Below are 144,179 nucleotides of genomic sequence, written 5' to 3' on the forward strand. Positions count from 1 at the left end.
TAGAGCTGCAAAAGTTTGAGAAAGTTTTGCAGTTTAGATCTTAGTCCTGTCTTTCCCCCAACATCTTGCTCACAAATTTTTGATTTCAGCCCCTTTTCTCGATTTCCAGTCTCCAACTTAGAAACCCAGGACCTCTTGAAGCACAGAAGTCTAGAAAACCAATGTCTGCAAAAGTAACAAGAGTGGAAAACTCAGCAGTATACAGGATTATTCTTTAATTCTAATCTGGAATTTTAAACTCTACAACTCCTTCTTCTCATCTCCCAAGAAATGGTGAATGCATCTTCTGCAGCAGTGGCCGGGAGATGTGCATGTTCACTCTGCATGCTTGCTGCTCTCAAAACCTTGCTGTTTGAGACAGGATGGTGCTCTCTGAGACACTAAGCTCTACTGTACCACAATGCAGCACGGCCCTAGGCCAACTGTCTGCTGCAGAGAAATGATGAACTACACAAAATGCAGACTTTTAAACTCGTATTTAATTGTATAATGTCATGGCTCTTGGTAGAGCATTGTTGCCTGAAAAATAAATTGGGTAATTCAATTAAATGGCTACAGAAGATACATCATATCAGATGTAGAAAGGCACTAACCCCAGCTTGAACTTGACGTCCTACATCGCTTCACTTATTTGACAAATGGATTCTTGAAAATAATTGAAACACATGGCTGCCAGCATAGGTCAATAATACTTTTTTGCCATTCAGCCTCTTAACAGCTTCCATTTTTTCTTGCACTGTGCCATTCAGGGCAAAGATTGCATTTGCCTGGTAAATCATGCAAGCATTATTACTAAAATGGGACTAAATGCAATGAAAATGGACTACATAAAAGTAATGGCACTTAAGTAAAAGGAAGACCATCTACTAGGGCAAACACTAAATGTCAGAGTTAAATACTATATGACATTGCCTCCATTATAAACTTGTATTATAGATGTAAGAAGGCAAACCCACTAACTATACACATGCTGTCATTTGTGTAGCTAAGCTAACCAGTGTTTACAAGAGAAGAAGACCAGAGAGAAAAAACTCACATTTTAATTAGTTTAGTATATAGCATATATTTTGTTTCTTTTGCATTAAGTAGTCAACATACAAAATTATAGTAAGTCATAGAAGCAGAAGAGATAATATCTTTTAGTACTTTTTTTCCATCATGAACTTATAGCTTGTAACAGCAGAGAATGCCACAGCTGTCTGGATGGAGATGTTCCATTAATGTCTAGGGTAGTCTGTGGAATCACAGATGGCAGGAGTATTAATCAAATATATAAATCCTCCAGAAAAGAAATCTACATTTATTGGGTCTGAGGAAGATAGTTAAGGCCTGGAGCATCGAGCACTGTTGTTGATGTCATGCACTTTCACATACATCAAGAGATTCCACCTCATACAAGTGAATATTAGATAGGAAATTATTATTAAGTGAAATATAGAATCATATAAACATCGAAACAAAATCACAGAATTGTTTGCATTGGAAGCAAGCTTATAGCTCATCCAGTTCCAACCCCTGTGTCGTGGGACACTTCCCAGTAGACCAGGCTGCTCAAGGCCCCATCCAGTCTGGTCTTGAACTCTTCCAGAAAGGGAGAATCCACAACTTCTCTGGCCAACCCGGGACAGTGTCTCACCACCCTCATTGGGAAGAATTTCTTCCTAATGTCTAATCTAAATCTTCCCTCTTCCAATTTAAAGCCATTCCCTCTTATCCTATCACTATATGCCCTTGTAAATAGTCTCTCCCCAGCTTTCTTGTAGGACCCTTTCAGGTACTAGATCTGATATCTATTGGCTAACTGATGAGTCTTAAACAAGATTTAGGCACCCAGATAGTGTTAACTGCACACTGCAGATGAGACCCAGAGCATGTGGATGATGAGAGAAGTGTGGGCTCATGCACTTCGTATTCTCATGTCACAGCCCACAGGGACAGACAACCCAGCAGTGCTCTTTTGCACACCTGCAGACTTTGCCTGCAGCCTCATACCACCGCATGCTCTGTGCCTCTTCCCAAACTGACATCCCTCCCTTTCACTGTTTCTGTTGGGAAATCCACACTGCTTCAGGTAATGTAATCTGAACTGCAGTCACAGATTTTTGTGATTTACACTCAGTGAGTCAGAGAAGGTCACACCAACACCAGCTTCTAGGGAACTTTAGCAGACACAGTCAACACTTCACTTTAGTATTTTCTTAATCTTGTCCAATCCCTCAGTTGCTTAGAAGTCTGGCTCAGATTTGATGAATACCTCTAGTAAAAACATAGATTCCATTGGGATGGTTGCTAGAGATTTGTCTAACATGGCAATTACAGATAAATTTAAAAGATCTTCAAGCATCAAAAACCAAATAAAAAACAACAAGAACAACAACAAAACACCAGAAAAATGTCCTTGGTGTACCAAACTCCATCTTCCATTCTCACACTCTGAATGAATCGTTCATTTCCTTATAGCTATGAGCCCACAGTTCTTTCCTTCAAATTCCACTTATGAGAAATTAAGTTTTAGCAGCCTTTTACCACTAAGCCTCTCACTCTGACTTTGGACTTAATACCAAGATTTTAATATACTAATTCAATTATGTAGTGTTATGGGTAATATTCTTAACTTAGATCTAGTGGAAAAAAAATTAAAACCATATTTCTCATCTGCCTTTCTTCCATCGGGACTGCAGTTTTTTTGCTTCTTACCTACTTTATCATTGCTTTTACAGATTCCATAACTACTAAAGTCACATTGTAACATCCATAGCACTACAGCTAACAGCAAAATTATTTTAACATCACCACAGTTTACGTGTGCAAATAAAGGGACTTGAAGAGGGACATGCAAGACAAGACAGTACCTGAAGCATGTGTACAAGACAGCTTGGGAGGGGCTTTTTACAAAGGCATGGAGTGCTAGGACTAGGGGCAATGGCTGTAAATTGGACAGGAACAGATTTAGACTAGGCATAAGGAGGAATTTCTTCGCAATGGTGGTGGTGAAGCATTGGAACAGATTGCCCAGAAAAGTTGTGGATTCTCCATATCCCTGGAGGTTTTCAAGGCCAGGCTGGATGGGGCTCTGAGCAACCTGATCTGATGGGACTTGTCCCTGCCCATACCAGGTGGATGGGAAGTAGATGATCTTTAAAGTCCCTTCCAAACCAAAACATTCTATGATACTATGATTCGATGAATGGCAAGTAGAATATTACAAGAAATGCTAAGAGAGACTGACCAAAATTTATTCTAAAAATTTTTTGAAAGTGTCATTAGAATGTGTCACTCTGATAAAGCTAAATTTAAATTTGCATGTACTTTGAATTCTTGTATTAGCATTTATGCTTTATGTTTTCTGCACTGCTTAGGACAACAGCTTTATCATTTTACCTAACATTTACAGTAGCACACTAAATAATAATTTTCTGGGGAATGTTTCCAAGAGCAACTTTAAATCTTCTAAAATTAAACTTTGCCAGCAGCTTTCCCAACTTGGAGCTCACTGTTCAAATATCTACTTCTACCATGTTTTAGCTCTCACTGCTCAGGATGTATTTGCCCATCTGGGGTTCAGAAGATAAACAATATTTCTTACTTTCCTCAGAACAAATCAAATTATCTGTGCCTTGAAGAAAGCACTTTTTAATAAACATACATCTCCCTGATCTCCTCATCCACTTATTCAACATATGCCATTGCTGGCATTTAGATAAATCTAAATCAACAGAAGATGTAAAATAGTGCAAAATCAGTGTAAACAGTTTCATGCTCTGCCTGCCTTCCATTAACCTAGTCTCCAGTTTTTATCTTTTAAATTTCTACCAAGTCCTTAGATACTAAGAAACCTGTCCTGAAATCAGTGGCAGGATAAGTAGAAAGCCTTGGCTATAACTTCCAAAAAGTCTGAAAAGACAAACAGGTAGAAAAGCATGAAGGTGTACGGGAATATATTTCTTGGAATGTAACTTACTATTATTACTTAAAGCCACCCACACTACCCTTCAGAAACCGCAGAATTCAGAAAGGCAGGTGAAATAGATGAAGGGGGAAATGATGAATTACAGATCATAACTCTATTCCTACTGTGTATTCTGATAAAACACAAGTACCTTTGTATATTAATCAGCCCAGTTGTTTTCCACAACTGTTCCCCTCAGATAGTTAAGAAACAATTAACACAAACCATTATTTGAGAAGAAATAACAAAGCAATATTTTTCTTCAGAAATATTATAAATAATTAAGACTCTATTCTTATGTTTTCTGAAGTAAAATAAAACTACAGTTTTGTACTTTTGCCATTCAAAATAAAGTTTAAGAGACTAATTGTGTTGTAGTTGCATATTTTTAGACTATCAGACGAATATCTCGAGGGGACAATGCAAGGAGAGATTTATATATTATTGTTTGCAGGATTACATAGGGAGTTTTGATGGTTACTGTTACCAGACCCTGAGCTCAGTTTCAGCCTGGTATTTCAAAACTCTCAAGGCTTACTTTTCCCAATTAAGGGTTATGGAAACAAGCCTGGTGAGCCTAGGGGGTTTTGAATTGTGCTTGTCGAACGTTAAGCAAACACGGGTATCTCCAGGCTCACAAAGCTCTGATAAAACTATGTGTATATAGTTAGATCAATCAACAGGAAGGATTATATGATGTATGCCAGAGGTAGTTTCATAACAAACAGCATATAGAAAACATCAACTACCCACTAACGCTTCAATCAACTCAGTTACCACTAATATTAAAGCGCTATATCTTTGCAGGGCAAAATACAATCCACATCACAACAATATATATTCACAGAACTTTCTGCCAAATAATCTCCAGGAACATTCTCATCTGCAAACCAAATATCCTCAGCATGCCACCAGTCAATTAGTTGTGTATTTATCCTTAAGTTTTTAGCTTATGTCACTTGGGATACCAGTCAATTTTCCTAATTAGAATATATCCATCAAGATTAGAAAGTAAGCTTGGGCAAATTTATAGTGGATCAGTTTAGAAGAAGATAAATTTGCATAAAGTGCATTGTACTGTCATACAATATTTAGGTTGACTCTTCAAGGTTCGTATTTCAAAGTTTTCCACACAGTCATGGCCCTCTTAGACAAGTTAGAAGCAGATTCTTAGCATGAGCCTGGGGCTCATTACTGACTGTATAGCATTGCATTGAAGTATTAATTTCATCAAGGAACAATTTTAAGATTATTAAGAGTATGGATATGGTCACAGTGAAGTAGATGTTAGAACTAACTGCTGAGCTTTGCTCCATTGGCAATCACAGGCATTTTGATATGTGCGTATACAAACAAACGTATGAAGTAAACTTTAGATCTTAAGAAGATATTGAGAGTGCCTCTGTAGGAATGAATGACAAGGAGGCATTTGTACTAATTTTTCAAATTCAATCAGTACAAAAAGATAGACTATAAGACATCTCAGCAGTTTATTCAAAGTCTAAGTTTGACTGATATTTTGAAAATCACCTTTAGGGTCCAGATAATTTTTCTGACTAAACTAGGTGCTAAAGTTAAATATGAGTAAATCCTAAGGAACATATACAGTGTTGCTTGTAAAACAACCTTTTACACTCTTCTAGAGTCAAAGCTATACTGCCAGAAAGCAGAGAGTCAAAAATTCCAGTACAGCTTCTGAAATCCACTGAACACACGCCTCCTCTAGGTAGGTTGGATACTTCAAGTGAAGGGAAAGGAATCCTCCCCTACGATCCTTCCTTAGGGATGTCTTCTGTTTAGAGGGGTTATTTTGCCAAGGTGCAGATGAGAAGATGTAACGCTAAATCTCCTTCCCCTTCCTCTCCTGCCAAAAATAAGCCCAAACTCACCATAGAATAGATTCTTGCAGAATCTCTGAGTATGCTGTTTCCAGAATGTATCTTCTAAATGGACCAAGAGAGAATTGTTGCCAGTTATACCTTATGCGAAATCATCCTCCAACTGGGACTCCTCTCTTCGTTTTTTTTACTCCAATCATTTTTGCTCCTGATTTCAAGTTTCAGGTATCTACATGTATTTCATGACTTGAATGAGCCCCGTACTAGTCTGAATTGCGGAACCCTGCAACTAACATAATTGAAACTTCCTGCCCTGCTCTTCCCTGTGGAACTGCATCTTTGAGTGTATTCAGAAACATCCTTGCCTATGAAATGCAAGTCTCTTGGAGTGATTTTTATTTTTTTACATATGGTTTTAAAAAGAAAGTCCATAAAATGTTTTTTAAGCTCTCAGCCAGCTGATACAACCTTAGAACTGCTGTTATAGACAAAGAAGAAAACTTGATGCCAGATTGGAAAAATACTCTATGCTTACCTTTACAGATAGAACCACAGGTTGAGGAAACAGCAGCTGAATCAGAGTAACGAAGACAGACACAGTTTCTTCAGGAAAAATCTGGGTTTTTTAACTGCCAGGGTGCAGGCAGAGTAGAAGTAGCAGAATAATTTGCATCAGAAATGAGCTCATCAAAATAAAAACCCATTGCTGTAGATAACGCTGTTATGATACTTATTAAGAGATGGCTTACTGTGGTAGTAACACTTGACTACAGGGCTTACAAATTTTAAATAACAAAGGCTTAAAATCAGTGCTGACACTTGTAATAGAATCAAAAATAATTGTCTCAAAGTGACAAAAGCCCTTTTAGCTACTTTCTATGAGTTAATGTTACTTTTATTGGAATGAAGTAAAAATGCAGGCAAATTAGGACAAAGCAATAACTTTAAAACTAATTAAAAGTGTTGTGTATCATACTTAGAGACCTCTCTGGATGATGACCTTTGTAGAAAAATACTTGCAGTTCTTGTAAAAAGTAAGTCATTGTATGTGTTTAGAGATGTGTTTCAAAGCAACTTCCTCACATTCACTTTCACTGGGCAGATAGTGCTGTGGTTTCTCGATAGGAATCTGATTTTCCTCTTTTTTTATTTTACATGTTTGTATTTGCCATTAGGAAGGCTTTATTTCCCCACAGTATCTGAACTTATCAGCTCTTAGAATGCAAACTGAAGTTGTGTTTCTGATCCTTGAGTGTCGTAATTCATTTATCAATACCGGTTTGGAAGCGGTTCTAAAAGAGCTGAGTGGAACTGGCAGTCCCTGAGGAACTACTCATATTCTGAAAGAGTTAAAAGTATTCGAATTTAGGAATTTAATCTCACTCCTGTAATCTCCAGTTCTGTTTACTGCAAAACTTTGTATTATACTTTTCCTCTATTATTGCAAAACTGAGTTAATAATTGGGTCATCAGAGAGTGGGAGCATTCCAATGTTAATTATATCTTATTGACTAAATTGACTGGAGGCAATTTAATATTTTTTCAGTCATGTCAGAAATATCAAACAGAGCTGATTAGTGCTTCGACATTTCTTAAAGCTTTAAGTGTTACAGAACAATCATCCCTGTTTTCACCAAGTATCCCCAGGTCCAAACACGTCCTTACTGCACCACTCTGCTCCATCACCTCTCTGGCTAGTTAAACCAACACCTGCAGGGCACTCTCGAGGCTTCCCAAGGGTCCATTTTGAAGAGTATAGGAAAAAAAAAAACAAGAAACCAAACCAAATGCCAGTAGTTACATTTTAAACCACTGGTCATGAAAGTGATTTGCTACTGAAGACAGTGATTCCAGGATTATTATCACAGTGATGTCAGCTCCTGCTGTGAGATTGACAAATGCAAACCTAGCCTAGACAGTACAATGCCTGTTATACAGTGATCCTAATGAAAGATAAGCCTCCTAGTTTGGAAACTGCAAGCTATAACCTTAACAATATAAAAAACAGGGATGGGCATTCAACTTTTAATAGTCTGAAGAAATTTAATTTAAATGCTTGATTTGGGAATAAAACTGTGTATATACAGACATGGAAATAACCCTAGCCAAATATCTTTATGTGAACAAAAATAACGAGCCAGAATACCACCTGAATATATTTTAAATATTAGAACTCTATGCTATAACAATGAAAATCTCCTAATTTGTATAATATTTAAGGAAGCTAAGAAGGCTTATATTTTTTCATAGTCTAATCCCTAGGCTGAAACAGTCATATTTCTCCCTTTTAGTTTGCTTGCAGAAAAGATGTCTTCTGCAGTACAGAACATGAGAAGAATACTGATCCCTCTGAAAGAGATATACAACTGGTGGAGATGTCCCACACAAAAAAGAAGCAGAAAACAGATGTAAACCAGCATTTATGACTGGTTTATTTTGTTAAAGATTTTTGATGAGTCCTGAAGACAAAGTGTGCATGTACCTATTTTCAAGGAAGGATTTCAGACTGTTGATCCTAAGCTGATGGGAATGTGAAGAAAGACAACTGGATTTGAAACATATCCTAGTGTTCAATATCTCCTATTAGGCAGCTAAAATCTGCCATTTGTCGAGGCCCATATTGGTAAGGAATTTCATTCTGGCCTCAAGTTTAGCTTTGTCCTCAAAACCCTGGAGGGCTGGGGGAAGTGGAGGAAATCCGTGTTTTCAGGACAAGCTTTCTTAATAACCTGTGCACACTACATCCACATGGTTCATTTGTGGAATTTATTTATGTGCTCCTTGTGGTTATAGGGTCTATATTTATGTGCAGAAAGGAAAAGACAGGCTGGGCTGTTCACACACAGAAAGTTGAGCACCTAGATTCACACATTTTGTTTTCTTTTCAAGGACAATGCTTTGAGGATAAACAGCAGCATTCCCAGTGTGTTCAGGATCAGGATCTGAATGTTAGGACACAAAAAGTCTCCCAAGCTCTGCTTTTTGCATCAAGATATCAACAACCCACTAACCAGCATGTTTTTTATTTGGTGTCAGCCAACAGTCATAAGGTCAACCTTTGAGGTCATCAGAAGAGCTACTGCACACCCATTCAAGACTCTCTGTCTCATGTTAGACTCAGAAAAACAACAGTAAATTAAGTCAACTGAGTCCAGATATGGCAATCAGATGGCAGTTGCTTTGACTGTTCCATGTTTCCAGGTGTTCACCACCATTAAGCTCATTTCCTCACCATTTTTCCTCTGCTGAGGAACACAAGAGCTGTCATTCTAAACACTATCAACATCTAATAAATCATGTTAATTCTGTCAAATTGAGATATTTGCTTTACGAAAGTTAAACCAAACAAATGGAGTCTAGTCTACTTCTTCATCATCAGCTACAACTCATGGAGCTGTGGGTGATCAGAATTCTGAGATTAACAGGGAATCTGACCTCAGATTTAAATTGCAAGTCAAGTTTGAGGATTGCTTTGCAGAAGGTGGGGAAACTAGCAAACAGGTTTTTACCTTTCAGTAATGCAACAAAAATGTACGGAAATGTAAATGACACCATGATAAATGGTACATTGGCCTACTGTGTTTTGCCCATAAAAGCTTTACCACAGAGTGTGGTTAAACAAGCTCCTGGTTTGTTCTGCGAACAGCCACAGGAATTCTGGGGACTCAACAGCTAATCAGCAACTGCCACTATGAAAACATTGTTTATGAGAAAGTTATGCATGCAAAGCAGATGAAAAATTACATCAGTCAGGCAACCAAAATTTTGCACCAAAAGAATAGGAAAAATACATTTAAAAAGTCAAGCTATTTTGTAGATTGCAAGAAACACAGAATCACAGAATTATTTAGGTTGGAAAAGAGCTGTAATGTAATCTAGTCCAAAATGATGGACTCATAAACCAAACACTATCAAGTCCACCACTAAGCCATGTCACTAAGCAGTACATCTACAACTCTTTTAAATAACTCTGGGGATGATGGCAACCACTTCCTTGGGCAATTACAGAAGAAAATTACAGCAAGAAACAAATCATAGAAAAAAATTATATATGGATATATTTCCAAGAAAGAGTTATCTTCAGTCCCTATGAATTCTCACCCACTTGCTTGGAGAAGCTCAATTATAATATTGTCTCGAGTTTAGTGCAAGGTAAACTATATGCAGTAGGATACAAGCTGACCACTGTGAGGTGAGATCTGGGAATACTGATGGTGCTAATTATTTATCTTATAATTTAAATGCAAGAACAACACATTGAATTTCATTCCGGACACTGCTTTGATTCTTGTGATACAAAGTCATTTGCTAGTGGAAGAATGACTTCAGTGCTTGAGTAGCACCACTGATTTTAAAACAAATGTGCTTTGCTCTGTGTATTAACAGTTTCTATTGTGGATGACCATTCAGTTACTTGTAAAAATTTTCTTGGAAAAAATATTCAGCGGCATACTTTACTGTCTAGCTATTCTTGAGTGTAAACCCTGTGTCCAGTAAAAGCAAAATTAATAAAGCTATTACTGAAATTAGTCTTTGGATAGTAATGTGACCAAGGAATAGACTGCTGCAAGCAAAAAAGAAAAATTTCATTAGACCCCAGGGATTGTACACGTTGATTTCTTCAGTCAATCAGAACACTGAATGTCACTGCTGTGAAGATTTTAAACACTTTTTAGTCATTCTAAGACACCATGATTTTGCTGGTAACAACTTCCAAGTTACCAGGAGAAGAAACTGGGATTATGCCTGGAAAAAGAGCCTCAGCTGATTACGTGGTGCTACACTGATCACAGGTTAGAGCCTGCGCTGGAAAACATCATGTGAAACACCTTGTATTTCCCCTTAAATCCTCCACGAGATATAAAAATGTGATGCAGTGTTAAGTGCCCCCTTGACCTGTGTCAGCCACATCTTGAGCACTTACATCCAACATCAAGTGTGTTGTCAAATCATACCCTTCGAAACAACTACTTCACTTCACTGAAACATTTCAGAGCAGCAGCGACTGATCCAAAGAAAGTGCAAGGTGTGACATACTCTAACACGTTGTTTGGCACCAACATGGCATTATATTGGATACACTGATTGAATTGGAAAAGTTGTCACTCAAGCTGCAAAACAGCCTGTAATGTTAACTAATGCAAGGTGAGTGGATGTAAGTGCTGTGTAGGGGGTGAGGTAGAAGCCTCTCCCCCTTTCACTTCAAACACTGGCCATTCCCACTCTTTCCTGCATGTGTAGGGTACAGATTTTCTGAAAGATGAAAATACTATAAGTTTACAGCCACAGACAGTCAGAAAAGTATAGAAAACTAGGAGAGGCAATGGCATGAACAAAGGTGCGAGTTTAAGGCAAGACATGGCCATCTTTAAGAATCAGCACTATTCTTTGGTAATCATTTGACCAATTGTTAACTTTCCCACTGAAAGCACAACAGCAACGCTCCCCTCCTCACCTTCATTATTGGCTCAGGAAGTCCTTAAAGCCTGTAGGAGTCCAGGTGTATTCCTATGAGTAAATATGCTTTTTGAAATACTGTGAAATAAGTATTTTTTATAAGACTTTTTAAAGCAATACAGCGTCTGTAATGTGTAATTCCCGATATATGCAACTCATTTTCTCCCATAGTGTCTCAAGCCCCAGTAAGCCAGTGAGTTGCAACAAACAACTAGGTTGAGGTAAGTTTGCTTTCAGTTAAGAATTTGTAATCTGCAGTTATTCAGGTGAGGTGGCAGGCTTCCCTTCACTTTGTTGCAAGAACAGATGCTTTGCCATCATGCTTAACAGCCTACTGAAATGTTGCATTTGAGCTAAGATGCAAAGTTTCAATATTGTGTTCTTTAATGTTAACGCTAACACTTAAGTGAATTTCCAAACCAGATTATGTGACTGAGTTTACAAATTCCTCTTGGAATTTAATGTAATAATTTTTCTTTACTCCCTACAAAGCATTTTTCACTAATAAAAATCTCTGTGCTTCAGACCATATATGCTTAAGTCTCAGTTACTTTATCCTCACGTTTGAAGCAAAAAAAGGATAGACCAGAGACAGACCTTTATAAGAAGACTGGATGGATCTTGAGAGAATAGACATTTTTGATCAGTTTCACAAAAATTTCTTTTTGAGATCTTGCTTTCTATGTCCATTACTAACTGACAAAGTATTCTGCTGATACAAGAAGCTCCCTAAACAGATAATACTTTCTGAGCCCTTTTTTTATTTTTTTTACTTTCTTCACTTCTTTGTATATCTGCAGAGAAACACAAGCAGCTTTTTAAAATAAAAAAATCTAAATTTAACATTATCTTCACACGGGCAACACTGCCACATTGGAGTGTTAACTGCTCTTAAATGCTTCTGTAGCACATTTCCTGCCAGACTCCTGTATGATGTAGTGTGCTATGCAGCAACTGAACATCAAATATGTTAGATCTGTCAGCTGCCTTGGATAACCTGGAAAAAGTCATGATCATGACCCATCTACAAAACAAGGTGAAAACAGCACCCTTCGTTTTACCTACTGATTGTACATAAAGGACAGCATCACTAAAAATTCTGTAAAATTAATTTTTGAAATTAAAAAAAATCACTTCTTTCAAATAAAATATAATAGTGGAAGCAGACAAAACTAACTTGATAGGAAACTGTATTTTCTCAAAACCAGAAGTTTGTGAGAACAAAAATAAACCATTGCAAAGTACACATCAAGACAGTCACACTCATCACAGAAAGAAATGTGATGATTTTTCTTTATTTTGAAAGCAGAAAGGATCCTGTGCCTCCTAGAAAGTGGCAGGATGGTTGAAGCATTCAGGAAAAAGCTGGGAGTAGCAATTTTTTTCCCAGTCCTCTGCAGAAAAAAAAATGTTCCAGCTAAGGTGTTTGTGATCTTAACAGAGTTCAAAACCATTTCACATTTCTATTAAGGAAAAAAAGCCAGTTGGTATGTCAAGTGTTCCTTAATCAAGAATAATAAACGTACTGATATCAGCAAATGACCTGACTGTACATCAAATGTCTATCAGCTAGAGGGTTTAAATATGCCAATATACAGATTTTTAAAATTCCTTTAAGTGTTGAACTCATTTTCTTATTTTGGAATGACCTTAGTTAGTTTATTACATAATTATTGAGTTATGGTCATGGATATCGATTTTGCAAATGGAATTTTGGTTGTATTAGATACTGTATCACCCACTTAAATTAAGAACTAGGGTATAATAACCAATATAAGAAACATTATGAAGAAAATCTTTGACTGAATTCTTCTGTAGGTTCTAAACTATTAATTTTAGCTCAATTTTTACAGTTGCAAGACCCAAGCACTGCACATATATATGGAAGAAGGTACTACATACCTACAGTGATAAATTAAATTTTATGCGTGAAGAGGAAAATATGGAAATAATCTAATTCTATTGCAATGATTACAATTTCTTTCAAATACATGTCCTGCTCTTAAAAGTGAACCACTAAGTAAATAGAAAATTTTTGATGTTAACTTCTTCTATAGTCGCATGAATACTATTATAGTTGTCATATTCCACAAAAAAAAAAAGTTTTGGCCGCACAATATTGATTTTATGCTGCAGCAAAAAAAAAAAAGGTTAAGCAACCATACAACTGTCCACGGTATGAGCTAAGAAATTTTATTAATAAACAGCTTATTATTTTAATTTTAATAAACAGCCTTATAAGTATTCCTTTTTATTTTAATTGATAAAGCAAACTAAATATCTCAGATGACTAATAAGAATACACAAAATATTATTACTTTCCCTAAATAAATAACCTTACCATTGTTGATCATTACTTCATAACCAGAATAGTGCAGTATTAATGAACTGCTGCTAACAGCAAGAGTGAAGATGTCAACTGCAATAGAAAAGACTGAAAGCTTTATCTCCTTCATATTGAGGATTTATTCACCAGCTATGAAAAATGTAGACCAAGAATCTTTTTGAATTCTCTAAATAGTCAAGAGTTAGAGTAAAGGAAAACTTCTAACCTTTTATTTTTTTTAGAGCAGTGCATTTCAGATGCAGTTCTTGCAAGTTTGAACTGCCTCTTTGCCACAAATATATTGATTTATTCTATGCAAATCAAATAGTCTTCAGGAATAGTAGAAACTAGTAAGCTAATAAAATGTACAGGCTGTTCTCCAGATCTGAAGGCAAATTCTTAAGTGCAAGTCATGACTCAAATCCTTACTGTCTGTGAATTAGCCACTTCATGTATAAGCTTGAAGAGCAGATACTTGTATGATAGTAAATAACAGCTGAAGCACCCTAGAAAGCTAAAAGAAAGCCAGTAGTGGGGGTTTCGGTATATTACCTTTAATTTTCACTTTTCTTTTTAATTTCATACAATTCTAACCTACAATTTCTCTCTCCAATATTACTAATGGGAACAAACCAGAAAAGAATGTATTTATGAAGGATTCATTTTATCACTTCTGTAATAACCTCTTAGGAAGTAACTGGGTCCACTTAAAAATTAAAAAATATTTGAAAAATTGATATTTCTCTGCCTTGAAGATGTAAGTTAATTTAGATAAATAAAAATTATCTCTTTTTTTTGTCAATACAGAGTACTAAATACTGAAAATAGTTGAAACTCCCTTCAGAGGTGGCAATAATTGTGGAAAACTTATAATTAACAGGCCCAAAATAAAAAAAAAAATTTGTTTTGACTCTAATAAGAACCTGAACACATTTTACATGAGTGCCAGAAGGATTTTTAAGTACTGTACAGAATTTTATTAAATAAAGGTTTAATTTCTTATCACCATAGGTCTCTTTCTCTATGCTACCCTTTACCATTCATCCATCTGGCAAGGCATCCTTTCCAAAGCAGCCTGGAGTTAAGCATGTGTTTGTCTCTTTTCCCAAGTAACAAGTGACAGGATGAGAAGAAATGTCTTCAAGCTGTGCCAGGGGAAGTTTATTTGGATATTAGGAAGCATTAGTACACTGAAATGGTTCTCAGGCACTGGAATGGGGTAGCCAGGGCAGTAGTGAAGTCCCCATCCCTGGAGTTGTTCAAAAAAAATAATTGTGCCATGTTGGGACATGGTTTAGTAGGCATGGTAATGTTGGGTTGATGGTTGGACTGGTTGGTCTTAGAGATCTTTTCTAACCGTAATGATTCTATTATTCTATGTTCTGGCCGGTTAATTGGCCGATGCTAAATGAAGCATTTAACAACACATTTTTGCCTGTCTTTCACTCACTGTGAAATGCTTGAAACTAGACTCCAAATAGCTTTGGTTAAACAATGCAGAGCTCACTGCTGTATTCTCGTGGTTCTTCTAAAATAATTATACCCATCAAAATGCCATAGAGGCTACATATGCTTCTTTTCTTTGCATTTTATAGAATAGTCATCAGACACCTTGGAATTCATTGCCGTAAAACACAACAAGCATCTTCCTTCCCAAATTACTGGGTATGTGATACAACTCACAAGCAATACACAACTGTACGTAACCTTCATCGCTCACAGTGACTCAGTGGATACTGCTGCATCATATTTTGTTGCTTTGATTCTTGTAATCACTGTTCAGCTCATTAATTGTCTAAGGAGTTTTGGTTTTAATGGTGCTGGTAACTCTCATAAAGAAAGACTTCCTGAAAGATCAAATGAAGGGAAATGAGTAGACATGAAGAAGGTAAGAGAAATAGGCTCTGTGGAGATCCTAGAGCAGCCTTCCAGTATTGAAAGGGGCTACAGGAAAGATGGGGAGGGGCTCTTCATTAGAGACTACAGGGATAGGATGAGGGGGAACAATTTTTAGCTGAAATAGGGGAGATTTAGACAGGATCTTGTTTTCCTGTGAGAGTGGTGAAGCCCTGGCACAGATTGCTCTAACCCTGGAGATGTCCAAGGCCAGGTTGCATGAGGCTTTGAGCACCCTGATTCAGTGGGATGTGTCACTGCCTGTGGCAGGGAGTTGGAACTGGATGGGCTTTAATGTCCAATCATAACCCCAGGTCTCTCAGCCTCTCCTTATAAGACTTGTTCACCAGCTGTTTCACGAGCTTCATTGCTCTTCTCTGGACTTGCTCCAGAGCCTCAACATCCTTCTTGTGGTGAGGGGCCCAGAACTAAACACAAGATTCGAGCAGTGGTCTCACCAGTGCCGAGTACAGAGGGAGAAGAACCTCCCTGGACCTGCTGGTCACGCCGTTTCTGATCCAAGCCAAGATGCCACTGTCCTTTTTGGCCACCTGGGCACACTGCAGGCTCATGTTCAGTCGGCTGTCAACAAACACCCCCAGGTCTTTCTCCTCTGGTCAGCTTTCGTGCCAGACTTCTACTAGTCTGTAGCTGCACAGGGTTGTTGTGCCCCAAGTGCAGGACCCGGCATTTGGCCTTGTTGAACCTCCTGTCATTGGACTCTGCCCAGCGGTCCAGCCTGTTCAGATCCCTTTGCAGAGCCTCCCGACCCTCCAGCAGATCCACACTTCCACCCAGCTTAGTGTTGTCAAAAACATGCTAAGGGTGCACTCGATGCCTTCATCCAGGTCATTGATAAAGACATTGAACAGGGCTGGACCCAGCACTGAGCCCTGGGGAACCCCACTTGGAACTGGCCTCCAGCTGGAGTTAACTCCATTTACCACCACTCCCTGGGTCCATTCATTCAACCAATTTTCCACTCAGGAGAGTGTTCGCCCATCACGGCCAGAAGCTGACAGTTGTCAGCAGAAGCAGAATGCTGTGAGAAACTGTGTTAAAGGCTTTGCTGAAGTCCAGGAAGACTATATCCACAGCCTTTCCCTCATCCAGCAGGCAAGTCACTTTGTCATAGAAGGCGATCAGGCTAGTTTCGCAAGACCTGCCTTTCATGAACCCCTGTTAACTGGGCCTGATCACTGGGTTCTCTTGAATGTGCTTCATGATAGCACTCAAGATCACCTTTTCCATAACTTTTCCCAGCACTGAGGTCAGACTGACAGGCCTGTAGTTTCCTGGATCCTCCCTGCGACCCTTCTTGTAGATGGGCACAACATCAGCCAGCCTCCGGTCCAGTGGGACTTCCCCAGTCTTCCAGGACTGTTGGAAGATGATGGAAAGGGGTTTAGCAAGCAAGTCCACCGGCTCCTTCAATACTCTCAAATGGATCCTAAATGCCTAGGAAATGTTTAACAAGACAATGATATTAAGAAAATGTAATTAAATAATTGCCTAACTTATTGTGATGTTCATTTACAATGTGATGGAAATACTCTTACAGCCATCCATATTGTCTAGATCTTAGATGCTGTGCCACTGCACTTGCATTTCTGTAACAAAAGACTTCATTTTCTTGAAACATGTTATGGCCTAGCCTCATTAATTCAGAGAAAAGAAAATACAATTAAAGAAATCTTATGGGGTTCTAAAGTCATCTGAATGATGTACTAGTTAATGACATGCAGTATTATTAGCTTAACTTCATCCTGTTACTTTATTGTGTTATATATAAACTATTCACATTTTAATCCAAGTATTTTATTGTAATTTCACAGTGAGAAATCCAAATTAAGAGTCAGAGGACATTCTTGTTTTGATAGCGAGTTACATCATGAAAAATTAACAGAACCTTCCGGTCAAATCATTACAGTCACTAAGACTAACTCCAAAAAATTCTACTTTAATATTTTCTTTAGATGTTCATGTTATCTTGTTTTTTATGAGATTAAGTTAGCAGACATAACAAACTTTCTCTCTAGCCAAGAAAGGCAAAAGAAGCAGAGCAGTAGCTTATGCCACAGATGATTATTTGCTACATAAAGCAAATACATAAGTATTGTAGTTGTGGATCTGTTTAATTCTTATTGCTTAAATCCTTCCTTAAAATTTTCATATGCAGTAATATCTAAAATGAATTTTCTCTTAACAGGTTACAATTGTCCTGAGACCATTTCCTTTCATATCTAATATGCCTGGCAGTTTCTATCATGTCTTTCATTAGTGGGATTGCAAACTTGTAGAGATTGTCCTTTTATTTGCTGGTAGACACTGTACAAAATTAGTGAAGTTCATGACTGGGTCTTGAAACAATACAGTTTTATAAATAAGTATCCACTATGTATCCTCATAGAAATAAAATGAAAACATGATCATTGTTAGTGCATTGTTCCTAATATAACTATGGCTTTTAGTAACAGTGTAAAAATACTAACTATGAAATTGCTATCTGAATTTAGTTGCTTGAGGTAAAACCAATGCTTTTTAGTGTCTTATTATTTGTCATTAAAACTGATGTGGCATGTTCTTAATGACTTTTCCAAGAGATTTGCTTGTGTACAAAAACCTGGCCAGCAGTTAAGGCATCCAGTTTTAAGTAATTATGAAGAATCACAATATTTGGTTTAATACATTAGTGAATATTCATTTTCACATTGAAAATTACAGGTTACTGATGGTCCAAAATAACCAGATGAAACGTTTTGCTAAAGAAATATAGTAAAACATCCCCTTAATATGCATTGTCACATGTTTTCTCAATGATTATAAACAACAATGCTGTAATTTGATATTAATATGTATGAATTAATGCAAAACCTACATTGTCGTATTAATGATTTAAGGAGTTGTTTGTTGAGCCTGATCAATGTATTGATTTAAACACGTAGGAATGTTCATGTTACTTAGGCAGCTTCCTTTTGTTATATCAAGAATAGCAATTTTAATGGAGAAAAGCACAATAGAAGATGATTGATTGTCTGCTTTTGTCATGGAGATTAATTATTGCAGAAACTGAACATAAAAAAATGAAAGCATTGTTCTATAAACTGTCCCTTGATTCTTTGCTCATTTTGGCACATTGTTTGCAGACTATGGCATGGGCTAAAACAAAATAGGATGGTAAATAAAACATTTTGCTGAAGTAAAATTACTTTCCCCACCAATGAGGCCAGGCTTTCAAAAAAACAGAATACTGGCCTGCGTGCTACATATAAAACGTGCAATTTCGTCTATGCCAAAAGCAGAGTAACAGAAAGTTCGCATAGCTATTATCATTATATTAAATTAGTAATGAGAGAACATAATGAAAGATGAAAAACTTTATTTAAGCCATAATGGAAAAGCTGCTCACAAGCAACACAAATTTAAAAGTAATATATTTAATTTTATACAGCTGGTAGAAATAATTATATTTTTACTTAATTGTCAGTAATTTGTGAATGAGAGCAATTTTTTCTGTGTGTGGTTGGTTCTTTTTACTCAAGATAAATCAAACCGTACTCCAGAACTGTCATACAAATGGTAGAAATGAAGGAAGAAAATACAGAAAAATTACTGTTGTGTGGTCTAACTTACAAATACTGAATAACGCAAGTCCATGTGACCAATCCCTGTCCAATGGATTCAAATAATGGTTGTAAACAAGACACAACTATTGTAAGAGTATAAATGTTTTGCGTACTTGTATTTCTCATACAATTTTAAGTCTCAGTCTTATTTTAACTGCCTTCTGGGTTAAAAAAGAGATTCTTCTTCAAAGGCCGCTGCAGGCTATATTGGATCTCATTTAATTATTAGCTTATTACAGTGAAGTTGATTTAGAAACAATATTACAGAGGCTGTGAAAAACAGAAAATCAGATAAATCTAGCAGTCTTCTTTTTATATCTTTCTCTTATTCACTGTTACTTTATTCGCTTGGAGACAACACTATTCTAGATACAGCTATCACCTGGTGTTTGCTAAATTGCTGTGAAATTCTTGCAACAGCTGTTTGTTCCTGGGGAAACATTCACTTCATATTACTGCAATAAACTGATCATTGCCAATTAAATGCCCATTAATTGTGTAAGCAAGGATTACTGCCAGATGTTTACATTAGAAAGAAAAATATCCTTTGCTATTTATTTTCCAATTATAACCATCCCCTTTCATGTAGACAATTATATTAAAGGGTTTTATTTTTTAAATATTCTGCAAATTTGGTTATGGGAATTAAGAAAATACAGTCTCCCTGGAATTTATTTAGAAGGATTTAAATATATATTCTTAGAATACATAATTAACAACTAATGATTTATTTAAATTTGAAAAATATATACTATACTGAGTTTTCCATTAAGCTTATTTCTAGCACTTGTTGGTACATTTATGTTTCCAAAACATTTAATTTACTCCTACTGGAAACTAGGTTTTCAAGAAATGCCAAACACATCTCCCCGCTATCCTCTGCCAACAGGTAAATGGTATAATGCTAGTGGTTATGAATAAAGTATGCAATTCTAAGTACATATCTACGTTGACCACTGCTCACAAATCATAGATTCACAGAATTCCAGAATGATTTGGTTTGGAAGGGACCTTAAAATATCACCTAGTCCACCTGCTGTGCTGTGGGCAGGGATGTATTCTACTAGATTACTTTGCTCAGTCTTGTCCAGACTGTTCTTGAATGTTTTCAGTCATAGAATCACAGAACTATTTAGGTTGGGAAAGACTTTTAAGATCATTGACTTCAACCATAGAACTAGCACTGCCAAGTCCACTGCAAATGACATCCCAAAGTGCAACACCTACACATCGTAAGGGGCACCCACAACTTCTTTGAGTGACCTGTTGCATTGCCTCACCACCTTCATCAAAAAGGATTTCTTCCCCATGTCTATTCCAAATCAGTTTTTCAGTGTAAAACTCGTCCCTTGTCCTGTCACTATAGGACTTGGTAAAGTATCTCTCCATCTTTATCATAAGCTCCTTTAAGTACTTGAAGACTGCAATATGGTCTTCCCAGAGCCTCCTCTTCCCCAGACTCAACAGCCCAAACTCTCTCAGCTTTTTTTACAGAAGTGTTTCACCCCTCTGACCATTCTCATGGCCCTTCTCTGGACTCACTCTAACAGGTCCATATCTTTCTTGTGCTGGGGACCCCAGAACTGGCTGCAGGTGGGGTCTTACAAATGTGGAGCAGAGGGGGAGAATCCTTTCCCTTGACCTTCTGGTCATACATCCTTTGATGTAGCCCAGGACACACTTGGCTTTCTGGGCCGCAAGTACACATTGCAGGCTCATGTCCAGCTTTTCCTCCACCAGTATCCCCAGGTACTTCTTGGCAGAGCTGCCTTCAATCCTTCCATCCTCCAGCCTCTATTGACACTGGGACTCCCCCTGACTCATATGCAGGACCTTGCACTTAGCCTTGTTGATGTAAATGAGGTTCACATGGGCCTTCTCCAGCTTCTCCAGGTCCCTCTGGATAGCCACCCACCCCTCAAGCATTTCAACCACACTACTCAGCTTGGTGTTATCTGCAAATACTTCTGTAGGACAGATTATTACCTATACTCTCAAACATGTGCATATTAGATTAATTGCAATAATGCATGGAACAAATGCACTTTTGAGCACATAGCCATTTTTTTCAGGGAGTGCAGGGACAGGATGAGGTGGAATAGTTTTATGTTGGAAGAGGGGAGATTTAGATTAGATCTTAGGAAGAAATGTTGTCCTGTGAGAACCATTTAGGCTGGTGAGGCCCTGGCCCGGGTTGCTCACGGAAGTTTTGGCTGCCCCATCCCTGGAGATGTTCAGGGGCAAGTTAGATGGGGCTTAGAGCACCCCAGTCCAGTGGGAAGTGTCCCTGCCGTGTGGCAGGGGGGTTGCAACTGGATGGGCTTTATGGTCCCTTCCAACCCAAACCATTACATGCTTCTATATTGTTAACTAAATCTTTGAATTCCAATCAGCAAGACCAGTGAACAAAACTTAGAAACTTGTAAATAATATGGCAAAGTTACTGACTTGCTTATAACACCCTTAAAATTTTATAGCATTTACCATTTTCAGAGACAGACTAAAGAAGTAATACTGACTACATGTATATATTTTATTTTTTTACCAATTAGTAAGAAAAAGAGCAGTATTCTCATTAAGGTATTTCTGAAAAATACTGTGAGAACTGGGAAAGCCTTTAGGATTCCATAGGTGAGGTAAAGTTATCACATCTTCTCAGGCTAAAAAACACATCCTGTCTTCACCAACTAGAACACAAAGTAACTGGGAGGCCATCGATGAAAGTCAAAAAAAAAGTGATTCAAAAACATACTGGCAGGTCTGACTGTAATTGTAAACAGACAATGAGATGTTTTTCTGTTGAAATACTTCTGGAATAAGTTTTCAGACCAGCTTAATTTAACTAACAATTTCAGTTATATAATATGAGTCTCTATTTGAAAAATAGAGGGAGTGTCGACGAGCATATGTATTTAAGGCAAAGTACATCGGAATTACAACACAGGAAATGTTTGGATGAAAAAGAATTCTTAGTGTATCGCTTTTTACCTTTTTCTGGGGTTTGGGGTTTTTTTTTCTGTTTCCTTTTTTTTTATTCTGAAAGGTTAGGGTTACCAGTATCTTTTTCAGCTGCATAAGAACTCCCAGTGTGATGCCATCCTGGTTTATATAGTTTATGAAAAGAAAAAGGATTTTATTCGTCTCAAATATAGTTTTCTTATGTCCTGCTATGTTGTTATGGGTTATCATGTCCTGCCCTTACAATACAAAAGTGATTTGGTAGTAGAAAAGAACTATGGGAGAGATTAAGGGCTTGAAAAATGTGCTTGATAAAATATGATGCTTGCAAAGGGTATTAGCCTCTAATTACATCTAACATCAACAAGATTTGGTAAAAATACTTTCAACTTCCTTTTATGAAAAACTGTTCAAGTATCAAGTAAGAAATATCTTCCTGAATTATTGGGTATTCCAAATTTCTTACCTCACTTCCATTCTTAAAGAAATATATTTTTAATAATATGCTGCAGAAGGAAATTAAATCCTGAAACGGAAAAATTTCTTCACACAACACAATTATGATTCTCTGTCTAGCTTTAAATTAGTGTGATCTGATCACATTCAGTAAACACACACATGGGCAAACAGACATTTCCTAATCAAGGGTAATTTGCATTAATCATAAAGTTTTAAAACGGCTCAATGGACAGACCTTAATATTATAAAAACGCAGGCCAAAAACAAGAGTGCAAACTTTCTGCTGGGATGAACTGAACAATTAGAACAATTTAACAAAGTATTTTTGTAGTTTTTTTCTACTGTTTAAGATTTACAAGCAATGTATTTTAATGTAATTTTTTTACTTCCTCTCTCACCCAGGATTTTTTTTGACCAGAAGTTAATTCAGGAAGTTGCTGTAGATTGTCTTGCATAAAAGCTTAGAGTAAATTATTACAATTCTCACTTCTGGAATCTTTTTCCTTACAGAACAAAACTTTCTTCAAGATGCAGATTTAGATTTATTTTTTTCCTACTGACTAATGAATAAAATACCAATATAAAGGATACAAAGAAAAGCAGCATGAAGCTGTAGGGAAAATAAATCACACCCAGTCCTTCTTGCCAAGTCAGCCAGAAATGAGCACAGGAATTAGTCTGCTGATTTCTTCTGGCCCAGGCCAAAGGAAGGACTGGTAACAAGATTGGTTACATTCACAGTGTAAATTTATTTTGAAGTAACTTGAACAAAAATAAACAATGTTTACCACAGTAATGCAAAATCATGAAATCTTCACATTGTCTTGCAGTTTGTTGTTGGTTTTTTTTTTATGCACCTATATATTATTCCATGTCCAGATAAACTTTAAAACACATCTGTCAAATTGCCCAACAGATGCCAAAGCACATAAAAGCAGAGAGCACTGTGGAGCATGTGTGAGTATGTGCTTATATGTGTGTACATATGCATATATATATATATATGCATATACATGTACCCTCCTATACTTCCAGTGTACTTATATGTGCTAAATGGGTGCTCAAGATAGTAAAATCAGACAAAAACAGACTAGATGGAATCTTGTGTATTTCAGCATATTGAACCACACACCCCCTTTGGAAAGTGATCACAGGACACACTCTGGGCTGTGGAAGACACAAAGCAGCAGCATCTGGCTCCTTGAATATCTCCACAGGCACTTGTAATGGCATCTTGGAAGTCATCTGTACATCTGTCACACTTTTAGTCTGCTTATCGACTGCCCCAGCTGAGCACCATTTGATTCTTTCAGACATTGAATAATCTGAGACTAGATCTCAGGAAAATCCCTCATACATATGCTCTCCCAAAATTAATAAGGGGACATGATATAGCTTCATTCTCATATCTGATTTTATTTTTTTTTTAACTCATTTTAAGCCTTTCATGTAAAAGCTGTTTCAGAGTGATTATGCTCTGCATAGTTTTTCCTACATTTCATGGAATATTGGTCAAGAGATAAAAATAACTATCAATCCCTTATCTCAACTGCAAAATTTATAGGTGTTATTCTTTCCATTGAGGTAAATCATAAAATTCAGCAGTGCAGGTGTTCTAATGGGTAAACATTTGTAGAAAAAGATTTTTTTTTATTTTATATTTTCCCTTGCTATTTTATTATTCAAAATCTCATCTGAAGGCTAATTCTGTAATTAATTTTCTGAGAGTTAGGGAAAGGTCGGGGTTAGGTGTCCCCAGACTGCCTTTTCACCAAGCTGAATAAATTCCCTTCCTTCAGCCTCTCTTCCCACAGCAAGTGCTCCAGGATCTAACCATCCTGGCTTCTCTCTGATCAATATCTTGCTAGTACAGCAGGACCCGAGGTTGCAGTATCTGGATATGATCTAACAAATGCATAGTGAAGAAAAATAATCCCTACCCTCAACCAGCTGGTTGTGCTCCTTTAACGTAGCCCAAGGTGTTGTTATCTTCCTCTGTTGGCAGGGTACACTGCTGGATGTCAAACAAGACCCCAGAGCCCTTCCATCAGAGCTACCCCCCAGGTAATCAATCTGTAGCCTGTGAAATTGCAGGTACCAGTAATGAAGATTATGTTGACAAACTGTAATATAAATACATAACAAATGGGATTACTTGGCATAAAATAGTCTTCATCTGAATTGGACAGGAGGTGAAAGCTATTCACTTTGCCCTCTGGAGTCTTTCACTTCTAGAAAGAGGGAAACTTTTTCATCAATATTATAGGATAAAGTCATTTGCTCTTTTTACTTACTCTGATCACTTTTTTTTTGGCTGAGATACACATTTTCAGAGAGCATAAACCTTAACTCGTGCACAGTTTTTTCAAAGTTTACTTCTTTCAGGAAAGCAAGGAAAAGCACTCACGCTGTCACAAATGGGACAGGGACTATGTGATCCTATTATCCCAAAGGCTCCAATTATTACAGATATGTGTTGTTCTAGGGTGAAGAACATCTCTGAATTTCTGAGCATCTAAGTCACTCTTTTAATCAGATCAGCTCTTTCAAAGTGAAAACATCCAACAGATCTCACTATAACACCAACAGGCAGTCCTAAACTAAACAAGTTTTGTGTTACACTCTGCCATATACTTTGAAACACTTGCAAAGTGGAAAGTGAAGATCTCTGATTCTATACAGGCTAATAATAATTCTTATGCTTTGATCAATTTACTGTTTATCCTTTGTATATAATAACAAAGAAAAGTTAAAGCTTATATGACACATTATATTACAGCTTTAATTAAAACCAAAATAACAATGCAGATGCTCTGACACTGCTTTTATATTTTAACATTATTGATTCAAAAATCATTTAACAATTGTGTTTAATCTCCATTAGCATCCCACCTTGAACACTTTGAATCTTGTATTGCACTGAAAAGCAAAGTCTCGTACAGACAAATGTACTCTATGATGCTACTTTGTAAGTCAATAAAACTGACAGAACAAAGGAAGATGGAGAACATGTTATCTATTTGTCTTACAGGACCTCTACAGAGAAAATACAGCACCTGTTATTGAATCTTATTCAAATAACAAGGAAGAATTTAATAAGTAGTGTCATGCTCAGCACAAATACTAAATGTAGACTACATCTATCATGGGCAACAAACTCCAGTACAAATATGCCAGCTGAAAACACAGCTGACCAGGTACATCCAGGAGTTGCAGCACAACCTGTTACAGACAAAACAGTTCCAGTCAGCAAGTGGTTTAGCTGCACCATCTCAGCCTGTGCCCGAGGTGAGGAATGCCCTCAAGAGCATCTCATCTTCCTGCCTGAAGCTCATTGCATCACATCATTACTCTTGAATAAAATGCATGTTTGTGGATGAAGACACTTGGTCCTAAACCAAGTCTCTTGTTGACTTCTGTTAATACATTAGATGCAGTATTTCCACTATCCATCTCTTCTTTTCTTTTACCTTGCCTGTTGAAATTAAAACCTCATGTTATCTACACGGATGGAGTATTTATTTCTTATGGTAATGATGGATATAATACCTTTAGTAAAAGTAACATATTCAGCTACTGAAGCAACATTTCTCAGCAGATATTCTGTGCTATTCCTGTGTCAGAAAATGCCCTTTTTTCTATCCAAAGGTTATCAGCTTTGTCCATGGGAAAGATAGCATGTTGCTAGCAGAAAAAAAAAATAGTATATAGACTTATTTTTCTAGAGAGAAACTAAACAACATTCTCAGACAAATTCACCCGTCTTACATGTGTACCCAGGATTGATTCAGAAACAGAATCTCCTATGAAGGAACACTATAGAAGAGGACATGGGGCTCAACTTGTTCCTCAAAATTCTTTTTTTAAGGAAAAAATTGTTCACAGAATTGTTCCAAGACATTGTTCCATCGGTTCTACTGAAACCCTTTGATGTAAAAACCTTACAAGGCAAGCAGCACACACCTTTAGGTATGGAAAATCCTTTTTCCACTTTAAAACTTTAGAAGAAAAACTTGCCTATTGATTAAAGCAACACAAAATTACATAACAGATGATCATGGAAGGGTCCTCAGGAAAGCATCCAGTCCAACCACTGTGCTCAAAGCTGAGTCACCTAAAGCAGGTTGCCAAGGACTGTTTCCATTCACCTTCTTAATATCTCCAAGGATGGTGACTTCTAAATATTTCTGGGCAAGTTATTCAAGCATTTGACCTCTTTCACACTACAAAATATTTCCTTATGCTTAAATGGAATTTCTTAACTTTCAGTGTGTGTGTAGTCAAGAGTTAGAGGTTCAATTTCCAGTTGTGCCAGTCTCTTTCTGCAAACCCCTTTCTAAGGCAAGTTCCTTGTGAAACAGGAATAATAGCATCTACTCTCTCAGATTTGTGTCACAGGAAACATCTATTAAAGATTTTAAAACACTCCAGATGCTCTGAAAATATGGTTTAAATGAAAAGTTTTAATGAAACATGAAAGAAAACTATGACAGCCTTTGCTGCCACTAAGAAAGGTTTCAAAGATGGTCACAGCAGAGGTTCGCAGCACTTCCATGAAGACAGAACTTGCTCTCCAGTTGATATTGAATTTGGTCATTCAAAATACAAATATAAACAATATTGTCAGAAAAGGTGAAAAATAACCAGATTATTGGTTGCTTCATTTACTAGGAAAAACGTGCTTTAAAAGGCAAAGGTTTTCAAGTTATTAAATGGAGGAAATAATGTATGAGTTTATTATGATATCTAATAACCTACTATTAGTCTAAATCCTATTTTTAAAATTCATTTTCATACTCAATATAAATTTTTTAGAATCATATATGCCAGCCAATATGGCTTTATGTGTAATTTTTATCATGTACATTGGAGATGCTTTAACTCTTTAAAGGAAAAGATCACCTAGTCTTCCCTATCCACATCTACGTCCTCAGGTGACAATTCTGTCTTGGCTTTGAAATATCATTTTAATGGCATTGAGACTATGCTGTCACTCACTACCTATAATGTTCCAAGAAAACCTAAGGCTTGTGATTCTTATTATGTTACCATTCCCTCGTCTGTGGTTTAAGTTAGGAAGACATTAACTCCAAATAGAAAACATGCAGGTCAAGAGAGACAACCCTGAAAAACTCTTCATCCCTTCCTCTTATTTTATACTAGCAGCAAAATAAAAGCATTGGTACTTGGGCTGCTTTTTCCCTTTTTGGCCAGCTCAGGTCCCAAGATCCATTTGACAAATCAATTGACTTCATACAGAGATAAAATGTGGTCAGTGCTACACTCCCACCAGTTTAAATTTCCAACTGAAAACAGTAGGGTCAATTAAGATTACATGAGTACAAAAGTCTAGAACAAGGTTGAAACTTATGATTCTGGATCATTATCAAGTCCTTCATTTTGGCTTTTCAGTAATTTCATCTTGTCAGTTGTAAATACTTGCAGAGGAACCAGCTTTTTCTTACAAAAGCACAAGAAACTAACTCAGTGAGGATAAAGACAGCACTAAAAAGATGATTTGTACCTGAAAGCTAGCATGATACAAACTTCAGATTACTAGAATCAAATGAAATTTTCTATTTTGAGCTAAAGATTTTCATGCACAAAATAAGATTTTAATTAAATGTCAGTCCTGCATCCAAACTGGATTTATATACCTCAAGTGATGAAGCTTCTGTGAATAGATTCAAGGTGAAATGATGCCAGTTTTATTGATGAAATGGTGAAAATTTGCGATCAGACAGATGGAAATACAGCTTCTCAGAGAAAAAGCTAAAAATATGAGGTGAAACCACAAAAAGATCAGATATTTTTACAAATGTTAAAATGTGATCATTCTTGCTTGTTTAGCTTCAGTTTCACAAGAAAAAGTGTTCACACCTCTGGTGACACAGTTAAATCCTCTCTGGGAATTGTGTCAGTATCTGTATTTCCAGAATAGCCACCATATTGTTTCTATCAGAAACTGTAAACCTCAGTAAGCTCTTTTTTTTCCTCAAGTGGGGTTGTTTTATTTTGAGTGTTCCCATCAAAATCAGTGGCCAAACAGAGTATTTCTCAAAGCGGGAAAAAAATATTACAGGATTTGACATTTGCCAGATGTTATCATTGTGCATAAGAAGCTAGACAGACAGACAATAATTTCTAAAGATATGGAGGCACCTTAGAGGGGTTTTTTGTAATCTTATTAAAAATCAAATTCACAACATCAATAGATCCTTTCTGTGCTATGTAATTACATTACAGACATTTAATTGAAACTAAATAGAAATAAAGCTTTGCCTAGCATAGACATGTTCTGATGGTAGAAACTCAGCAGGAGGGTGCTAGCTTATTAAAGATGTTCTTCATCTTTGTAGCACTTCAGGAAATAAACATGTTTTCCTTTGAAGTACTCTTTGTCATTTGAAAGACATTCTAGCAAGAGAACTAAGATTCTGCATTTAAATATATTAATAAATGAGTTGCATTTTGCAAATATGACCCATTGAATTAAAAAAGGTGAAATAGAAGTTTTAACACTGAAGGATTTCAGGTGAAAAAACCCACATAGAGGCACACGATTTAGTTGTTAGCTAGTGAAGGAACTGGTTATATTCACATTAACATGAAACACACTGAAAAAATAAACTCCTCACCCTAGTGGATAATTTGATAAATTGTTTGGGAAATCTATTTTTAAAATTCCGAACTGTTATGAGATCCCCACTGCACACTTCCTTTTCAGAAGGGTTCTTAGAGACAGGGCCATATAGGGGTATGTTTTTCATGGAGAAGAGTTTCCACTGATGATCATACATCAACAACTTCTGATGAGCAATACAAATTTACTCTGAAAGTTTTTGAAAACGTGACTGGACCAGTGAACCCCTATTGTGCCTGTAGTCCCAGTTGGAAGGGATGCTGTTCTTATTGCTTTGATTATGTCTATGTCAACAAAAGAGCTTGAGTTGAGGAATTAGAATCATAGAATCATAGAATCATGGAATAGTTAGGTTCGAAGGGACCTCAAAGATCATCTAGTTCCAACCCCCCCTGCCATGGGCAGGGACACCTCCCACTGGATCAGGCTGCCCAAGGCCCCATCCAACCTGGCCTTGAACACCTCCAGGGATGGGGCACCCACAACTTCCCTTGGCAACCTATTCCAGTGTCTTACCACTCTTATGGTGAAGAAATTCTTCTGATTGCCTAGTCTAAATTTGCCCCTTTCCAGTTTATGCCAATTCCCCCTTGTCCTGTCACCACAAGTCTTTATGAATAGACCCTCTCCAGCTTTCTTGTAGGCCCTTTTGAGATACTGGAAGGTCACTATAAGATCTCCTAGAAGCCTTCTCTTCTCTAGGCTGAACAAGCCCAACTGTCTTAGCCTGTCCTCATATGGAAGGTACTCCAGCCCTCTGATCATCCTTGTAGCCTCCTCTGGGCCCGCTCTAACAGCTCCATCTCCTTCTTCTGTCAAGGATTCCAGAACTGGACACAATACTCCAGGTGAGATCTCACAAGAGAGGAATAAAGGGACAGAATCACCTCCCTTGCCCTGCTGGCCACCTTTGTTTTGATGAAGCACAGGATACAGTTACCCTTCCGGGCTGTGAACGCACATTGCCGGCTCACGCTGAGGTACTCATTGACCAGCACCCACAAGTCCTTCTCTATAGGGCAGCTCTCAATCAGGTCATTTTTGTTCCTGTACCGAAAACTGGGATTGCCCTGACACAGGTGTAGGACCTTACACTTGGCCCTGTTGAACCTCATGATGTTCCCACAACCACATTTTTTGGCCTGTCCAGTTCCCTCTGGATGACATCCCATCCTTCTGGTGTGGAAACTACACCACTCAGCTTGGTGTCATCTGCAAACTTTCTAAGGGTGCACTCAATCTTGCTGTCAGTATCATTGATGAAGGCAATAAACTGTACCGGTCCCAGTATGGACCCTTGAGGGGTTATTATATGTTATTTCCATATGCCTTGCTAACTTTTACCAAGAGACAACAATCAGTTGACATTATTAGAAAATATTTCGTCTCAGGGGAACTGCAGTCATACACTAGCATACTAGCTGCAGAAAGACTAACTAAGGTTCTCTTAAAAGTTGCCAATAAAGGGTTAAACATATGGCTAAATTTCAGAGCAAAGTGTCACAAAGTTGCTGATGTAGTAACTGTCTCCTGAGGAGGCAACATATAGACTGCACCATTTACTTGTCAATTAATCCAAGGCGAAACAATGACATTAGTTCCAGAAGGAGATGCTTGCCTGCCCACTTGCCTAGAGGTAAAAGCTAGGTTTGCAGCTATGAAACAGCAGGACAGAGGAAATAAATTGGGGGAGAAATTAGGAAAAAAAAATATGTATTTTTTCCCATTGTTCTTTTCTTCAAAAAAAGACCTAAATATCAAGAAATTAACCTGCATGATCCAGTGCAAACAGGCTCCATTTATCACAAAAATACCTTAAAAGATTTAGCTTCTCTTGCACGTAGAGGGACTAAGCCAATGCAAAAAAACTGAGATTTTTCCTGAGAAGGAATGTTGAGTCAATAGTGGCACCTTGCAGAGAAGATACATAGAACATCTCCTTCATGCAAGATAAATGTTGACACATATAAACTTGTACTTACACTTTCTTGATGCTTAAACCTAATAAGAAAAGCTTTGATGAGGTAAAATTAATCATATGTTCTGTACAGTATTTAGACTAGCCCATAGTCTCTTTCCACTTGAAGTTGCTCCAAGCATTTGAAACTTGTGAAAACAGGATACCTGAGATGCATATAGCTGATCCTCAGCACCAGTAGTAGGTTTTGCTGCAAACTACTGTTCCTCTATGTCGCTCAGAGTAAAAGCAGTTTGTTAGGAGCTGCTGAAAAGAATCCACAGGCAATGGACTTCTCTAACATCTAAGGGGCAAACATAAAACAGCAAATTCAGTGTAAACATGCGCCTTTACTTCAAAAAAAAAAAAAAGAAGAGACTTTGCCTTTGCCTTTCACTCTATTTCTATTGTAGAATCATAGAATCATAGTGTCAAAGGATAGTTAGGGTTGGAAGGGACTTTAGAGGTCATCTTGTTCCAACTCCCCTGACATGGGCAGGTGCATCCCATTGGATCAAGCTGCCCAACACCCCAGCCAACCTGGACTTGAACACCTCCAGGGATGGGGCACCCACAACTTCCTTTGGCAACCTATTCCAGTGTCTCACCATTTTCATTATGAAGAAATTCCTCCTTATACCAAGCCTAATTCTGCCCCTCTCTAGTTTATACCTGTTCCCCTTTGTCCTATCACCACAAGCCTTTATGAACAGTCTCTCTCCAGCTTTCCTGTAGGCCCTTTTGAGGTACTGGAAGGTCACTATAAGATTTCCTCAGAGCCTTCTCTTCTTCAGGCTGAACAAGCCCAACTCTCTCAGCCTGTCCTCATATGGAAGGTGCTCCAGCCCTCTGATCATCCTTGTAACCCTTCTTTGGATCATTTGCAACAGCTCAATATCCTTCTGTTGAGGATTCCAGAACTAAACACAGTACTCCAGATGAGTTCTTACAAGAGAGGAATAGATAGGTAGAATCACCTCCCTCCACCAGCTGGCCAAGGTTCTTTTGATGCAGGCCAGGATTTGATTGGCCTTCTGGCTGTAAGTGCATGTTGCCAGCTCATGTCAAGCTTCTCACCAACCAGCACATCCAAGTCCTTCTCTGTAGGGCAGCTCTCAATCACATCATCCCCATTTCTGTACTGAAAATGGGGATTGCCCCAACCCAGGTGTAGGACCTCGCACTTGGCCTTGTTGAACCTCATGAGGTTCTCACAGCCACACTTTTCCAGCCTCTCCAGATCACTTTGGATGACATCCCGTCCTTTTGGTGTGGGAACTGCACCACTCAGCTTGGTGTCATCTGCAAATTTGCTGAGGGTGCACTCAATCTTGCTGTCAATATCATTGATGAAGATATTGAACAGCACTGGTCCCAGTACAGACCCCTGAGGGACACCCCTCATCATGGATCTCCATCTGGACTTCGAGCCATTGACCAATACTCTGTGAATACGACCACCCAACCAGTTTCTTATCCACTGAACAGTCCACCCATCAAATCCATATCTCTCCAATTTAGAGAGAAGGATTTTGTGGGGGACCGTGTCAAAGGCTTTACACAAGTCCAGATAGAGCACATGGTTTACCCATGTCCACTGCTGTGGTTACCCCATCATAGAAAGCCACTAGGTTGGTCATACAGGACTTGCCCCTAGTGAAGACATGTTGGCTGCCATTCATCACCTCCATGCCCACCATGTGCTCTAGCAGAGCTTCTAGGAGGATCTGTTCCATTATCTTCCCAGGCACAGAGGTGAGACAGACAGGTCGGTAGTTCCCAGGGTCATCTTTTCTACCCTTTTTAAAAATGGGAGCAACATTACCCTTCTTCCAGTCACGAGGGACTTTTCCCGATTGCCATGTCTTTTAATTATATAGCTTGGCAACCACATCTGCCAGTTCCCTCAGGACTCTGGGATGTATCTCATCAGGTCCCATAGAATTAAAAATGTTCAGGTTCCTCAGGTGGTCACAAATTTGATTCTCCTCTACTGTGGGAGGTGGTTTACCCCCTTGATCACCACCTTGCTGTCCCATGACCCAGGAGGGCTTAGGGAGCAGTTATCAGTGAAGAGTGAGGCAAATAATTTTTTAAGTACCTCAGCCTTGTCCTGGTCGGTTGATACAAGGTCACCATTCCCAACCATCAGTGGGGTACATTCTCTTTAATCTTCCTCTTCTGATTCACATACCTGTCAAAGCCTTTCTTGTTAGTCTTTAATTCCCTTGTCAAGCTGAGATCCAGCTGTGCCTTGGCCTTCCTGACCTCATCCCTACGACACCGGGCAGTGTCCCTATACACATCCCAGGTTCCCTGTCCCTGCTTGCACTGCTTGCACAGTTCTTTCTTCTTCTTTAGTTCAACCAGCAGGTCTGAGTCAGCCACACTGGTGTCTTCCCTTTCCTGCCTGATTTTTTACATATGGGGACTCAGCATTCTTGTGTGTTATGGAAAGCATTCTTAAATATTTTCCAGCTCTGTTCTGCTCCCTTGTCTCGAAGGACCATGCCCCAGGGGGTCCTACCAAGTAATTCCTTGAAGAGCTGGAAGTCTGCTTTCCTGAAATATAGGGTCCTTTTGTATGGACATTTGTATTTCTGGTAGCTCTATGATATATGTAGGAAGGGACAACATTATCTTCAATTATTCCATAAACTTCCTTAAGATTTTCAGAAGTCTGAGATCTTTTACTTTTATCCACATGAAATTTCTGTTCCAAGACAATAGTGAGTTTTTCTGAATGAGGAAGATAGAATTGGCAGAACAAACTGTAGCTGAACTAGTTGTTCTTGGTAAACTACTTGGTTGACTCAATAAAATCATTATATGTTCTATATCCAGCAGCAAAGCTTTGTTATTCAGTTATTGAGTTATTTTTCTCCTTAATGATCACGTTGCATTAGCATTTTTGTTTACTATTTTGTGTATTGTCATTAAATACAGGGTACCCAGCCAAATGAAAAAGAATAATACACACTGTCATTTGCAAAGCCCTGTAGAGTCATTGAAACTTTTTATTGAACCGGTGGTTACCACACAGAGTCATTAAAATGCTTCAATTTCTCCTGTTCTCCCAAAGCTGCAGCACTTCTAGAAGCCAAGTCAGTTTTGTGATTTCTATTAACAACAGAGAGCAATTGCTTCAAGGCAGGAATGGGTGTCTCCTGCCTCTGCGGATGGTCCCAGGGTCCCATTCATAATAGGATGAACTAATGGTGAAAGAAACGGAATTTCTCTGTTTTACAAGAGCTGCCAGGGGAGTAAGGGCAAGTTCTGGAAACCCTGAGAAATTAAGAACATGCCGAAAGCATGAAAAACAACCTTAGAAAGGGAACAACCTTAACAAAGGATGTTAACTTGATCATATTACCCCCTAAAATCATGATGCTTTGGTTTAAGGAAACATAAAATCTCAAAATCTTCAATAAGGTCTGCCCTGAAAATGCTTCATAGAAGACAATGTGCTGTAGAACTGTGCCAGTTCTTGTCAGTCTACATGCAAGGTCAATGATATAATACATCAGTGTTTTGGAAGTAAAATAAAACAGGCTTATATCTGGAGAATCACAGTCAACTTCTGAAATTGTGTCATCTGTTACAGAGTTTATATCTCTACTGTACATCACAAGAAAAAAGTGAATATTCAGCAGTTTTTATATTTTTCCTTTCTTTACATATTTTTATGTATATGAAGAGTTATTGCAAAGAAAACCATCTTGGCTTTTATTGCTATAGCTGAATGCCATCCATTAACAAAAACTTTCACTACACAACTGTATATTTCTATTTTAGATGTGTTACAGCATCCTGCCTTCCAAATTGCACAATAACCATGCTAAACAGCTTAGCTTTATTTTTCTAAGAATAGGATAATTTGTAAATGTGACAAACAGTAATCATCTTACATTTAAGATGAGTCAAACAGACATTCTCCTTCAGCTGAACTTTCTGATGACAACCTTTGAAATTGACAGATTAAAAGTGATTCGTAGCTGTCAGAACTGTACAGCTTGCTGAACAAAATATGCATAAAAACTTTACAGATGACTGTCTGTGGGCTTACATGGCAGGTTATCTTCCTGTACCTACTTCCAGTTAAATTAATAGTGTCATAATCTATCTTCTCTGTCAGGTGTAAATGACTTTAGCACATCAATAACTAATTTACAATGATGTCCCTCCAATATTTAAGACTGTATATTGATTTCACAGTTTGTGGAGAATAGCATACATATAATCCCTGTATTTTGTTGTAGGATGGAATTTCAAATAAACAAAACATTTACAGTCTTATGAAAAAGTAATAAAAATGGAAGGTCTGGGCAGCCATCAACGTATCCAATAACAAATCCTTTTAAGACTGCAACTTTTACCAATAATGATCCTGTGTTGATTTTCAGCTATGGGAAGTCATGGTGCAACTCACAGTCTTTATAGCAGTTTCAGTTTATTATTTCACACCTTTAAAAGTCTCTATAAAATAGCAGTCAATGAAAAGAAAATAATGCCCAAGAATAAAAAAAGAAACAGATTTCACAAAATTTACATTATGACTGTAATAATTCAGAATGAAGTTTCTTTGCCATTATTTTGTATGTTTGTATCTATTTATATTTATATATTTCATATACATACATTTGTGTGTTTCTGTTGAGGGACAGGAAGAAATAAGTGGAATAGCAATTTGGGTCATTAGAGTTCCTCATAAACGGTTCTGTTGACACCTTTGATTCTTTTCTAAATGAGTATGGGTTATCTAAATTAAATTCAAATTCAGGAGCCACCCTGAAAGGTGTATAAAATGCATCTAGTTCTAGCTGCTTGAATATTCCTCCAAAACTCATGAAGTACTCATTTAATTTCTGGTAAGATAGAATAACTAAACTATCAGCAAAGCCCTAGCACAAAATAAATTTAGAAAAGTGATTTTCCCTCTCATTTTATGAGTTCATTTGAGACACAAATTTATTATGAATGTCACCATAAAACAAGCTAACTCAACAAAACGACCGCCTCAGGAATCCCAGCATTCATGCTGTACCTTAATAAGCTTACAAAAGCTTGTGATTAGAAACTAGAATTGTATCACACCCTGTGCTGAATTTTCATGCACTTCAAGATCAGTTTGTATGTTTGTAGTGGCTTAGTAAAATATGTTTCTCTAATCCACCACCTTATTAGTCTGGCTCCTATCTCTGTCATAAGATACCAAGAATTACTGCTGGAAGAGTTTTAATACTCCCACAAGACTGATCATTTTATCTGAAGTGGAAAAAAAGCTTGCACATAGGGGCACATGCATGCACACGCACATGGAATGTTTACTTTATCATCTAAAATGTCTGTGAACATGAAGTGTGGACTGCTATATTATATCTAAATACATGTCTAAAACTAAAGGCTTGTTTATTTTCACTACTGACAGTGCAGAGAATCTGAGAAGTTCCTCTAACAGATGTTCTCAATTTCTTAAAATATTTTTCCACCAATTGTTGGAACAATCAACACATTTTCACTCAAGAGTTAGTTTCTGGTTTCCAGGAAAACAATGGCCAATCCAGGTGTTATTCAAAACCTGCTTGTACGTATAGATATATTTGTCAAGACTTTCTATATGTTTCATAATGCAACTTCTAGGAAAAAACAGAAAAGACACTGGCTTCAGAAAAGCCTTGAATTTTTTTACTAATGCAGTCACATTAAACTATGAAAATTAAGGTTTACATTTCTTATGTAACTTCGGTTGGGTTGCGTGACTCTTGAAGTGAAATGCAGGCCTGGGGCAGCATCTCCTTGGTCACACCATAAATATCCAGCCTACTCCTCTCCCCATCTGGCAATAGTCTACCAAATTGCTCACTGAGTTCCCACTGATGAACTACAGAAAGTCAAAACCTCATTCTCAGTGCAGCTTGGACTGCTTGTGTTACGTGCTACAGCAGCCTGCACATTTCCATCCTGGTTTGCTCTGTTAGGTTAAATTGCACAGGATGTAGAATTCATCTATTCTCTGCATGTCTGCAAGATGTACACATGGAGCTTAGACTGATTTTATAATTGTTCTGTCGCTGAAGCCTCATCCTTGGAGGAGTTCAAGGCAAGGCTGAATGAGCTTTTGAGCAACCTGATCCAGTGGGAGGTGTCTCTGCCCATGGCAGAGGGGTTGGAACTGGATGGGCTGTAAGATCCCTTCCAATGCAAACTGTTCTATGGTTCTATGATTCATGATGAATCTCTAATTTGCATCAGCCAAGACCATTACTGAAACAAAGCTGTATTTTCTCTTTGAATGTTGAATGTGGATACTGCTGAAGAAAGAAACTCAACTCAAGATTTCAGTGTCATGCAAATGACAACAGAAGAGAGACAGTCATCATCTACGAAAAAGAAGATTCAGCTTTCCATCTTATGAAAGACCAAATGGAAAGCTGAGAAATGCTCATTAACCTTACCAGTGCTGGGGTCACACTGGCTTCATAAGGTGGCCAGATAAAAATTCCTAGGTACAGTTAAGAATCATTTTTACTGAAAATGTGGGTTTTTTTCCTTTCATTTCCTCTGTTCAGTCAATGTTAGTAGCTCCAAATATTGACTACACTATCTAGATCACTTAGATCTTCCCATCACTACTTGAAACTGTGTCTTGAAGCCATGCCAATTTCATATTCAAACACAAAGTACACAGGAACACATATATTTTCTCTTAAAGATTTGAAACCAGGTCTATTTTAAGGATATTGAATGCTTATCTATAAGGACATTACTTTAAAATTGCCATTAAAAACTTCCAGATGAAGGTCAGTTAACCAAACAACCAATAGTTTGTATGATAAAATACAAAATTATAATCTCAAACAATTTAACACTGCCCTCTAGAGGTGATATTTCTCTTACTAAGATTAGGAAATTGCCTCATTAAAGAGGTGATTTAAACTTCTCGTTTAAATTTAGCTTATTAAACCTTAACAAGTCAGATATACATTCATTTTTAAGGTAAAAAACCCCAAAGAAAGCACAAACTGGGTTTTGAAACCTAAAATGGGACTTAAAAAAATATTTCATGTCATTTCTGTAGAAAATTCTTTTTGATCAATAAACAATCTAAAAAATAGTACTTTCAGTATTAATTTTATTTTTCCAGTAGTATTTGGAGAGCAGTTTGTAAAACTATATTTCCATTTTGAACACTGAAGCCCTGGAGCTTAAGCTATCCCAACAAAGGGAGAAAAGAGATCCTGCACCATAGTGATGTGATGGCATAACAAGAAAGGGTGGAGCTGGGAGATGAGATAAGGAGTAAGTCAAATTCTGTGACAGTTTCTCTGGGAATATTGAAGCTTAAAAATAAGGCTTTTACTTTGTCTTGAAAAAGCAGTTTAATTTCTGTTCTTCTTATTCTTTGCTAAGGACAAAGCAACCATTATTTGGAAATAACAATCACTGCCTTTTTTCCTACAAGACAAGAAGAAGCTAAACATATGTGTATCGAAAATATTGATTACTGTCGATACAAAGTCATAAATTAGTAAGAAATTATATACAAGCATTTAAAGGGAAGAAACTGATAGTTGAAATAAATTGCTGCAAAATGAAAAATAAATGACTTCCACACATTTCTCCATCTTGATGTTTTTACTCCATGCTTCTTTCCCACAGCCAGAGATTCTAACTTTTATTTTGTCAGCAAATATCTTCCATGGACTGAGAATTAATTGTAGAAGCAGTTATTTGAAAGAAAACTTTACAGATAGTTTTTTCTGCATTACTCTAGATATGCTACCATTTCCGTTCTTCCAAAAATCTGAAAATCGTCTGTAGACACATATTCTTCCAGCATTAAAATAAATAATAGGGAGGAATAGATAAAAACTATACATTTGGGGAAAAAATATATTGTTAAATTATGATCTTATCTGTAGGAATTAAGGTATGGACCCCGTTGATGAGGTAACAAGCGAGATCAACTTTATTGAGAGGATGCAAACCTTATATAGTGCCTCTTATCCAGTAACAGCTATCCCAGTGAATTTCCACCTGGGAGAATCACACAGTACACTGACAGAGGGGAGGTTTAGGCTGGACATTAGGAAAAATTTTTCACAGAAAGGGTCATTGGACACTGGAGCAGGCTGCCCAGGGTGGTGGTTGAGTCACCTTCCCTGGAGGTGTTTAAGGCATGGGTGGATGAAGTGCTAAGGGGCATGGTTTAGAGATTGATAGGAGTGGTTGGACTCAACAATCCAGTGGGTCTCTTCCAACCTGGTTATTCTATGATTCTATGATTCTAACCCCCTATTTTCCACAGATGTGCCCCTTATCTTCCTGTTTTCCGTCTAGTACATTCTTTTGTTATTAACTTACGGGTCTTAATAAAGATTCCAAGGTCTTAACCAGCTAGCAAGCATGAGAACATTGGCAGTTTGTCCTGTACTTGCCACTAATATTGTGGGTATATCAAGGCATTGGCCGCTTGCCCCAGCATATATGCAATATTGGAATCTTTTATGCCCACAATTATCGCCTTCTACACATTAAAATATTCTAAGTTACACTGATTCTACCGTGTGAGCAACCTGCTTTATATACTAATCCAAACTGTTGGGTGTAGTCTTGTTTCTTTGGGGGTAAAATGCCTGACATGGGCAGAATCAGTCTGTGTCAAAAGCTCAAAAGCCAAGTCTGTCTAGAACTGTTTCCAGCACAACTACTGATTTCTGAAATTACAACATCTGTTATGTTTTCCTGGAAAATTTGCCAAACCATTTATCCCAGTCAAGGAAACCTGCTGCATTTCTTCTTCAGCTTCCTTCTTCTTACATCCAACTTTCTCAGAGGTGGAACAAGCTGATGACAAAATTTCTTTCCTCTTGTGCCTTTACCACTTTCTTTTAATTGTAAGACACAGGGGTCTCCTTCACTAGTGTGAGGACATTTAAAATGGGTTCCATTTTTCACCTAATGGTACTACATTTTCTTCTTCCCTGCATCTCACTTGCAGCTCATCTTTTACCCTACAGCCTGTAATGGGAAAGGAGCCAGGCAAAAGTGAGGCTGACAAAAGCTATGACACCTTAATTTCACACAGCTCTAGTTAAGTGTATGAAGTTACCTTGCTGTTAAAAGTAAAATTTGTGTATTGGAACCTGTTGCTGTTCCCATCTGTGCCAGAGCAAAGGATGCTGGTGCATGACAGAAGACTTGTACTCCCTCAGGTTCTGTCATAACCCTTCCCAAGCCAAGTATTATATTGAGAAATTTTGTCCAATATAGTTTTATATGAAAAAACCTGTAGTGTAGCATCACAAGAGAAGAGCTGGAGTCTGCAGAACCAAAATGTCTTGTACTAGAAGACTTAAAGCCGTAAGGAATTATCCTTGCACCTCAAATCACTTTAGCCAGTGCAACTTTACTGAGTGCTCTGTATTAGATATAAATCCAATGCAGCTGCCAATTTCCTCTTCAAAAATCAGAACTGGCCATTGCTCTGGCCTTGTGATGCACAAATCAGCCACACAACAGGGGGAAAAAGACTGTGCAATAGACACTTAAATGCTAAATAAAAAAATTAAACAGATAAACTATATGTATCTGCAAGCATCCCATACAACTGGGCAGCCTCCGATTTTTAAATTAACCTAAATTTAAAATTGATCAATCACACTTTCTTCAAGTACTCAAATCCATTCACTGATTCGTATTACTAAATTAATTGACAAACATCTTAAATGTGTCCAATTTAACATAAAGCCTGTCTCTCAAAGATAGAAACATTCTTTTTTGATGAATCTCACTGTTTTTAAGGGTATGTGAGGGTGTACTGGTTTAAGGGTGCATGTGGTCTTTTATGATTGGCAGCAAGATTATAAGTGAGACAGATAGAAAAAGATTTTTCATTTCTATATAATTCTTCATAATTTGCTTTGACAAACCACAATACATCTTCGTTTTCAGAAGAAAAATTGATTTTAGGTTGAATAAAACATTCACAGGAATACTGTGCCCAGTTCTGGAATCCCCATCACAAAAACAATATGGAACTGTTTGAACAGGTCCAGGGGAGGCCACGGAGGTGACCTGAGGGCTGGAGCATCTCTGCTATGAGGACAGGCTGAGAGAGTTGGGGTTGTTCAGTCTAGAGAAGAGAAGGTTTTGGGGAAACCATAGAGCAGGTTTCAGTACCTGAAGAGGCTCCAGGAAAGCTGGGGAGGGACTTTTAAATGAGATCATGGAGTGACAGGATGAAGGGGACTGGCTTTAAATTGGAAGGGGGAAGATTTAGATTAGATGTTAGGAAGAAATACTTCACTGTGAGGGTGGTGAGGCCTTGGCACAGGTTGCCCAGGGAAGTGGTGGTTGTCCCATCCCTGGAGCTGTTCAAGACCAAGTCAGACGGGGCTTTGAGCAACCTGATCCAGTGGGAGGTGTCCCTGTACATGGCAGTGGGTAGGAACTGGATGAGCTTTGAGGTGCCTTCCAATTCAAACCATTCCATGATTCTATGATTTCACTTGTGAAATTTCTTTAGGTGGACTATCTCAATACCCTCAAAACATGGGGCAATGGTGAGACTGAGAAGGAAGTACGGGTAGACATCATAAATCAAAAAGTGCGATAAACATGTCCTGATAGATATTTTATAAATTCTTTTATTTCTGTTTCAAATTAAAATTATTTAAGCTTGACCATAACAATGCACAGGATTCAGGTACTCTGGGATTAACTTTTTGACCATTAAATGCTTCATTAACTGAGAAATAAAATTCCATATTTCCTTCTTTTTCATCCCAACACAACATACTACAACATAAAAAAAAAAAAACAACAAGAAAACAGACTTTGTGGTGAAAATGTGTTTGCTTGAATATACAACCATACTAGAATTTCACTATCAGAATAGGCTTGATCAATTACATAATCAATTTCCCAATCAAAGCACACAGTGCCATTCCTTGTAGGTTTTCAAACCAGCAGAAAAGACAAAAAGTGTGTCTTATAAGTGTACAATGCAGTAAACTTGAATTTGCCTGTCATCAAGTGAAAAATACAGGATTCAGCCATTCTAGAATTACATTACAAATATAACTTTTCCTTAATACTTCTGTAGAATTAGTCAAATAAGATTGATCATGAGGTATTTAATGTGCTTTTCTGTTTTGGAGATTGGATCTAAATGCTTCATTTCCTTCCAAGGGCAACAGGTAAAATGTGCCAACTATCACAATGAAAGAAATAAATATCAATTTGATTTTATTCTTTTCTCTTCATAATCTGGACTATCTTTGTCAAGTCTCAGGGGATAAAGTGTCTCTCAATGTTGGGTTTCTGACTGAGAAACCTATAATCTAAGTGAAAAACAAAAAACAAAAGGTGCAACTGATATATTGCTAATGGTACATTGTGGATACATAACAATTCTCCATCTGCTAAGTGGGTCCAGGCTGACCAGGATTTCAGTATCATAAAAACCCACTTGATAGGACCTTAAATGTCAAAACTTTTGCTAAGGGTCTTATGAATATATATGAATGTATCTGACTCAAGATATATCATTTATTTAAAAAGAAAAAAACTGAACTCCAAATGAAAAAAACAACAGTTGAGCAACACATGAAAAAAGCCCAATGTATTGTCTGGATAAGCTGCAATAAAAGAAATGTTTTTACTTGCATCACCAACAGAAGTTGGAATTAAATAAATCTTCGAATTATTACTGTACATATCAACCATTATTATGCACCTTTACTCCCCATTGCTTAGGCCAGGAACAGAAGCAACAATTCTAAAATGAGAAGATAAATTATTTTCAACCTGGATGAAAAAAACATGAAGCACTGGAAATCTGTCAAGTAAAGATCCATTCTCATAAAAATTCTAGCTCAGTTTTTCTACCAGGAGACCTGACTATAACTCATCATTCCCCATGTTTATTTTATTTGGGTTTGAATGAAGACATTGATTAGAACTTTTTCTTTTCTCATTTGTATTCAATATGAATGGCAATATTAGCGCAATCCTGTTTGCGTAAGAAGATGAAGGCTCATAATTAATATAAATTAAAAGAAAAAATCCAAATCACCATAAAACACCACTATATAGCCTCTGAATGAGAGTCAGTGCAGGAATAAACACAAAAGGTTAGAGAACTGTGGGTGTATTGAATTGACCTATTGCATTTACAGGTCAATTTTTCAGAACTAGCCTCCAAAACTACATGTATTTGTTGTTTATTCACATAATCAGGTATTTCTGCATTCAGATCAGGCTGTTGGATGCAGGCAGCCTGCAGCTGGACAAAAAGTTCACAGTATGCTCTGGTTTAGGGATCAATTTGAAAACGGCAGACCAGAATAACTCTGAGATGCAGCAGGGGTTGAGAGGGAAGAGGTAGAGGGAAGCACTAGGATGTGGCTGTCTGTTCACGTCTATATTGTTAGTAAATATTTCTTAAATTGGATCAATTTAACCTTGCAACTTCATTGAAAGCAGTGGCAATTACCATCTCTGCAAAGAAGTAACAGAAGCAGAAAAGACTGGGAAACCTGATTATTGACAATGTTGTTAGAGGCAGCAGGAACATAGCTGAATGCCTCAGAAATTCTGTCCCCTGCCATATCAACACTTCTCTATCCTATGCAAGATGGACTATGCATGGCTCCCAGTTTAACTTCAAGGGTTTATGGCAGGCTGAAAGTACAGCTGTGCCACAAGACTTCTGTGATTTACCTAGCATAAGGTCTGGGACTTTGCATAATGTTTCAGAATGCTCAGCCTTCTTTTACTCCAAGAAAAGCCAGGCTCACTTGCAGGCATCAGGGGACCTGCCCATCACTCTGTATCAACTACAGGAGTTCAGCAAGCACAAAGACGTATTGCAAACATCCATAAATACACAGCTGCATTTACAGTGAGCTGGAAAAGTAGGTAGTGTATCAGCCTGATGCTGAATTTTCATCAAAATGAGAGATATACAATTGCTGGAAAAAGAAAAACACTTCTTTCCTAAGGAACCAAGCCTAAATCTGTCACTTTCTTGGTGTGGGATGCTTGTTCTTTTCTCTTTTTTTGTCTTGGAGTCATGATGCATCTTGTTCTCTTCATCTGTACCCTAAACCACTTCTGCACTTACTGTTCCCTTTCCTAATAAACAGGTATTTTGAAGCTCAACATATCCAAAAGTTTTGCAGCAAACTCTTCTAATCTTGAGAGAGCAATACAAACACTAAAAGATCCAAACCATATAGCCTAGCCCCTACAAAATATTATGATTTCAGTAGGCCTCTTTGGGCCTATGGATAATTCCAATTTAAAACAGAATAAACTGAAAATATTAGCATCAAGTAATAAGTACGCATGGCCCTTCTCCCAGCAGATGTCAACAGCTCCATACAGTATGACTCATCCTTGTGGATCTAGGGAATAGGATCCCAGCGAAAAACAACATGAATGTCATCTTTGCCACTGTAAGCTTTTCCTGATAGATCAATATAGAGATTTTTTCTCCCCTTCAGTGTCTACCTGTCACTGCTATTCAATCTCTCTTGTAAAGGAAAAGTAGAACTGTCTGTTAAGGCTGCCTTTTAAGAAGCTAAATCACTTGTTATTTTCAAGCCATTATGACTGCAAAGTGCTGTTGAAAACTCAGCTAATGATACACTGGTAGGTGGGCAGCTGATGTAAAAGTTCATTGTAAGTAGAAGTACCAAAACACTGGATTTTTCTCATCCCCTCTTAAAAAGGGACATTTAACCTGCCCTTCTTGGCTACCATCTCATGCATTTTCTTCACAGGTCTCAATACGCCTTGTGTTATTAAATATGACTGCTGTGAGAACTTTTGGCTACATATTAGGGGGTTTCATCTGTGAATGCTCAGCAAGAAGTCCATAGGGCATTTTGGAAGCAGCTATTGCTGCCTGACATGTGAGAGGAATGAGAGGAAGAGGTGGTGAGGAGAAGCAGCACAGAGCCAAAGAATCTTATGTTCTTTCAGAGAAGTTGCTTAGTTTTATTTATCAGCTGTATCTAAAAATTCATGTTGCAAATTCAGATCTAGAGAAGAGATTTATATTAACAAATGTTTAATTTATTCCTCAACCAAGCTTTCTTCTTCTAACTGCTATGAAAAACTAGCAAAACCAATTTGCTAGACATAATTTGCAATAAAATAGCTGGGGAATGTTTTCTCAAATTAAATTAGTGATGGCAGTCTCCAAGAGATATAGGTAACGAAAACATCTGATGAGCATGCACGTGACAAAAAAAGCATGTACTCCAAGCCAAACTTGCTTTTCATTGCTCTTATGTCACATCAGATGTTTTCATACAAAAATATAGACTGTCCATGTATTCACCACATCTGGTGTCCCAGTTTGGGTTTTTAGTGAAAACACACAAGAATGTGACAAACTTTGATTGATAAGCTAAACTGAGTGACAGCTTCCTTTTAAGTGCCTAGATCTGATAGTGTGCACCAGCGCAGAGGAAACTGAGATATAAGTGTCAGCCGAGTGCAGCAGTGGCTCACACTAATTTTCATCCGGAGATCCAACCTTCACATCTTGTTTCCATAGACTCCTAGAAAGGAGTTCTGGGTTATTCCAGAAAATTTTCAGAGCCTGAATTTTATTAAAGCTCACTTTGGCTGAGAAAATGCTGACACTTTAAGACAAAATGCCTGTAATGTTTTCAGTGTGAAAACTAGGCAGTGAGTAATCTTTAAAAAATATATACTGTTTGGAAGCTAATGTACTCTTCATAATATCAGTAAAAAATACCACATTAAATATGTAGAGAGAAAAACACACTGAGTAAGTTCACTGATGCAGGGTCTTGACAGGTTCCCCCTCTTTGTGCAAAGCTTCACCAGGTTGACAAAACAAACCTGGAAGAGCTGGGCACAATAGCAACATCTGGTAAATATATATATGGTTTACACATAAAAACATGAAGCATTTTTAAAGGTCTGTCCATTCTAAAAAAGCTCTGGATTCATGGAAAAGTTAAGTACATTTTTCAAAGCAAAATACAAGGCCAATTTCTTCTCATATTTTCTTAAGTGTTGCTGGAAGATGTTGGCAGCATGTTCTCCCTTTCTGGCAGGCCTGAGGGTGAAGAATGAAGGTTCACTCCTCAAGAGTGTGAAAGAGATGTTCATATTTTGCGTTAAAAATGAGACCCTTAAAACGAAATTAGAGATGGGCAGAAAAGGTTTTGAAAGATTTTCCTCATATAAAACAGAACAAAACCCAAAACCACAAATATATTTATAGATATATAAACATATATATTCCTAATTTGCAGCAAGTAAGGAAAGGCAGAGAACCAGTGTTTTCAAAATACTGGTGGGGTTTTTTTAAGAAACATTTTTTCTAATGAAATAATACTTCTGCCTAGTTATTGGAATCTGAGCTGCCTGGACCGGCTTTCCCTTACTACTGTTCTCACCCCCTTCCTACACTCAGTAGTCCACTCTTAAGCACTGAACTTGATCACTGCAACTTGACCACCCATATATACTTTTAAGTTGCCTTCGCCAGCTAAAGGTCCCTGAGACATCACCAATGGAAAGGACAAAACCAAACTGTGACTGAGAGCATGCAGTTGGAGCTGTTGGCTGTTCTCTGACCTCTGTTCCAGAACATGTAATTTACTGACATAAATTTAGCCATAAGGACTGTATTCATTCCTGCCTCAAAACATAGCACAATTGTACTTAAACAAATTAGGTTATTGATTCCTAATTTATTAAATTAATTCACTTGCCCTAACTGTAACTGTGATAAATTAAAGCATCTGAGTTTACCAAAGTTAGGCTTAATTTCTATAAAACCATAGACTGGCAGATAATTACTAGCACATTCCACCAACGGTCGATATGTGGAAGGGCAAAAACGAGATAGACACAACAAATTTTTCTTCAATAAGCATACTTTTAGCCAGCTAACTGCAGGTCATCTGTGAAGTTAAACATCATTCACTGGTCATCGGGCAGGCATTCCACAACTCCCGTTCAAAGCCTGACATTATGGGACATAAATTCAAAATATCCCATAGACCTTATATTAGCAATATACAGACTGTAGATACCTCTCATTTTAACAAACTTTTTTTTTGGTTTAAAGAAAAAATAACAAGAGAAACATGCCGAAATCTAAGCTAAATACTTTAAAATTCACTGAGTGTTTGAAATCCAGACATACATTCATTTCCACACTTTACAGATGTTCCCTCTCTGTGTTACAGTCATGCAACAGGCCTGGCTGTTGGATGCCTTAGGTGCTCACATTCACATTTTGCACTTGAGCCCAGATTTCAGTCTTCTGTGCATATACTTTGCTACCTCTCAATTTTTTCCTGCAAATGACATATCCCAAGCAGCTGGCTGTGTAATTGCATAAACCAAGCATACACCAACTCATCAGCTGGAAACAACCAGATCCCCTTCTGTTCCTCCTTTGCACTAGTTGGTCACAGATTGACTAAGGCACCAATATGATGCAGCCATGAATAAAAACTAATGTAATCCTAACATGTAGTTGCCTTAATCGCTAATATGAATATCACTGCCCCAACCACTGGTGGCTTTCATCTAGAGTATTGTATGCAATTCTGGTGATGCATTTCAAGAGAGATTAATCCAAAATGGAATATATGCAGAGGGCAGCTACTTGGATGACCAGAAAGAGAGAAAATGTATTTTATGAGAAGCTGCAATTAAGTGGTTTGCTGAACTTCATTAAAAATGAACAAAACAGTTGAGTGAAGGGAGAGGGTTGGAAAAGGTATATACATATATCAGAGGAGAAGAGTAAAGGGAGATAGAATATAAAGAAAAATTACTTATCCTGCACAAGAATGCAAGAAGAAGAACAAATGAGATTAATTTGCCACAAATAAATTCAGGCTGTAAGTATGATTCACGGTCATCACAGCAGCATGTTTAGGAACAACCTTCAGGTTACACCAATCAGAAAAAAAACCTTCAAATTAACTTGCTGAAAAAGCTACTTTGAAAACCAGGCTTCATCAGCCAGTTTATGAGTACATTTAGCCAGTCCCTCATGAAGGACCAGACCAGGCCTTCTTATTCACTTTTATCATTTGAATCCCATGCTAAAAGGTTATCATTCCAACAGTAAGGAACATTAGCTGTCATATCCCAAATAAGAATCAAAAGTGTTCTATCAGATTTTGCATGTTGTGTACAAGTAGGAAATATATGATGCTAGATGAATATATTCAAGTGAATAAAAATATTGGGTTTAGACTTTGAATATATGCACAGCAGTAAAAAGAACACAACCCCAAATTCCAGTACTGGTTTACAAAAGGAAAATCCTCAAAATTCTACCTGTCATTTGCTTATTTTCAATGAGCAGTCAAAGTTCAAGAGGAAAAAACAATGAGATGGCATGAGCTGATAAACAAAACTGTATCTTAAATTGTTCTCCCATCAGTTCTTAGACATTTAATGTAAGTTAAGCAACTGGGAAAAGGAGGGCTGAGCACACAGGATGAGAGAACACAAATAAAAACTCTTTCAGTGATATTGTCTTTTTTTTCCCTTTCAGATCGGTGTTTTGTTCTGTTTGTTTTTTTTTTTCCAAATCTTCAGCTAAGAGAAAAATCGTAAATACCTTTCTTTGTGATCATCTGTGAAAGTGCAGTGTAATTTGAAATTAATTTTGACAATTTGTTAGCTGTTTTAGTACAGAAATAATGAAGATGTAAGATCTCACACACTATCTTGCACACTCTGTATGTGGAATTATGCAAATTAGAGACATATCTGTCTAAGTTAAAGTTTCAACATTAAAGATTTTTCCCCATGTGCCTTTTAATAGCTTTTGTTTTATAGTGTACATGTTTATATTCCTATTATTGATCTACCTCTAAAGATCTGATGACTTGGATAGTTATAATTTTCTGATTTGTTTTTTTCTTCTAGCATCTCTTTTCAGAACTTTTAATTATTTAGTTCAATAAGGCACATCAAAACCAACAGTAAATCCTTACTTATTGAGGCTTTTCCCCTCTGAAAGCAAAGCCAAGAGTGATGTAATGGTTCAATAGTGTGATACCTTGCCCAAAGTCTGTGCTGTTAGTGTCACACCCACCAATGTCAACAGGGGTTACATGTTCATAAATCAAATCTTGTTTAAGGCCCTCACTTGGACACAGCCCTTTGAAATTGATTGCACTTAACATGATGTTTAGGTTACAAGTGTCATTATCAATGAGCTTACAGGTTAAATGCTTCATTCTTCAAATCACAATAATAAAACTTATAGAAATGTGACGACTTCTTATTTCTTTTTGAAACAGAAAAGATATTTTAGTAGAGCAACAACTAGAGACAGGAGAATATGCTGACAAAGTTTTCCTTCTTCAAACACAGCACATTCTGTCCCCTCAATATCAAAATATAAAGTAAGTTTCTGCATGCATCTTGAATACACAATTCTCATCTGAAGCAGCTCAGCTGCTTGAAATCCTGGAAGAAACCCCTTTTTTTTTTTAAGAGGGTCAGTATGCAGTACATCTGATCCCTTCATTAAAGCACTAGTCTAAACAAACAAGGATAAATGCTTTCCCACCTTCCTCAACTGACTGCATTAAACACATACTCAGAAAAATAAAAAGGTATAAAGAAAAGTTAATTGTGTAAAGATTTCACTGTTTTCTTATTTTGTAACAGCGGTTGACCCAGTGGATGGACTAACTTATGTGAAGTGTAGAGCATTCGTCTGTTGTGATTTGCACTGTGCACACAAGCAACCCTTTGCATAACTTTTGTATAGTTACCCCTTTAGGAATAATGTTGCCACACCATGGCTGACACAAGCCAGGATGCTGGTGGCCTTCTTGACCACCTGGGCATACTGCTGGCTCTGTTCAGCTGCTATCAACCAGCACCATCCGGTCCTTTTCCAGAAGGCAGCTTTCCAGCCACTCTTCTCCAAGCCTGGAACATTGCATGGGGTTGTCATGAGCCAGGTACTGGACCCAACAGTGAACCTTGTTGAACCTCATGCAGTCAGCCTTGGCTCATTTATCCAGCCTGTCCAGGTCTTCTGCAGAGGCTTCCTGCCATCAAGCAGATCAACGCCCTCATCCAGTGTAGTGTCTTCTGCAAACTGAGTGACCACGCCCTTCATCCCCTCATACACATCGTGGATAAAGATATTAAACAAAGCTGTCCCCAACACTGAGCCTTGGAGAACACCACTCGTCATCAGCCACCAAGTGGTTTATGGATTAAAATCCGTTCACCACTATACTCTGGTCCCAGCCATCCAGCCAGGCATTAACCCAACAAAGAGTATACTCATCCAAGCCATAAACAGACAGTGTCTGTTTGATGATGCTGTGGGAAGCAGTACCAAAGACTTTACTAAAGTCTAGGTAGACAACATGCACAACCTTTCTTTCGTCCACTAAATGGGTCATATTGTTATAGAAGGAGATCAGGTTAGTCAAGCAGGACATTCTTTTCATAAGACTGTGCTGACTAGGACTAATCACCTGCTTGTCCTGTGTGTTCCATGTGATGGTACTCAAGATAATCTGCTCTGCAACCTTCCCTGGCACTGAAGTCACACTGACAGGTGTGTAGATCCCTGGATCTTCTTTCTGGCCCTGCTTGTAGATGGACACCACTTTTGGCCACCCCTAGTCAACTGGAATCTCCCTGGTTATCTGCGACTCCTAGTAAATGATGGAAGTGGCTTGGTGGGCACTTCTACCATCTCCCTCAGTGCTCTTGGGTGAATCTCATCCAGACTCAAAGACTTATGTGGGTCTGGATGGTGCAGTAGGTCACTAATATTTGGATTATGGGGGCTTCATTATGCTCCCTGTCCCTCCCTTCCAACTCAGGGAGCAGGGTACCCAGAGAACAACTGGTCAGACTATTAAGGACTGATGTAAAGAAGGCATTAAGCATCTCAGCCTTTTCCTCATCCTATGTCACTATGTTTTCCCATACAGCCAGTAAAGGACAGATTTATTCGCCTTACTCCTCTTCTTGTTGTTTATAAATTTATAGAAATATTTCTTATTGCCATTTATGGCAGTAGTCAAATTAAGTTCTAGATGGTCTTTGGCTCTTCAAATTTTCTCCTTCCATAACCTCATGACATCCTGTAGTCCTCCTGAGTGTCTTGCTCCTTATTGCAAAGTCCTAAACTCTACTTTCTTTTTCTTGAGTTCCAGCCAAAGCTCTCTGTTTAGCCAGCACGTTTTTTATAAACAGGAAAGCCTAATAATACAGTGCAAATTCCTGTAACACCCAGGATATCCTTGAAGGTGTCTACTAGACATCTGACATGGGACAGCTGTATAGCATGACGCCTTCCATAACAAACACACAAAACTTCCCAGGTCTTTCTGCTTCTCCATGTATGAATGAGCCCCATTACCCTAAGGCCACCTCACATGCCTCATAGAATTCACTGTTCTGTGACAGTATCCTAGATATGTCCTGTAACAGGCTCTCTGTATGTCCCAAAGGTTTTGTAGGTTGTCCAGAGAAGTCACGGCTGCCCCATCCCTGGAGGTGTTCAAGGCCAGATTGGATGAGGCTTTGAGCAACCTGATCCAGTGGGAGGTGCTCCTGCCCATGGCAGGGAGGTGGAACTGGATGGTCTTTAAGGTCCCTTCCAACTCAAACCATTCTACAATTCTATCTTTCTATGATGTGACCCAACAGACCTCCTACCAGCTCTCTGTTTCCATCCAGGCACTGGTTGGAAGCCAAAGAGTTACCATGACTCTGAGTTACACCCTGGTACTCTATTTAGCACAAAAATTTCTCATTATTTTGAATTAAAAGCAGCTGAATAATCCTATATTTAAAATCCATTACCCTTCTGTAAGTCACCTACTATAGAATTAACACAGCTTTGTAAATTTAGAGTTACTTAACCTGTGATTAATATCATGTCAGTAGGGAAAAGATTTGGAATGAGGTGTTGTCTTCAAGTGAAGATACAGGGAGAAAATACAGTTGGTGGTGGCAAGGAAGGACAGGAGAAGCCAGTTTTTCATTTATAAAATATCATTAGTCAATTATATTCAAAAGTATTGAATAATGCTAAGTATTTAGGATGTCATGTCCAATATAATGTGTCCAGTGTTTCTCGTGGTCCATCTCTTTTTCCCATTACTAATGGAAAGGAAAGTAAAAAGGAGAATGACCTAAAGGCTCTCCTCAGAAACTGAGTAAGAGTCTTTCACTGATTTTCCATAGTTCATGGCTCAGTCACTCCAGAAAAAGACACAAAAAAAGCAACATCATGCAATTTCAAGCACCTGGCTGATTTGAATGAATCCAGCTAAGAAAATCAAAACATGTACTGCGAAAAGTAGTGGTGACATTTTTGCTGACATCCTGATCTCTCTCTCTAAGCATTTATACCTTGATCATTACTGATAGCCTGGATGATTTTCTGTGCTAACTTCTACATTTTCACACAAATGGCAAATTTAAATAGACAATGCATTTTCACTGGAGCCATACAACCACAAAAAGCAAATTGTGAGAGTTTCCAATTTTACTCGAAATAGGCTGCCTTCTGGGAACAAGATACAGTCAAAAAATGATATTTGCTTTCTTGCGAGATATGGAATGACCGAAGGCAGTGGATAGTTGAATGTAACAGACACTGTACAGATTTGTTTGTGTTCATTGTGCATTGTGTGAAAATACTGAGGCAGAGTTTTACAGGCAGTTTTAACATTATAGATGCTTTAAGCATTATAATGTGCATGTTACATGAATTAAAATTATATGTACATTATGGCATAAAGGATGCTGAGAAAGTATACGTTTTTTACATTCCAGAGGTGAGATAGATTATATTCTCTACATATATGGTTGCTGTTTTTAAAACATTTCTGGAATAGTGTGTTCAGAAAATAACTGCTTTTTAGTGAATGAGTGGTAGTAAGCCTGTCAAAACACTGTTAGTTCTTTTATGGTTACTTGTATTTAATTTTCTACCTGCTGCAATGGAAGGATTTAAATGATATGGCAAAAACCTAATGATTTCTCTACAGGGTTTTTCACGCTGCTTTGTTAGCACAGCATACAGTTTATTAAGCAGCTGAGGTTATTCTCAGTTCTTCCAATAAAAAAATAACCAAGATGACTTCCCTTCCAAATTCCTGGCTGCCCCAAAACCCAATGACGTGTAGGAAGGGAAAAAATAAGAGAAAAAAAAAAAAAGAAAAAATTCCTCATAACTCCTTGCCTGATAAATGATAGGGAAATTTTGACAGATCAGAACGATACGAAGCAGCCTAAAACATTTGGCACAATGTGTGTCTGGCATACAGAGACTGCCTGTCAAATGCCTATGACTCCATACAGCAGCTAGGGACCCTATGGAGCAGCAGATGGACCATTAAGGTAGTATTAATGTAGATGCCATCAGTTTTCAGTTCTGACTGGGACATACTCTTTAGAACTATGAGCAGCTGCTGCCATTTATTGTGACAGCTTCCTGCTAACTTTTGCCAACTGGCACAATCTGACTCTTTGTACCTGAGCTATTAAATGTGTGACTTCCACCATTTTATTCCTCCAGAGAACTCTTTTAATAATCCTCTGAAGAAGGAACGAGGCATTTATCACCAAAGTGAATACACATACCATACAGTTCTATTGTCCTTCCACATTGTTGTAGATTTTACATTGGGAGTAAACATAAGCAAGCTTCCAATGGCTGACATAGCCCTTGAAATGAGCAAAAACTGATGAGATTTTAAACTGTATTTAAATGTACTACATTTCAACTACTGTTTTATATTGCTGGCTTACCTCTGTAAGGTCTCTTTAATAAACAGTTCAGGAGAGGAAAAAAAAAAAAGGAAAAGAAAAAGAAAAAAAAGAAAAAAAAGCATATTTCAGTAATACACAAAAAAGAAAAGCACTTTTTTCTTAACTACAATTCTTTGCATCAATGAGCATAGGTCAATATTACAATTATAAAGGGATTTTTGAACACCCGCTGGTCTACTTAATATCTAAACATTCCTTTTGTGGCAAGAAAAGCTGTCCATTATTTTAATGTCTTTACTGCATAGCAGGAACAATGCATTATAAATGATAAGTGATCATGTATTTGTTATCACCTGTACCGTAATTTTAGCAAAATATGCAGCAATACTACTGGCAGAAAAAAACCACCCTGTTGTACATGTCTTTGATCCAGCTAGACTTCTAGGGATACATTACATCATTTGATTGTGCCAAACAAGAAAGCTAACAGTACAGCACAGCATAAGGTTTGACATACAATAAGAACTGCAGCTAGTCATTATAAAAAATGGCTGGCAGACATTCATTATGCTGAGCTAACATCTTTTCTGCCTCAAATCTTCCTGTAATCTGACTAATAACGTATGCATGGACTTCTATTGCAGATCTCCATTGCTTGACGCTATGCTACCCATGTACATGTATATAATCTCCCCCCCAAAAAGTCTAAATGAGCCAAAAAATACTTTAAAAAATAGGCTGTACTGAAATGTGCAGTGAGAAGCCTGCATGCTATAGAAGCAGATGAAAACATTGTGCCTACGTGTCATGGGAAAATTGTAAACTAAATATAACTAACCATAAATAGAAATTATTTACTTTTTGTATGAGCAAAAAACATTTGAAACAATATTAGTAGTTCCAGTAGAAACTTCCAAAATAAATAAATCCTGCATATTGGAATGATTTTACTTCAAACGTAAATGAACTCTTATGTAAGTATGCAGTGTGCAGTGAATGTTTATTTTTTTCTATTTTAGGTAAGTTTTGGCTATAGTTTATGAGACCACTACATATATTTTAAATGGTGGTTTCCCTAAAATTGTCAGTTTTTTGATCTGTGTCAGAATTCAAGCAATTATCCAGAATATGCCAAATAATACCTATCCTAGGAAGTCAGAGGAATTAAGACAATCTCGGCACTTAGAAGGTATAGTGACCATAAGAATGATAAAGATAGGAAAACAAAGAAGACTTTTAGCATCTGCTCAACTTTAACTGTGTGCTCAAGTCCCACTGAAACGAGTATGCTTATTAGAAAAAAAAAAGTGGAAATAAGCAAAGTATATGCTTAAATGTTGTTCTGGATGAAAGCCTAGGTTGGGATGTAGTGGGCAGGGATGGAGAAGTGGAGGAAGGTGAAAGGCTATAGGAACTTAGTACATAGATGTCATAGGTACTTATTTTATCCAGTTAAGAAGAAGCTAAATGAGATGGTACATAACTTATTACTTAAGTTTAGTATATGTTTGTTCTATCTTCAGGCACTTAATACAGCAGACAACTCACACGTATAGCAAGCTGCCCACACAGTATTAGAGTCATACTTAACAATTTTACTAACTGTACTTACAACAGCCCTTCATAGACTGTATTGTTTTCAGTTCTCTACTTTTCACATATTCCAAGGAAAAAAAAGTTTTTCTTTTTCTTTTTGTGGTGTGTACAAATAAATAATATATGGATTTCTATAAATTAATCTGTAAACAGAGAATGATGCTTAAGACCCTAGACTGGAGAATTAGTGCTTTGAAACAATGTATCAATGTATCTATGTGGAGACAGAGGAAGACTCACTCAGTTAATATGGTTTCCAAAGCTCTCACTGGCTTTGAGAAGCTGCACTTACGAAAGTGGTTCTTCAAGAAATGTTAACATAAACTACATAGAATCATAGAACCATTTAGGATGGAAAAGACCTATGATACCATCAAGTCCTGAGCTAAACCATTCTAAATTCTTTGTATGTGTCTCTTCAGGGAGAGGTAATGCAGTACAATTTATTCATAAACTTTCTATGGATTATAGAACAATTAGTTCTATACCTGATTACTGCAGGTTTTATATTTCATACTGTACTTTACTATATACTAGGCACAAGGATAATAGTGGCACCCTGTAACAACTCAATTCAGCTTTTGAACTGAAGTACTAAAGCACTTCTGGGTTGTAAAATTGGCTCAAAGTACAGAATGATTTGGTTCGAGAAGTATATGCAGTCTGATTTTGGACATAAGAAATAAAACATTTCCTACTAGAGTTTTATGTTGTCTGAATTCCTAAGCAAAATTTCTTCTGCAAAGATATGAGATGAAAGTGTTTGAGTCAAGTTTTGAATTCAGCTGTTTCTTCCTAAGCAGTAATACTAAATGAATGCTGCAATAATTGCATTGGTTACAATATCAATAATAACATTTTTACTCTATGAATTTAGATAACAGCTTATCATGTGGGTCATGAACAGGAAATGCAGTAATTCATAATAATATCAATAAATATCAACATAGGAAATAGTAGTTTCAAAAAAATTAGCTAATTTTAGATCTAATTTTTTAAAAAAGCTGAAACCAAGATGTTCCCCTCAAAACAGGCCTTAAATTTTTGCTGTGTTAAAATACTTAATGCTTGTTTCCTTAGACATTATTTGCATTGTTAGATTATGGAGCATACTATTGTAAAAGATAATGCATAGCAGCAGAACTTTTGGAAGCATTTTGAAAGAAAGATGATATATGTATAGATACACACACATATATATATGAACATTTTCCTCATTTTTACCTCTTTCCTTATTATTTTTTATTTTTAGTGATTTTAAGACAAATGTCATATTTAGCTGTTTTTTTCTAAGATTACCTATCTCCTAGTCTTTAAAATATGCTGACAGTATATTCTCAACTTAATTCTCAAAGGAAAAAGTTCACAGTATAAAATTACCATCACAAGTGGTCTGAACTGATGCCCATATCAGCAATTCCCAGCAGAGAAGGCAAGCACTGAACTGTCAGTGGGACAAAACGACCTTGTGGCCTTTCTAGCTCAAAGGTTGGAATATGTTGGCGAAGCAGTGTGAAAAAACTGTACATTTGTTAAGTACATAAGAATGGGTCAGATTGAGGAGGTCCACTCAGACCAGTATCCAGCCACTTACAGAGGGTGCCTAGGGAAGGAGAGAAAGCACACATAATTCCTTCTGCAAACCCTTCTGAAGGATTCATCATAGGGAATATTTGAGACAGAATTGTCATTGTACTTAACAGCTCTCAATTAATGTTTCTTGCATGAATTTGTGCAATTTGTTTTTAACAAATTTCATTTCCACATTTCACTTTGGAAAAAATGAAAGAGTTTTTACTGTATGGTGTACTGAAAATGTATTCCATCTTTGTTCTTCTTTACAGAAGTTTTAGCTGCTTGTTTCATTCATGTACTCCTTGCTTGTATATTTAAAGGAAGTAGGATAGGTGAGTTTCTATTTACTGTGACATTCAGGGCTTTGTCATTCCTTGGCCATCTCCTTTCCATTTTAAACACATTTGCTGTGGGGGTCCATCGCCTGTACTGTCCAGCCTTGGTTGATATATAAATTCTAAGTCTACCAATAGAGAGCTGATCTGGATGAAAAATTAACCCAGAAAATGAATGAATAAAATAATTATTATTTTATGAATGCATGGTCTTCTCATCCTCATGGTCCATCTCATCACACAACCAGATAAACTTCAACACCAGCATGAGTGCAGCAAATGGACTCATGGCTAGCTGAGAAAGGGGCAAGACAGCCTCTATACAACAGCTCACGTGTACAGCACATCATGTTGATGAAGATGCAGTAAAGCACAGCTGTTTCACATGGTTAGGGTACTCCAAGAGTTTCTCTAGAGTACATTTCTCCTTGATGTGGAGTCTTGATGGTTGCAGGAGCGAAACATGGCTTTAGTCCTCAGCCAAGCAAAAGTTCTTTTCCTTTCAACAGAAGACGAGGGCCTCAACCAGCACCAAGAGACCACATGTAAATGATCAGAATTTAAACACCATAATGCAAACAAGCAATGTATTTCACTCTCCTTCCACCCTTCAGAAACAAAAGAATGCTGCAACTTTTATTTCCATCCTTCCCAACGCCCAAATATAGTTTGAAGACTTACAGGTGCTTTAAAAGAATACCTGCTTTTCATCCATGTGCATATTTTACCAGTTTCAAAAGCATATTAATATCCTTTGTGACTTCAGTTAAAGTAAACAGAAATAATTGGAAAGATGACAGACAAATTATTAGAAGACAGTATTTAGGATCTGCAATACAAACTAAGCACAAAAGAATGTAGAAATTCTGCACAGTTAAATAATTTAAAAGAAAGCGATGCTTTTACCTCAGGAGGGATGGTTTATTTAGGATAAGATTTTATTTATATATATATATATAAAGAACACAATGTCTTCGTTTTGTCCTAATCCACATGCACAACTATTTATTATGGTCTAAATTTCAACAGAAGAAGTTATAGGTATTAATGTGTGAAACATTGAAATAGTTGGCTCTTACCATTATTAATGCAATGTTTTTCTGTAAACAATACATTATTCCACATGGATATTTATCTCTGTATTTATAACTGTGCATTAGATTACATGAATGTAATTTCTCTGAGGCTGATGTTTCAAACAACACCAAAATATATGCTACAAATTTATTTAAAATCTAAGAGTCAATAAAAGTGTATTTTTCTCCTTAGAAGTCTTTAACCACTTCCAAAGGCAAAGGATTCTCCTCCCTTTGTTGAGGCCCAAACCATCATTTTCTTCTACAATTAAGTGGATGCAATTGAAATAAATCCATGGAAAGAGGTAAAAAACATATGTAATAGTGTTTTAATGATTCATAATAATTAAGACTGAGTATATTGATACCTATATATTATCATATATTCAACTGGAAAATGTTTGATTAAGGTAATTAACAAAAATAAGTGCCCTGGTCATTTTGTTACCTGAAATTGTGTCCCTTTCCTCAAGCTGGAACCATATATTTCGAAGAACATATCTCTTGACATATATGATAACGACAGATGGCACAGAAATACCAGGAACAAATAAATAAAATACATTCCTCTGCTCGAATTAAAGCATCCTATCTCATCATATGAAAGCCTGCAACATGAATTTGGGCACCCTAATGTCACATATTACATATATTATCCCTGTGCTGGCTTTTCTGATCAACTGTGTTTGTTGTCAGAGGCTGTGCTCCAAAAACAAAGGCATTGGGAACACCGTGCGACACCTCAGTGGAGGAACAGGCATGTCACATACCTGCAGCTTCAAGCTGCGGAAAGCCACCAAGCTGTGCCATGTCACCGCTTCCTTCTGCAACACCTCAGTTCAAAGAAAGGTGTGTGACATGCCTGCCTCTCACTTCAAAGACATGTGTGCCAAGTGGCAAAAACTGCTGCAAACCCCTTCTCATGTTTTGGATCAGCATTTTATATTTCAGGATTTTATTCCTTCTCCCACATGGTGCTAATAAATGGAGGAAAATTGTTTCCATTTTACACACCCTGAAAGCATCAGATTTCAAAAGATAGTGTCAGACCTGTCACCTTGCATGTATACAGGGTTTTGACTATTCACACTGAGTCTGGCTTTTGCATTTCATAGTGCTGAGCTGGCACTTTTGAAAAAACACTTTCTTTAAGTAGCTTTGAATGTACTCACGCCGGGTTGTGCATTATGGGCTGATACATCTTTATTTTGTGGAAACATATTGCAGGGCTTATCCAAAATCCACAAGGCAAAGGAGCAAGCCTCCTACCAGTAAAATTAGTTATGCTGCGCTAAAGACAATAAAGTAAAATTGATTTACATGAGTGGGGTGTCTCACATGTTCCTTTGCATAATGCCTTTACTGCAAATCTTTAATCAAACTGCATTTACAGGATGTTCTGGACTTTCATATCTAAAGTACCTTATTTGCAAAAGTAAAGTCCCCTCAAGGATATTTTTACATTTGAGATGAAAATATAAGAACTCCATTTGGACAGTATTTTCATCTTGGAAGATACTCAAGCACTTTAAATTAATATTTTAGGAAATAGCATATCACTTTCCTGAGATGCACACAAATGAACTGAAAAATGGATCCATGTTCTAAAGGACATTGTATACATTTGTAAATGTTAATATGTCTTCTTATTATCACTTTTATCAGTCAAATTCTGAACCATTGAATAACATCTAAGAACATCTGAGCTTACCATCAACACTGGAATACCCTTTGAATCCGAGAAACCACGTATTTCCCAACAAGATGCTCTTTTAAGACAATTTTTACCCATTGCATAATGAAAGGCAGTCACACTGATCTCCAAATGCTGGCTCTGACAGCTTCCCTTGTCAACTTATAGCTCATGGAATGGCCCTCACAAGGAGGTCTTTCTGGGAAACAAGCTTTCCAGGTTTGAAAAATCTATTCCCTTTAAAAAGAAGAGGTAGGGCTTTGCAAAGAAACTAGATGGTGGAAGTGGTCACACAAACAAGTTGTTGTGGGGTGATTCAGCTACCTATACCGTTTGAGGATTTGTTCTGTTCTATATAGGCCAAATCTGACTTTCAGAGACATCAATAAAAAAGTCTCATGGAAGTCCACAAGATTCATTACACTGTTAATATTTATGGTGTTCAGTTTGTAAAAGCTGGCAAATTTCAATGGCTTTAAGCTAGTTATTTTTACATATGTGGCTTTAATAGCATCAAATAACTGAATAACTGACTTCCTATTACTCCAAACCTTTCATTATATCGTAGTTCTTCTACTATTGCTAATTCAGCAATATATCTCTCCAGATTTCTGCAATATCTGAAACTTCCATTATTGTCTCCACAGTAGGAGGTCCATTTCTCTCTGCCGAACAGCACCTTTTCTTGAAAAGTCTAATTTCTCTGCTGTTTTCTAATAAAACTGAGCTGAACTCTCTTGCAGTGGGATATACAGCCCTGTATCTGTCACCATACCCTTTGGCTCTTAAAAAAATGTTATTCTTAACCCCAAATTTTTAATTCTACTTTTGCACAATAAAAAAAATCTCTCAGCAATAGCATTATATTGTTACCGATATTATAAGAATAGAAACCACTCTGTTTTTCAAAATGCACACACTCAGGCCATACTAATTCTAAAGCAGTTTAAACCTGAGAAGGGAAAGAAAACTTGGCCAGCTTCCCTTTTTCACTAACGCATGTACCACATGGGTCAAAAACATTGATATGTGGAAGACTTGTCACCATATACTTCTACAATGTATTGAAGTAGAAATTATCAAATTTTAGTTGGAAGATACTGTCTTTTGCACTGACACAAACTGCAAATTATGTTATCTGTCCAAGTCAACCACACAGGTGTATTAGACTTCTCTACGCAAATTCAATTCTTTCATATGAATTTGTTGGTTTGTTTTTTTTTTTAACTTAGTACCATACCATCGAAATCTATGATTGGAGCTTTGTGTTCTGCAGTAGCAGGGATAAACAGACACTGCACTCTGTTAAGGTCTGGCTTTTCAGAAGAGCATGGATAACCTTGGCTTTTGTTCCTACTTGTTTTGGGTTCAGCTTTTTGAGACTTGTTACCCACTAGGAATCCTCTTATTCACCCTAACTGGCAGGTATTCATACCTTCAGAATTTCATAGAAAACAACAGAGACCAGATGAGAACACACGATTGACATTGCATTCATGAGGTGAACAATGTCTTTGTAAATTTTATTGTCAAGATGACAGAAAAAAAATATTAAACAGCAGAGAGCACTTTTCTTTATGTGGAGCCTAAGCATTTTGCCTTAGTAAGATGCCATATAGAATATGACAGAAATTATTAGGCGCTGCATCTAATTGGTCTAACTTTTTCTTCCAAGTGCACTTTGACTAATACAGCTGAAACACTCTAATCCACCAAGAGAAATGGGCAAAGTCATTTCATACCATATTTCCCATAACGCTCAGTTTCCCGCTGCAAATCATTAAACAGCCAACAGATGCATTCTGTTTTCTACTTGCACATGTGCACCCAATTCTTCTTGAAGGGTAAAAGTAACATTAGTTCGTGCTCCTGTTGTAGATCATCATAATGTTATCATGGGAAACTTAGCTTTAAACTAAATGTTGATTTTTAAATTTAAAACATATATTGTTTTTTTTTTATTCTCACTGGGCACCTTACTACACTTGCCAGCACCACAGTAAGTGGCATCAGTCACAAGATTTTTGGGAAGGTGGTTTAAAGTTCACAGCGCAAACAAGGCAGTGACAGATTGTTCACAGAAAGCAACAACATAAGCCCTACAGAAAATAAGGTGAAGACCTTACGGTTATTATCTTCCAGGAAACCACATAAGCCAGTCTTTGCTCTGGATCTGAGGCAAACAGCAAGAAAGTTTTCTTTTCCCCTCCTCCCACTCTTTTGTTTCAGCAGTGAAACGCAAAGCAAATATATTTCAGTGTCATGATTTTTTTTTGTTGGCACCTTTCCATAGCCAATTCCATTCATGCAGAAAAGGGATGAAATTCCATCATTCGAGCATGACATCTCAAAATTCAAACTTAATGAGAGCTTTGGCAGCTTCTGTCGAAGGCAGACAGTGATTAACAAAACACTTCAGAGTACAAGGCACAGCAGTGCTCAAAGAAAACAGTGATGATCTCCACTTAATTGTAGAAAAGCCCAAAGCATCTGCCAGCTGAGGAGAGCTCGAGCCATAAGGAGCTATTGCTCAGATAGGCTGTCATCTCCAGAGATCAACAACCATATGCTCAGCTCAAGCGCAAACTCCAAAGAAGTTAATTTTCTGACAAAATACAGGGATAAATATGACATTCAAACAAGTGTGCTCACTCATCCTGAACACACGTTCATCTGCACATATCAGATTTATGCATCGTTTAAACAGAAGCAAATATAATTTGTTTGGAACACAAACATTACTGTATGAGCACAGGTATAATTAATCTTTGTCCGCTCCACAGGTTCATGTGTTCCACCGGTTAATGCTTACAGTAAACTTTTGATGAATGAATACAATCACCTGTTGCACACTGTCTCACTACATAACATATCCACTGTGGTATTTTCTGCTACCTAGGATGTGCACAGTTATCACCTCTTCAGCTGTAATATTAGATTTTTATCTTAGTTTTGTGACAGTGTAAGGTTCATTTCTATTAGCCAAGGACAGAGACTTTGAAAAAAAAATTAAACAGCAAGCAAGCTTATTTTAAGAAAGCTATCTATGCATTCAGATATAGGAATAACTTAATCAGCTTACAAATATATTAACTCTTTTGTACTTATTTAGTGCCTCATAATCAATGAACGGAAATATTTTTTTAAAATGCATACTCCTGGCAGCAAGAAATTAATGGAAGGGAAAAGGTCAACCTAAAAGAAGAATGCTCTAGAAAAACATGTTATTAAATATAAAGTTAAATGTACTTTGTCAAGAAGTTTTTTAGTCCTTTTGTTTTAGAAAAACAAGTACCTCAAATGACATCTACTATGTCATTTATAGAATATTCTGCCTTTGTTTGAAAATAATTTACCAGAACTCCTAGGGAACATCCTGTGTACTGACTTCAGATCTCCGAATAGGTCCAGTTAAAGCAATTCACACAACAAACTCTCTTAAATTTTATCATGACACGTGCATTATATCTGCATAAGTCCACATTTATCCCAAGTCTGTCCTGCACTTATCCAAAAACTGTATTCAAGCTCTTTAATTTAGGTCCCTGAGCTTCACTTTGGGAGATGCTTTAGACCTCCTAAAGCAGAAACACTCATTGTAAGGAGGAGTCTGAGGAAAAAGAGGAACAGCCAGGCATTTCATGCACTATTTTCACAAGCTTAGTAGTTTGGTTTAAGTATATTTCTAATAAAGATTTGCACAAAGTATGACATGTTAAGTCAGTAAGTTGCTGAATTCAGCCTCGTTGCCAAACAGACGTTTGTTTCCTTAATTGTGAGACAGCCTGAAGAATCAAGGATTTTATGGATATCTAAAACTACTAAAGAAAATGACACCCGTCCCCACCAGCAAAGCTACATGATATTTCATTGAAAGCTTTGTGCCAGATGTAGAACAGCAATGCTGTAAATAGAAACAATGCAAAAGAAAATTATAATCAACTTGTGTCCTTAAATGAGTGAAGTAGAAGAATTGGCTGCAATCATTAACCTTCTGATTTCAGCACTACTTTCCCTTCTTTTTGGTATCGATTGTGAAGTACACATCTTGGTAAGCTGCTAAAATATAGCAGTAACCTGAAGCATATGGGAACACCTGAAGTCAAAAAATGATTCCTCATGCTGGAGCAGGATGAGGTAAAGCAGAGATTTACATGGCACAAATGAAAAGGCACGTGAAGTCTACATGTGGGCATAAAAGATTCCAGTATTGCGTGTATGCTGGGGCAAGTGGCCAATGCCTTGGTGTACCTACAATATTAGTGGCAAGCACAGAACAAACAGCCGATGTTCTCATGCTTGCTAGCTTGTTAAGACCTTGGAATCTTTATTGAGACCTGTAAGTTAATAACAAAAGAATGCACCAGATGGAAAACATGAAGATAAGGGGCACATCTGTGGAAAAAAGGGGGTCGCACTATATCATTGTACTGCAGGATTCTCCCAGGTGGAAATTCACTGGAATAGCTGTTACTGGATATATAAGGTTTACATTCTCTCAATAAAGTTGATCTCACTTGTTGCCTCATCAACAGGGTCCATGCCTTAATTGCTACATCCACACACTGCTTAGCAGCATGGAAAACATGAATGGTTTGAGAAAGTCCTGGATGGCTGATGGTGGACAGGTTTAACAACAGGCTTTCATAACCTATGATTCACGTGCACATCATCATGCCTCTTCTTTCTGAAGCAAGAGCAAAGCCTTTGAGCCTCCTCAAGAATTTCCTGGAAGGTGCTATTTTCCACTGATAGGAAACCTTTTATTTTGACTGAAAATAACATGTAATATGAGCTTTGTTACACCTTCAGCTGCAACACACCCAGGCCTGAATGGCATCAGTATTTCTCTCATTCCTGGGGCAGAGATTTTGTGGAGAAACACCAGTGAGGGAAGGAGTGCTTAGCAGAGTCACTACGTATCAAAAGCTCAGCTGAGAGCATAACAAAAGGCTCTGTTGTGCTATCTCACAGCAGAGCCAATAACGTACAAAATGAAAAAAAACTCTGCCAAGTGCACGGGAAATGCAGACTGTGTTGTGGCATTGCTCTCTATAGGCAGAGCGGCTTATGAGAAGAACAGCCTGAAAAAAACCAGCCACACCCCTGAGCACAATAGCAAACAAACACTTTTCAATAAAATTCCTCCAGGAAAACAAACAAACTAACAAACAAACTCACAGCAATTTTTAGAATGCAGATATTGCTGGGTTTTAGAATGTGGTTATTATTGCGTTGCCCATCACCTAGAGATTCTTCTTCTAGATTGAAGGATAAATTTCATTTACTTACTTTTAAAATCATAATGTGCAGTAGTGTTGTAGACAGAACAATCTCTAAAATGTGTTATATTAGATTACAAACAAGGTGAGTTTTTTGATTATAGATGAGCTAGTAGAGTATCAAAAAATCGGTACTGTACGATTAGAATTGTTGTAACTTGCAAAATAAATGAAGAAGCATTTTATAGGACCAGATTTAAGAAGCAACTTAAATATACACTTTATTTTTAGCGCGTAGGTATTCTAATTAAAGTGAATAGGATTTAACACATGATTAAATGAAATACATGCAAATTTTTTCCTGAATCAGAACCTTCTTTCAGATTCTGTCACTCATATTTACAGCAAAGTTAACATAATAAGCAATTAGCACCTCATGCTGCAAATAGTTCTCGTCTTTCAACTTGCACAAGGTGTCATAGTCTGGCCCCTTAGGTAGCAAATCTAAAGAGCACATACGTGCATGCAATACCAACAAAACAGCAGTATAGAAGTAATAAAAGCAACTGTGCAAGTAACTTCAAGTCTGTATGTGGTTTCCTAATCTATCTCTGTAAACAATTCATGAAAATTCAAGCACCATGCATGTTGCAGTTAATTGGATTGCAATGGAATTTGGCTGCACACCGAGACCTGTTTTATTCTGGAGTATATGAATGTTTCTCGTCTTTTTGTAGCGGCTCCATACACCATTTGGAAGAGATACATATGCTTACAAGGCATTTGCTCTTTGGGCATTCCCTAAGTTCCACTCATAAGAGACTTTTTTAGCATATAATCTTTGAAAGCTTCTAAAGCCAAAGAGAATTGCTACTAAAGGTAGCAATGCAGGTAAATAGAAATTGCACATGAATAATTTGTGTTACTCCCATCTTGCTGCCGGGCTTGAATAGTTTAGAAAAAAAAAGTCATTTGCTTGTTTTATCTCTATATAACTGATTTCACTTATTTATTCACCTAAAAATGTTGCTGAACCTAAGCAGATTCTACCAATTTGTATCATTTTAAGCATTTTATTGCTTGTGGGAAATGTATTCTTAAATGACATATGCAGTGAATTAAAAACTTGCTTACTTTACAAAAATATATAATCCACTAAATATCACTCTAACAGCTGCACAGATCTAAGGTATATGTTCCCTACTGGACATCAGAAAGCATGTCATAAATGTTGTAAGGCAACATCCTCCTTATTGATAATGATAATCTTTTTTGTGCATCTCAATTGATTAAAGAATGTTCCTTAATCACTTCATTTCACACAGCAAAGTACCTTTGTTTAACAGAACAGAGTCTGCACTAATGAAAGGCTAAATCAATACACAAAAAGCAAGAGATATTTCTGTGAGAGCTTATGAATATCAGAGTTAATGTTGCAGCAATACTGAACATTTTTCCACACATTTTTCTGAACCACTAGAGAAAGATGCATGGTGGAACAATAAGAATTAAAAACTACTTTCATGGAAACCACCATTGCTGCCCCTGCTTTGTTGGATATGTTAGCTGGACCCTGGTATTTTCTGCCTGACCCTTATGCAAAGACATCTTTAATTTTCAGACTGCATTCTCAAAAGGAACTCAAAGCATAATCCAAGGATAAATCTTTTTAACTGAAATGGAACTACAATTGTCACTGCTATTGGAAGTGACATTAGAGATAATTATTATAGCATTTAAACCTGCCTCCAAATTTATATTCCTGTTGAAACAAGTATGTTCTTGATTCTTCATTAAAGGGAATCAGTAAGAGTTCACAGTACCACTCAAACCCCCTGGCTTTATGCAAAAACAAGTGTTTGTTTCCTGTAGAGCTAGAGAAACACGTTCCATCAGACCTGCTTGACCATCAGAAAAGAGTCAGGTGTAGGGCTGAAGAGGCAGGAAACTGCTGATTATGTGATCTCTAGGAATTATAAGGTTTTCACAGAAAGAAATTATATTCCACGACTTTGGAGGTTTGGGGGTTTATACACAGTGAATAGTAGGTCTGTCTTTTCTGCAGGTTTCACTTCTTTGCAGCCACAGAGCTATTGGCTTCACCATAGTAAGCAATTGACTTACCGTAAGTAGACGATCAGGTACAAGGGTAAAGGCAAAACCAATCCGAACAGAAGAATAACTTCCACCTATGGGAAGCTGTTGTGCTGGTGTACGGAGTAACACAAAATAAATGTATGCAGGGCAGCTGTCATATGAGGGACTAGGAAGGTGAAAAGGACAAAAAAGGGAAAAAACGGCAAATATGCCTGAAAAGGATTTTTCATAACTATCACACACATGTTTTGAGCAAAACCAATTCCCATTGAAGCACTGTGGTTAGTTTAACCAGTTATGTAGGAGAACATAACCAGTTTTGAGTTACTAGTTGCAGCAATTCACCACAGAAATTATTCTTAACATTTAGTGGCAGGAGTTGTCAGCATCGTTCAGCTTTCAATCATGGGCTTTTTGCTTGAGAATACTTAGAATATGAGTAAAAATAAGTAAGGCTTGTTACTTTTATTTTTATTGGTTGGGTTTTTTGGTATTTCAAGAAAAGGTTCTAATTAAGATTGTCAGATCCAGCCAGTAGCTTAAAGTAACGTCCATGTAACTCTCCAGGCCATGACTGTTTCTTTCTGTTAAATGGAACCCTCTTTCATGTCTGGACTACTGAGAGATTTTAAAGCTGTACTTCAGGAGTGAAGTTCTTTTCAGGAAAGCAGGAAAATACCATTCACTCTTGAAATTTCTTAGCAGTTTAGACGTACAACTTTCTTAACAACTATTACAACAAAAATGTTCATCATATGGTGAACCACTTCTTAAGACCATCCATTCAGGAGCATGTCTTTGCCATTAAAGGGTTTCCAGCATGGGCAAACTGCTGCATCACTGAGCGTTGAATTCACTTGCATGTGGACCTCGCTTGAGGGTCTATCTAGAATGCCTGTGAAACTATGCAAAGGTGTTGTGAACTAGCTACTACCATGACAGGCTGAGAGAGTTGTATTGTTTAGCCCAGAGAAGAAAAGGCTGCAGAGAGTCCTTGTCGTAGCCTTCTAGTGCTTGAAGGGGCCTACAGGAAAGCTGGGGATGGGCTATTGTTCAGGGAGTGCAGGCGTAGGATGAGGGGGAACACTTATAAACTGAAAGAGGGGAGATTTAGATGAGACCTTGGGAAGAAATGTTCTGCTCTGAGGGTGGTGAGGCCATGGCACAGGTTGTCCAGGGAAGCTGTGGCTGCCCTATCCCTGGAGGTGTTGAAGGCCGGGTTGGATGGGGCTTTGAGCAACCTGATCCAGTGGGAGGTGTCCTTGCCCATGGCAGGGGGCTGGAACTGGATGGGCTTTAAGGTCCTTTCTAATCCAAACCATTCTATGATGCTGTGGTTCTGCAGCTAGGTGTTTAACACTACACTGCAACCTGAATACAGCTGTATGGGCTCATAGGTAGAATGAAACAGAGTGTTAAAAGTATTTCAAAGACTCAGCATACAAGGAGTTGCTCCCCCCAGTAGAGAGGGGTGGAAATGTTGAGAATGCAGGTAATTCCCATTCAGGAATAGAGTCTTGGCATGAAAGATCCTGGAATCTTGTAGATATTCCAGTACCTAACTCATATCTGTATCTCATCACTGAAGACAACTCTCCCCATAAGTACAGGAAGGCTGCTCAGCCCTACATCAGCTCTATCTGCTCCTTAATAACCAGAGTACCAGGTGCACAGGGGACCTTGTGTAAAAGCAGTTTCTCTCCCGTCCTCCTCTCAGAAGACTCCATGACTTGCCAGCCATAGGACACTGGAACAGGCTGCCCAGGGAGATGGCTGAGTCACCTTCCCTGGAGGTATTTAAGGCACTGGTGGACGAGGTGCTGAGGGGCATGGTTTAATGTTTGATAGGAAAGGTTGGACTTGATGATCCGGTGGGTCTCTTCCGACCTGGTGATTCTATGATTCTATAAAGAAGGGCTTTGCAAGCAGGAATCCTTTCTTTCCAAACTGTTCTTTTTTTCATGCTGTGATTCAAATTCCCTCAGGCAGGGGCATCTTGGAGCTAGTGAGTAGAAATGAACAAGATAAGATTACTTTCTCCTCCATGTGTGTATAATGACTCACCTAGAAGGCATATTTGTTGAACATTTCTCAAACTGATAAACTGATGCCCTGAAAATGAAGAAGTTCATCCCTATATGTCTGAAAAAGGAGCTTAGTGCCTGTCTAGTACTGTATATAGATGCACATGAATCTCTGCTTGGGCTCCATGGGAAATAACAGGGAAAAAACTGCATTCCTTTCATGGTAAGGTAATTGCTGAGAAAAGGTAAAGACAATGTAAATTAGGGACAAAATTGTATAAAGCCTCATTTAGAGATGAGTTCACTAGTTTTCCTTGCCTGTTGATGAAGTCCATCACTTTCTTAGGTATGCAAAAAAGAAATCTAAAATGAAAATGATGAAATGTCAGTCATGAAAGGAAATGAATTAATAATTCATAAATAATTTCAAAAAGACAATTGGAAAAGTTCCAGTGCAAACTTTTTCAAAATGTTAACACTTCTAACTATAAGAATGATAAGGTAGTTACAGAAAGTTAACTAACAAAATTTCAAATACATATTTTCTTACCTTGATTTAAAACAAAATACTATGATAGGGTTTGCAAAGTGTAAATTATGTTGAAACAAACATCATGTTTTTGAGAACAAATGTTTGAAACATATTTTCACTTTTACTTTTTGGAGTAATAGTTCTTAAGTTTCTTCTACAAATAAAAACTTTTATATATGGAAGATGCCAAAGTAAGATCCAGACAAGCTAGGTACACAACCTATTAAGTAAGTGGATAATTTACACAGCACCTGAAGTTCTAATGAAAAACCTCTGTGCAAGGCAAAAAAATGATACCTGAGGTTCAGCATTACAGCATAGATCGATGTTGTGTTAGAAGGTTCATATCATGCCTCAAAAAAAAAATAATCATGCCTCTTCAAAGTGGAAGCTACCAGACAGACATAAAATTTTCTGATATTGGTTCTATGGTGGATTAATTTTTCCTTTTTTTAAGAGGAAGGAAGAATTTGTCCATTTCTAAAGGCTCTGTCAATCACTTACAAAAGAGTCTAATATTTTCATCTTATGTTTGTTGTACTGTCAGAGAAGATCCAATCACAGTTATTAGAAAACACCATCTAAAGTTCCTAATGGGGCCTAACATTAAAAAAAAAAAGAAAAAAAAAAAGAAATAGGAAAAGAATTAAAGAATTAAAAGGCATTATTTGTTGAAAAACACCTGGTTCTCTTGACTCCAACTACATGTGAAATATATGGACTAGTCTATAAAAGCTTTACATTCATGTAGATCATTAGTTGTGAGCTATATGATTCACAGCTACATGATCACTCTCTTTACCCTAAAAATTGTCATCTCGACACATGTTCAGCCATCAGAGCAGATTTCATAACTGGTAAGACTTAATTTTCAGGAAGGGATAATATACTTATCTAAAATACTATCAAATAAAAATAACTGGTTGCTGAGATTGAAAGCAAATCCATGTGACAAAGCCATAGTACTTTAGTCTGTACTGAAAAAAAGTCTTGTTGGAGCCAAAAAGATTTGGTTCTCAGATTGATTCAGTTTTCACCTTTCTTTTAGACATTCTGTGTTTCATAAGTTGGAGCATTTGTGATAATCTTTGCATTCTTACCTGTCTTGAATTCTTGAAAAAGAGCTTTATCTTGTCCATTTATCTTGTTACAAAATAAAAAAATAAAAGCACAATGTGTTGGACAAACTTTGGATAAGCACAAAAGAGCACAGGACAGTGCCCTTTCTGCTGGACAAATAAAATGAATCCTTTTAGCAATCTTTCTACTTTTTTTTTTTGTTGGAAACCTCTGATGTGTGAAAAGTTACCCTAAGGCATAAAAGGCAAGGATCCAAAGACTCTTCAGATCAGTATAGCACTTTATCACAGGAAAATATCATTACTGACATTTTAAAAAGATCAGGTATAATAGTCTGACAATAGTAAGTATGTATTACCTTTTTTTCAGCTTCCGTTTAAATACTATCTCCTTTAACCCAGTATGAAATGTATTTCTTAAACAGAACATCTCGATTCACGTGTGCCAATAAAGAATTTCACAGTCTCCTGTGCTCTCTCTCTAAGACTCTGTTTCAAGGCATTCACCATGTGCTCTTTTTTACAAGGTCAGGATTGTTGTAAGTAAGTTCCTTGTCCCATTTGCATCATGAGTGATAAAAAAGCGAGACAGAAAAGATAAATGGTTAAAGGCCTCTTTCTTAATTGTATTGTGTGTTATTGTACCACCCTCATTGCACAACTGGCAGGAAGAGAAGGGGATAAAATTGTGAATCTGCTATTGAAATAAAGGAAGCTTTTTCAAAAAAAAAGAAGGTATGATGCCCTAATCTCTTCAAGTGTACAGTTCAAATGGAAAAAAACAGAAAAATATTAAAAAAACCTCAAAACCAAAAACCACAGAGAATTGCCATGCTAAAAGCCCCTGAGGGATTGCACATGAATATTCTTATTTCTTAAACATTATCTACAGGCCCTCAAAACAGCTGGTTTGTCCTTCTCCACAGATGCTGTCATTACTAATGGGTTTTCCCCAATTGCAAGAACATTCCAGCGTCAAAGAGAGGGCAGCTGTAGAAGCCTGGCCAACAGCTGCAATGAAAGGTGCCAGTTAGATTTCCTTTGTGTTTTAAAACAGATGAAATGGACACTAGTTTGCTTAAAGACCCATGAATGCACATGAAATTCACTGCCATTATGCTCTGAGTTGATCAGAGCCTTGTGAATACATCTCTGGAGCTCCTATTTTTGAAATTTCCCCTTAATTGACAAATAGGATAGGATTTAACATTAGCATTGCTTCTTAATATCATCAAACTAACACTGAAGTAGGATTTCTCAACAACTTAATTAGTATTCAGAATATTTCCAGAACTCACTTTAAATATTTCTTTCCTTCAAGCACATGGTTAAGTACTTTAATATGATTCAGTGTAATATGACTAACAGAATTCATTAACATGATATTTAATTATTTGGCTGTGAAATCTTAGTTTCCCCATCTAATTGTAAACACCCAAAATACAGATTGCAGTCAGTGCCTGCCACCCTTCTTATAGGAGAGGCTAGCAAATGACAGACAGGCAACAAAAGGAGAGTTTTCTTTTCTGAAGAAGAAAGTTTCAGAAAGAGGCCATGGAGAGCTTGCAAAGCTTGAGCAGCTTTAGCAGAGAGACTGGCAGGAGACACACTGAATTGCACTGCCCTCCACAAGGTAAGCTGTAAAATATCAGAGACATAGGACAGTGGTGCTCAGTTTATGTTAATATTGTCATCAGGAATTCGCTACCAATCTCATGGGCAGCATAAAAGGTGATGAGTTGAAAGCTACACAGGAGTAAATGAAGTAAATGGGGCAACTAGCTAAATCCAGGCCATGCAGCCAAATTCATCTTTCCTTTGCCTGTCTGTATCATCTGCTACACTGGTCCTTATTAAAATAATTTACTCCATGGGACTGGTACCCGAAAAATACTGTTGATTTTTTTTCTCAAGTCGTGTATTTTGTCATTGTAGACCCGGGATTTCTTGTGGTTCTGTTTTCCTTTTAACTGTTTAGTCCTGTTCAAACACCATCAACAGTGGTTGTTTTTGACAGTCTTAGCAAGTCTGCTGCAGCTAGTCACACTCACGGTGAATAGCTTTGCGTGAGTAGGATGGATTTGCATATGCTAATGTGGCATCTGGCCATTGTGAAATTTCTTATTTCTGTAACCCTTGAGTAGAAGATTCTCCTAGAAGATAAGTTAGCAATAATCACCATTCAAGATTTCAACTCAAGTCTTTTTTACTACAGGTGTCAATCTTAATCAAACAATCTATTACAGATAAGTCTGAAGGCAGACCGAAGAAAGCTGCTTAAATTATGAGTAGGATGTTCCATGTTCATTGAGAAACAGCTGATTTGCTTTTATATAGTCAGAACTTTGAAACGAAGAATCAGAATTTAACCAAACTTGGATATTGTAAGTTTTATCTTTCCCAAGGTGAGAGTTAATGCAGAGATAGACCTATATATAACACAATTATCCAACCAAAAAAGTCTGCTCTGTGGTTAGCAGTGGTGTTATAAAGACAAATGTAATTTATATGACAGCTTAACAAAGGTCAAAATGTAACCAACAGGGAAATAAAATATGACTTTTTAGACAGAATCAATACTAATCACATATTTTACAAATATCTTCTTTTGCCAACTACATCTGAGACTTTTGATCCTAATTTCAGTAGGAATTTTGGACTTGGGTAAAAAAAAGAATGCTTTAAATAAAGGAACATCATTAGCTCAAACCTTTGAAGTTCAGAAAGTATAATCTCAAGGGCAATTAAGCACTGAACATATCTTCCTTATCCAAGCAGGTTATTTCAGCTTGATTCCAGAAATTTCCATGGGACATGTAAGATTATTTTAAAGGATAGTGTCTGATCATATTTGGCCCAAAAATGTTATTTTAATAAAGCAGGGCTTTAAAAATTGCAAAATCAGCAAAACAATTATTTCTTGCATCAACAGAGCCATTCTTCTCTGAATAAAAAAGCATTCTCCTGAATTCCTCATATTCCAAAATTACTGTGCCCATAATAGTAATTATTATACCGGTGAGCAGGCAAAAAACAACTGTGGTTAAAATAATTTTTTTCTTTGTTTCCTTCTGAAATCAAAAGTCACTTATAAATCAGTTTTGGTAAGAGTCAAATCATCTATAAAGAAAAACCCAGTTTACATTGAGTTAGGAACATAGTCTTTCAAATGGAAACCAGACTAGGAGTTACCTGCAAACAATTCGTACTTCCACTCTGGACCAAAAAAAAGGTCACACTATCTGTGCTTAAAACCCCACGTACGGACAGAAGCAATGTGATTGGAGGCACAGACACTTAAGCCTGTAAGCCGCAGCAGAAGCCTTTCCAACAATAAGCATCCGGTTGCTTGTTGTCATCCAGCTCTAGGTGTGGAAGCGATAATGGATGTAGGAACAGAAGTGCTACACTTCTAGACAAGATTTACCAATGCTTTCTGGCAAGCTGAACTCAGATATGAGGACACCTCCTCAGAAGCAGAAGAGCTACATCCTACAGTGTTTGTAATACAATGCGCCTTGAAGTCACATCTTAGTTTGAGGTATTTTGAGTAAAATCTTTTTTGGTATATCCTACTGAATCTGTGCTATTGAACATGAGCACAAAACATAACAGCCAATAACCCTAGCACAATGAGAAAGGCAGCCTGCCGTATGGGGCAGGCTCGGTGTACTTGATCCCATGCTTTGGTTCATCTAGAAAAGTGCTCTCTAGTAGAACACAGAACCATAGAAGAAGGCCAGGTTGGATGGGGCTTTGAGCAGCCTGGTCTATGGGGAGTTGTCCTTGTCCAAGGCTGGGGGTTGAAACTGAATGATCTTTAAGGTTCATTCCAACCAAACTATTCTATGATTCTGTGATCTTGGAAAGAACACCTGGTCCAACCTTTTATGGTAAAGAGTGCCTGTATCAGATTACCCACTACTTTGTACACCATGTCTTGAAATTCTCTAGAGATGGGAACTCTACCATGTCCCTGGGGAGGTTGTCCCAGTGGCTGATTGTTTCCACCATAAAAAATTTCTTGTATTGAGATGAAACCTCCATGGTGCAACTTAAACCCATGGCCTCTTTTCTTCTCCATGAGGATATTTGTTTGGAGCCCGTGCTCTCTTTGCAACTGCTCTTTATGTACTGGAATGCTGAGTCTTCTCCAGGGTGAAAAGACGTAACTCCTAGAACAGGATAATCACATTTCTATCTCTGCTAGCTGTGCTCCTGAAGATTGAGCCCAGCATCCAATCAGCTGTCATTGCTGCAGCAGCGCGCTGCTGACTCATGTTCAACTTCTTCTCCCCCAGGACCCTCAGGTCCCTGACAACAAGGCTCATTACCAGCCAATCAGAGACTGCAGGGTGCTCTTTTTTTATGTTGTCACAGGTACAGGAATGCAAATAATTTCAATAGAAGTGACTGAAAATGCAATTATTAATTGCAATATAAAAAAAAATTACTCTCACCAAAGAAATTTTGGTTATTTATGACAATAAGTCTGAAATAAGCTTCATATTAAAAAATTAGTTGTGTTGGTTTAAAATATGAATCACCCTTGTGAGAACAAAATGTCTTTTTCTTAAAAAAAACCAATCTGCAGAATACTGAATCAACAATTTAAATAATTTTGAAGGGCAACATAACTTTTGTGTTAGCCAGTTATACACATTCCTGCAACCTTCAATTTTTATTCTGATTAAAGAAATCAACATGGGAAGTGGTGAAGGAGGCACACCAGGGAAGAAGGAAGCTGGAATGACTGGAATCCAAAACAATTTCTGAAGATGTAGAAGTACTTTCCGTTACGTTGCATCCAATTATTGCAGTCCAGTTACAGAGTCATAATTGGACTGAATCCATAGAGCACCTTCTAAAGCTTTTCAAATGTCATGCTGTATTGGTCTAAATATGATATAACTTTGCATTATATATATTTATTTTGATATGTATTATATTGCTAGCCAAAAATATATCACAATTTTAATCTGTGGTGTGTAAGAAACAAATGAAACATTTAAATATATTTCCAAAATAAAGTAAATCTACAGTACAAATAATGCACTTATCAATTGTAATACATTATGTTTTCTGTCTCATTTCAGAAGGTATTATGGTAATAATTTTGGATTTTAGCCAAGTGCTCAGCAGAGGATTTTAAACATCCCCTGAACAGACACATTTAATAGCTTTTAACTGTACAGAGCACAGCTCTTATCAGTGAGTAGCAGGAAAATGATTAATACACCTTGGGTAAACTTACACTTGGTCTTCTTTAGGTGGAGGAGGAGGCATCACTAAGGGCTGAAATCTCTAATTATATAAGAGGATATAAAAGACAGCAACTCACAGACATCAGATGCATATTCTGTAGGTCTACACAACAGATGGTGGTGTCTGGCAGTGTCTTTTCTTTTAAACAGAAAAATATTGTTATAAAAATATTCAGAATACATTTTTAGTTACTTAACCAAATGTGTGGATGGATTAGTGGAATATGAAAGTCATGATGTGGTGGATGCACGAGCAAAAATTTTCTATAAAAACTTGTTTTTCAGGATTCTTCCATTCTTGTGCTGCTTTCAGCTTTAAGACACACTGGTGTGTTCATGTCCTTGGTACTATTTAACTACATCCTGAACTCATACATTTTTGATACATTTAATTTGTACTATAGTGTATTGGGATATCCTGAATACCATGTTTTTACCCCTTCCCAATCCATTACTGCTAAAAAGAATCACTATTATCAGCCACAAAGGGAATTTTCTCTTGCAACCAAAGTTCTCTGAAGGGAGAATCCTCTGCAGACCTACACTTTGAGTGACAAGTTCTTACACGTGCCTCATTATGAGTGGGCTAAATTAACATATATTCTGCCAAGCTGAAGAAAATAGCATTGGCTAATAACCGCACATGCAGGAAATAGTCTGTAAATCTGACTGTGATGAATTTCATCAAGGTGATCCAATACTTCTGGGGCTCAGGTGAAAATATTACAATCGTATTCAGATCTAAGTAAATCCAGAGCATCTGGACTGCTTTTTTATTGGAACAGGTATTTCAACTCTTGTTCAAAGAGATCAGCTCTGCCAAAGCACAGCTTTAGAGTGAGTTAGACTGAAAGTGGTCACACTGGCTCCCAAACCACAAATACAGAGCTGTGTACATAAACAGAGACTCAAAACCTGCATGCAGACTTAATTGAAAGAACGTTTTCTGTGAAAGGCTTTTTTTGGTACAAAATATTTTTCTTCTCATAGAATTGAACATGACTGCCTAATCCCCTTCCTAAACGCTAGCTATAGGAAGATGGCATTTGCCCTTTGATAATGATATTATGGGAGCAGAAGTAGAAATAAGAGACTTATTGTAGTCTTTTTAATGTTTTGCACATATACTCCCGCACTACATGACATGGATATTTAAACGTGATCATCATGAAGCAGTATCTTGGATTGCAAGCTATTGGCAGATCTTCTGGAACAAACATGCTGGGTAGAATGTTAAACTACCCAATACTTATCTTTACTGGAATGTCTTGCTGGGGGCAATTAAAATTCACTTAAAATAACAGTAGAGACACTCACCAGTTCCCAACAGGGAACAATGTAACTGAAGATATAATTCATACAACTGAGTACGGCATTTTGAGAACATTGCCTCTCTGTGATTCTCCATTCAGACGGTCACATCTTGTGAAGAATCTTCCATCTATCAGGATAGGACGATATGCCAGTATCATAGATTCATAGAATCATAGAACGGTTTGTGTTGGAAGGGACCTCAAACCCATCTAGTTCCAACACCCCTGCCATTGGCAGGGACACCTCTCACTGGATCAGCTTGCTCAAAGCCCCATCCAATCTGACATTGAACATCTCCAAGGATGAAGCAGCCACCAATGCCCTGGGCAACCTGTGCCAGTGCCTCACCCCTCTCATCATGAAGAACTTCTTCCTAATGTCCAACCTAAATCTTCCCCCTTCCAAATACCCTCCTCATCATAACATATCTAAAAAGTCCTTCCCCAACTTTCCTGGATCCCCTTAAGGTCTGGAAGGCCAGTCTTAGGTCTCCTTAGGCCTTCTCTTCTCCAGATTGATATGTTAGTTAGTGTCTTTATTTCAAAGACAAAAAAATTCAAGTTAAAATGGAAACACAATACAATAGTGATTTTGAAATTATGTCATTACATTTCATAAAACATTTCCCACAAATGCTTGAAATCATCCACTAGAAAAAATAATCTATTTCATTATTATTGAGTGATATCTCTTATAGATTCATCGTTATTTGTATAATCTATAAATATTTTCTACAACTACATCCATCTAGTGACTTTTACATGAATTACAAATGCAAATGATCAAATTACCAAAAGAAATTAGATCAAACCACTAGCAAACCCTTCCAGCAAACCTCAGTGCAAAACAGAGATCCAGCAAATCACCATAATCAAACCTCCTCTCTGTTTCCTCTATAGATAACCTGCACACCCTAAGATGAAGGAATGTACCATATACCTTTGGATCAAACAGAGGGAAATGGCTTCTCACACAGCTTTTCTTCTTGTAGAAGACAGGGCCTCTAGTGTAAGCACGGTTCCCGATCACAGCTGTGGGAACCCTATAAAGTTAGAAGTGCTCTCTTAGACAGAAAGGTCTTGAGCTATTTCAGCATTTGTAAATTGATATCAGTAGACATTCTGCCACTAGGCATTGTAGACAGGAAAAAGCCCTTATAGAACTATCTCACTAAGGAAATGCCAGTTATTAACCAGCCTATGCTGAAACAAATAAATATTAGTGCTAGTACTTTTTGCATATTTTTACCTTTCTTATTTTGTGCGTGTGTGAATAAGCTATACAAGGATTTTATTTTAATTAGCTGTTCTTAACCAGTGTTTGTGAAAAATAACTTAAGTTAAAACATAGAAAATAGATTTTGTAACCTCAATAAAACCAGTATGTATTTCGCACACTAAAGTTTGCCAGTTTCTAGTTTCCAGCTATTTCAGTTTTCCACCAACACAGAAGAACCAAAGGAACTGAGAGTTCTATAAAAACAGTTTACCCAGTTTGTAATTCACAAGCCTTAGATCAGAGTTAGTTCAAGCTAAACATATTAATGTTCCTAAAAATGGGTCTTTTCTTCTAATGCACTTGATCAATGTACAGAGCTTTGATCAGAGAACTACTTAAAGATACCTTCATATTACATAACTGTTACTTTTATATCCAAGAAATAGGTACTGCCACTTCAGAATGAAACCATGAAAGAAAGCCTTTGCCACACTTTCATTAAGAAAAAGAAAATAAGAGAGAGAGTTCAAAAGATGAAAAAACAATACTTTTGCATCTCATACTCAACAACAAAGGTGGTATAGAATAGTTCAATACCTCTCTCAGGTCAGAGGTGCATTAAGAAAAACATCAAGGATGATTCTGTCTGGATTTATAAGTAAGCTAAATGACACATACTGCACTTTAATCTTCTTTTGATGCATACAGTTGACAGGAGCTACAAAGGTACAATATAAAGCTTTTGAGTATTTCCCTATATACTTTGTACAAGATGGAGGAACACATCTTCTTCCATAAAATATAAATACTTATATTTGTGCATTATGTATGTGAGGCTATATAAATGAATAAGTTCCATAAAATGTACCAAAGCTGTAATGCAAGGAGGATGTACAGCTTGTAGGAAGAAAATCAATTAGCCTTGTGCACTAACAATACCAAAATGAAATCCTTTCTCGGCAGGGCTGATTCCAACTTAACTCTCATTTATCCTGATGTAACTCCATAAACTTAATTAAACACTCTGAAATTATTCTGTTTAAATGAGTACTGTATTCTGATATATTTTGTTCTGTATGGATTAATTTCTGGTATTGGCTGGTTTATTTACGTTGCTGTATTCTGATATTTCAGGCAGTTAATGAAAAGCTGCTTAGAAAGCTACACAGACTCAAGTAAACAAGAAAGCAATTCATAAATCACATTCATTTACCCAGAGCTGGACTTATTACAATGTCTTTATATAGCAACAAATAAAACGTCACCTCTTTTTCACATAAATACTTCTTCAGAATTTCCCAGAAATCATGTTATAGATGTCCAAGCCTGTTTTTTTTGACTGGTAGCAGGCCAGAACAGTCATCTTCAAAATAAGAAAGGTTTCTTTTTTTCCTTGTCAATTGTATTCTTTATCCAATAAATTGCAGAACTGCCTTGAATTGTCAGCTTAGTTATGTGCACATAGAATTGCAGCGAAGTCACTATAAACCTATTAATATCATCATATCAAAAGCAATTAATTCTATAATGCTGTATTATGTACAGGTAGATACAAATGAATTTCAGTGAGATGAGCTGTATCTGTCAATTGATTAGGTCAATTCTGTAAAAAACTGCTCAGAAACATTCCCTAGGAAAAGATGTAAATATTCAGTTTCAAGATCTTCAGAAAGGAAATAATTAACAAATGGGGAATTTATTTTGTGTTTTGGCAAGCGAAGACTCACAGAAAGACGGGAATGACTGAGCTCAGGAAAAAGTCGTCACTGACCCTTCATAAGGCTGTCACAGCACAAGGATTTTGTGGGTGTAGAGAAGAAGGCAAAAAATACTGGATGATCTCCTGGAAAATAAATCATAGAATCATAGAATCATAGAATGGTTTGTTTTGGAGGGGACCCCAAAGCCCATCCAGGTCCACCTCCTGCCATGGGCAGCGACACCTCCCACTGGATTGGGCCTCAGAGCCCCATCCAACCTGGCCTTGAACACCTCCAGGGATGGGGCAGCCACAGCTTCTCTGGGTAACCTGGGCCAGGGGTCTCACCACCCTCATCATGAAGAATTTCTTCCTATTGTCAAATTCTCTCTTCCAATTTAAAGGCATTCCCCTTTGTCCTATCACTACATACTCAAATGATAAATAATGTGCAGGGACAACATGGCAACACACATTTACAGATAGCTAGCTGTAAGTAAATTGTGATTTTCAGAAAAATCATTTCACTGATCTTTTTCTCAATTTTAGGGGCATTTTTTAATGAAGAAGGAAACATTTCATCCGTGTGAAGAACTGATTTGTCAGTAATCACAGGTACGTTAGTGGGATGGATGTGTATGGCTATGTTATTTGAACAGAAGTCTCTGCTATATTTAATGAAAAAGTTATATTCTCCATAAGGAATGGTATATTTTCCAAATTGAGAGTTGTTATATTTTCGGTGGTGCATTTGTTTTTTTTAAAAATGTTTATATTTTATTTGACATTTGAAGGAAAAAGGCTATCTTGTCATGTACTTTTATGGTTGATAAGATAAAAGTCACTCTACAGTCTTGGGTCAACTGCAGAACAGAAAAGAAATGGAACAAAAGTCTGAACTGCTTTTGGATCTCCGTATACAAAACTTTTAAAGTACAGAATATATAGAAATTACAGTATTTAGATTTTCACAGCTTCCAAAAAACCTGTAGTTACAACCCAGGCTAGAAGGAACCTAAAGAAGTCATCTAGTCACCCCCTCTATACTTCACAGTTTGAAATGTGCATACTACATGCACTTAAATAATAGTAATTGCCTAAAAAGTGAAATATATCTAACCAAATGTGGCAGAACATCTAGCATTCAGCCAAGATCACCTTATGTTTCGGTCAAAGATAGTGCAACAAGGATTAAAGTGTATACTATGACACATTCTAAAGCCTAATGTCCACTACAACTTGTGTGAACAGTGGTCTTTTTAAAAACATGACAAATTTGAATTTCAGGAGGACTGTTACTCTAATACTCAAAACATATCTCTCAGCTTTTCATATTTTCATGCTCTAACTATTGTTCCTCTTTTCTGGAATTCCTTCAGGAATTCTTGCTTTATAAAATGCTATCGTGAAGGGTTGAAGGATTTTTTTCCTCCCACTTGTATACTGTCAAGGGATGTTTTTTGAAGACCTCAGTTTCACCATCAAGAGCTAGGGAGGCAGACCTGATGGCCTTGTGGGATTTAATTAGAGTTCACCAAGTTAGAATCTCCAAGCTCTCAAAGCCCTAATTTAAATATAAGTTCACTCACTCCTCAACTCTTCCTTAGGTCGTTATTATAATTTCAAGTTATTAAAGAGAATATTCGAAGTTTTTTTCTCAATAGATATAAACTAAACTAGAAATGTGCCTCACTCCAACAGCCCTCCTGTGTTAAAGCCCTTGCCAATAGCTTGTGACAAAGCTCCCTCAAAAAGAACAGTCAGTGGAAACACATTTATGCTGTTCTGTGTCCAACAAGAGGGAGTTGGAGAGATACCCGTGAAGCTGGGGTAAAGCCTGAGATGGATCATACATGTGTTTCAAAGACACCGGTTCTTTAAGCATCTGACCTAATGCAGTCTTGTGGTAATAACAAGTACTATTACTCTTGCTTGGTATGATTGGTGTAATATTTTCTCCATTAAGATGTCATTCAAAAGGGTTTTTTAATGCTGATGACACATCAAATCCGTTTAAAATAAACTTTCATGTCAATCAAAGCTTTACAACATGTGGCTATGTGGAAAGATCTGTACATAGTAAGTTTTATGAATGACAATGTAGTTATGTAGCAATTTTGAAAAATAAAATAAAAAAAACCACTGCAATTTGTTTTTTTTTTTAAATAAAATACTTGTAGCAATATTCATACACCAAAACCCAGCAGCTCCACAGAGGAGTGAAGTTAAAAAATGGCAGGGACCAAAGTGAGAAGAGAGATAGCTGCACCCACACTGATGCCAGGGAAATTAGGCAGAAATGAGAAAGCACAGTACAGGGAAACAAGTAATTGGCTGGCTGCAGAAATCATTCATGGGAAGACTGCAAGGACAGCATTTCCTAGCATTACCTCTGTTTTATCCTGCCTGTAATTCAAAAGAGTTGCAGTAAATCCTAAAATAATAAGTATGATCACAAAGGTTCCTACTCTGTTTTATGTTTTCTCTGTACTTACCAGACAGTTTGAGTCCAGGTTTTTGTGGCTACAAGTGATGCCAGCAAGATGCAACAAGTGGAGCAGCTTCCTCTTGATCATGACCATGTCTCTTCTACCTGATTTACTTTGGTCTTGTGGTTGTCATATCGACCGTCTCACAGTTAATATGCATCAACTTTTAAGTAGCTAGTCTTGGCATTAAATGGCATCAGAAAATTAGCTGAAAGAAAATTAACTAATCCAAAATAATTTGTGGGTACTTCTGGTACATGTTTTATTAATTATGTGTTTTTTAAAAAAATACAGTTCCAAATCAAAAGTTTGCTTTCTGTGTGGATTGATCATATATTCCCAAAAAATATATATGAATGTTAAATTGCAAATGCAAAGGGCAAAATTGTCTCTCCTGGACTTTCATTTTTTTCAGTATAGATATAATTATGAGTACTCTAAAACATCCACTCATCATTCAATTTCGCTCTTATTAGAAGTGGACTCAGGCACTACAGTTTAGATTTGGTTAAAAGTTTTAACTTCCCCACTTCCTAGAACTTCTGAGAAGCTGTCAGAATGGAGGGAGAAGTCAGGATTGAGGTTTTGTGGGAAACCTCAGCTGGTGTGAGGAATCAGAATGTGAGCTTAATGTTGGCCTTGAATGGATACCTGTGTATCCTTAAAGAAGCTGGAAAGTGCAAGAAGAGCTGAGTAAAGAAGATTAAGAAGCTGCCAGGCTGCAGGTGGAATCATCTAGTTATGAAGTTAAAACAGAGTCATCCAATTATGAACTGTTGGCCTTTGGCTAAACCAATCATATATGAACACTCAGTCCAGAAAGGATATAAAAAGTCTTGTAAAATCAATAAAGATGTCCTTTTTCTCACAACTTCTACATGTCATTGACCACCCCAATTGCAACATCTGGCTACCCCAGTATGGTCGCAGCAATTGGACCTTGGACGGCGGAGTTCAAGAGCCATGGAGGTAGGGACCCAGCGAAGCACAGAGCAACAGGTAAAGAAAGCTACCAGAAGCCTGCTATTCTGATGAGACATCTGGATAAGGTGAGCCACATGGGTACTTCCTTAAGTAAAGAAGAGACAATGATCATTACTATGTGGAAAACCATCTTGCAAAAACAGGGAGTTAAGTTAGAGAGGTCAGTATTGCAAAAAATGTTATCATGGAATAAAGAACAGGGATATGAAGCAACTATCATATCTTCTTTCAGTGTTTCTACCTGGAAAGACGTGGGTGATAAACTCTTTGACTCTGCTACATGGGGAGATAAAGATACTGCAGCACTTTTGTCGACGCGGCGTCTGCTTTATGAGACTCTGAATGATCTTAAGATGCAGCGAGACCAGGCAGAGGGCATCGCCTCTGCTTCTAATACTGTGCAGTGTCTTGCACCTCCCGTGCTGCTACTTTCAGAGGAACAGACTCTGGGGAGTAAACAAGATATGAACATGAATGGAACAATGGGGAAAGTAAAGTTAGAATGTAAAAAGAAACTAGATCCCGGAGCACGCCGTAAAACTCATGACCCACAGAGAAGGAGGGAGCTTTGGGAGGACTCTGATGATGAGATGTACATGAAACACTCTTTCACAGCTTGCAGTAGAACTCATAAAATACCTATAGAGCTACTAGACGATCCGGAACTGTTGTCATCTGACACTGATAGTTCAGCTGCAGTAGAGCCATCCACCCCACCACTTTCTCTGGTAGATGAGGGAGAAATTCAGCACTATGTAAATTCATTAAGGTACTCCCCGCTCCCAGATGAAAGGCCTGGTGATTGGAATAATGTGATGATTGGGGGTGGGGAGAGAGAGAATGAGCAAAGCCAGAAAGTAGAGCGGCAGTTGGAAAAACCTCTTGAGAGTCCCTCCTGCAGAAAAATACCTCAATCATGGGATTTGCCTCCCACGCGTGTTACTGTCCATCTGTACAATCCTCTATGCTTTTGGCAGAAGGTAAATGCACGGTCTTTACAAGAGGAGAATTGGGATTTGTCTGAGGTGATATATACCCCACTGATAGAGCCCACTGCTGATCCTTCTGCGGCAATGGCATTTCCTGTTGTGAGGAGGGATCCAGCACAGGGGATAATGGATGAGCACAAAATGTATTCATGGAAAGTAATTCAAGAATTGCAGAAATCTGTGGCACGATACGGTCCAAATTCTCCAGCAACTATGCAATTAATCAGACAGTTAACTATGGAAAAAATGACATCTTATGATTTTGCTATGCTAGCGCAGATAATGTTTCAAATGGTACAATGTGCTGGTTTTAGATCGGTATGGGCACAGAAGGCTGGGGCCCAAACACTTTGGAATTTACGGCTTCTACAAGACAATGTGCATTACGGTAATGATGTGGATGCACTAACAGGGACAGGGTAGTTTTCTAACCTGCAGCATTAGGCACAGTGTCATCCACTGGTTTTACAGCAGGTTAAAGCTGCGGGTCTGGCAGCACTAACACAAACAGCCATATTAGCTAAATCTAAAGCAAAATAAAGCCACAGTTCAGCAGGGGACTACAGAACCATTTTTACAGTTTGTCGAAAAATTACACGCTGCAATGGAAAGACAAGTACTTGACAGGAATTCAAGGACTATGCTAGTAACTCAGCTTGAGAAGGATAATGCAAATATTGATTGCCAAAAAATAATTGGAGCACTGCCAGGGGACCCCACCCTGGATGCAATGATACAGGCTTGTGCCAAGATGGGATCCACAGAGCTTACGATGTTGGCCCTGGCTGTGTCCTTGGCTGCTGTAACAACAAGAGACCCAAAATGCTTTGGTTGTGGCCCGAGAGGGCATTTTAAACAAGCTTGCTCTAATAAAAAGAAAAGGGATAACGTGGCTGGAGTGGAGGCAGCAGCAGAGATCACATGTCATAGATGTGAGAAAAATGGCCACTTTGCAAGGCAGTGTCAGTCTAAATGTTATCTAAATGGCCAGGCCTTGCTGCAGGGAAATGGCAAGTAGAGTGCAAGGGGGCAAACACAGACAAAAATTCCTGCCACATCAGTAAACAATCCGTTCCTCAGCCACCCTCAAACACACATCTTTGTGACTGGCTGTCAGGGAAGACCAGGGAATCAGCTGGCATGGATGCATCCACCACTGACACAGTAACTATAACAACACATGGGATACATAAAGTCTCCTTGGATGTTTGGGGACCCATCGGAAAAGGACTAAGTGCATTATTAATTGGACAATCAAGTGCTACTACACAAGGATTAATGGTACATGCAGGAGCCATTGATGCTGACTATGAGGGACAAATTTATGCTGTAGTTTCAACATCCACTCCACCTGTTACAGTGGAAAAAGGCACTTGCATTGCTCAACTTGTACCTTTTATGAGTTGTGTTTGTAGGACCGCACAGGTCACCTGAGGCACTGGAGGGTTTGGATCCACTGGACAACCACAAGTACTTTGGATACAAACACTGTCTGACAGCCGACCACAAATGGTGTGTGCATTATCCATGGATCAGGCATTGCCAACATTCTTGAAGGTAGTTGGACTATTGGATACAGGTGCAGTTGTCACTATTATTTCTCAATGAGATTGGCCTCCCTCTTGGCCTGTGGTCTCTACCACCCAAGGTGTTGTGGGCGTGGGAGGAGTCACCAACGGTCTCATGGCAACGAAACCAGTGTTCATTATCAACTAGGAAGGACAAAAGGCTACCATTCAACCTTATGTGACTGTGGCCTCTTTGAATTTATGGGGAAGAGACTATTTGCTGCAATGAGGAGTTTGGATAACTACAGGTTTTCAGTAGGAGTCACTGTGTTGCAGGTCATGAAAAGACCTACAATGGCTTTGAAACGGTTAACGGAAAAGCCAGTTTGGGTGGATCAGTGGCCCCTCAATTATGAGAAATATATAGCCCTGCAGAATCTGATAGCAGAACAAGTAGCTGTAGGTCATACTGAACCATCCCACAGTCCATGGAACATCCTAGTGTTTGTAATTAAGAAAAAATCAGGAAAATGGCAATTATTGCATGATTGGCGTTGGATCAGTGAGGTGATGGCAACAATGGGAGCACTGTAACCAGGATTGCACTCACCGGCAATGATCCCCATGCATTTGGGAAATTGTTGTGATAGATCTAAAAGATTGGGTTTTTACCATTCCTTTGGAAGTAAGTGATATGGAAAAGAATGCTTTTACCGTTCCATCAGTCAACCACGCTGAAACAATGCAAAGGTACCATTGGAAAGTGCTTCCACACAGAGCAGCTCTAAAGATATTAAACTGCCTTTGGAAGTTCTGTGCTGGCAACAATCAGTTATCCAGTAGTGCAATATATGTTAAGTCACTTTATTTTGAAATATGAGAGCTGGTAGATAAATCCTAGTAATGTCAGCAAAGATGTGATAATCAAACCAAAACTGTTCACAGCCCTGCCAAACAAGAATGTACAAATATAAAAATAAAATGTGTGTACAAGACTCTATAGGTACACACATCAAATGAAAAATTTCTGATAATCTGCTTACTCAATATAGTGTGTTCTATGATCTGAGTAAGATAATTAAATTTCAAAACAGTTTAGGGCTGGCAATGGTGCCATATGAAACACATGCCCTTTTCTCCAATGTTAGAGATACCTGAGAGAAAGATAAACTGAAATAAACAGATAAAATTTTAGTTGGCAGCCATTCACACAACTGTGGAAGGACTCAAATTGTCAATTTCAGATTTGAGCAGCAGTCATAGAGCAAGTCATCTACCCACTTTTTTATCAATTTTATACATATGCAATTATGTTCTCAAAAGCTTTTCAAGCAAATATAGACTAAGAAGTTAAAAAATTGGAAGTTTTTCTTTTAAAATGTAAGTTAAATTATGAGTTCATACAACAACAAAAAAAAAAAACCTGGAGAAAGATGGAGTTCAGATTTTTGCATAGGGGTTTAGTGAATTGATTGATATCAATGGATATCGCTTGTCTAAATTTTGACACAATCTCCGGGAAAAAGAGAAAAGTTCTTGCTTGCAAAAGGTAAGTAGCCTGCATTGGCAACACACAAAAAAAGATCAGTAGTGGGCTAAGAAAGTAAATATTTAACCTGTTGCTTATTTATGAGGCAAAAAATGATTAGTTTGTGTTTCTGACAACCATAGAAATAATCATTAAGAGAATTAACAAGGGAGGAAAGTCATGGCATATTTTTCCCATCTTTTTACATTTGTAACCTTTCTCATTTTTTCCTGTCACCACTATTTTCCTAATTCACTGACAAAGAAATAAATATTTCTTCAGAAATTAGGACATGTCTTCTGCTGGGGTTTCCTCTTGAAAAAGCCACATCTTCAACGGGAAGATATAGGAAGTCACAATATTTGTAACTCAGTTTTGGGTCTAGAACAACACTTTTAAAAATTGACAAGTTGAGTTTACTTTTGTCAACATTAACAAAAAATATGGCATACCAGGAGCATCAATTTATTTGAAACATATATTTGCATATATGCTTGATAGATATGCGCAAATACATAGCCTGCTTCTCCATATTTTCTTAAAAATGTATTCTATTTTGACTACAAACATCTTCAGGAAGCATCAGGGCATCAATAAAATCTTTTTTTTAAAAAAAATTAAATCCCTTCAATCTAGAGAAAATATTTTTTTCCTCAGTTTTTCATAGTTCTACCTCAGAGGAGGAAGAAGTGAATTAAAATTATGAGAGTACTGGATTCAATGCAGTAAATTCTTCTAACTGAAGTCCAAAAGAAATGCTGCTCATGTCTCATAAGAAGAAATTCAGAGTAAGTACTGAAAAATTAAATTAGGGCATAAGGTGAAATTTAGAATTTAGATGTTTATGTCCAAAAAAATAACACCCACCACCAAATCACTTGCTTCATCTGAATACTGACTGCATTTTACAAATATCCTGAATATTTCTTGTGGAACAGAGTAAGGTTCTTAAATGTAGGTAACTGCTCTAAAATATCCCAGATGCAAGTGTCAGGCTTTATGGAAAGCCCACACAGTTCCAGGAAAGATGGAGATTCCCTGGGTAAAATATCCTGCTCCATGTGTTAGGAGGATGCAAGGGACATGGAGAAAACAAAGAATTAACTTTGATGAAGGCAAGAGAGAGAGGTATTGGTCTTGCCTTAGAATAGGCTTTACTCTTAGAGGTCAAGACCAAGAGTTTTCAGATGCCATCAACATTCACTTTAAATCTGAAGGAAATGTTCAATTTGTAATTCAACTCATGTCAAGATTTACAGAGTATATAGGAATTTCCAATGTTGCATGTATTGTGGATGTTTATTCCACAGGCAGTGTGGTGGAATGTTTATTTTCAAATAAAATTCCTGCTATTTGTGAAAGTTATTTACTGTTCAGTAGCTCTTTGTTAACGCTAGAAAGCACAGTAAATATTCTAGCAAGTAAATAAATTTAGTTTAAGCAACTCTACATATTTTTATAACAATGAAGTCCTCCTCATTTCTGCCGGAAGAAGACATGTCTTTAGCCTATGCAATCTTCCCCAATTGACTCCTTTATTTCTCTTAGACTATCTGTTCAGGATCTTCTTCTTCATTAGGTTATGTTGTTCATCTGCCAGAAATGATTTAAAATACTAAAAAGCACATATTTTCTCTGTAATACTTGTGAAGTGCTAAGCTTATATTCTTTCTGATTCGTGAAAGTTTTAAGCAGTTTGTGATATTCCAGTGAAACCCAGTAGATATCCACATACCTTAAATAAGAAGAATTGTCTTTTCTTTCCTTGGTAGTACAGAGGTAGAAAAAGGGTTTTAGGTCTGAAGATAAAGTACAAGAATGAACAAAGTTGTGTAAATGTACACAAGAAAAAAACCAAAAAATTCTTTGATCATCAATAATTTTGGTTTGAATGCTAGAAAAAAGGGAGCAAAAAACTTGTTTGTATTAATATCTTCATGCCATGAAAGGTATTAAGTCCTTCCTCAGGATTTCCACATCTACTGTTATCTCATACTATGTCTAAATCTATGCTGTCTATATAGGGTCACCAAATAGGAAATGTGTGGGGTAAAATCAAAGAGAAATGCTGCTTAATAGGATGTATGCAGTAGAATGAAATAAGATTATTTATTTATTTAATAATTTGGATCTCAACTAAATGGAGATTTTTGGCATGGATGCTCTATAGGAATATTTTTAAGAGAAATGAAATTAAGGTACTAAAATTATCTTACTTTGTGTCAAGGTCTTGTTTATAACTTGTAGATTTTTATCATTAGGTTTATACCAAATTATGTATAAAAACTGCTTTCCTCTACACAGAGATATTTCTGTGACAGTGTTCAAAACCCAGAGTATTCTTGCTACTTTTGTTACTTATTTCTTTGAAAATAATTTTTGTTTTAATATATTTTCCTCTTAGCAAGCGAAGTCTATGAAATTCACTGGAAGAGGCTGGCCAGGGAGGTGGTTGAATTGCCATCCTTGTAGGTACTTAAAAGACAGGCAGATGAAGTGGTCGGAGATATGGTTTAGTACTGAACAGTTACGGTTCATCTCAATGATCTTGGAGGTCTTTCAAACCATGTGATTCCATTAACCTATGATTCTGTGCACATATTTCTAGAGTGGGCTGGATATGCTTTGACCAGCAGCTGGAGTGTAAGTAAAGTGTGGTGAAATGTGCATCTGCACCCTGTAGCACCTAAAATTGCCAAACAAATGGGGCAACTTTTGACTGCTGCACGGTAAGCAAATCAGTGGAAATTTAAGTCAAGAAGACAGTAACTAAGCTGAGGTCACTTTATCATATGCATATGTCATTGCCTTACAATGCATAATTCCTTTGTGATTGTGTAAACTACTAAACCACAATCTCCATTTTCTCTAAATGAAGTTATACCAGTATTACTATGAAGTAGGGAAAGTTTGTCCTCTTCTAGAAAACCTGTGACATTTCAGAAATGTGCCTGCACTGAACGATAACAAAACCACATTTTTTTCTGAGGAATGATATCCACAGTTCAGGAGTTCCTTTATGCCAAGCATGACAGGGAAATGGAGGGTAAGTGGAGTATAAAAATAATCATAGAGGTTCATTCCGAAGGAATTTTGAGAAGTTCATTGATATCCAGCAATTCCCTTATTATTTTTTTTATTATTATTATTTTAATAGATTCTGATGGAAACATGCTTTGCTTGAGTTTTTCTGGTGGTTGCTACTGAGGAAGGATACTACCTGTAGGGGAGTGACAGTTGTAAAATGTGTGGAAAGGACAACCTTACTAGGACATACAAGAAGGTGGGGACTTGTAGGAGTAAGCACTGGCAGCTTGCCACATGGTGTTCCTTGTTTATTTCCCATGTCAAAGTTGATGCTGTATCCCATGAGTCACAGAGCAACCATGCTGGATGAGATAAAGGATTGACCCCATGCTTTATATTGTGTATAACAGTTCCCAAATTCCATCCCTAAAGAGTAATCTAAAAATAGAACAGGTATCCTTAAACATTGCCCTGACCTTTGACAGTTTGTGGATCAGGAAGACGACAAGTCAGTGCTAGTGGTTTTTTCAGATTTTTTTTTCCTTTTCTATAAATTTTAAAAGCATAAGAAGAAATTTGTCTGACACAGCTTCACAAATAGTGTTACTGTGTCACTGTGTCTATCACACCTTCTACCATTGCACTGCTGTTCCATCTGCAGCTGTTTCAAGCTCTTTCATATTCAAAAAGTGAAAAAGATAAGATCTCTGCTGATTAGCATTTATTCTGCCTGATAGTTCAGTGGGTGTTTTGTGAAGTCCTCATCGAGTAGTTGCTGCAGCACTGCAATGCCATTGCACTCACTGGTCACCAACAGCGTCATACAGCCAAAAGTCAGTCTTGTTAAATATCTTTATGAGCCATCTAGATGAGGGAATCCATCAGTAAGTTAACAGATGACACTAAGTTGGGTGAAAGCGTCGATTGGCTTGAGGGCAGAGAGGCTTTGGAGAGGGATCTGGGCAGGCTGAATTGATGGGCTGAGGTCAATTGTGTGAGGTCTAATAAGGCAAAGTGCCAGGTCCTCCACTTAGGTCACAATAACCCAATGTAAAGCTTCTGGAGTCTCCATTTCCCAAGAAGAGTGACTGGAAAACTGCCAGGCAGAAAAGGACCTAGGTGTGTTGGATCACAGTTGCTGAACATGAGACAGCAGTAGCCCAGGTGGCTAAGAAGGCCAACAGAAACCCGTTTTGTATCAGCAATGATATGGCCAGCAGAAGCAGGGAAGGGATTGTCCCCCTGTATGGCACACCTCAAATACTGTGAACAGTTTTAGTTGTTGAATTGCTGGAGCATGTCCAAAGCAGGTCAACCAAGCTGCAAAAGGGTCTGGAGCACAGGGATTAAGAGGAGCACCTGCAGGAACTGGGATTGTTTAGCTTGGAGAAGAGGAGGCTGAGTGGAGACCTCATGGATCTCTACAGCTCCCTGAAAAGAGGTTGTAGTGAGGTAGGTGATGGTCTCCACTCCCAAGTAACAGGTTATAAGATGAGAGGAAATGGTCTCAGATTGTGCCAGGGGATGTTTAGATTGGATATTAGGAAAAATTTCTTTACCAAGAGAGTGTTGAAGCACTGGAAGAGGCTGCTCAGGAGAGCGCTTGAGATTCCGTCCCTGGAGACGTTCAAAAAACATGTAGATGTGTCACCTTTGGACGGGGTTTTGTAGTCACAGTGGTGTTGGGCTGATGGTTGGACTTGAAGATCTTAGAGGTCTTTTCAAACGTGGATGATTGCATGGTTCTATAAGCCTGGTTTCTGCACTCTGTGTCATCATCACTGACAGTATATGATTTCTAGAAAAGTTTCCCAGACTACACTTTTGTATGTAATAGCCAGAGAAATATTTTTGTATGGTTAAGAATCCATAAGTAGATGTAAGCAGCGGACGTTCCCCATTTTTAACAGAAATTCCAATATTTTTCTGCTCTTCAAGAAAGAAAAGAGCAGGAGGAATTTATTTTTTGTTTTAATGATTTGTCATGTTACCTTTCTAATGCTTTTAGTAGTATTTTTCCCTTAACACCTATGAGCTATGTTCATTTCTGACTGACGAATAGCTGGCATTAGTGAAGGGAATATTGCTAAGGTATACAGCAAAGCATGTAAAAATTGAAACATTATTCTGGTACTGGCAGCTGTCACTGTCCAGAGCTTTCCTCTTGATTATCTATGCTAAACCTTTCTCAGTTTAATTATATTTCTCCTACCCAGTCCCTTCTGTGTGGTCAATTAAATATTCTCTGTTCTTAGCGATTATTCCCTTCAAATATTCACAGATAGTTATTATGAACACTCCAGTTGTCTTTAGCCAAGCTATAAATATATATTCAATGTTCTATATTTTTTCATATATTAAGTCTTCCAATCTCTTAATTGCTTTTATAGCTCTTCTTTGAACTACTAATTTTTCATTATCTTTGGGATGAAGTGTTTACAAACTCATGGTAATATCTGTGTGAGCTATTATCGTAGTTATATTGAGAGGAAATATACTCTGCCCTATGATGTTACTCCACCAAGGACCACATTGGTTTCCCAACCATGTTGCACATAAACACCCATGAAATCTGAAGTTTATGGATTACAGGAGCTGACATTATTGCTTTTTTCTGTTATAATCTATTTATTATTCTTTATATGCTTGATTTTCCAAATTAATCCCTACCTATGGTATAATGAAGTGTGTTCCAAGGAGACAAGTCTGAAGCTTAACCATTCATTTTTCTTGCCCATATTACTGTTGTGCTATGTGAGAATCAAACACTTCTATGCACTTTGGGGCATTTAAAGGTATTTCCATTTTTGTTTGCAATAAATATTGATTGTAATTCAAAATGTAATACCTCAATGTCTGACGGTTTATTTACATTTCTTGTTACAGGACTTACGACTACAGTAACTGATATTATGATGTGGATAGTAACTAAGTAATAGCGCATTAAAAATTGAAAACAATTTCTAGCTCCAGTTGGTTGGAAGGAAAATGGTGTTTTGATTAAAATTTCCCTGAAACATTGTTTTAAAACATCTCTTGCTTTCTAATTTTGTCTTAATTTTTTCCAAAGCAACATTAGAGAGAGTCCAGAGAAGAGCAACAAAGCTGGTGAAAGGGCTGGAGAACAGGCCTTATGAGGAGCGGCTGAGAGAGCTGGGGTTGTTTAGCCTGGAGAAGAGGAGGCTGAGGGGTGACCTCATTGCTCTCTACAACTACCTGAAAGGACGTTGTAGAGAGGAGGGTGCTGGCCTCTTCTCCCAAGTGACAGGGGACAGGACAAGAGGGAATGGCCTCAAGCTCCGCCAGGGGAGGTTTAGGCTAGACGTTAGGAAAAAATTCTTCACAGAAAGGGTCATTGGGCACTGGAACAGGCTGCCCAGGGAGGTGGTTGAGTCACCTTCCCTGGAGGCGTTTAAGGCACGGGTGGACGAGGTGCTGAGGGATATGGTTTAGTGTTTGGTAGGAACGGTTGGACTCGGTGATCTGGTGGGTCTCTTCCAACCTGGTTATTCTGTGATTCTGTGATTATTTCAGTTTGAGGTGATGCAATGATGTCTTTCCCTACAAACATACAAAATATTTACAGCCATGACAATTGTCTCCATTGCAATAACACAAGCAACTGTATTGGTATAGATAACACCTAGAATTCTTCTTGGACTGGCTTAGTTAGGTACTAAAACCACTATATTTGTCCTGGCTTAGTGTATACTAATTACAGTCTCCTAAGGAGGGTGTGTTCATCATAACTTCAACACAGGCATACCTCTAATCAGGAAAAATCCTTTGAAAAGGACTTGGGTTTGCATTGTTATGGACCATGAGTGCAGAATGAAGAAATTTTTAGCATGTTATATTTGAGCCAATGTAGACTAATATTCAGATTAATTTATCCCTGGGTCGTTCAGGGTTTTATCCCAAATGTGGTCTATGATATTTATAATGCAGTTGTCAGGTCTGTGGCCATCATCATCTCTGGACAAAGCGTGATTCCAAAGATGGAAATTTAAATGCAGCCAAACAAAGGAGATTTCAGGTCAGGAAGTTCATTTTATTTCCTTTTCTTTTTTTTTTTTTATTCCTCTGCAAGTCTAGAAAACTAAATTTAATCACTAAAAAAACTGACATCTTTTGCCAGTAGGGATATTTTCATACACTCTAATAGATTATTTTTGCTCTGCTTGGCAGGGAACCTTTTCCTCCATATGCAACAACACAGTTCACTTAAAGTTATATTAGATGAGTTGAGACTAGATACCCACTTTACATTTCTGCAGTTCACCCTTTGAAATCCACAGTCTTTGTTCTTTACATAATGTTCCTGTGCTGCTGACCTTCCAAATGTTTCTTTAATTTCTGTTCCCTGCTGCACTGCAGGAGTTTTATGAGGGTGAACATAGAATTAGTAGTCCATTTCCATTAGTAGTAAATCTACTTTTGCCCTTGCAGGGGAACCTTTGCTTCAGTGTCTGTGCTTTTGCAAAAAATAATGAATTCATGCAGGAGGTTACCTGGATAACAGCGAACCAGGGTTTAAAGTCTAACTTGGTACATCACTGCCTCAGGGCTAAATTCTGAGCCTATTTAAGCCGGAGAGATGGGCTACAAACACAAAAATACACCCAGCAGTCACCAAGGCTGCACCAAAGTACATACAGAGGCTAGTGAGTCTTTAATTTGACTGTGCTCTGAGTACTCTGTTTTCAAGAGAACAAAAAAGCCCTTTAATCAGGATTTTCTCTCTCTTTTCCTGATTCATTTAATTTACTGAATTGGTTTATGCTTGAGATGTACTAGGTCTGGGAAGTTACTACGGTCATAATCATCTTCAGAAGGAGATTACATTGGATTATTTGTTTATTTATAATTATGCAAAACTACTTATAGTTTATTTATATATTTTATTTACAATTTTTGTATAATACATTTATATTTTTACTATAAATTTGATATTGATTTCTGCTGTAGTTTCAAAAGTGCTCCAGAAAATTCTGTATCTGTTGTAAAGTTAATACTCAGATTACAGGGTCAATATTTAAAGGAATTCCTCCTGCTGTTTTCTAAATGAAAACAAAAATGAAATATTTGAGGTTCCAAGGCAGCAAAAATCCCTACATTTTGCTTGATGCTCTTCAGAGAACACAGAAAGTACAGAGGCTATATTTAAGATGAGGCTTAAATATATAATTACCATGTTTAGAAGTGTAATAAAACTGCTTAAATGACACCATCCTGCCCAAAGCAAGAAATATATATTTTTGAACTGTGGCATTGTTTGTCATATATTTAATTATATTTGTTTGTCATATATTTAATATATGTTAAAAACGTAACTGTTTACCCACCTATTCACAAGAAAGTAGATTTCTATATATGTGTTGGTCGAAGCTTGAATACCAGGCTGCTGAATAAATGTAGGAAAGGAAGGATAGCTGATAACTTGCTCCAATCAGCAGCTCACAAGCGTGATGGAATAACATCAGAACAACTTTCCCAAGGAAAAGTTTATCTTATTGATCATTTCCCATTTCAATATAACAGTAAACTCTGAGAGCTGTTTCGAGAAGCAACTGCTCTGAATAGATTTGCCGTTAATCTGACTTTGGGTGCTTAAAAGTTAATATGAAGAAGCTTTCAATAGTGATCAGCTTATGAGTGAAACAATGAGGATTACAGGATGCTAGGGAGGTTGGATGTACCCTAAGGGTATAATCTCTGGTGAGGTCAAGGCCAGATGGCTTCAGGAAAAAGAGACATGTAAGCACTGTAAAGAACCATTTTCGCAGTTTAATAAAACAGACCAGAACTTGGTTTATAGCTCACATTTTACCCAGTGAAGTGCATGAAAAGAAAGGTTGCACATCCTCCTTCTGCATTTAGATTGAAAAATAAGTAGAATGAGAACTTCCTTTCTTTTTGTATTTAATCAAGTCAATAACCTGTTAAGCATATACAAATATAAGTAAGAGATAATGAAATTTTTGTGCATATATTTCTAGTTTTCTTATCCAACCTTCCAAGCCACTAGCATTTGTTCTTTACAGAGAAGAAGTTGTGGAAACACAAGGAAAGCGGAAAATTTTGAAGAATTCATTGTAATAAAAATTAATACAAGCCTTTTTTTGGCATATGAAACAAATGACCCACACATTCTGATTCACTAAAGGCTGCTCCCAGACTTTCCCCCAGACCTTTGTTTTGTTCCATTGTCAAACAAGATTAGCCGTAGTGTAGACATCATTTGTTTTCTGGAGGGATGAGAGAACATCACAGAGCCAGCATTACAGCAGCACCCAGCAATCTCTGTACCCACTGAAATATGAATTTCTTACTTTCAAAAACAGGTGCATATGCTGTGGTTTAACAAAATTGCATGGTGGGGATTACTAAAGTGTTGCAACACAGAAGCGTCTAAAAATCAGAATAGGATTCATTTTGGTTGTTTTTAAAGGTAGCTTTCTGCATAGGTAGGAGAACAGCAGCTGAAAGTGGTAGAAGAAAACATTTGAGAGGAAGAAAGTATCCCATTTTCCACATCTCAAGTCAAAGCGGCACCTTGCCTAAATGGGAATGTTCTAAGTCGTGAAAGAATAATAAAATGGTAGAACATTTGAAATATATATTTCAAATATATTTCATTTGAAATACATTGAACAATTATGGCCTCAAGCTCCACCAGGGGAGATTTAGGCTGGACATTAGGAAAAAAATTCTTCACAGAAAGGGTCATTGGGCATTGGAACAGGCTGCCCAGGGAGGTGGTTGAGTCACCTTCCCTGGAGGTGTTTAAGGCATGGGTGGACGAGGTGCTAAGGGGCATGGTTTAGTGTTTGATAGGCATGGTTGGACTCAATGATCCAGTGGGTCTCTTCCAACCTGGTTATTCTATGATTCTATGACTCTATGAAACTCCGGAAATATGAAAACACACTTTAATATTGAGTTTCTGTGAAGAGGAAAATCCTTCTTGTAACAGCTAATCAAATGAATGTCCCAGTCAAGTTATTCTCCTAATATCTGGAACTGGCAGCTGCCAGATGCCATGAATGATTGGTGCAAGCTTGTGTAGTACTTCTTTTATTTGCAAATTATTTTTATCATACAATAGAAGTGATTCTTGCAAATTGAGTGGGACATTGAAGCCACTTGCTGTTCATACTAATGACTTGTGATACCTTGTGGTAAGATATATTTTGAGCATCTAGATATGTATCAGTGTAGTGCTTTACTGTGGGATAAAGTGAAAACCGCACACTCCACATTTTTAAGAAAGAATATAAATATTGCATACATCCTTTAGATGTAACCCAACTATAATTAATTGACCTGATAATGAGATCAAGTTTTCTAGACCTTTTTTCTACACAGGACAGTAATAGAAACTACAACTACAGCTGCACCTGCTAAGATGAAAGTTACAGTCACCATGAGCTATAAATCAGCGTAATTTTTTTCTTTTTTGGAAAGAAAATACCAAGACAGTGTGCAGCCAGACCTTTCCACCTCACTGCACCTTTCTGGCTGTGATCAGCAAGACCAGTTGCATAATAATCCATTTTGCTACTCCTCTGCTTAAATTAGATGTGTATTTGGATATTTTGCTGGCAGAGGCTCATGCCACTATACAATGCAAAAGGCGGGGCGGGGAGGTGTTGAAGTCAACTCTTAGGGCCTCTGTTAAAGTTAGTAAGAGTCTTGCTACTGATTCCACAGACTTTGTATCAGGATCTCAGATTTTAAGGAGTGGATCCTTAGGACCTGGCAGGGAAAGCAAATGTAACACAATCCATGGGGGAGGTCTTTCTTCTCCTCCTGGGATATATTCATGCTAAGGAAACAAGTCAGTTACAGCTTTCAGCAATCAGTCCTGTCAAATTCAAGTGTGCTTGGTTGTTCTTTTCTGACATTTCTCCTACTTGGCCCCTATGTGTTAAAGTGGCAGCCACCATATAAAAATAAATCTAGTTGTGATAGCTAAGCTTATTAATCATTGAGCATCTTCAAATACATCACAGTACCATGTGCCTTAGTTGAAGAGTAAGAATTTCCCTCTCATTTGCAAGGCTTTAAATAGGAAAACTGACATTTGCATTATTTTTAAAAAATAAACACTTCCTTGGAGAGCTGTATTTTTCTGTCGTTTCTGGAAGCAGAGTGCTCTGTCGCGCATAAGGGTGGGACTTGAGTAAGAAAACACATTAGCCTAATGACAATTTCCTAAAGTTAAATCATCCCCAAACAATCCTCTAAAAAGGTTTTGATTTAATCTGTTAAAAATGTTTGACTAGCCTGAAAATTTTCAGAAGTGAGTCCCTTACCACAGGACAGACAGATAAGGACAGATAAAGTAAGTAATTGTAACTATTCCAAGTTTTATTTCCATGTAAGTAATATTATCTCACTCACATGAATGGTAGACTTTTATTTTCTCTCCAAAAATAAAAATGGTGATCTTGTTTTAAAGGATAATCTAATTTATTGTTAATGGTTTGAATCATTCCAGGGGTTAAAGGAATCTTTTACATCAATTTGCAAAAGTAAATTAATGTTTTGAAGGAAATGTAAAAGTCAAGTTGCTTGGGAGTACATTAAATTATATGCTAGTTAATGGTGTTAGAGAGATGGTTTAAAAATAAATTGCCCATAATACCTTTTAATAAAGGAGCTAAATGCATTTTTGTTCCCTGCTAAAAGCAGATGCCTATTTGGCACTGTTTGGATCCCATTTGCCATGTATATTTTGATTAATACTATGCTGGGTAATCTGCACTATGTGGTACAGGTTCAGTAACCTCACTGTAAAATAATGAGCCTTCAAGAATAAAAAATACGTAAGCTATAAAGTTGTATATTCTGAGGGGGTTTAAATGTATTCAAATGAAACACAAAAAATACAAAGCTTTCACCCAGTATATTTCCTCAAAAGTGAAACCTGTCTCAATTTCTGTTTACCATTCCATCTGATCTCTGTAAACTGGACATCTACTTTTTGCATATGTTTTCTGTAAATACCTTTTCTTTGAGTCAGCTGCCACAGGACCTTGCAAAAGCCCCAGTCTTAAGGAAGCTTATGGCAACTGGGATGTAGCCAATAGCAATGAGTCCACTTGCTAAGTAGTGTCTTCAGAAAAAGGTCCAGCACTCGTATTTTATGAAATATGTAACATGATTTACCCAAGGTTGTCAAAAGAGATGAATTTCAGCCAAATGCAAGGTAATAAATAGTAATATGTGCTGCATATAGTTGACTTATAACCCTTGGCATTTTGAAACGAAATTCTTTTGAAGAATTCATTTTATACGTCATAAACTTTCCTATTGTTTTTCCTGTTTTGACTGTCTTTGTCATCACATTTCTTCTGAAAAGTGTTTCTGAAAATGGTAAATGAAGCAATATTTTCAAGAATACTTATATAGGTTTCTATTTCCATGATGTTCTCAGAATAAGAAAGTTAGTAGTGTAGAAAAATGGTCTGTTTCATTAAATTGGAACCTAGGGGGGAAAATAGGCAATAAGGTAATCTATATTTGAGTTTTTTTATTATTATTTATTTAATGATTATAGAAAAATCCTCTCCAAAGTTGAAAGTTATTTGTTTTCATTACATACTTGTGTATTTTGAGGAACAGAATAATTTAGAGATAATATTATTATTATTTTTATTATTTTTGCTAGTATTAACATGATTATTATAAATATTATTAACCAATTTTGTGAAAGAGTGCATATATTCAATATTTTATGTTTACTTTAAAGGGAGTATAATTGAAAACATGTATTATATTATTATGTATCTACTTTAAATTCACAGTTTTAAACAACGGATTTGCAGTTTTGAATCTTCAAATGTGAGATAAATGGATGTCCTTTACTGCCATCCCATGTATCTCAATATAATCTTCTGTAGCACTACTTGTCATCCGTTGAAACAAGTCATTGGCAGGGTATTGGTGAGCCTTGAGATGTATTTGTGGACTTCTAGATAGCATGCTTATATTTTGGCATATATTCCAGTGTGTCAAAAACCTCCAGAAGATTTTTCATCAGACATATTTTCCAGTGTATGTTTTCTGAAACACCTCACTGACCACAATGCTAGCCAACAGTGAATCCTACAAAGAGCTTTAAAGCCCCATAATCGTGCAGTGAGGTTTCCCCAAAACACTGCCCCAGCCTCTAGCAGTCCGTGTCTTAAAGAATCCTTCAACCAGGACTGATATCTGGAGATAATGTTATGCGTGCATAAGTATAACCTTACACATATATAGGCACATCTTCCCTTTCTCATAATGTCAAGGCAGAAAATGTTAACTTGAAATATTTGGGAACGTAATCAATCCCCTAAAATTTTAGAGGCCAGTCAAACCAAGTTTAAATATAGCTTAATATAATGAAAAATTATGAGTGTTTAGGTACAGTGGTCTCTCAGTAATGTTTGCAAATATATAATCAACCAAATAATGTTTTCTTGAATAATCAACTGTATCCTGCACTGTCTCCAAAGAAGTGAAACCAGCAGGTCAAGGGAGGGAGTTCTTCCCCTCTACTCCTCTCTCATGAGACCCCACCTAGAGTCCTGCATTCAGTTCTAGGGCCCCCAGCATTCGAGAGGCAAGGACAAGTTAGGGAATCCAAAGGAGAGCTACAAAAATGGTCTGAGGGCTTCAGCACTTCTATGAAGACAGGCTGAGAGTGTCAGGGTTGTTCAGCCTAGAGAAGAAAAAGTTCCAAGGAGACCTTAAAACAGCTTTCAGTACTGAAAGGGGGTACAGGAAAGCTGGGGCGGGGCTCTTGATCAGGGAGTGCAGGGATAGGAAAAGGGGTAGTGTTTTATAGCTGAAAGAAGGGAGATTGAGATGAGATTTTTGGAAGAAATATTTTCCTGTGAGGGTGGTGAGACAGTAGCACAGGTAGCCCAGAGAAGTGACTTGATGCCTCATCCCTGGAGGTGTTCAACACCAGGTTGGATGGGGCTTTGAGCAGCCTGGTCTAGTGGGAGGTGTTCCCGCCCATGGGGAGGGCATGGAGCTTGATGATATATAACATCCCTTCTGACTCAAACCCTTCTATGATTCTGTGAATCTATGCATATAACATACAAGCAGACTTAATCTTCTGTTGTCATACTAAACTCTAATTACAGTCAAGGAATCAAGTAAGTACTTTCAGGGTGCAAGTCATCTGAACTATTTTTCATATCTAGCATGAAATGAGAATAATCAGAGTCTGAAAATGCTTCCATGAACCACAAAGTTAGGACAGAGGACCAGTTAATAAGCAGAAGTCTTCATTTCCCCCGATGAAGAAAATTATCAATCCACCTGAGGACCTTTAAGTTCACTGTTGTTCTACTGCAAACTGTAATAACCTGTTGGGCAGAAGCCAGGCAGTGTAAGCAAAAGTTTAAAAATCCAAGGATAATGCCAGCAGGCAATCAAAGATTCTACTCCTGTTGTTAAGTAACCACGCTGGTCCTAAGCACAGTCTTCAGACATGCTGACAATACTAGAACCCAAGATTTGCAGTAGTTTTTGGTTTTGTACTTGGATGCACACCATAGTAGAATGGGCAAAAGTGTGAAAACAGAACTGGGTTTTCTTTCTACTTTTAGAAAATTTCTAGTCTTATAAAAATAAGCTGGAACTAGTCAGACAGACACTACTTGACAAATAAATAGATACTAGATTCAGGTGCATGAGACACCAAAATTTTCTTGAAAAACATATAGATAATGTTCAGCTTACAGTATGTGGATGTAAGGAAATAGTCTTTAAGGTTAGTGGTAGATATTCCCATTATTTAATCTGTAACTGTGACATAAAAAAAGGATATACAACTTCCCCTAGTGGCTCCTGGAAAAAATCTGTATCTTTTGAGTCAACTTGGGTGAGGTGATGGGAACTCCTGAAAATGCAGGAAACTTCTAGAAAATGCTTGAGAATTGTTCATGACAAATTCAATTCTTCAGTATAATGTAAATGCCTTCATATCTGGTATGGAAATGGTAATACAAATTTTGGTGTAGGTATTGGAAACTGAGAACTGGAATTTTAGGTGGAATGCACACATAGCTTTAAATAATTAAAATTAAGTCAATTTTTTTCTTTATTTCAAATATGATTTTTCAAAAAGCAGTACATATTGTATTTTATTGCAAATAATTAATATGAAGGAATGAGACCTTTAAATATAACAACACAACTTTGGAGACCGCAGTCCCAGGAGTTTCTTATCTGCTGTGCAATCTAGGAAAGGAGATTTGATTCCTTGATTGTTGTTCAGTTTTTAAATTAGGATGTATGTGATGTCTCTCACTCCATACGTGAGGGCCCCCCCAGCCCTTGGCGGACTCTCCGAGGCACCACAGCCAGCATGCCCCAGGCAGAGCTGCAAGGCACCTTCTGAAGCATGGGGAATGTGTAAAACCACTGAGGACTGCTGCTCAGCTCACGGCATCAACCTCTCGTAAGCAAGACCGCCGAACAGGCACTCTGCAGCTTCATCTGCAGAAAGGGAAAATGTGACCAGGATGTTGTGGCTCCCAAAAGTCATCTGGGCTTGCAAAGTTTAGTCTCAACAACAAAGCTTCTACAAGAAGCTATTTCAGAGCTCATCGACACCAAATATATAATAATATAATTTTGTCCTCAAGTGAAAGTATGCATTTTTAAAAAAAGCTGTTGCTGATTTAACAAATTATTGCAACTGCTTCCTATAGCAGAGAATTTGAAAACATTTTTACACCTAACTTTATTTCCATATGATTTATTTTTCATCATCAGGAGGAACTACATATAGGTATTCTCTTCACTGTTCTTTCTAGCAATTGTAATGATTAAATTACATTAGTAAATTTAGCAGCATACAAATTACTGTTGAAATGAAAAATTTCATACCAACATTCAGAAATTTCTTAAAAAATCATCAAACGTAACATAAAAATGATTATGATTTTTTAAAAATATTTCAGCCATAAATTCTGCCTTGACCCTTCTGATCCATGAGGAAAATACAGAAAGACCATCTGCAGTGCTTCCTGATTATGTCAGATATTTAACCTCCATGAGAAGAATATATAGAGTATATATTTATTTCTATTAAAATGCAGACATGAAAATATATAATGCATATTTATATGTAGTCATAATATGGATTGTATCATCTTATGAATTATAATATAGATTCAAAACTCTGTGTTTTATATATATGTATGTTTTTTATATATGCTACGTACATACACACATACATACATACACACCAATACATATATGCACGCTTCTAAGTTAAAACTTGTATAAGGTCTAGAAACTACTAACCTGAACTTAAGAAGGTAATATCAAGAAGGTATTCTACTATTTGGGTTGGTTAAATGGTCTGCTGCAAGCAAGACATGCAAAAGGAGACAGTAAATTACCAGAAAGGACAACTCAACTGATAGAAAAAAAAACCAGGAGATTTACAAGGACAAGATAAGAGGACTGGCAGATGTTCCTTGATTCATTCATTTGAAGGGAAGGGCATTTGGAAATGGCACTGGCACAGAATGACATTTGGAATAATGGCCTGTGATTCTGTTGGCACTTTTAGTGTTAAGCAAGTGATCTGCAAGGTAAAGTGGATTCACAGTTAGAGTCAGCACCAGTGCACAGGTCGCCTGTAAAAATAGAAGATTCCATTATTCTTCAGGCTCCCCAGAGGGAGCAAGGTCTCCAGCATCATTACCAGGACTAAATCTGACTTTCCTACCTCCCCTAATTTCCTCCTAGTAATTATAGGTCAAGCACTCTTTTGTAAATTATAAAACCTTTGTTCTTATCAAAGTGAATAGCTGAGGAAAAAAATTATAAAGAGAGTCCTAGGAAAAAAATTTCAATTAGAAAACCAAGCTAATTTGGTATGACCAAAGACTGTCAGGCATACTGACAGTGCTCTATTATGCAGTCATTTGGGCTCTTTCAAATTAGTTATGTTAATGTCCTGTGAGTGAATGTAACACTTGGATGGGACAAGATTTCTGCAATTAATTTCTGCAGTCAGTGGAGAGACAAGCAAATTTATTTTCCCCCTCTCTGGGAATTGGTAGTGGAGGGTGTGAGGTAGAGAAAGTGCATTTAGGAACAGACTACAAGCTAAACACAAGCCCTAAATAAAGCAGAAACAATGGGAGCCAATGCCTCCTCATTCATTCAATTGACAATGTTTTGCAGCTTAAACCTGTTTTATTAATTATGTTTGACATTTCCTTAATTAGTTTCATTTACACCAAATCAATCCCTACTGCTGTATGGCATCATTTATCATTTTGAAAAATTTGCATACTGAGTGCTGACTTTTTCTACTTAATTATACATTAAAAGTGTCAAGCGTGCTTGCTGCCTGGTATTATCTGCGCCAGAAAGGTTTGTGGCTGGACTGTGATGGTATTAATCATTAAGAGCCCCCAAGTGCTGCTGGGTAATATCTGGGGAGTAGAGTGGCTCTCATTTTAACGCTAGAGAGCAGAAGTGCTTCTGTAAAATGACCCAAAGCAAAAACAAAATAAATGACCTAAAACATCCGGTCTACTGTAATGCTTCGCTCTTTCAGTGGAAATATGCTCTGGGAGAAGAAAAACATGTTTACTGTTAACTATTAGTCTCCTGCATGTTGAAGCAGCAGAGACAGCTCTGAGGATTTTGTCTGAATGGGAAATGTGACATTTCAGTTAAATTTATATCGATGGCCAAGTAACACACCAACCAAACCATGTCCATATCAGCTTTTATGATTTTTACTGTTTGGGTGCCTTTTCACTCTAAAGAATTTAAGATAAACACAGGCAGAAATTAACATCTCCTCTCATAACACCCATAACACCCATAAACCTCTTATGTAATAATCTATTATTTTTTAAATAAGTGGTTATGCCACATTCTCCAGGTGGTTAAGAACTAATGTTGTTCCAGTCACATGTCACTCCCAGAGAAGTAAAAGGGTGGAGTGTATACAGTACCACATTGATATTCTATCTGTGAGTACCTATAATCCAGTGCAGGTATTTCAGCAGCAAATTAGCTGTGAGCCTGACAACTCACAAGTGCACTTCCCCATCCAGAGCAGCAGCTGCTTTTGAACAGCTTTAACTACTTATCAGCAGTAGCTTTCAGAAATGCTTTTTCTCTCCCAATGGTTGTGTTCATCATTTAACTCCTTCTGACACCCCGTGAAGACCGTTAGCCAGGCTGACCATTGATTTCAGGACAAATTGAATCCATTACATATATCAAATGTTCTCTCTTCTTCCATATGTCTAGTTAGGACCTGGGCCAAAATTAGCATTTTTGGCTAGCCCAGCATTATCAACAGCCAGTTTGGTTCCTGCCTTTAACAACCGGTTGCAAGAACAGTTTTGATGCTGCACAAAAGCACACGCAAAAAAAATCACAGTTGGAGTAACTGTTAATAAAATTTCCAAAGTCATGTTAGATATCTAATTTTACCAAACTCTTGGCTGTGTTAGAATTTTTAGTGGTATTACATAAACTAGCAAAATAACCCAAAACACACCTTGGAACGTGAATCCTCCTCCCTGCCCTTCTTTAGATATTTATCCACACCAGCTGAAACAGAAATTAGTGAGCTGTTAAATATATTCACAGAATCACAGAATCACAGAATAACCAGGTTGGAAGAGACCCACCGGATCACCGAGTCCAACCGTTCCTACCAAACACTAAACCATATCCCTCAGCACCTCGTCCACCCGTGCCTTAAACACCTCCAGGGAAGGTGACTCAACCACCTCCCTGGGCAGCCTGTTCCAGTGCCCAATGACCCTTTCTGTAAAGAATTTTTTCCTAACGTCTAGCCTAAACCTCCCCTGTCGGAGCTTGAGGCCATTCCCTCTTGTCCTGTCCCCTGTCACTTGGGAGAAGAGGCCAGCACCCTCCTCTCTACAACGTCCTTTCAGGTAGTTGTAGAGAGCAATGAGGTCTCCCGTCAGCCTCCTCTTCTCCAGGCTAAACAACCCCAGCTCTCTCAGCCGCTCCTCAGAAGGCCTGTTCTCCAGCCCTTTCACCAGCTTTGTTGCTCTTCTCTGGACTCGCTCCAGAGCCTCAACATCCTTCTTGTGGTGAGGGGCCCAGAACTGAACACAGGATTCGAGGAGCGGTCTCACCAGTGCCGAGTACAGAGGGAGGATAACCTCCCTGGACCTGCTGGTCACGCCGTTTCTGATACAAGCCAAGATGCCATTGGCCTTCTTGGCCACCTGGGCACACTGCTGGCTCATATTCAGTCGGCTGTCAACCAACACACCCAGGTCCCTCTCCTCCAGGCAGCTTTCTAGACAGACTTCTCCCAGTCTGTAGCACTGCATAGGGTTGTTGTGCCCCAAGTGCAGGACCCGGCATTTGGCCTTGTTAAACCTCCTGCCATTGGACTCTGCCCAGCGGTCCAGCCTGTTCAGATCCCTTTGCAGAGCCTCCCGACCCTCCAGCAGATCGACACTTCCACCCAGCTTAGTGTCGTCCGCAAACTTGCTAAGGGTGCATATTCATAAATATGCATTTCTGTATACTTTTTGACGTGCCATAGTGCCAGTTCTGAAGGCCACCAACTCTGCTGAACAGGAAAACAAAATCGCCACATAAAGATGGAAAGAGCTAGCATGGTCAAAAATACAATTTTCAGTGAGAAAACTGAGAAATAAGTAAATGGTTCTTCTTTCATCTGGCAAACACAGGTTCAAAGGCACTCTATCACTGTCTGTCACAGGATTCATTGCTCTTTTCTGTCCTCCTCTCATTCTCATCACCCCTGAGCAGAATCAGCCTTAAGTGGAGAGTCAAGCTGGAGGCTGATATTGCCAAGAGGCAAAAGGACTAACTCCTGGCCAGTATGGGACATCACGAACAAGTGAGCCTAATTTGAACATTTAACAATTCTCAGTTTACCATTCCCGTAGTTAAACAGATTGTTTGCAAAGGCTGTGACACTGATGAGGAGACTGATTTTCCTCAGCAATAAACCATGCACTGTGCATGTCCATTACTAGCCCAAGTAAAAAGAATCTGACTTCTGTCTTATCTCCGATTCTTTTTCCCTCTAGCACACACATGTGCAATCATATCAGTAGCAGCATTTGTAGACACTCAGAACCCCATCCAGCCTAGTTTTGAGTATGATGGGGAGTATAGTGCTATCCCTATGCAATGTGCAGTGTGACTTCTCAGGGCAACCAGTCATCCCTAGAGGAAGACGTTACTCTTATTTGTTTCATGTAATTCTAATCACTTTTGGCTGAAGCCAAATAAAAAGGCTAGGCATGTGTCTACCCCTATTACAGAGCTCAGAAACTGCTTAAACACTGGCCAAAAGCCGATGACGCATCTGACATACTGAAGATGAAAGTACGTAATGTGCTCGTTAGACTTTCATGTCTCAGTCATGATTACAGCTGTGATAGATGCCTCCACCACAAACTGAGCAATCACCAGTGAACCATATGCAACTTACATTGCCAGTTTCCAGAGAGGAGCACTCACCATTTCTGCTCACTTTCTGAAGGATGTGAGGGGCTGCTGTTAAGGCAGAAGCAGCTCATCTCATAGGATTATTAGCAGCCAAGTCTGCTGCACTTGAGCTTATTTCAGGCAATGGAGCACAACACAACTGACTTAGAAATGCACTGATGTGAAGGAACACAGGATGAGCTGTGGCATTTGGTATAGCAGGGACTAGACTTTAATAGCAATACAGATGGTTGATATTCTACTTATAATTAGAAGTATTTTGACACAGACAATATCTTATCCCATACGAGACCTGAAAGGGTTAAAAAAGAATCTGTTTTCTATGCTATACACCAGCCATGCCTGTATTCATGTCAGAACCAAAACTTACTGTGTTTAATATTCAAGTTCATTTTCAAATTCTTGCCCATTAACATAATATATGCCATTTTGCAAGCCTGGTCAGAGAAATCTGTAACTAAATAATTTTCAAGTTTCCTTCATATCCAATGCATTATATGCAGTGTGAAATTATTCCCCCACTCTGTCCTTCATAGGAGAGCAAAAAAGCAATACACAATATAAATGTTATTGTTGTAAAATGCATTACAGACTTCGAAAGTTACTTTATGTGTATGCAAAATCATAATAAATAATCCTAAATGACCATTTAATTGCCTGTTTTAAGTTATACTTGATAAGTCATTAGAAGGTAAGCATTCAAAACTTGCAAAACAACAAATATATGAATGTTAAAATTATTTTTACAAAAACCTTCTATTTCTTACAGTACTGCAGCGTAACAATTCTTAGTCCAAATCCTCCTGTGAGTATACCCACAGTATGTCAAAATTGTGAGAAGCATAAACATAAAAGAAGATAAGGATTTAGGCCATGCCTAATTCATAAGTATTTTTTGTTTACACAAAAATTTCTAATAAAATTTTAATGAGAAAATCAAAGATGGAGAGTCTGAGAAATTCATGCAACAAAACTGGGAGCAACTCAATCATGTGTGGGATGGATTAGATACTCCAAATTCAGGTGGGCTTATCAATGTATTCACCAGGTTCAAAGAACTCTTTTCAGCATAACCAGCCCCTGTTCCAGGTAGACCTGCCTGGGTATGAAAATAGAGAAAAATATCTCCCGTTTTTACTGAATTAGTCTTGAGACTTCAGGAGCTTCCAAACTAAAAATTCAAGGCAGATAACTGGCAATCCTACAGTATGTAAGCACATAAAAATAAACCAATCTCATAAATATACGTCTCTAGACTTTACAGTTGCACTTATTTATACCAATACTTATTTTGAACATCTGTTGAACTTCTGAAGTGGGAAACAGAACTCCACATATAATTCTAATTCTGAAAATACTGTAAGAAACTATTACTTACTAAAGCCAGTAAGAAATTGCACTCAAACTCACAGAGATTAAGATATTAAATTTCAGAATATTCCATTTTTAAAAATGGTGAATTATAATTATATTTATATTATAATGTTTATCCGTTTATTGTATTTATTCAGTTATTTATTTTTAAAACTGAGATATAAATAAACTAAAGAAACCATAGTAAGCTTATAATAAATATATTGCTGGCATTTTTTGATAACAGTGGCATAACCACAGCAGCACTCACGTTCAGTATGTGGCATTTTAAACACATGCATTACTGAGCTCAGATACAGGGAATAGCCAAATATTATAAATTCTATTTTATTAATAGAATAACATGCATACACAATGTTTTGAAACTAAAATACAGTCCTAGATACAAATCCTGCTACCTACCTGAGCTCTAAGTAATTTAAAGAACTTCAGTAATTCTGCCGTACGGTTACACAGGTCTTTAAGCCTAAAAATATACAATATGATTTACTCTGCTTCAGTAGAGCTAGTGACAATGGTAAGCCTTCACAAGATCAGTCTCTAAAACTCTTTAAATACATTAAACCATTTGTCCCCACTGAGCATTAAATCTCTTGTCAGTTGAGTACTTTTTAATGAATATACTTTTGAGTTTTGTCATCCTTTGAATGACTCAATTAACAGAAAATCACCTCCCCCACTTTTACATACCAATAATTCCAAAGATTTCCAGAGAAATAATCTTGCCAGATCTTTCTAGGAAGTCCCCAAGACTGGAATAAATGCAAGAATTTTGATAGAAATTTAGTTTCATCAGTAAAGTGTAAGATAGAGTGCTTCGTAATTTTCCACAATCATTTGAAAAAAAGTTAGTTGAGATTTTAGTTGAAATAATTGTTGCTCCATAATTTATTCTTAAAAGAATTATTCCGAAGATACGAGAATTCAAATTTAAGATACAGATCAATTAGTCACACAACATTTTATATTTTCCTTTTGGACAACTTCTGTCTCTAAAATTCAATGCTATCTAAAGTAAAATGTGGCTTATAAATATTTTCAAATGTATTTTAAAAACATACGTCCCAGTTCTTCTCTTTTCTGAGTCCTAGGCTATTTCAATAACTGAGTTATTTCCAATTTTCCCTAGAAAAGTAAATAACAAGGAAGATAAGCTGATACTTTTTAATATATAATGTTCAATGCTTATGTTTTTTTCTTCTAGTAATTTTGTTGCCTTAAAATTTTATTCAAAGTTAATTCTTTCATAAATTCCACCTGTTCTAATTCTTAATAGTATTTACCAGCTCTGGATGCATAGTTTCTCTAGCATAGGTGCTATAGATACTTCACTTAATGCAATCCATTGATATATGAAACCAGCCTCTCAGTCTTTTTATATCATAGAATCACAGAATCATAGAACGGTTTGGGCTGGAAGGGATCTTAAAGGCCATCCAGTTCCAGCTCCTTGCTGTAGGCAGGGACACCTCCCACTGGATCTGGTTGCTCAAAACCCCATCCAACCTGGCCTTGAATATCTCCAGGGACAGGACAGCCATGACTTCCCCAGGCAACCTGGGTCAGGGCCTCACCACCTTCATAGTAAAAAAAATTCTCCCTAAGTTCTTATGTATGTCTCACCTCTTTCAGCTTAAAATCATTCCTCCTCATCCTGTCCCTGCACACACTGATAAAGAACCCCTCCCCATCATTCTTGTAGCCCCTTTCAGTACTGGAAGCTGCTCTAAGGTCTCCCCAGAGCCTTCTTCAGGCTGTACAACTCAATTCTCCCAGCCTGTCCTTGTATGGGAGGTGCTCCAGCCTTTGGATCATATTTGTAGCCCTCCTTTGGGCTTCCTCTAACAGATCCATGTCCTTCCTGTGCTGAGTACTCCAGAACTGAATTCAGTACCACATTTCCTCTACAGTTGTACCATAAACATCACAAATTTGGGTTTTAATAGGAAAACTTCTGATATTTCCACTTGCCCTGTATGATATTCATAAACATATTGACAAACTCATGGGTACCTTATATAGAAGGCTATTATGTAGAGGTATCAGATGATAGCCGAGCCAAAGATAGGAATCCCAAGAAAACAAATGCAGACACTTTTATTTACTTCCAGGTCTGTAGTTCTTATGCATGGAAGTGCTCCTCCACTGTCCCAAGCAAAGCACCTTGGAGAAGCAGAATATCCTCCATGACTTCAGGAAATGCTTTTGCCAGTGGGGCATCATGAGAGAGGAAGATGATAACAGTGCATAGGCAGGCGGTTCAGGAGGCACCTGCACAGAAGGTCCACCAGTGCTGACTCACAGGTGAACGATGCTTATGAGACAGAAAGATGCAACCTAGATACTGTCAAGTATGTATGTAAAGCACCAGGATGAAATATCATACATATAGATAGTATGAGCTAAACTATAATGTCAACTTATAGTTCAGTTAAAAGAAATAAACAAATATGAAGGACAGACCTCTCACAGTACAACAATAGTTTTCAGAGGGTAAGGAGAATACTGAATTCCCACAAGACACAGGCAGAGGTGCTTTCTAAACTCCATATCTCAAGAGGAGGGGCTGACCTGAGGCTGACTGCTGTAATTTACTCTGATCTAGGAGAATGATCTTTTGCCTGACTTTAATATCACAGTCCTGCAAAGAAAAGAAAAAAAAAAATAATAGTACAAAATGCAGAAAGACAACCGTTTTACCAAAGTTATTTTTGCCTAACTTGTTGTTTTAAAATAAATAAATAAATATACATCTAATACAAAAAAGCATAAATAGTCTACTGAATAACATTTTTCTCTATTGTAGACAGAGAAGAAATGAAGGGAATTTTAAGCACTCCTTAAGAAATAAGACTTCACAGAAATAAACGAACAAATCCTGTTTGCTTTGCTAAAGCATGTTCCCCACTGACAATGGAACTACTTACGGATCAATTTTTTTTTCTGTGCAAGGAAAAGGCACAAAGTTTAAGCATCAAATATGCTCCTCTTCAGTCCTCAAAACAAGAGCTAGTGAACCTCCACACAAGGGTAGAAATCAGGCTGCATGAAAAGGAGGTGGAAGGTGGAGTTAGATCATTAGCCTTGCAAAGCCCTTCATGGCTTTTGTGGATCAGGATCCACGAAGTAAGGGGATAAATCTGGAAACATACAAGGAAAACGAAAAGCAAAAAGAGAACTCTGAAGAAATTATCTTCACCTTTAAAGGGTCACTTGGAGTAATTTTGGTTTAAGGTTTTTATCATTAATCAAATTCTTTTAGACTGGTAATGTTGTTCTCTGGCAGGTAAAACCTTACTTAAAAGAAAAAAAATCTCTTAAAATTTTGAATTTCAAATAAAGCATGATTATGTTTTATTAGACAGTAAGATCACTGGCTCATTTTCAAACTAGATAGTTAAAAGAAGGCTATTAAATCTGTATTTGCGCACTTAAGCAAGTGGGCTGGTTTTGTAAGATGTTCTCATTGTTTTCAATTCAGCAGGAATTTGGACCAGGCATAGGTAATTACCTGGCCTAATGACTATGTTTGTAGATATTTTGCTTTTGTGCGGAATGTTGGATGGTTTTTGGCCTGCATGATAGAAGTATTAAGTCAGTAATCTTCAGACTCTTGAAGTGTACCAAGATTTTAAGCTTAACAAAGGTCCAATGCTACCAGAGAAAAGAAAACACAACAAAATAAAAAATATTGAAACCCCCAACTTCAGTTTTTCTAGCATTCATCCATGCTGATCAGTCATGCTGATCCCCACTTGAAATATTATTTGGGCACACTGCGTTTTTCTTGAACATCTGTCATTACAATTCTGCATTCCAAGATTTTCGAGTATTTTAAATGGAATGTTAAAGAAGAGAAAGAACTCCCCATGACAAAATTGCCCACTCTACAGCCTCAGCCATCCCTTAGCAAATTCAAAATCACTGTTTGCTTTTTCCTTGTGATTTGTGGCTTGAGGCCACCTGGCTCAGTTTTATTCTTCAGGAATGTCACATCAGATCAGCCTTCAGCTAGCCATCAAAGGATATTTTAATACCTTAATCTATTAAGACGATCCTTCTACTTGAGAAATTTTAAAGCCGTTTGTCTTTTCCTTACTATCTCTACAATCTTTGAATATTACACAGGTTCTATTTAATCTCCTATGGAGGAGCAAGGTTGCAAAGGTACAGTTCGTCACAAACACAGGTGGTATCTATTTAAAATGTTTTTACATACAATGTAAATTTCTTGTTTCTTTGTCAATGCTGAACTTATAGAATAATAACAGCATTGAGTATGTGCATTTTTTACAATTTTCACTTATGGTGAAAAGTACAAAGAAAGTCTTCATGAATTAAATAGAAAGCATTTCAGAATTAACAAAGATGAAACCCCAATTATATTTTTTTTTCATTTAAGGTTTTCTTTATAGAGCTATGCCTCATCTTTGGAGAATTTTATATGGATTTTTTTCTGCTTGATATTTAGGCACAGCTATGTGAATATATATACACCATATATGAATATGGTGTGTGCAGAACAGATAGGTATTTTAATTGAATATTTTAGAGAACGAAGTGGCCTTAGCAGTGCACTTAGAAAAGGTTGTAAGTATCCATTCATACCAGCAGTAGCACTGAGAATGAAGTAACATGGATTTCAGAATGGACCAGCCCTGCAAGAACACATCTGAGGTCTGCAGTGGGCTCATGCAGCCCGTGGTAAAGTATGTGCTACCACATTTTCTCCTACTACTAATTAACACATTGACTGTATTAAAAGAACATGTTTGTCATCACTTGCAATAAATCCTGCTTTGTTTTATTTTATGGGTACACATGAAGAGACAATAGACAGAGTAGGTGCGGTTGATATGTTTACCATGGAGGTCTACTGGAGTTTAGCATATTTTCTGTGTTCTATTAAAAATAATAATATTAAAATAGGAATAAATACATTATGAAATCTATATTATAAAATGTTTGATTTAATTTATTTGATTTTGAATTTCACGAGACTTCAAGATTATGCTTATGTTCTCCAGAGACGTTAAGCTTTATTGTCAGCCAAAGCCCAATTTAGACAAACAGACGTGATTTCCCTTCATTTGTTTGTTGCATATTTTCAAGTGATATCAACATCTAATACACTTCAGCAATTTCAGCTCCTTTCAGAGATACTTCACAAACTCAGATTCCAAAGAGGAATTGTGGTCTTTAAGTGCACAGTGCACTCTAACTCAGGCCAAAAAGGGATGCTGTCAGGGACCCATGTTAACCAAAACTGCTACATTTCAAAGCACTCTGAGTTAACACAATTCATGTTCAGGCAGCCTTTCCAAATGTCTTCTCCAGATAATTCAGCTAAACTGTCATATTTTTTAAAAGAATTTCAGAGTTGGTATAGAATGAGATCATTGTTAGAAGCCTCTCTAATATACATGTGCATTCATATGCATTTTTCCCCAAGGTGATTCACACAGCTGGCTGAGGAATACATTTAGTAGACTCTTATACATAGGGCTGTCTTTCTGTCATAATCTTTCTTTTCACAGGACAATTTGTGGGACTCCATGATATGCAGCTAGCAGTGCCTGTACTCAAATGAAGTGATACTGAATTTCTATTATGCATGTGCCTTGGAAACCTAGCAGCTCGCCATAAAGATTTTATTCACACAGCAGATTTGTTGTTACTTAGATAGTTTCAGACAATTTTAGATTTGAATGGACATGGCAGGATCTGACAGCATAAAAAGAAATACCAAGAGAAAGAAGCATGTAGAACCAAATGATATATGATGCAACCTAGAGAGCAACAAAGAAAGCAGGATGTTGAGGTACTCTTGTAAACAACTATCTTTCAAGGAATCCAGGTTTCTTCTTCATAACACTTTTAAAATATTCAGTATGCATTACATAGGGAATAGATAGATGCATAGATAGATACATAGACACACGCACGCTTGTACACAGATGCTGTGCTTGTCAAAATTCTTTCTTGTCTCGTAATCTTTCTGGGATCACTTTTAAAAATTTGTTTCTAAGCTGCAAACATAGAATATGCAAATCTACATATCAACCAAAAGCACACACGCAATTTATACTTCTCCAAAGTTTCCTTTTGTGGTTGCACCTGCAACTGGATGTATGGTTTTGTACATGCGTTGCAGGAAGAAGTAGTGTACTATTTTTAATGCAGACATAGACTCTTTATTTCTCACCACATTTAATTTTTCATTTTCCAGCACCAAGGGAGGAAATGTTTATGTATATATGAAGCTGAAATCCTGCTCATTGATGCAAATTATGAGAGAGAGAGAGAGAGGAGTATGTCAAAGAAGCCTTCTCCTTCTGTCTAAAGAAAAGGGGCAGAACAGCAGTGGCTGAAAAATTGCGGCATATGAAAGAGAAAAAAAAGGATTCCTCGTTTAGAGGAAGCTGTACTTACTTATGCTTGTGGATGGAAGCAGCAGTATTAGGATTTCCCCATATGGTCAATCCTTCATTCTGGATGCAAGAGGAAAAATGACAGGATATTATGTATGTGGATTTATCAAACCACACTTTTATTAATTCAAATCATCTGGGAACAATCTTTCAGTAACTGGTACACAGCATTGTTTTATTCACTCCCACGTAGTGTTCTGCTTGAGGTTCCCCACCTCATCATAACTTTATAGCTTCTCAAGTCAATTGCATCAATTAGATGCAATACTAGACCATACAGTCAGCAATATGAGCAAACTCATCAGTGACATCAGGATCGGAAGCAGCCTGGGCTGCAGTGATCATGTGCTGGTGCAGTTCAAGGTCCAGAGGGATATGAGACAGGTGACGATTATAGTCAGGACACTAAATTTCAGGAAAGCAGACTTCCAGCTCTTCAAGGAATTACTTGGTAGGACGTCCTGGGAAATGGTCCTTCAAGACAAGAGAGCAGAACAGAGCTGGAAAATATTCAAGGACGCATTCCATAAAGTGTAAAAGTGCTCATTCTCCATATGTAGAAAATCAGGCAGGGAAGGGAAGAGATCGTTGTGGCTCAGTTGAGATCTGATGGTTAAACTGAAGAGAAAGAGGGAACTGCACAGGCAGTGCAAGTGGGGACGGGTAACCTGGGACATGTATAGGGACACTGCCCAGTTGTGTAGGGATGAAGTCAGGAAGGCCACTGTGCAACTGAAACTGAATTTCACAAGGGAAGTGAAGACTAACAAGGGCTTCTACAGGTACGTCAATCAAAAGAGGAAGGTCAAAGAGAATGTACCCCTCTGATGGCTGGTAATGGTGACCTTACATCAACAGGTGAGGAGAAGACTGAGGTACTTAAATTGTTTTGCTTCAGTCTTCACTGATAACTGCTTTCCTCACACCTCCTGGGTCATCAGACATCAAGATGGTGACCGGGGGGTACACCCCCTCCCTCTGTAGAGAAGGATCAGGTTCATGACAACATGAGGAATCCAAACATCTATAAGTCAATGGGACTGATGAGATGCATCCCACAGTCTTGAGGGTACCGGCAGTTGTGGTGACCAAGCCACTCTCCATGATATTTGAAAAGTCGTGGAAGTCAGGAGAATTCCCTGGTGTCTGGAAGAAGGGTAAAATTGTGCCCATTTTTAAAAAGGGTGGAAAAGACAACCCTGAGATCTACCAACCTCTCAGCCTCACCTCTGTGCCTGGGAAGATCATGGAACAGATCCTCCTAGAAGCTGTGCTAAAGCACATGGAGGGCATGGAAGTGATGAATGGCAGGCAGCACGGCTTCACCAGGGACAAATCCAGTATGACCAAATTAGTGGCTTTCTATGATGGAGTAACCGCAGCAGTGGACATGGGTAAACCAATGTATGTCACCTCTCTGGACTTCTGTAAAGCCTTTGATATGGTCCCCCACAACATACTTCTCTAAATTGGAGAGATATGGATTTGATGGGTGGACTGTTCAGTGGATAAGAAACTGGTTGGACTATTATGTTCAAAGAGCAGTGGTCAATGGCTCAAAGTCCAGATGGAGATCTGTGACAAGCGGTGTCTGTCCTTCAGGGGTCTGCACTGGGACTGGTGCTGTTTAATGTCTTCATCAATGACACTGACAGCGAGATCGAGTGCACCATCAGCAAGTCTGCAGGTGACATCAATCTGAGTGGTGCAGTTGCCCCATTTGAAGGATGGGATGTCATCCAGAGGGACCTGGACAGGCTGGAGAAGTGGGGCTGTGAGAACCTCATGAGGTTCAAGGCCAAGTGCAAGGTCCTACACCTGGGTCAGGGCAATCCCAGTTTTCAGTACAGGAACAGGGATGACATCATTGAAAGCGGCCCTGCAGAAAAGGACTTGGGTATGCTGGTTGATGAGAAGCTCGACGTGAACTGACAGTGTGCCCTTGAAGCCCACAAGGCCAACTGTGTCCTGCGCTGCATCAAAAGAAGCATGGCCAGCAACTGGAGGGAGGTGATTCTGCCCTTTTATTCCTCTCTTGTGAGATCTCACCTGGAGTATTGTGTCCAGTTGCGGAATTCTCAACATAAGAAGGAGATGGAGCTGTTAGAACAGGTCTAGAAGAGGGCTACAAAGATGATCCAAGGGCTGGAGCACCTTCCATATGAGGACACACTGAGGCAATTGGGCTTGTTCAGCCTGGGGAAGAGAAGGCTCTGAGAAGATCTCACAGCAGCCTTCCAGTACCTGAAAGGAGCCTACAAGAAAGCTGGAGAGGGACTATGCAAAAAGACTTGAAGTGATAGGACAAGGGGGTATGGGTATAAACTGGAGAGGGACAGATTTAGACTAGACATTAGGAAGAATTTCTTCACCATGGGAGTGATGAGACAATGGAGCTCGTTTCTAAGGGAAGTTGTGGCTGCCCCATCCCTGGAGGTGTTCAAGGCCAGGTTGGATGGGGCCTTGGGGTACCTGATCTACTGGAAGGTGTCCCTGCCCATGGTGGGGGGGTTGGAACTAGATGATCTTTAAGGTCCTTTCCAACCCTAACTATTCTACGATTCTAAGTCATTCTTCAGTGGTTAAGTAGAGAGGGGTAAGGTCGTATCTCCAAACTTGCATTGGGCAGCAGGATCTCTATCTCTTTCTCTTATCCTCCGTTGATGACAAGTTTTCTTAACCTCTTTTTCAACTTCAATTTAGCAATTAATTGGAAATCTGATGCATAGATTATGTATTTATTAGTGGGAATCAGTAATTGTCTTGTTTATACCTTCCCTTACACGTTCCTTTCTGCTGGGACAATGGGTCAATAAAGTACTTCACAATAGAAGACGATGTTCCATTTTTCCACTCAGGAACACCCCTTGGGTTTGAGTGTAGGGAGAGAAAACCAGGAATCTCCCACATTGTTGAAAAGTAGACTGTTGTGTGAAACATTATGTGAATATCACCTAGATCAAATGCAAGAGGTTAAATGAGAAAAAATAACTATAAGAAGGTACCCAGTCCTTCTGAGAAATTAGATCTGTGGATGAAAAACCAAAATAAAATTAAAGTAAAGGAATCATAAAGAAAAGGTATACAGAAGACAGGCAAAACCACCTCTCTTACCATTTCTTTTCCCCCCCAGAACCTCACAGTAAAGTGTTATTTGGTCTCCATGTTATTTTGGTCTCTATGTTATTTGGTCTCCCCTTACCCAGAGGTAACCATTGCCAGCAACTTGACCATTTTCTACACCATCTAGTAAGTTTGGAAAAGAACACAATTGCCTGTAGATCTTCTTCCCAAATATTTCAGAACAGTATGAGTTCAATTAGAGTACAGAAAAACTAATACCTGTATTTGGAGTTTAATTAAATTGAGAGACTTATGATGGGGTTGCTGGCAGAACAAGGAAATCACAACCTAAACTGACCTTTTTAGTGCTTTATATCTCTGCTTGGATAAGATTTGCTGCTTTGGATAAAATTAAAGTATAGAAATGCTTTCGTACATCTGCCTGCTTGCTTACATGCAGAGATGTTGTGTAATACATAGACAACCATGAACATAAAAGACAAGGCTGCAGCTTTAGTATGCATCTGGGATATTATGTTTGAATAAATGCAATTAGCTTTTATTTGTGTTAGTCATGGACATTACCATTACTCTGAGTGCATTTTTGAATGACTAACCTCAAGTACCTTTTGATAGGACACACTGCAGAATGCTTAACTTACTTCTTTTATAAAAGCTTTGTTCAATCTTCTTTCTGATTTAAACACAGGATCTTCAAAAGTGCATAGTAGGCCCCTTGGTAGGGTTTGCTGATATCCATACCTATGAACTTGGCACTCCTCCCATGCTGCCTTCTCTCTCCAGGTGTATAATCTGTCTCTCAAATGAGCAAAAATATTCTTTGGTATTTCATATTCCGGAAAATATATTGACTTGAGAGCAGGAATACTCTTGCACTGAAGAAATCTGGGGAATACTTTGACAGCAGGTAATCAAAATCATCCTCCAATTGTTTCACCCTGATTATCAAAGGGAATCCAACCTCCAAAGTCAGGCCTCCAAGCCCTTGCCCTTCTAGTTGTGCATCTGAGAAGAAATTATGGTAATCTTAAAATCCTATTGATGCTGAAAGGCATTTCATCAACTGCAAAAATTAAGAGTGAGATGCAGAGGATGTTTTTCTATTTAGAGGAACCCCTGCTTATATGAATAGGCTTCATGTGGTGACTCTTTTGAAGCTGAGGACTTCAAAGCAGATCACTGACTTCCAGTGGGATAATCACTTAATGCAAGAGTGGGTAGATGGAATTATTACCATGCAGTCAAGCTAGATTTATCCCTCCTCTTTTAAGGAGAAAAAAAAAAGGAACAAGTGAAGCTTTGGCTTCCCTGTCCACAGAGTTCAAAAGTGATGATGGTATATTCTTAAGGGTACTAATCCCACACCAGGCATCGGCTGAGAAGTAGAGTGGGCAAATAAACAAACCAAAAAACAAGAATATACAAAAAAATGTGATAAGATTAGATTAATTTATAAAAGGAACAATTTTTTGATTTCACTACAAAAAAAACCCCTTTATTTTGCAAATAGTGCTAGTCACCTTTGTAAATAAAATCAGATTAATGTGTCAATACATTTTTCGCATCACAAAATAAAACGCCTTTTGGAAAGGTCTTGTACCAATATTTATGCATGTAGATGGAGTCATGTTTGGAAATTCTGGAAATTGCTGGATAGATAACAATCTTCCTTGGTTCTTAGAAAAGTGAAGTTATTCATTAGGAAGCCTAATTTTCTATATTTTCATGCAGTATTGCATAGAGTTTCTAGTCATTTCTAGACCTGCTGACCTGAATTTGAACCAGCAGCACCTTTGTCTCTGAGGTCTTAGAAGAAAAATGCTCAAGTTAAGTGAGAGGATTTGGGACACTTAGTTTTACATCAGTGAGGTTGCTCACAGTAGAGAGAATCAGGCTGTCACCAGACTCACTGTTGCAGAGTACTCATGTATCTGTTAAGTAACATTTCTGATGAAAGAAAAAAGAAAATTAAAGGGGTTTTTTTTCTGTTCTTTATTTAAAATAGTGGAGGAAACATGAAAGCTCAGGGATCTGATCTCAACTCTCTATGAGATTTCATTTACTGAATACAACTGAAATTAACCCTGCATCTGATATAATATGCCTGATGGCTAATACTGTGGTATGTGCTTGACAAATCTTGGTTGAGGTGCATCAAAAATCTAAAAATCTAAAAAAAAGGTGTGCATGTTTCTGCATGTGCAGCTAGACTGACAACAAAACTCCAATCCAAATGTCACTGACAGACATACATATATACACAAACTTCTCCACAAGCTAAGCCTGAGAAGGGCAAGATTTCCAAGAACAAACATCATTTATAGACTAAATGTGTATATTTCAAGTCTACCAACTGAATGGGTAAAATTCTAAAATCATCCACTCAAGCAAGAGCTCACAAAGATTGTGAATCATTATACAGACAGATAAAGTTATTTTTGGAATTGCTGGAAATAAGGAAGGAAAATTGGCCGCTTAGTTGTGTTTTCAGGTGGATGTGTGCCACTAATCTTGACCCTACATACATACCTAAGTCTAATCAAGTTTAATGTTAAACATCCCAAACTGAGAATTGATGCTGGCTCAGCATACCAGAAAACAGGTTGCAATCCAGGTGCCCTGGTAAGGATTGAAGGAGTACAACATTTTTGAAAATCTGAGCCTAAATGCCCAGAATCTATAGAAATTCCTTTAATGTTCTCCATACTGGCAAATAGGAACAGATTACATTAATTAATTATTAAACAATAAATTGTCATTTAAAACCTTCTTCTCAATATCCTCAAACAGCTATATAACATTTCAGAAGGTTTTTAGAACATGATTTCACAAATAGTTTCACTCTTCCTACAAACTAACATTCTCAAGCTATGATGACCATGTTCTTCTATGGTTCAATAGGCTGTAAAATACATTTATTATCTTCTTTTCATGGTACATTTTTCCTACTAAAACACATTTGCAACCCATTTTTTCTAGTAGCTGTGTCCCAGATGCAGGGGATACTTCCCATCAATATTCCATATAAACTTTTTTTCAGGTAAAAACACTTGAACTCCTATGAAAAAACCTAGGAACCGTCCTTGACCTTGGCAGTCGCTGTATTTCAGGTAGTATAGACTTGTGTTCATAGGTTTTAAAATTAAAAACAACTGACATTTTGTTCTATTAATGATAATAGTGCTGGGTTCCCCTCCCCTCTCCTTCTCCTTCTCCTTCTCCTTCTCCTTCTCCTTCTCCTTCTCCTTCTCCTTCTCCTTCTCCTTCTCCTTCTCCTTCTCCTTCTCCTTCTCCTTCTCCTTCTCCTTCTCCTTCTCCTTCTCCTTCTCCTTCTCCTTCTCCTTCTCCCCCTCCCTCTCCTTCTCCTTTTCTCCCTCTCCTCTCCCTCTCCTTTGCCTTCTCTTTTTCCCTTCTCTTTTCCCTTGTTTCCGTTCTCTATTTCCGTTCTCTTTTTCCCTTCTCCTTTTCTTTCTCCTTTTCTTTTTCTATTTATTTCTTCTTTTTTTTCTATTTCTTTCTCACTTTCCTTATTTTTTTTTCACTTACCTTTTACCCTGTGTTTATCGATATAGCATCCTACATACTGAAAAGGAACAACAAGAGGCATCTTCTCTAAGAAGCGCTGTGAGTAAAAATAATTACACAGCAGAAAATACTCGAGAATACATATAGTAATATCATTCATTGCTAATGAGTTAAAAGGATATCACAGTGCATTTATAAATCACTACGCAGTGTTGCACAGTTTATTTAAATTCATTGTGCCTCATTATAATTGAGCTATGCACCTTTAGGTCTGAGTTGATTAGGAATGCTATAGCTCAGGATAGCTTTTAATTCAGTGAAACACGGTCTGACCTTTACCATAATCCTGTGTGAAACACACTATAGTTTAGACATTAATAATGATACTACCTCTTTTTTGTACGGGTAAGATGCTACTTAAAAAAATTGTAATATTAGTTAACAGGCTCAGGACAATTTATCAAAACCAAATTATCCTTCTGTGTATAACTGCACTACTTAATTCTAAACTCCTCATCTCTCATAACTATTACCTACTCTTTAAAAATGCTAAAACCTAAAACATAATAGTGTCATGTCAGAGTAATAAGTTACATACACACACTTACTGACTCCCCATAGATTTACGCTGTACCCAGCTCAGGGATCTGAGTAACATTATACAGGATAAGGTATCTCTTTTGTTCAACCTTTGTCTTCATATTTAAGTACAACACTTCCTTAAACTGCTTTCTGGTAACTCTGCAGCTTCCACTAACTGCGCTTCACAGCTCTCCCATCACTATCGCTCAGTTTCAGGGTAAAATTCCAAGGATGACTAAAAAAAAAAAAAAACCCCAAAAAATATGTACAGCCTGCAGTCACGACCAGTCCCATAGGAGGTGAAGTGAAAGACCAGGTTAGTCTGAGAGTCTGGGAGAACTCAAATCTCCTGCAGCCAGCCTTGCTCAGCCTCCATTACTTCAGGGATCAAACTGACTTCTTGGTACCCCGAGGCCTCCTCAGCAGCTCAGTGTGTTTGCTGGCCACAGCTGCTCCTGGGTTTCTGTTTGGATAGTATGCAATTTCCAGACTTCCAAAGTCTTAGTGGAGCCCTGCATGAATTGTCTTCTTGAGACGAATCTTTTGCCTCCAGTATTTTTATCTGTTTATTTTTAATAGCTGTCAGTGCTTCGATAACATTCTTCTTGCAGCTACACAAAGTTCATAAAGATTAATTCTATTGGAGAAAGTTATGGTTTTGAATCTGTTACACAAGTGAGTCTTTTATGCTGAGGTCAATGATAAAATTCCCCAAGGAAGTGTGAAATTTAGAATAAAAGGCATCAATGAATTGGTTTTAACGTTCCTAAATAAGAATGATTTGGATTATGTGTCATCAATTTACTTCAACTCACTTATGAAATAAAAGACATTGAATAACTTTATTTGTTCACACTGTGTCTGTGTAAGATGAAATCAAGATCAAATTGACACTAGCTAACACGTTAAGTAATGTAATCCTTTCCCCTAGCTGTAGCTGTTAGTTAGTGTCCCAGTTCAGCAGACTGAGATCAACACAACTGGGTCAATTTCAGCTTCCTGAGCTGAGCTGTGGGAAACACAGCTTGTGTCAAAACAAAAAAATATGTTTTCTAAGTTGTGATTTAGTAATTGCTGACCTAGACTCAATGTTCCTGTTTATAGTTTCTCTCCTCAAGAGACTACTGCTTCCTGAATACTTTATAGAAAACAAAGACAAATACTTTTTTTCTCTCCAAAACTAAAGTTTCCATTGTTTTCATGGCTTGTGCTGAGTGCTGCTCTGTTGTACGAGAGAGAACAGCCTAAGAGGTGCTGGGAGCCAGGAAAGTAATACCAGTTCAGTGTGATGTTTTGCTACTGAAACGTGCACCCAAGAAGAAACTGCATTTCCAACCTGAGCAACTGATTACATGTCCTCTCCCTCCTCCAGCACAGTCTGTCTCATCACTCAGAACACGCAGGGAAAGAAAATTAAACATTGTGCCAGCACAGACTGAATACAGAGAAAAATACTGCAAGGAAGTTTGACCTGGTAATTATCTACATAGAATCAAGTAACAAATGCCTATTAAAATACTTTCTGGAGTCCTGAATCTTTCAGAAGAAAGTAAAAGGCATCTCTCCCTGGAAAACATTGTCTTTCATCTTTGCATTCCTTAGAAAACCAGGTCGTTTCAAGTTTTCTGGCTAAACTGTTCCTTTGTGATGTATTATGTGTTAAATCTAAATGCATCTGTCATGAAGCTTTGAGTTGACACATGTTCCTATTTATACCTGTTCACTCAAGCAGTATTCGCTTCCACACAGGATGGTTAATACAGTATCAAATTCTAGTGCAGGTATTCTAAGTCTAAATCTTTATTATAACAGCCATGTTGAAGAGAAAGCTTCCCAGATGAATACAGGGCACAAAAATAGGTCAGAATGGGTCAAGCTATGCATTACAGATAACACATGCTGGGTATATTAAAATTCTGAAAACATAAATGAATTCATTATTTTCAAATAGAATGTTCATTTTTAGCACTCTGCAAAATTGCATCAGCGGAAGTAAATAAACAATGATGTCTTTATTCTCTCCAAACATTTATAGCCAATAAACAAATATCTGTTAAAGAACTTTTTTTTTGCGTGTGTGTGTGTAAGACGTAGTAACATTTAGCATTGCATAAAAATGCAGTTATAGTGTTGTAGGCATTGATGAAAGAAAAGAACATTCCTTTTCCTTTTTAGAGGTAATGTTGATCTGCATTTCCTTGGAAAAATATCAGAGAGTATACAGAAGCATCTATAGAAGGTAACAGCTCAGGTGTCTCATGGTATTTTCCAGGTATCCACCTGTTGCTGTTGGGATTTAGATATCTCGGAGCAAATGCATGTCTTGCAGGACTTGGGAGGAACACTGACAGACTGCAAAATAAGTCATGTATGCCAAGAGATGACAACACAGATTTGGTGAAGGACAAGGCTTTACTGACAATCCCTTTTAAAGTCTTTCTGGACTCATGACTTACTTAGTGCTCACAGCCATAGATGATTAGAAGCACGCAAGGTGATGTTCCACTCTGCCTGAGTCGAAACTGAAGAGGACAAAATATAACAAACTACAACCCAAGAAAAGAGAGTGGGATGCAATGGATGAGGAAAAAATCCGACATAGTTATACTTATCCTTCTTGCCAAACCCATATATCCTTGTATTGTTAAAAGCAAAATGAATTAAGATATATTATGTGCATAAGTCAAATAAAGAAAAAAGTAAATTATTAGTGTACATATCTGAAAACATTTTAAGTAACATGTCGTAAGCCAAAACCAACAATACCATCCAGTTCCTATAACACCACAAACCAAAAGTTAACAGAAAAAATGACAGAAGCAAAGACTGAACCTGATAAATCAATTGTGCTTTCTATGAAAACAACTGCAGCCAAACCTCAAGCACCAGAGCTTTCCAAATTCTGTTTGAAAAATAAAATTAGATTAAATACATAAATTCTGATGCACAATTTCAAAGATTAATGTCTTTAAACAGAGATCCGTTGTGCTTAACATTTTACAACAGAAAGGAGAGATTTCCAGAAATGAGAAAATCCATTAATACATATTTAGTTCTCATATTTTTTCTCTCTTTTCCGTGAAATATATAAAGCTAAAACATTTATCAGTTTCCAAAAGCTATATTTGGAAATTTCTTTGATTTTTGAATCCATTTAGCTCTTAGAAAGCACCGAGAATTAGCAGTGCTGAAGACCACATAATTCTGATGTTTATTCAAAAAAAAAGGGAGAATAAAGCCAATAGCACTCCTCTCTTTCACACATGGATTTGAAGGGATCTCCTGGAGAAAAAAGAAAATAGTATTATCTTCCATGAGACTACAAGACTTTTTGATATCTGTGCATATGCTGCCAATAAAAACTCGTGATTATTGTAACTCTTGGTGCTATGAAATAAGTTAATTGCCACAATTAAGGAGTCAAACCACTATACAATTTTGCATGGCTTAACAGACATCTTTGATTCTGTACATACTTTGAAAATAGTAACGTACAGCAGGGTAAAATTAATGATATAAGAGTTGAGAAATTTGTCACTGTGCTACATCTCAAATATATCTATAGGAGTTATACATATTTAAATATAAAAGTCTCCTGCAATAAATATTTTACCAAACCTGTTGGGAAGTTGATTTATTTTTCTCAGTTTTTTTATGCTTAGCAAAATAAGTAGAAATCTGTCATACTGCTACAAGCCTACTTTTTAAACTAGGTTTTATCTTGTACTAGTATAAACATTGCCAAAACCATTACTCTACTGTCACAGATTTCGGAGGCAATTTCAAAAGTGCACAACATTTCTACAACTTTGTCCTGCTGAAACCAATACAAATCAGCAAGTGAAGAAGATAGGAGTTCTCGCAGGATATTTTTCAGTTGCTGTGGGCAAAAACTATGTCTGGTGTTCTTGAGGACTTGTTAAAAACAGGAAAGGAGGAGGAGAATTCAGGGAACATGAAGCAGTTGCGTGTGGCTGGGCGCAGAAGGGCTGGCTGCAATCCCAGTGCAACAGTGGCAGCCCTGCAGCTATCCCTGCTAGACATCATGTCGAAGGCAATTAAAAGGATGTGAGAACCACCCATCACAACCTCATTGCCTAAATTTAGCCTCATTCCCCAAAGAAATTCCTTCCCAAGCAGACAGGTATTGTCATAGGCATGTTTTGAGGACAATGTTTAGTGTTTTCATGCATGAGTGAGGCCACACACATCCTCAGCACTAAGGCTTGGGCAGTACAGCTGAGGAATCATCTTGGCTGAGAATAAAGGTGCTTATGAAACTCAACACAGGACTTCATCAGTGTTTCTGGTACATTCTCCCCACCTAATAAGGCAAAGGAGAAAATCTGCACGTATTCACCCCATTTTATAAAAAAAAAGCTATTAAAAAAAGGGCAAATAAAAGGTGAAAGATGGAAGACAGAAAGTTGGTTAAAAGGATATTTAAAAATTAAAATACAGGAAGAAGGGATGAAATTCTAGAGAGTAAATTGCAATAGTATGAGAAAGCCTCAGGAAGGTCAAAGAATGCCATTGCTGAAAGGTAAGAGTAATCTACCTTCCCAGTGTAATTCTATATTTAATGGGCTTGCTGATGGGTGCTTGCCATTGTGGTTCTAACACTATCGGAATATTCACCTCCTTCTTGGATAAATGTTCACAGGATATTAGCTGGTCAGTTCTGAAACAGGTCCTGTCCCTGAACTATTTTAAGTTACATTGCAGAATAAAGGATTTCAATTTTTTTTTTAAATTTCAAATCTCCACATTTGTGCACAAATTTAGTTTATCATAATTCTTCTTAGAAAGTCCAATATTTTTTAAATGGGTTGCATTTTTTCTTTTTCTTAATGGGAGATGTTTAAGAACATGTTTGGTCCCTTTTGCACCTAATCATACCTAAAGGTTATTTCTGTGAGTTTAGTGAATGAAATTTTAAAAAGCATATAATTTCACTTACTGAGTACTTTCACATATTTCTTACTGATGAAATTGACCATAGGGTTCACTGAAACATCCTTAAGACAGCTTAAGGCTGTCTTAAGGCTTAAGACAGCAACATCCTCTGCAGGCTTTGCAGGCTAAATGTAATATTGTTCTTACTCTCATTATTTACTACACATCCCACGCTTTCATTTCTTTATTTTCCAAATTAAATATTAAGACTATTAGAGTAAAAGTATATATGTCTTCTTATCTTATTTAGACGTTTTTCAGTCTATCATGATGATGAAAAGGGGCACAGGAAAGGTAACAGGCCCGTTTAAAGAGTTAGAGATATAGAAAAATATTTTCTTGATAACTGAATTTCAGGAGGCCAGGGAACACCTTCACCTCAGTAAAGAACAGATAGCTTAGAATAATGGATATACTTTTGAAAATAACTAAGATTTGTTTACAATGCAGAGTTAACCAATATAATTCAAATGACTGAGTCATCCTAAGCATGTTATACATAGTACTTATGCAAGAATTTCAAATGATAAGAACCAGCCAGCCTTAGGTTTGTTCCCCCCCAATATCACAGAGCTGCAGTTTCTCTGACTGAAAACATTACGAAGTATGTGGCACCAGAAAAAAAATGCAAGAACACCAATAAAATGCATTATGACTTTTCGTGATTTTAGTATATTATGTTACTTCTACATTAAGTGAATAAATGGACTGGGAAGAGCATGCTAACTTAGGGGGCATTTCGACAACCTTGTGAAAATAGCCAACAGGTATTTCATATACACTCAACAAGGAAAATGCTAACTCACCCCACACATGAATATATGCTGGTAGCTGACCAACCAGAAAGCAGCTTGCTGTAAAGGGCCTGGTGGACACTAAGCTGAACACGAGCCAGGGTTGGTTGTGCCTTTGCAACCAAGAAGGCTATCAGCATCCTGTGACTGAACTAGGAAACTAGGAAAACCACTACCAGCAAGTGGAAGGAGATGGCAGTTTTCTTGTACTGACGTTCAGTACCGTGTTTAGTTCTGGGTTCCTCAGTACAAGAGAGACACGGATTTAGATTTGTTGGAGATAGTAGGGTCACAGAATTGTTAAGGTTGGAAAAGACTTCTAAGATCATACAGTCATCAACACAATACCAACATGTCTATTAAACCATGTCCCAAAGTGCCACATTTACATGTTTTTTGAACACCTCAAGGATGGAGACTCTTATCACTGCCCTGGGCAGCCTCTTCCAATGCTTCACCACTCTTTCAGTAATGAAATTTTTCCTAATATCCAATGTAAACCTATCCTTGAACAACTTGAGACCATTTTCTTGAGTCCAACAACAGGCCACAAAGATGGATTATTGGAATATCTGACATACAAACAGAGCCTGAAAGTGCCAAGATTGTTTAGCCTGGAGAAAAGGAGGCTCAGAGGCCTCTGTAAAGTAGAAAGACCAAGACTTTTCCCAGTGGTGCCCAGTAAAAGGATAAGAGGCAGTAAGCACAATAGAAAACTTAATTTAAACAAAAGAAAATAACAATATTATCATAAGAATCATAGAATCACTAGGTTGGAAAGGACCCACTGGATCATCAGTTCCAACCATTCCTATCAATACTAAGCCATGCCTCTCAGCACCTCATCCACCCATCTTTTAAACACCTCCAGGGAGGGTGACTCAACCGCCTACCTGGGCAGCCTGTTCCAGTGCCCAATGACCCTTTCCATGATTTTTTTTCCTGATATCAAGCCTGAACCTCCCCTGGCAGAGCTTGAGGCTGTTCCCTCTTGTCCTTGATCAAACACTTGACAGGTTGCTCCTAGGGGCTATGAAGTGTCCATCTTTAGAGATATTCAAGACCCAGATGCACACAGCCCTGAGTAACTTGCTCTGGCTGACCCTCTCAGAGCTGGGAGAGCTGAGCAGATCATCTTCCAGAGTTTCTTCCATCCTCAGCTATTTTGTGATTCTGTGAATACTGGACTAATCTCAAATCGCAAGTCTCAAAGACACAATTTTTTTGAGCACCAAAGAGTCTGAGCAAAATAGGCAAAATCTGAAAATATTTGCAAAAGGTAGAGAAATTCTCATATGACCATGAGATATAGCAAAAAAAAAAAAGAATTATTTTCCTACATCTTCTTGCTTTTAGAGTAATTCCTGTTACTAGGGTTACCTTCCATAATAGACATTCTAGCCTGGTTTTCTTATTAAAAGGAGAAGGACCAACAGTGTCAGGGTCTCTTTTATTGCATAAAAGAAACACTTCACCCAAAAAGTGCAGAATGTTGATATGAGAGATATTGTCATATTTCCCATACCTGATGTGTCAACACAGTTTTCACAGGTCTTATAAAATCAGATTACACATTTATGTTCAACTTGTGCTCTCCTTGAAAGTCATTCTGGAGATGGTTTTGTGGTTTCTGTTCAACACTCAAGATATTTCACAAGTAAATACAATGACTTTTGGATAGCACATGGAACAGAGTCTAGATGAGATTCTGCTGTGGGAAAAAACAAAACAGGAATATTATAAGAATTTTTGAGTGACATGGAAAGCAGCAGAGTTTCCATCCTGGAGCTAAACAAGCAATAATGTAAATACTACACAAGAGAAAACAAAGCTGAAGGGAATTTACCGCTAAGTATACAACTAGATCTCAATAAGTTTGTGGCCATCCTTAATATGTTTGCCTTAGTAAATATAGACAAAGTGCAGCTTTCCTTTAGGATCATAATTTATGTCAAGATTACGTCTAAGTGCTTATTCCAGCCACTTGGATGGCTAACAACCCTTGGATCATAAGCACACTGCCACATCCAAAAGCGGTGAGATGCAAATTTTAATGACAAGGGGAAATGGAAGGCATTAAAGATGCCTGAGTGTTAGATACAGTGATAGTATACGTTTAAGCAGATTTCCACAGATGACTCGCAAGGAAGGTATAGCATGCAATTATCTCACAAGAATATGAGGCTGTTAGTCTGTATGTGACAAAATGTAATAAAAGTTCTGCATTAACCCATTTTAAACTAAAATAGGCAGGAGCCACAGCCCAAAGGAGTAACATGTTTTGCATCGTTAGTTACGGCATGCCTATGTTAGCTTAAAATGATCACCAATTATAGGTTATTCTTGCTAACAAATAGTTCACGTAGAAATAAGCAGAGATTTCTTTCATCTTTAAATATTTCAATTAGAAGTGGGATACAAATCTGAGACACATATGATATTTGTAAGTACAGTCCATAATATTTACCAAAAACATGGTTAATTTGTAGATAACTTGTTTAACAGCTGTACATGTTAGAATTATTTTCAATTGATCAGATTCAAAAAAAAATGTGAACTATGATTGCAAAATGCACCACAAGTGATGGAACTTAAGAGAAAATAATTAAAGTTATCAGTAGAAAATTGCTAAGATTGTGTATTTTCTCCTTGTTTTGAGAGTCCTCAAGAGTAGAGAGGGTTTTATTTTTTAAAAAACTGAAAGTTTCTTGCTAAGAAGCGTAGGACAAAAGTTATAGTTGAAGTGTTCAAGAACAAAAAAATCTAAAAAATATATGAAAGATATTTACTTTAAAGAGCTAAAATTTTAATATCTGAGACAGGAATGTTTTCATATTTAGCACACACACTCAAACATTTACCAAGTAAAGACAGACTGTCTTTGAAATGCAGGAAGAATTAGCTTGTCATGAAGTATACAATAAACTTTACATTATCAGAAAAAAATTTTAATATGAAATTAACTTACATAGAGGTCTAGATCCAAATACCACAGTGTGAATGTAAATATAAATCAAGAACCCTGCTTAGACGATTATTGGTAGTTAACTGTCAGGAAGAAAGGATGTTACAAATATGTACTGTAATCTGAGATATGAAATAGAAGTTATATATAATATTCTTGCAGATTGCACTAGACTTGCAAGGGTTACTAACATCTTTCAAGATGATTTTACAGTTCAAAATGATCTTGACAAACTGGAGACATAATCTGAAAAAGTACGTTCATTTTCAATAGGAGCAAGTACAAGATTTTACAGCCAGACAGAAATAAAACCCAAACCCTCAGCTATATAACCTGGGAAGCAGTTGGTAGACAAAATACTCAGCAGGAAAGGATTAGAGCTTTTTTATGAATCATAATGAGTCTTAAAACAACAGTGTTTTCCATTTGCAAAAGTGTGGTGCTGATATGGAGCTTATGAAGTCTAGGAAAACATATAGGTTATATGAAACACCTAAGCAAGGCTTTAGGTAGATTGTAGTGTATTTCTAGAAGAAATGGACTATTTACATAGTTAAGTACAGAAAACGTGAATTTTCCATAGCAGGGATGCAGAGAATATAACCTATGGAGAAATACATATGAAGAGAAATTGGTTTGCTTAAAGAGAAGAAAAACGAAGTACCGTATGACAACTGCTTTCAAATTGTACCACTCTATGGAGGTGAAAGGAACACCATTCTCCAAATAAACAGGATAGGAAGTCACAGACTTGTACTGCAGACAGGGTACCTTAACCACGGTAAACATCTGAATAAATTAGGAGGTTACAAAGACCTCTGAGAAATTTTAGATAAGTCTGTATCAGACATTACAAGGGCAGCTGAATCTATGAGACTTGAGTTGTCCGGATGGTTTTATACAGTCCCCAGCAGCCCAATGACTCACTTAGCATGAAACAACGAAAGAAAAAAAACAACTTTCTTGTGGCAGCATCACTAGAACAAGATTCTATTGCTTCTGGTGGTATCAAACATGTCTTAATCATGGTTTATCTAATAACGTACTGCACAAAGCAGTCTGCAGTGAAGTGCAGGTTACATCATGTTATATTCCACAATCCCATGGAAACCATAAACCAATGGCTGAGTTGAAAACGGCCTATATAAAGGTGCAAACTCAAACTTCAGCCTATAATTAGTATTATGAAATTCCATGAACACATCAGTGAAACATGGGTCACCATCTGCTGACATTTTGGCAAAAAAAGGGAAGAGGGGAAACTGAATGCCTGCCTAATTAGAAACTGATGTCAGAATCACCAACTCTCACAGCTAAATGCAGGGATAGGAAAGGTAAAATAAAAGCCCATACTATGCTGAGTTCACAAAAAACTTTATCCATAGAATAATTTGGATTGGAAGGGACCTTAAAGATCAACTAGCCCCAAGCTCCCTGCCATGGGCAGGGCACCTTCCAGTAGATCAGGCTGCCCAAGGCCCCATCCAACCTGGCCTTGAACATCTCCAGGGAAGGGCAGACACAGTTTCCCTGAGAAACCTGTTCCAGTACTTCACCACTGTCATAGTGAAGAAATTCTTCCTAATACCTAGTCTAAACTGACCCTCTCCAGTTTATATCCAATGTTCCTAGTCCTATCACTACAGCCTTTGTAAACACTCACCAGCATTGTCATAGGCCCCCTTCAGGCATTGGAAGGTTGCTATAAACTCTCCATGGAGCCTTCTCTTCTCCAGGGTGAACAAGCCCAATTTTCTCATCCTGTCCCTGTATGGGATGGGCTGCAGCCCTCTGATCATCTTTGCAGTCCTCCTCTGGACCCATTGCAACACTTCCATATCCTATTGGGGATTCTAGAACTGGACACAATACTGCAGGTGAGGTCTCACAAGAGAGGAAGAGAGGGACAGAAACACTTCCCTCCCCCTGCTGGCCACACTTCTTTTCATAGAATCATAGAATCATAGAATATCCAGGTTGGAAGAGACCCACCAGGTCATTGAGTCCAACCATTCCTATCAAACACTAAACCATGCTCCTTAGCACCTCGTCCACCCGTGCCTTAAACACCTCCAGGGAAGGTGAATCAACCATCTCCCTGGGCAGCCTGTTCCAGTGCCCAATGACCCTTTCTGTAAAGAATTTTTTCCTAACGTCTAGCCTAAACCTCCCCTGGCGGAGCTTGAGGCCATTCCCTCTTGTCCTGTCCCCTGTCACTTGGAAGAAGAGGCCAGCACCCTCCTCTCTACAACCTCCTTTCAGGTAGTTGTAGAGAGCAATGAGGTCTCCCCTCAGCCTCCTCTTCTCCAGGCTAAACAACCCCAGCTCTCTCAGCCGCTCCTCATAAGGCCTGTTCTCCAGCCCCTTCACCAGCTTTGTTGCTCTTCTCTGGACTTGCTTCAGAGCCTCAACATCCTTCTTGTGGTGAGGGGCCCAGAACTGAACACAGGATTCGAGGAGCGGTCTCACCAGTGCCGAGTACAGAGGGAGAATAACCTCCCTGGACCTGCTGGTCACGCCGTTTCTGATACAAGCCAAGATGCCATTGGCCTTCTCCTAGTCTGTAGCACTGCATAGGGTTGTTGTGCCCCAAGTGCAGGACCCGGCATTTGGCCTTGTTAAACCTCATCCCATTGGACTCTGCCCAGCGGTCCAGCCTGTTCAGATCCCTTTGCAGAGCCTCCCTACCCTCCAGCAGATCGACACTTCCACCCAGCTTAGTGTCGTCCGCAAACTTGCTAAGGGTGCACTCGATGCCTTCATCCAGATCATTGATGAAGACATTGAACAGGGCTGGACCCAGCACCTAGCCCTGGGGAACCCCACTTGTCACTGGCCTCCAGCTGGATTTCACACCATTTCCCACCACTCTCTGGGCCCGGCCAGCCAACCAGTTTTCCACCCAGGAGAGTGTGCGCCTGCCCAGGCCAGAGGCTGACAGTTTCTCAAGCAGAACGCTGTGAGAAACTGTGTCAAAGGCTTTACTGAAGTCCAAGAAGACCACATCCACAGACTTTTGATGCAGCCCAGGACACAGTTGGCCTTGTGGGCTGCAGGCTCACATTGCCGGCTCATGTTGAGCTTCTTATGGAACAGCACCCCCAACTCCTTCTCTGCAGGGCAGCTCTCAATGAGGTCATCCCTGTTCCTGTACTGAAAACTGGGATTGCCCTGACCCAGGTGTAGGACCTTGCACTTGGCCTTGTTGAACCTCATGAGGTTCTCACAGCCCCACTTCTCCATCCAGCCTGTCCAGGTCCCTCTGGATGAAATCCTGTCCTTCCGGTGTGGCAACTGCGCCACTCAGATTGATGTCACCTGCAGACTTGCTGAGGGTGCACTCCACCTCTCTGTCAAAATCATTGATGAAGACATTAAACAGCACCGGTCCCAGTACGGACCCCTGAGGGACAGACACTGCTTGTCACAGATCTCCATCTGGACTTTGAGCCATTGACTACTGCTCTCTGAATATGACCATCAAACCAGTTTCTCATCCACTGAACAGTCCACCCATCAAATCCATATCTCTCCAATTTAGAGAAGTATATTGTGGGGGACCATATCAAAGGCTTTACAGAAGTCCAGAGAGGTGACATACATTGGTTTACCCATGTCCACTGCTGCGGTTACTCCACCATAGAAAGCCACTAATTTGGTCATACCGGATTTGTCCCTGGTGAAGCCGTGCTGCCTGCCATTAATGACCCCCATGCCCTCCATGTGCTTTAGCACAGCTTCTAGGAGGATCTGTTCCATGATCTTCCCAGGCACAGAGGTGAGGCTAACAGGTCAGTAGTTCTCAGGGTCATCTTTTCTACCCTTTTTAAAAGTGGGCACAATTTTACCCTTCTTCCAGTCACAAGGGTCTTCTCCCAGCTGCATGACTTTTCAAATACCATGGAGAGTGGCTTGGTCACCACACTGGCCAGTTCCCTCAGGACTGTGGGATGCATCTCATCAGGTCTCATTGACTTATAGATGTTTGGGTTCCTCAGGTGGTCATGAACCTGATCCGCCTCTACAGTGGGAGGGGTTTACCCCTCTGGTCACCATCTTGTAATAGTGGGAAAGAAGGCTTTTAAACATGTCGTACTATTATAAAAATTATTATTTAAGTGTAATTCAAACCATAACACATTTTTCATCATTCTAGACTGAAAATTGTCCATGTTCTTCCAGAGACAGTTGACGAAGTGGTCATACACAGGAGGAAATATCTAACATAAATATTTGAAAATATAAATTTAATTGCCAAAGAATGAAAAATGGAATATGGAACAAGAACCCCCTAGCCTCTGATACGTAAGCTTACAGACCTCTTTATTAAGGGTCTTTTTTACTGAAATATATGTGTCTGTACCTAAAAAGTATTAAGAACATTGAAATCTTCTCCAACAACCATCAATCTCAAAGATCCATTTCTTCATTACCTTCCAAGAATGTAAAAGTGACAAAAAGCAGCATGAAGCCTTACAACCTCCATGACCTGAGCATTCCTGTGTACAATTAGTAAGGATGATAACCTGTTCTGCCTCTGTGTTGAACACCAACTGTGGTTAGAAATCAAAACAACTCCAACTGAACATTGTCAGAGTGCCATTGACTCTTGCCTATCTAAGCATTCCTCCCAAGCTAAACTTTCAGAACTGATTGTGCTCCTGCTTTTCTCCAGAAATATCTGACTTCTTACTTGCGATCAACCTTATTCAATGCTGTCCTGTAGCTTAGAATGGGTATGAAGTTGGTTTTGGCTGAACTGCAGACTGAAAAAAATGTAAGTGCTTTGGGTTACAAATACTCCTTTTAATGCAGATTTAAAATGCCTAATGAAATGCCATCCAAATCTATGCTCTTTAATATTTAATAAAAATATTAAATACTACATTTACACATCAGAGGACTCCACAAGGATGTATTAAAGCAGAAGATGGATTCAGAAGGTTTGCATCCCACATTATGCACTGAAGTTATTGGAGTTTCAATCATTATTCACTCAAAAGAAATTTACCTTAATTGCTGAGGAAAATCTGAAGTGTTTTAGAATCAGCAGTTATTCATTTTTCCTTGTTAAACCAATTTGACTGGTCTCAAGAACAAAGATTACAGGTTAACCTCAAAACTAGAAAAAAGGCTGAAACACAACTTCTGCATTGGATATCTAGATCTCTCAAATTCAAAACTTCAGAAAGACAAACCTTTGATTTTATTAAAAAATGAAAAAACTTCATAATGTAGACAGCTAAAGTAGAAATTTAGCTAATTTTTAGAAAACTAGCATCCAGATTCCCTCTACATAGCATCAATCATATATGTTTTTAGCAGATTAGATTGAGTTGGTCACAAGTTCTGAATAGGTGTGAAAAAAGCAAATAAGTTGGTAAAATCATCTTATCAAAGTGCAAAAAGAAAAAATAGTAGTTCTAAATAGCTAACATATGAGAGATGAAGTTACTAGATTTTCTGCTTTATATGTAACATTGCAAATTTTCTGTATTTGAGAATACATATACTTTTTTATGCTTATAAATATAATATATATATTTATATCTTATAAATGGAATTACCATATGACACCTACAATAATACATATATCTTAGGAAAGTATAATGTAATCTATCCCAGTAGATTTGCATCATTATGGAAAAAAAAGAATGGAATCTGACTATTGTTTTGTCTCAAGAATCCATCCTTCAAATGTTAAGAATTTTTCACTTAAAGTATATAGCACCCCAGGAAAATCTGAATTAAACTATAGACTAGTCCTATAACATTTAGGATTCAATTTAGCATTTAAACTCGTGTTTCTATAGCATCATTAAAAGATTTTAAGCCATTCTGTAGCTTGTATTCAAAGAGTAAGTAACATTCAATGTTCACAGGTTCAATATGGTGCAAAATCATTACACTGTAGAAAAACATATGTTTTAAGATTTTAATTATTTTCAGGAGTCCTAGTTCAAATATTAGAGTTTTAAATGATAATAATAGAAAGAGAAAGAAACAGCCAAAAAGACTTCATGGTGTTCCCCAAAATGAGAATGCACGTAGACGATGCTATAATAGTCTTGCAAAAGCTACTTAATACTCTCATTAAATTCTTAGAGAAGATCCTTCCTGCCTCTTTTTTAAGTACAATCAATGAGTTACTTAACACAAAAGGTCAGTAGTGAACACCATCACTCCTTCACAAAGCGTTTAAATGACTTTAGGGGCACAAGGACATATTTCAAACCATGATTCCTTGAGTTTTGATGTTGTAAATATGCCATTTTCATTGTAACATTTAACACAATATCCTAATTTTATGCTGAGTAGACCTTTCTAAATAATTAAGAAAGTGATCTGAAAACATAGTAAATAAAATAATTATTTTACTTTCCTGTGAAATCATTGCATCTGTATCTTATTTCTGTAAACATAGGTGTATGATAAATTTGGGAAAATATTAAATCTGAACAGATTCTTTAGTCCTAAAAGAAACTATCATTCTGGTAAATGAAAATTCATTGGAAATTTAACATTTACCTCGTATACTGGTTAATAGATATTTGTTGCTCTTTTCTACCCATTATTTTCCTCTCATTATTTATCTAAGATAGCTAGTCAAAAAATGTAGTTATCTTACCAAAATAACTATTCCAGGTCATGATGAACATCTTACAAGTTAGATCTACCAAATTTTCCAAAACCTATGTAATTTAAACAATGCTGGCAAAACAAAGCAAAAAGTCTTATGCATTTTTTCAGTGACTGCTTTCCTGGACTTTTATTCCTATAATATCTTGTAAAAAGTTTAATACTATGAAAATTTTTGATGAAGAATATATCAAACCCATTATAGAAAATACATTTAGAAACCACGCTTTTTATTTACTCTTTTTTATTTATTACCATTTGTAGAATCTTTCATCTTTTGTTCCATTTATAAACAAAAATTATTTTTGAAATGCCAGTCTGAAAACTGAAATCCTATCTCTCTTTAAAAATTAGAAATGTCCGTGCCAATAATCATAGCATTTAATAATTAATTGTAATAATACTGTTTCACAAGGGAATAAATAGCATGAAATGTACTTCTTTTTCTTATTCAAGGTAGAACACTGATTTAAGATCTCTGCTGAGAAAAGGTATTTAAAAGATATTGTACAATGACTGTTGCAGTCATTAAGACCTATACCTTTTGCAGCTACACTTACATGCTCTTTTTAACTAATCATTGAACAAAGGGTTGGTCATGGTAAAATTCACAGACTTCTCATAGCATAGACTATATATGAGAGCAAAACAAAGGTTGATTACTGAATGGATGGACATTTAATTTTGTTACGCTCTGTCTGCTACAAGAAATTATCTTCAGGTTAAGATATTTCAGATATTAAGAGAATAATACTTATGGACACATGAATTTTTAATTTCTTTATTGTTCTACTGTTATGACTTTTTTTACCAACATAATTTTATCTTTCAGTATTTAAAATCATAGCATAGATATTTACATATCCCAATTTTAACTAATAATAAAGTAAATGTAACGCCAATTTCATTTGGTTACATGCTGACAGCACACCACTTGAAAGTGGCGAAACATGGTGAAAAAAAAAATGTTCCCAAGTTTAAAGCACTGTTAAAAAAAATTACATTATTAGACTACTGCATTTGCACTACAGGAGCATTTGCTAAATAGTATTATCATTCTCAGTGGAATTATATGTTCAAAACAAAGAATAAAGAAAATTATGAAGAAAATAGTGGCAAATTGGAAATAGAACCAGAAGCTCTGTTTCATAGGCTGTTGATGATCACTTTTCTATTTTATGTGTCAGGTTTAAATTTCCCTGTGGCAGCAATTTAAATCTTTTTTTCTTTCCTGAGGCTGCTTAAAAATTTAATTTCACTCAGGCGCTGTGTCTATGTTTTATAATAGGAAAATAGAAAACTCTTCTAATTTGGGGGCTGACCCTTTTAACAGATTATAGAAATTTAAACATAATTAATCAGCTTTATTCATAGAGTTACATGGGCTTTCCACAATTTACTCATGTAAATTTCTTTGCTTGAGTTACAGTAGACTACATTAGAGAAGGGTATTTGAAGGCAGATATTCACAAGTCACACATTCATGTGGTGCATATACAGTGGAAGAGTCATTTGCATGCACATCCACACACACACAGATACACATACATAAATCCAATAAATCTACATCTCTTCAAAAGTTTCACCAGCCATCTTCAACTCACATTAACTCCTTCACATTCAAGTGCCTGTATTATTTTTTCTGTAGTCTTCTGTAGTTAAGGATTAGAAATGGGTTCTCATTTCAAAAATAACTGCCTTGTACAGTCCTGTCATCCTTCTCTCCTGGGCTAGAATATTGCCGTCTGTGATATTAAATGGTAGTAAAGTCAGCTATTGGGATCACAGTTGTTTGCTGGGGTTGCTGAGTGTTAGAGGCAAATAGCAAATTTTAAAACAATATCACTGCAAAACCCTTGATTTCTTTGTTATTTCCTTTGTAAGATATAATGGAATGATATTCTAAATGTATAGAAAGGATAGCATCATTTTTTAGTAGAACATGGAGTTCAACACAGCAGACTTCAAGATTGCATTTCTCAGAAATTGTATCCTGAATATTTGAAAGGAAAAATAGTGTCACTAGATCTGCTTCTGGCATATCCAGAATCTGTAGCTGCTCTGAATTCAGACTATGACAACAGCAGTGATGTTTCCCTTAGCGTTTATCATACCTATGCGTCTTTATTTGATATCTTCACGCAAATCATTCTCTTGATCCTGAGAAACAGTGTTGATGTTTATCCTTTTATACCATCATGTTCTAGATTCATCCCCTCAAAAAGTACCCAAAACATCCACCAAGCCCAAAACATGTGGACTTCATGTTATTTTCCAAATCTACCAAACAAGACTATGGAGAATGGCAGCTCAGTACAGATTTCCAATTCTTCATTTTCTGTATTGTCCAGCAGCTGCAGGGAGGATTTCTCTGATCTGTTCCTGTTCCTTCTTCTCTCTGGTTCCCAGGTAAATTTTGTTTTCAGTTCTGTGCTCTTCCCCTTGCCTGTCTCTTAAAGAATACATTTCTTTTTCATACAGGTGTTTCTGAACATATAAATAAATTATATGTTAAAGAAGATTAAAGAGACTAAAGAAGAGCTTTATTAAAATACAGAAGAGATTTTTGGCTGTTGCTCATTGTACTTTTTGAGGTCACTGAAGAGAAATCAGCTGAAATTATCTGAATAAAAAAATACCCTGGAAATATTGTTCAAAGGTTATGGGTGAATAAAAGATCACAGTAAAATTAGAAATTACTGCTAAAAGAAATAAGAGAAGTCAAGGGGATAATTAACAAAGAATGATTTCAGAGTAAAAGGACATCACTCAGTTAGCCTAAGTTCCATCTATTATTAAAGAACACAGTTAAGTCTGCATAATCCTTTTGGGATAATTTTGTTTATGAGGTGATTGCAAACTTCTGTTATGATAAACAGTAGAAAATGTCTCATACACAAGAATTGCTAAGAAGTTGGGGGCATTTTTGTTGTTCGTGCTGCTTTTACCACAATTCCTTGAGCAGAGCAAAAAGAGATAAAGATAGTGAGAAAAATCAGTGAACAGGTAAGGGTGGAAAAAAGTATTTCCATGAAACAGTCCCTGCAGACACTGTAATCCATTTCTCTGCATGAAAACCTCTTGTTCTGGTGGGAGGGGAAAGCACCAGCAAGACTGAAGCTGTCTGTGTCACGGTCCATATCCACAATACAACAGGGAATAGAAGCATCGGAATTAAAATCCAGTCCATATAAGCTTGCATTACTTACCTTGTCCTGCTCTGTCTCTCAGTGGCAAAGGTCAGAATGAATGACAGCTGAGAAAAAAAAAATCCGCAATCAATATAGTAGGTCATGGTTTCTTGAATGTATCATGGATGGCCATGGAAACTCAAGAGCTGCAAACCTTCACTCCTGCACTCAAAACCTGTCAGCTTAGAAGGCAGGCATCACTTTCTACCCTATTTTACTTTGGGAAGTATTGTTCACTGATGTGAATACTTTCCCATAAAGAGAAATATGAAATAAATTCGATAAATGGCTCTTTTCTATCCCTTGAAAAACTATGCCCACAGGAGGCATGAAGGGTCCAATATTCTTAGCAAAACTAAAAAAATAAAATAAAATAAAATAAAATAAAATAAAATAAAATAAAATAAAATAAAATAAAATAAAATAAAATAAAATAAAATAAAATAAAATAAAATAAAATAAATAAAAAAAAATAAAATAAAAACTGGACATACATACAGCCTGACATCATAAACTGAGAAAAGGAACTTATATGTTGGGGAATTTGACTGAAAGGGATTATTTCTGAGAATCTATTACTAATGACACTTCATTCTCTGTCAGTGTTTACAGAACTAGTTCATAATAAATAAACATTTTGGTGTATACTGATTAGATTTCAGCTTCAATAAGGCCACTCTCAATCTCTTAACATTCTACTATATTTTATCTATGTCTTCTCCTTATGCCTGTAAGTGTTTTTAGGAAGATATTTAAAAAGCCTTTTTCAATTCGGTGAAACATTAGTGTAAAAGAGAAACTTCATATAACTGGCACCAAAACAAAGCACCTTTCAATAGATCACAAGTTGCTATGGGACCATGAAGAAGATATTTTCAGCTTGATATAATTGATATAATCATGAAAATATCAAATAGATTAAGAATTATTTAGTGATTTAATTATTTAAATCTGTTGTCATATGCTCTTCTTTAAACATACTGTAAGTTTTCTTCAGCCTCAGAACAAATTCAAAGATGTCGTGCAACCATAGGAAACCAAAAATATTACAGAAACATACATTCATTATCATACTGATCTAGTAACTATTTTTTGTCTACTTCATGTTGCACTGGTAAAATGATAGTATATTTATTTTTTCTAAAATTGTTTTCAAGGTTATATATCCACTGTAATCCCAAACCAGACACAAATAACTAACTTCTAGTTTTTTCCTGACTTCTCAGGTATCCATCCTTTGTAACAATCCTAAATGTTTACTAAGATATAACATTAGAGGTGATGAGGTGAGCTTTATTTTAAACACTTTGCAATAAAAAGACCTGTCTTTATTATATCAGTTTTCAAACATAATGCAGACAGCTGGATTATGGCTAATCCTTTTATATTGGCATTATAAGACTCTATTTTGACAAAACTTTTTTTCCGGTTTTTATGACACACATTGCTTATTTTCAATATTACCCAATGACTTCAAGAATTTGAGATTCAAGGGGAAAAAATGTCCCGCATATTTATAAGCAGTGTTCATCTCAGCATTCTTTAACAGTATTCTTCTCAGTATTTGCATTGGACCAAGTATTCAAAAACTGAGTATCTACTGATTATCTTTTAAATAAAGATTTAGGAGTTCATAGATTTTGGAATATGGTAATAAAGTGGTATGGAATGGGGTTCAACATCTTAAAAGATCAAGGCTGGTGTCTGAAAACTTAAGATGATCAAGAAAATATTCATAAATGCATTTAAGAGTTAGTCTTAAAATAATGCATTAATGACAGTACATGCCATAAGGATATATGCAAAAAAAGGCCAAAACAGAACTACTGGAGGGCCTGGGAAAAAAAAAAAAGAAGAAAGAAATCAAAGCCAGATTGTAATTTACTAATTATTCATATATCCATTAGTATTAACAGGGATATACAGTCAGGTAAATGCCTCAGTGTTTTAGAGATTGGATAACAGTCCTTATTCACACCAA

The sequence above is a fragment of the Phaenicophaeus curvirostris genome, chromosome Z (genome assembly GCF_032191515.1).
Source record: "Phaenicophaeus curvirostris isolate KB17595 chromosome Z, BPBGC_Pcur_1.0, whole genome shotgun sequence".
Taxonomy (NCBI): Eukaryota; Metazoa; Chordata; class Aves; order Cuculiformes; family Cuculidae; genus Phaenicophaeus; species Phaenicophaeus curvirostris.